Genomic DNA, 144179 nt, shown 5'->3' with positions numbered 1-144179 from the left:
TCTTCCGCTGCTATATTTTAAACATTGAACTTGAGTTATCAGTTGATTTTATGAATGAGGCACTCCATTTATTTTTAAAAGAAAATTTTTAATTTTTCCGCAAATTTTCAAGCAAGGAGTTTTCGGGCCTCGACAGGAACCGTACCTGGCATAAGCTCGATGGAAAACTCCACCTCTCTCTCGGGTGGCATACCAGAAACGTCCTCAGGAAAAACGTCTAAGAAGTCTCTAACAATCGGAACATCTGTGGCTGACTGACTGGGCGCCTCGGGGACAGATATAAAAGTTGCTAAAAACGCCCGACACCCTCTATACATGAGCTTCCTAGCCTTGACATAAGGAATAATGCACGGTAAGGGAAAGTACCTGTCCGGCTCGAATAAGAACTGCGTCATTCCAGTCGGTCAGACTAGAACAGATCTCCGCTCGAAGTCAATCGAAACTCTGTTCCGCAATAGCCAGTCCATCCCTAGGATGATGTCAAACTCTGGCATCGGCAACACGATCAGATCCGCATAAACGAGGTTGCCATGGAGCTCAAGATCTATGTCTCGGATCACATTGGTAGCTGCCATCAACTCACCAGAAGGCAATACTACTGAATAGGCTACATCTAGCCCAACGGTCTTGACCTTGAGGAAATTAGCAAAGACCTCCGAAATAAATGAGTGAGTGGCCCCTGAATCTATCAAGGCCTTCGTAGCGGAATTAGATATAAATATTCTCCCTGAAAGGTTGGAATACTAAGCTGAACCCAATAATCACAAGAACTAACTTATAGACATGCAAAGGTCAAAGTTCTTCTAACTTAAATTTCCAAAATAATACTGAGTAGAGCATGCAATCCTACTGCAATTCTATGTTCAAAAATCTTAACCCCAAAACATTAAATCCCAAATGTAAACTTAAAGCTTAAAGGTACCTGTCATAAGCATGGTCTCCAGGTTCGTCTTCGTGGCATGGAGAGCAAAAACTCTGCCTTGGGTAGGCAGATTCCTCTGAGGGCACTGCAGAAGTAAGTGGTCTGGACTACCACACTTATAACACTTCCCTGAACCAAACATGCATGCTCCAGGATGGCGGCGCGAGCACTTAGGGCAAACTGGGTGCTCAAAAGTCCTCGGGGCTGGGCGTCCCCGCTGCTGCTGCTGACCTCTGTTTCTAGGTGGCCCGTGAAAATGCCTCTTGTTCTGCTCCTAATGCTGCTGAAGAGGAGGGCGGTGTGGTACCTGGACTGGGCACTTGCCCTGGCGGTCTCTCTCGATATCACGCTGATCCTGCTCTGCGGCTAGAGCTTTGGAGACCGCGACCTCATAAGCAGTAGGGTCAGACACTCTAACATCACGGCGCAAGATTGGCCGTAGACCCACCAAGAAATGCATCAACTTGGCTTTAGCATCATTCGCGATCAGGGGCACAAAATGAAAACCCCTCTCAAACTTACGGATGAACTCCGTAACAGTTAGATCTCCCTGTCTCAGGCTCATGAATTCCGTGGTCAACTTGGTGCGCACTTCCTCAGTAAAATATTTGGAGTAGAATACCTCCGTGAAGCGCGCCCAACTCAGTGTAGCCAAGTTCAGGGCTACTGATGCTCCTTCCCACCATAAGCGGGCATCTCCTCCGAATAAATATGTGGCACATCGAACACTGTCTGCATATCCAAGCTCCATGAACTCGAAGATACCCTCGAGGGACTTGATCCAGCCCTCGGCAATCATGGGGTCCGTCATCCCTGAAAACTCCTTAGGACGCATCTTCATGAATCTTTCATAGACAGCCTCGGGCCCTGTCGGCCTGGTCGCCACAGCATGGTTCCCCGCAAACTGTGCGAAGAATTGAGTCATCCCAGCTAGCATCTGGGCATTCATGTCCGGTGAAGGTGGATGTGGTAAATCTCTCTCCTGCCTCTGCTCCTCCCTGTCCTCTTGGCGAGGCTTATCATTTCTAGTGCGCTCGAGAATGCGTCTAGGGGACATACTATTCCATACATAACCCATACGTAACCAACATGCATAATTCCATAATTTATTTAAATTTAAATACTGAACAATAAAAATTTGGACGTAAAATAATTCATGAAAACATGCTGTTAAATAATTCATGCTTTGAATAAAATGCGTAAATGTAAAACTTACAGACCGAAGACGTGACTTCATGAGCTTCTCGTGGTCAGTAGTAGTACAACCCTTTAAAGAACCATTGCTCTGATACCAGCTATAACGGCCCGAAAATTCGTGTTTGAAAATTTGAGTAAAAATTAAAAATTTTCTTTTTAAAATAATTAAAATGCCTCATTCACGAAATTAACTGATAAATCAAGTTTAATGTTCAAAATAGCAGCGGAAGAAATTATTGCTCACAAAATAACAAGTTAAAGTAATCCAACAACTGATAAAAATGTTTGAGCATAAAAATGGCAAATGCTGTAAATGAGGTCCTCGGGTTCCACTACTGCCGACCCAAGCTAGCTCATTGGTCCCCGCCCTCGGTCCCGACCTCATCAGTACCTACAACTGTCAAGTCTAGTGAGTCTAAAGACTCAGCATGCATATATCGTAAATAACGACTAAATAATATAATAAAGTTGCATGGGAGTAAAAATAACATGTCATGAGGCATAACGTAAAATATCGTGTCCTGATTAATTATAATACGTGCATAAATAAACTAAAATCATAGTGAAAATGTTTGCTCCATGGAGTCCTGTAATGAAATAGCATGTGATAATTTTCTGGTGAGATTATGGTCTATGCAAGTGGCCCCAGCAATGAACTGAACTGAACTGACCGGTAACTGGCGATCGGGTGAAGTAATGAACGTCTGATCAGACTAATGCCACAGTATACTGGGTGAAACTGAACTGAACTGACCAGTAACTGATGGACCGGATGATACAATGATCCCATGATAGTGAAATGGCCACAAGCAATATCGCATAAATCTCAAAAATGAATATTTTATATTTTATGCACGTAATATAATTAAATGGCGTAATTAAATATCCTGTATTATTTTACCACATGGGTTGGATCGTTCCCAGGCTCGCTGCGACCTAAAATATAACGTGAAAATATGCAAATGATTTAATTTGACCAAACTATGTAATTAAATCTCAAAAATGGCACCATTACGCCTAACGACTTCGTATTTAATCATGACTCCGTACCAACCCGAACCAACACCGAACCATCATATAGTCATGATTAAAATATGCCTAAAATGATGAAATAATGCTCCAAAAACGATGCAAGTCGAAATTTTGGTGAATGGAGGCCAAAACATGAAACGCTCTTTCGAGAGTCAATTTGGCACATCGCACCGTAATTTCTTGTACGACCTCTAAAATGATCCGAATCACGAACGGCCAAAAACATGACCTTCCTAACTTGATGAAGCACTGTCCAGTCCAAGGCCATAGGCTAAAAGCCAACCAAGAACTCGAAAGAGCCACTGAACTGAAGCAGCAAGTTGCTGTCCAGAAATTCCAGCAACCGCACTTGTGCTTACATTGCTTCATTTGCGAGACTATTGGCCATTTGGGCTTGAACCACCGACCAGAGCCTCTTCCCAACATCCTAAGGGGTGGCTTGAACCATGGCTAAGGGCCCTAGGCCAACCACAATCAAATCCAACACCTAGGACAACACCAAGCTTCAACCGAGAACACAAAAATCTGTACGGTGATGTTTCTGAAATTTTGTTTTGTTGCTGTCATGCATCATACCAGTGGCCATAACGTTGACCATGGCTTGATCTAGACATCATGGGGTATGGTGTGAACCAGGGCTAAGGGCCAGAGGCCAACCAAGGTCCACTCCAAACCACCAAAACCGAAAAGGCATGTGCAGAATTTTAAAGGGGTCGAAGGGGGCTGTTCTTGTTTTTATTTAAAAATCGATGCAACCATGGACCAAGACTTGAAAGGCCGACTTGGTCACGTCTTAGACATGCCAAGGAGGTGTCCCAACCATGGCTATAGCCCCTAGGGCAGCCAAGACCAGATACATCCTCCTTTGACAGCAAGAATTAAAAATCAAAACTCAAAGTGACACTAAGGATGAGTTGCTGTAAATTCTGAATTTCAGCATGCATAGGGCTTGAAACAATGGACCACCATGATCCTAGTACATCCTAGAATGTGTCTAGGGGCAGCCTTGAGAGCCTGGACACGAGCCAACACCTGAAACGATCAACACAAGCCAAACCGTGAGGAGCACAAGGAAAGGGGCCGAAAATCTGCATCTTTTATTTTGAAAAGTTCTTGATATATTTCGGTTTTGCTAATAAGATCATGGAAAAATATGGTTTAAAAACATTTATATGACTTGATTGAAGAGCAAGGAAAAATCTAAACATGCCTTGGTTTCGTTTTGAAAAGAAAACGAACGAAACGACGACGCGGCGCGGAGGAGGCGGAGTGATCTTCTTGATCTTCCTTCTACTCAATTATTTTCTCTTTACTCAAGCTATGAGGCTCACGAAAATGCTCTGAAATGCTCTCAAATTTTCGGTGCAAGGGGAGAGGAAATGATGGTTAGGAGAGTCAGGGGGAAGGGGTTGCAATATAAAAGGGATGGCAAGACCAAGTCTTGCTCTCTTTTCAAATTTGAAATGGTTTGATATCAAAATGGTTGTTGGAGGGTTAGATGGGGTGTGACCGATTCTTCATGTCCTCACAAGGCTAGGATAATGATCTAATATTAATTAATGGGGTTTAATAGATGAAAGGATTATCATGCCAAGAAATAATAAAGAAGGAGTCAAAGGTGGTGAGTTGTCAAAGAATTGTTGTCTCACTAAGGGGTGGCCGAAATTTGAAATAAAAATGAAGGGAAATATTGTTTAGTTAGTGTATTTTAAATCTTTAGAGCCTTACCTATCCTTTAAATAATTTAGTGAATTAACACCTTAATTATGGAACCTAAATGAACTTATTTCCTACTTACCTCAAGTTACTTAAATAATTCCTTAAACCTCATTTTAACTTAAATTAACTTATTAGCTAGCTAAAATAAATTCTGGGAATGATTTCTTAATCTTAAATTTTATCTCAAAACTCCAACTCCAGTCCGGCCTCACTGAACTGCATAAAGTAATTAAATTTAAAGAAAAGAATAAATACTCATGCAATAATAATAAAATCATTTTACTTTAAATGCTTGAATTATGCATGACTTATACGTAGTCTGGTTTACAGGTTCTACATGATATGATTAACAAACGAACTCAAACGAGCTTTTTACCGAACCGAGCTTCGAATAGCTCGCAAACGGTTTGGTTCATTTACATCCCTACCTGCTGCATCAGAACTGCGCCCAACCCAAGCTTAGATGCATCTGTATAAATCAAAAACTCTCCTTGCCCTGATGGCATAGCTAGTACTGGTGCAGTGTCAATGCTAGCTTCAGTCTGTCAAAGCTCTCATGATACTCAGGTACCCATATAAACTTGGCATTCTTCTTCGTCAAGGTGGTCATAGGCACCGCAATAGAAGAGAAGTCCTGGATGAACTTCCTATAATAGTCTGCCAATCCCAAGAAACTACGGATGTCTGTCACGCTCTTCGGAACTGGCCAATCTCTGACTGCCTCTACTTTTCTAGGGTCGACCTCTATGCCATCCCAAGATACAATGTGGCCCAAGAATGCCACATTTTCAAGCCAGAACTCACATTAGCTGCAGTCATCTGTCTTGTAGTGTCTGTAACATTGTCTCGGTTGCTGACTGTGCTCCTAACTGCTCTTCGAATAGATCAGGATATCATCAATGAAAACTATGACGAACTGATCCAAGTATGGTTGAAACACGCGATTCATAAGATCCATGAAGATCGCTGGCGCGTTCGTCAGGTTGAAGGGCATCACAAAAAACTCATAGTTAGCGTAACGCATCCGGAAAGATGTCTTATGCACATCAGCCTCCCTCACTTTCAGCTGGTGGTATCCGGATCGAAGATCTATCTTGGAGAACACTGATGCTCCCTGCAGCTGATCAGACAAATCCTCGATACTCGGTAACAGATACTTATTCTTAAATGTGACTCTGTTCAGCTCTCTGTAATTAATGCACAGTCGCATGCTGCCATCTTTCTTCTTGACAAAAAGAACTAGTGTGCCCTAAGGAGAAAAGCTAGGGCGAATGAAACCCTTATCTAGCAGACCCGAATCTGATCTTTGAGCTCCTTCATCTCTGTAGGTGCTAACTAGTAGGGTGCCTTGGATATCGGCACTATCCCTGGCATGAGCTCAATCGAAAATTCCACCTCTCTGTCTGGTGGGATGCCGGCAACATCGTCAGGGAAACACCGGAGAACTCTCTGACTACATCAACGTCCTCCAGCCTCTGACTGACTGGCTCTGTCACTGATACTATGCTGGCTAAGAACACCTGGCAGCCTCTCCTCTTAAGCTTCCTCGCACCCAAGCAGGAAATGACGCGCGACAGTTGCTGATGTCTAGTTGCCTCAAAAACAAAAGGTTTCCCACTGGGCGGTCTGACAGACACTGACCTTTGTCGGAAATCTATGACTGCTCCATGAGAAGATAGCCAGTCCATACCCAAGATAATGTCAAACTCTGGTAATGGCAGCACTATCATATCTGCGTGCACTGTAAACTTCTGTAATCGAAGCTCCAATCTCTTCATTATCTCGAAGTAAACATCTGATCCCCGGATGGGATCGATACTCTGAACCCTAAATCCATCGCTATTGGTATGATTCCTAGTTTCTTGATGAAGAATTTAGATATAAACGAATGCGTAGCCCCTGAATCTAACAATGCATGCGTGGCTACACCTGCAATATATATCCTCCATGTGACAAAATATACCATCAAATCTAATAGAGTCGAACTTAAGGAATTTCTTATAAAAAATTAACCCAAAATCCTCGAAAAATCAATGAATTAACCCAAACATCATTCCCCAAAAATTCAAAATTAATCCTCAGAAAATCAAAAATTGTAATTTAGCCCCTTATAGTTTTAAAAATTGCACTATGGGCCCTTCAAATTTTTTGAAAGTTACAACTTGACCCCATAAAATCATTGGTCGATAAATTTGTTTCTCAATCAAACAGTTACATTTTTAGTCTCAACTAGGTAGAGCATGCATCCTAAATCCTTCTAAGTTATCAATCCCAAAAATAAATCATCAAACAAGCATAAAATCCATGCAATTATGCGATAAAGTGAAATCTTAAACAAAAGGGTTACCAGTAATCAGCGTCGAGTCTGGCTCTACCTCAGCCTCCTCGGCATGTATCACATAAGCTCAGTCGGTAGTGGGGCCTTTGTTCCGAGGGCAATCCACTGCTTTATGGCCTTCCTGTCCGCACACAAAGCATTTGAAGGTTCCCTACATGCACACGCCGAAATGGAACCTGCTGAACTGGGGGCATGGCTGTTTGTTATCTGGCTTAGGCGCCCTTGGCGCCTGAGGAGGTCTCTGTTGCTGTGGCCTCCTAAACTGCCCTTGGGGCTTCTGTTGCCCCTGCTGCCTCGGCGGCCCAGTAAACTACTTTTTCTGCGGATGGGAACTGGACTGAGTCTGCTGCCGCTTCCTATGCATCTCGAAGTCTATGTCCCACAGTGCCTGCTCTGCCTGAAAAGCGCAGACAGTGGCCTCATCATAACCTGCAAGCCTCATCAGCATGACGTCCTGGCGAAGAGTGGGTCTCAGTCAATCTAGGAAATGCCTCACCTTCTGAGCGACATCTCCTGCTACCATGGGCACAAAATGGCAGCCCCTATCAAACTTGCGGATAAACTTCGCCACAGATAAGGCCCCATGCCGGAGGCTCATGAACTCCCTCGTTAGGTGGCCCCGGACGCTAATCATCTTCTTAATCATCTTTGGGATTTAATTATCAATTAATATAAGCAGGGTCTAAAAATTTTTCTTTCAAAATACAAGTGCGGAACGTAATGGAATGGAACTAATATATATCTCAGTATACAAGTACAATAATATACAATAATCATTCAAACTAGTCTAAGGTTCAACTACTAATTTCAAGTATTAACCAAGTCTACAATAAGTCCGGAATCTCCACTCTAAACTCGTCTTCTCTCATCATCTTCTTGACCTCGATCTTGTCCCACCTGTTGTCATGCACACATACAAACAAGACAACAGCCGGATAACTCCGGTGAGAATAAATCCCAGTATAAATAATGTATACATGCAGTTAACTGAATTAACATAAAAGCATGAATTATATCTTATCACATGTAGCATAATCGAACAACATGTATCAATACCAATCTGTAAATAACATCTGAATCGTAATTTACGAAACATAAATCAATACAAATCTGTAAATCAAGTTCTAGTCTCGATATCTAAGACTCGACTCATCTCTCATTCTAATCTAGGGATCCCGGTGAATAAGAACGTAACAAGTCTCCCACCTACTACTACCAGTCGCAGTGGCGGTATGTTCTTATTTCTGGACTTTGGTCTAGCTGTATCGAATAATCTACAATAAGAACAATGTCTGTATCTTAAGCATATCGATACACCAAACGTCCAGTGCCTTGGCGTATCTACCAAGACTAAGCCTAGTCTGACAATGTGCAATGGGTCAGTGACTATACTGTCAAAATCTAACCCCTCTGTCAGTGACTCTCACTCAGTAGCTCTCTACTTTCTACTTCTAATTCAATAGAATAAACATAATCATTAAGACACAAAGGTATAAAAACAATACCATACAAGTATGTGGTTTAGGGAAACTCGAGTTAACTCTAACTCAAGTCGATCTCCCAATTAACATCAATTTATACCTTTCTCTTCTCGGTCTGATGAAGACGAAGTCTCGTATTCAAATCTGTCCATACCCAGTCTAGCAATGACAATCGCATAAATACAATATCAGTATATAAATCAATTCAAGACTTGTTCTGATCAATACTCAAATTAATACATACTCTGATCCATATCTGAACAAGGCACAATCTAATTCATATCAACGATATCACGATGCAATCGAAATCATTACTGAATCTGACCAATCTAAATCAACGGATGTTTCGACAGCATAACGATACCGTCTCGATAACCCCGTCAATCTCAACATCACAGAGATACTACCAGAATTTATAATCAGTACCAATACAATTCTTAATCTCAATATCGGTACACTTAAGATCAGTAATAACTCAATTCTGATATCAAATCTCAATCAATTCAACTCTGAAAATCATAACAATTGTATAACCATTCTATTCTTTAATCTAACTTCAATTTTACAATGCCTACTGTAGCAGAAACATCATATCTGATTCATATTCAATTCTGACAATATCATAATTTCAAATCATGTCTAAACGTAACAAAACTTACGTCCAGTTGTAGCCTGCGTTGATAGGAACACAATACTGAAGTCGGATTGAAAATCAGACGGGCGGATCTTTCGCAAATCACAAATCTATAAGGTAAAGGCGTAAGGATTATTTCATAATCCTCCTCAACCCTTTTCTCAGAATCCTGAAGAGGAATGACATGCACTTCCTATATATATATCACTTTGCATGAAATTGAAACGTGGCTGATTTTCCACAAAACTTCAGCGGCGCTCGAGCGGTTAAAATGTACCGCTCGGGAGCGGAACACTCTGCCCGAATACTTAGCTATTGTCCATTGGCGCTCTGGCGCAACAGGTTCTGTCCAAACCCTATTCTTGTGTGACACTGGCGCTCGGGCGGTTATTTGCTACCGCTCGGGCGCCAGAGATTCTGTCCAAAATCTTGGCTCACAATGCAACGACGCCCGGCTTCTCCATTCAAGTTCGTATAACCTCAATCATGTCAATTAATCAACGTCTGATTACAGTAATTACATCTCAGGCCTTACATTTCTCCCCCTCTTTGATCTGAGTTCGTCCTCGAACTCACAAGTAGTCAATTCAGATATCAAAATGAAAAGTATAACAGAGGTAAATCAGAAACTCATCTCAATGAAACCATTTTGAAATCTTAATCTCATATCAGATTCTATCTTTCAAATAATCTCTTTGCTATTCTGAAAATCTTACTGTGTTTTCAATCAACAAAATAATCTTTGTTCTGAAATATTTTTCTTTTACGGATCTCCGATTCCAATCTGGAATAAGAATTCACAAGTATAATATCATAATACCCATCAAAATAGTTCTGACAAAATCAATCTCATAATATTGGCTATACAACATCAGTATATACCAATCAACAACTCATAACAAATCAACATCATCAAGTGTTATCAACTCTGTTTATCCTGGTCAAGGATATACTCAATCTTTAGCTTCAACTACTAATAGTCATCGTCCGACTCTGGCATATTCAGTTTGTTCATTCGAAGCTGGTTTTCATTCTTTTCTGACAGCTTCATTTTCTTTATCAACTTTCTGCTTTTATCAAATTCAATCTCAGATATCACCGTAATATCATTCCCATTCAAAGGAAATCCGCAGTACTCACTGTACAGTGTCTCATCCGTAGCTATCTTAATACTCATTTGATAGCTATCATTATACAATAATTCATATAGTGCCCATATGTCATGTCAACTAGTGCTAGCATCCAGCACTACCGCTCCATAATTATCTTCCAATATCTGGATAGTACACTCTGGCTATCCGTCAGTCGGTGAATAATATATGAAAGAGCTCATAGTATATTCTGCCATAAGTACAAATTCAATCAAAATTCACAATCTAATATAGTCTACTGCTACATTCTGGTCAATCTAACCATTTCTTTGACATCGATCTTTGTCCTCTGGTCATGTTTGTACGTTATCTGGTACAAACTAACATCTGTATATTGAATAATCTATCAATAACAATCATATCATATCAAAATCTTGAAAGAATGAAAATAATTTCATTACGAAATCCATAGAAATGTACTCCCATTTCTATTCAGACATAAACAATTATGTAATATATCTTCTGATTTCTATCTTTCTAGCTTCATCGGTTGATAATTCAGACATATCAGTACAATTCTGTTACAACTGATTTATTCTGTGTATATCAAAGCTGTCTGTCCGAATATTATGCATTCTCCGTCACCAAAATGAAAACTGAGTCCACTACAGTGTGTTTCTGACACTATCTGTCAATTTCAGATTCGAATTATTTGGTACAAACAAATCAGTTAATAATATAAATTAAAGAAAAATACCTACCTAGTATTCGGTTCTGACTATCGATATCATTTCTGTTGTACAATTCTGAAACATTAGACATCACCAGATAATGATTCTCATACAGTAAAACTCACATATCTGTCACTCTGATCACGTTCTGAACTACTGTAATTCTCGAATTCAGCTCTGATTCGGTTTGAACTGTATATAATCTCAACGGTTCATAATAATCTGCTCTTAATTCAATTCTGAAGTCTCTATTTCAATTCGAGGCAAATCCGGAATCTCATCTGGACAATCATCAGCCAACTCGTACATCATTGGCAAATCTGCCAATGTTAGGCTCGATTTCAGTACATCCACTAAATACATAAGGATACCATCTGCTCCTTTCTGTATCAATCGAGTCATAGACAATACAGATATCAAAGGAATTCTAAATCTAGAATCCTTACCGTGAAATCTTTACTCATCAGCCATATCTGGTCTGAATTTTATACTCTCCTGAAAGGAATCTATAATAGTTCTGTACTTGTTCAGCATATTAATATCAATAATGCGGTCAAATCAGAAAACACAAGTACATCATAATCTAACTCAATCTTATTCTCATCTTACTGTAGTATACGGTATTTCACAGAAATCTCCAATATCAATCTTTCTTTCCCAAAAATAAGGGAATCAATACTACAGTAAATACAGACCCAACAGGTACAACATATATCAATGCAACTCAGTCAAAGATAATCGTAGAAAATGCATTAGTATATATCAATACATAAGCCACATAATCGTAAAAGATCAGTACCTATTACTATATCATCAAGTGTGCCCTGGGTCTGTTCCTCGATCACCACACCTAGATGATCCAGCTCCCTGAAATCTGCGGGAAACTCTCTGTGGACAGACTCTTGCAAAATGTCCAGACCGTCGACAGATATGGCAACTACCAGTCACTCCCTGGCATTGCTCCATGGGATGTTTTCCTCCGCACATTCTGCAGTAAACTCCAGTATAACTTGAGCTCGAACAACTGGAACTAGAGGAACCACTCCCTAACTTCTTGAATGGCTTCTTTCGAGCTTTCAGCAAATCTTGCTTTCCACTCGTGCTGCCGCGATCAAATCGGAGAGGGGATTGCTGTATCTGGGGTTGCATCGCACACACCCTTTTTAGTTGTCTAATCAGACTCGCCTCCGCTCTCTTTGCTCTACTCAAGACATCAACAAAATGGTAAGGTCGCTGCATATTCATCAATGCAACTATCTCCGAGTTCAATCCTCTGATGAACTGATCCGCTACAGCTTCATCATTCCCAATTACATGAGGAGCAAAACGAATTAGAGTAGAGAATTTAGCAACATATTCTTCAATATTCAGTTGACCTTGTTTCAAATTCTCAAACTCTGCTTTCTTGTCCTCCCGGTACGAAACTGAGAAAAATCTTTGATAAAATTCAGTTCTGAATATTTCCCACAAAATAGTGTACCTCTCTGTTCTAGCATTCTTTTACTTGTAATCCACCAACTCCTGGGAGTCTCTCGTAACTGGTGGAATATCAGTTTAATTCTCTGCTCATCTGAATAATAAAGTAAATCAAACAGTATCTCTATGTCATCAAACCAGTTCTCATAATCTTCAAACGTCTCGATACCACTGAGAATCGGCGGCTGAAATAACTGAAACTCTTCCAACTGTATTTCCATCTGAGTTTCTGATACATCTATTTGTTCAGTCGAAGTACTACCCCCTTCTGGAATTCTCCGTGGAGGTGTACCTGCTTATCAAAACATTAGTACTCAAATACTACAAATCTGTTCCAATCTTTCTCTGATCATCTTACTGCTGATAAAGAATCAAATCTGATTCATACTCAATAATACATATTACCAATTCAAATCAGATAATTAGATAACATGTATTTTAAAGCAGTAAAGCATAATGTCATGCTAGCACACACAATGTAAGTCAACATTAAAATAAATCTCATGCTAGCAATCACATGCAAGGAAAGAAAACTCAATCTACCCCGCTCATTCTCTTCTATCTCAGTCTAAAGGATCTATCACTCTGATACCACCTGTTGTGGGGATCCGGACGCTAATCATCTTCTTAATCATCTTTGGGATTTAATTATCAATTAATATAAGCAGGGTCTAAAAATTTTTCTTTCAAAATACAAGTGCGGAACTTAATGGAATGGAACTAATATATATCTCAGTATACAAGTACAATAATATACAATAATCATTCAAACTAGTCTAAGGTTCAACTACTAATTTCAAGTATTAACCAAGTCTACAATAAGTCCGGAATCTCCACTCTAAACTCGTCTTCTCTCATCATCTTCTTGACCTCGATCTTGTCCCACCTGTTGTCATGCACACATACAAACAAGACAACAGCAGGATAACTCCGGTGAGAATAAATCCCAGTATAAATAATGTATACATGCAGTTAACTGAATTAACATAAAAGCATGAATTATATCTTATCACATGTAGCATAATCGAACAACATGTATCAATACCAATCTGTAAATAACATCTGAATCGTAATTTACGAAACATAAATCAATACAAATCTGTAAATCAAGTTCTAGTCTAGATATCTAAGACTCGACTCATCTCTCATTCTAATCTAGGGATCCCGGTGAATAAGAACGTAACAAGTCTCCCACCTACTACTACCAGTCGCAGTGGCGGTACGTTCTTATTTCTGGACTTTGGTCTAGCTGTATCAAATAATCTACAATAAGAACAATGTCTGTATCTTAAGCATATCGATACACCAAACGTCCAGTGCCTTGGCGTATCAACCAAGACTAAGCCTAGTCTGACAATGTGCAATGGGTCAGTGACTATACTGTCAAAATCTAATCCCTCTGTCAGTGACTCTCACTCAATAGCTCTCTGCTTTCTACTTTTAATTCAATAGAATAAACATAATCATTAAGACACAAAGGTATAAAAACAATACCATACAAGTATGTGGTTTAGGGAAACTCGAGTTAACTCTAACTCAAGTCGATCTCCCAATTAACATCAATTTATACCTTTCTCTTCTCGGTCTGATGAAGACGAAGTCTCGTATTTCAATCTGTCCATACCCAGTCTAGCAATGACAATCGCATAAATACAATATCAGTATATAAATCAATTCAAGACTTGTTCTGATCAATACTCAAATCAATACATACTCTGATCCATATCTGAACAAGGCACAATCTAATTCATATCAACGATATCACGATGCAATCGAAATCATTACTGAATCTGACCAATCTAAATCAACGGATGTTTCAACGGCATAACGATACCGTCTCGATAACCCCGTCAATCTCAACATCACAGAGATACTACCAGAATTCATAATCAGTACCAATACAATTCCTAATCTCAATATCGGTACACTTAAGATCAGTAATAACTCAATTCTGATATCAAATCTCAATCAATTCAACTTTGAAAATCATAACAATTGTATAACCAGTCTATTCTTTAATCTAACTTCAATTTTACAATGCCTACTGTAGCAGAAACATCATATCTGATTCATATTCAATTCTGACAATATCATAATTTCAAATCATGTCTAAACGTAACAAAACTTACGTCTAGTTGTAGCCTGCGTTGATAGGAACACAATACTGAAGTCGGATTGAAAATTAGACGGGCGGATCTTTCGCAAATCACAAATCTATAAGGTAAAGGCGTAAGGATTATTTCATAATCCTCCTCAACCCTTTTCTAAGAATCCTAAAGAGGAATGACGTGCACTTCCTATATATATATCACTTTGCATGAAATTGAAACGTGGCTGATTTTCCACAAAACTTCAGCGGCGCTCGAGCGGTTAAAATGTACCGCTCGGGCGCGGAACACTCTGCCCGAATACTTAGCTTTTGTCCATTGGCGCTCGGGCGGTAACTCTTTACCGCTCGGGCGCAACAGGTTCTGTCCAAACCCTACTCTTGTGTGACACTGGCGCTCGGGCGGTTATTTGCTACCGCTCGGGCGCCAGAGATTCTGTCCAAAATCTTGGCTGACAATGCAACGACGCCCGGCTTTTCCATTCAAGTTCGTATAACCTCAATCATGTCAATTAATCAACGTCTGATTACAGTAATTACATCTCGGGCCTTACACCATCCCTCATATGTAGAAACTCAAAATGTAACTCCAGATAACTAATCCATCCCTCTGCAACGAATGGATCGGTGGTACCTGTTGGGACCTGGACGCTAATTCATTCTTTTCAATCATCATTAGGAGTAAATGGATCAGGTAATTAAATTGGGTCATAAATTTTTTTTAAATGTTGAACACTATATACATAAGTGTATAATTTTCTATAACAAAATAGGTTCCATCTTATTCAAATCACAAGATCAAGTTAATATCTACAACATGATCCAAAAGTACAAGTCTTGTACCAAAGTAAATCAAAACAAACTACTGTTCATTCACTACATATCAAGTGATGAAAACAACTCTACTTTTGGGTCCTAATCTCCACTCTAAATTCAATCTCTCATCCTCTTCTCGACCCTGATCCTGTCCCACATGTTGTCATGTACACACACAAACACAACAACAGCCGGATAACTCCGGTGAGAAATATATTCCCAGTATAAATAATGTATACATGCAATCATATAAACAGATATAAAAGCATGGAACACTTATCAATAGCATGTATCATAATCTGAAAAACATGAATTGATATAAAACTGTAAATCAATCACTTTGACTCTTAATTTCAGACTCGAATCTTATCTAGGGATCCCGGTTCCCGGACTTTGGTACATCGTATCGAATCTCTACAATAGGAGTCGATCTACTCCTAAGCAACATCGATATCAACCAAATGTTCAATGACTTGGCACCTCTGCCAAAGACTAGGCACGTCTGCCCAAGACTCTTTCTCGATATCTATCTTCTATTCTCTGCTTTTCTATAAATCAATAGAGTAAACATAAAAATTCAAAGAATACAAAGGTATTAAAGCAATAACAAGTAAGTATGTGGTTTTGGGAAAACTCAAGTCGAATCTAACTCGAGTCGTATCTTTCCGGTTTAAACATTGATTTATACCTTTCTTTTGTCGATCTGACGAAGTCGAAGTCTTGAATTCGAAGCTGTCAACACTCAATCTGGCAATGACATTATTGAGGAGTACAATATCAATATACAACCCAACCAATACTGGATATAATCAGAACACAATCTAATTCTGTTTCGATGGCATAACCGCACAATCTCGATATACCCAGCAATACAATATCAACAGATACAAGTCACAACTCATAATCAATCGATAAACACAATTCCCTTACCAAATCTGTATATTCTCAATCAAATCAAATATGAAAAATGATAACAATTTCATACGGTATCCGTTCTTCAATCTGATTTTGATTATACAATTACAACAATCTCAGGAACAGATAATATCAGTCATATCATGATTCCTTCAATATCATATTTTCAAATCATAACGAAACATAAGAAAACTTACGTTCTTTATTAGCTCTTGTCAATAGAAACACAGTACTGAACTCGGATTGAAAATCAGACGGCCGGATCTTGCGCAATCAAATTCTAGACTATGAAAACTTGTAAGCTTTCCCTGAGGTTTCTCGGTTCTTCTTGTTGGAATCTGAATGAGAAATGAAGGATTTTTATATTTAATTTGCATGGCAAGGACAAATGGCTAATTCTATGTACTGCACGTCTCGCGCATATGCGCGACCATCATCGGCGCATATGCGCGAGACTCTTTGTCTCGGCATTTCACCTTCCACCAGCTCGCGCATATGCGCGCCCTGTCCTCGCGCATATGCGCGAGACCTACTGTCTCGACACTTGTCTTCTTCACATGCTCGCGCATATGCGCGTCCTCTTCTCGCGCATATGCGCGAGGTATTCTGCCTTGCTCGCGCATATGCGCGGCTCATGTCACGCATATGCGCGAGACCTTCTGTCATCGCACAATACAATATCACATGCTATAACAAATCTGGTCTCGGAGTGGTCCTTTTATAATCACATCAATCCATAATCAATAATCTCAGATTAACAGAATAAAATCTCAGGCATTACAATTCTCCCCCTCTAAGATCTGATTTCGTCCCCGAAATCACAGGCAATCAAATCACATACAAGAAGGAGATATAGAGAAGCTAAATAAGAAAACTCATATCGATGAAATAACTCTGGAAATTTCTGTCTCATGTCTGACTCAGTTTCCCAAGTAGCTTCTTCAATGCCATGACGACTCCACTGAACTTTCACAAGCGGAATAGTCTTCGTTCTGAGCTGCTTTTCTTTACGATCTAGAATCTAGATCGGTTTCTCAACATAACTCAGAGTTTCATCAAGTTCTGCCTCGTCTGGCTGAAAAACATGAGAAGCATCAGGAAGATACTTCCGCAACATAAGTACATGAAAGACATCATGTATACCAGATAAAGAAGGTGGCATAGCAAGTCGATAAGCACGAGTACCTATCTTCTCCAGAATCTCATACGGTCCAATATAGTGTGGAGATAATTTCTCTTTCTTGCCAAATCTGACAATGCCTCTGAAAGGAGAAATCTTCAAAAATACTCTGTCTCCTGCCTCAAACTCTAAAGGTCGACGTCTAATATCTGCATATTTTGCCTGTCTATCCTGAGCTGTCTTCATTCTCTTCTAAATCAGCTTCACTTTCTCAGTCATATCTCGAATCATATCAGGCCCAAGTTCAGGTATCACGGATATCTCATCCCAATAGAGAGGGGATCTGCACTTCTTGCCATACAACGCTTCAAACGGAGCCATCTCTATACTCGTCTGACAGTTGTTGTTGTACGAAAAACTCACAAAGTGGCAAAAAATCTTGCCAACTAGTGCCAAAATTTAGCACTACAGCTCTAAGCATATCCTCCAATGTCTGGATAGTCCTCTCTGACTGTCCATCGGTCTGAGGATGATATGCAGTACTCAAATGCAGTTTCGTACCTAGAGCTTGTTGCAAACAGTGCAAAGTAAATCGAGGATCACGATCTGATACAATAGACTTCGGCACACCATGCAATCTGACCACTTCTCTGACATAAATCTCTGCCATCTGGTCATGTCTGTACGTCATTCTGTATGAAATAAAACATGTTGATTTGGTTAATCTGTCAATAATGACCCAAATCGCATCGAAACATTGGGAGGATCGTGGTAGCTTCGTAACAAAATCCATGGAAATGTGATCCCATTTCCATTCAGGAATAGATAAGCTATGCAACAGACCTCCTGGTTTCTTTCTTTCTGCTTTTATCTGTTGACAATTCAAACATTTGGATACAAACTCTGCAATGTCTGTTTTCATTTGTTTCCACCAAAACTGTTTCTTTAGATCATTGTACATTTTTCTGCAACCAGGATGAATACTCAAACGACTACAGTGTGCCTCTACCAAAATCTGGTGTCTCAAACATCTGGCACAACAAGACGATTATTCACATACAGTACATCATTACGAACCTGATATTCTGATTGATGCCCTGATCTAACCATCAACATCGAGTTCTGAACATTCTGATCAACTTTCTGTGCTTCTTTGATTCGAACAATCAACTCTGGTTCAACTTGAATAGCATATAATCTCAGAGGTTGACAATCCGTCTCAAATACTAATCCAGAAAGACAACAATCTTCAATCAAATTCGAAACACCAATCGTCGATAAGGATAAAGAACATACCTTTTGACTCAGTGCATCAGCTGCTCCATTTGATTTTCCAGGATAATATTTGATTTCACAATCAAAATCTTTCAATAAATCAAGCCATCTACGTTGCCTCATTTTCAATTCTGACTGTGAAAATAGATATTTCAAACTCTTGTGATCAGAATAAATATCAAATTTCTCACCGTATAGGTAGTGTCGCCAGATCTTTAATGCAAATACAATGCCAGCCAATTCAAGATCATGAATCGGATAGTGAGTCTCATGTGGTTTCAATTGTCTCGAGGCATAGGCAATTACATGTCGTCGCTGCATCAAAACACAACCCAATCCTCTGTGAGAAGCATCACAATAAACAACAAAATCACCAGTACCTGACGGGATAGTCAACACCAGAGCACTAGTCAATCTCTTCTTCAATTCTAGGAAGCTAGATTCACACTCCTCTGACCAAACAAAAGGTACATTCTTCTGAGTCAATTGAGTAATCGGCTTCGCAATGCTGGAAAAATCTTTAATGAATCGACGATAGTATCCTGCTAAACCCATAAAATTGCGTATCTCTGGCACTGATGTCGGTCTAGGCCAACTGATCACAGCCTCAACTTTGCTAGGATCAACAGAAATACCATCTCCAGAATACAGTGTCCCAAAAATACAACTTGCTTCAGCCAAAACTCACATTTAGACAGCTTAGCATACAATTTCTCATTTCTAAAAATCTTCAATACAGTTCTCAAATGTTCAGCATGATCAATCATATTCTTGGAATAAATCAGAATATCGTCAATAAAGATAATCACAAAGTCATCAAGATATTTATGAAATATTCGGTTCATCAAACCCATAAATACAGCTGGAGTATTGGTTAAACCAAACGGCATGACTATAAAATCATAGTGGCCATACCTGGTTCTGAAGGCTGTTTTCGATATATCAGAATCTCTGACTCTCAGCTGATGATATCCGGATCTCAGATCGATCTTGGAATAAACAGAAGAACCCTGCAACTGATCAAATAAATCATCAATACGAGGCAAAGGATATTTATTCTTTATCGTAGCCTTGTTCGGTTGCCGATAGTCAATGCAGAGTCTCATTGAACCGTCTTTCTTTCTGACAAATAATACTGGAGCACCCCAAGGAGAAACACTCGGTCTGATGTAACCCTTGGCTAGTAAATCTTCTAACTGTTCTTTCAATTCAATCGGTGCCATTCTGTATGGAGTTTTAGAAATAGGAACTATTTCTGGTATCAATTCAATACTGAAGTCTATTTCTCGGATTGGAGGCAAACCCGGAATCTCATCTGGAAAGACATCAGCAAACTCACATACCACTGGCAGATCTGCCAATGACGGGCTCGATTTCAGTACATCTACTGAATACACAAGGAATCTCTCTGCTCCTTTCTGTAATAATCGAGTCATAGACAACACAGATATCAAAGGAATTCTAGCTCTAGAACCCTTACCGTAAAATTTCCATTCCTTAGCCATTTAAGGTCTGAATCTCACAATCTTCTGGAAACAATCTACGGTAGCTCTGTACTTGGTCAGCATATCAATACCGATAATGAAATCAAAATCAGATAAACCGAGTACAATACAATCTAACTCAATCTCATTCCCATCATACTGCAGTATACAACGTTTAACAGACTTCACTGATATAAGACTTCTCCCCAGAGGTGAAGAGACAGATACTACAGCAGATAATGACTCAACAGGCAAATCATGTATGAATGCAAATCGCTCAGATATAAAAGTATGGGATGCAATCGTATCAATCAATACATAAGCAGAGTAACCACAAAGAGAACAGTTACCTGCAACAAGATCATCAGGTCTCAATGTCATCTAGCCAACTCTCACAGTCAACAGAATTCTCTGTGCCTTTCAAAGTCGGTGGTTTGAACGACTGAAATCTCTTCAGCAATGTCTCCATAGGTGTAGCGGTAACATCCATCGGATTGTTTGAGGTACTACCCTGTTCTGGGATTCTTCGAGGAGGCATATCTGATTATCAAAAGGATTAGCAACCAAATATGACCAATTTGTTTCAGTCCCCCTCTGATCATCTTACTGCTGATCCAGAATCGGTTCTGATTCATTCTTTCAATAATATACATTTCCAATCAAATCAGATAATCATGTAAACATATATTTTCAAATCAGTAAAACATGCGAACATCACAAAAGAAAGGAAAGAAAACTCAATCTATCCCGCTCACTCTCTTCTATTCCAGTCTAAGGAACCTACTGCTCTGATACCACTTGTTGTGGGGACCCGGACGCTAATTCATTCTTTTCAATCATCATTAGGAGTAAATGGATTAATTAATTAAATTGGGTCATAAAATTTTTTTTTAAAAATGTTGAACACTATATAAATAAGTGTACAATTTTCTATAACAAAATAGGTCCCATCTTATTCAAATCACATGATCAAGTTAATATCTACAACATGATCCAAAAGTATAAGTCTTGTACCAAAGTAAATCAAAACAAACTATTGTTCATTCACTACATATCAAGTGATGAAAACAACTTTACTTCTAGGTCCGAATCTCCACTCTAAATTCAATCTCTCATCGTCTTCTCGATCCTGATCCTGTCTCACCTGTTGTCATGCACACATACAAACACAACAACAGCCGGATAACTCCGGTGAGAAATATATTCCCAGTATAAACAATGAATACATGCAATCATATAAACAGATATAAAAGCATGGAACACTTATCAATAGCATGTATCATAATCTGAAAAACATGAATTGATATAAAACTGTAAATCAATCTCTTTGACTCTTAATTTCAGACTCGACTCTTATTTAGGGATCCCGGTTCCTGGACTTTGGTAAATCGTATCGAATCTCTATAATAGGAGTCGATCTACTCCTAAGCAACATCGATATCAACCAAATGTCCAATGACTTGGCACCTCTGCCAAAGACTAGGCACATCTGCCCAAGACTCTTTCTCGATATCTATTTTCTATTCTCTGCTTTTCTATAAATAAATAGAATAAACATAAACATTCAAAGAATACAAAGGTATTAAAGCAATAACAAGTAAGTATGTGGTTTTGGGAAAACTCAAGTCGAATCTAACTCGAGTCGTATCTTTCCGGTTTAAACATTGATTTATACCTTTCTTTTTTCGATCTGACGAAGTCGAAGTCTTGAATTCGAAGCTGTCAACACTCAATCTGGCAATGACATTATTGAGGAGTACAATATCAATATACAACCCAACCAATACTGGATATAATCAGAACACAATCTAATTCTGTTTCGATGGCATAACCGCACAATCTCGATATACCCAGCAATACAATATCAACAGATACAAGTCACAACTCATAATCAATCGATAAACACAATTCCCTTACCAAATCTGTATATTCTCAATCAAATCAAATATGAAAAATGATAACAATTTCATACGGTATCCGTTCTTCAATCTGATTTTGATTATACAATTACAACAATCTCAGGAACAGATAATATCAGTCATATCATGATTCCTTCAATATCATATTTTCAAATCATAACGAAACATAAGAAAACTTACGTTCTTTATTAGCTCTTGTCAATAGAAACACAGTACTGAACTCGGATTGAAAATCAGACAGCCGGATCTTGCGCAATCAAATTCTAGACTATGAAAACTTGTAAGCTTTCCCTGAGGTTTCTCGGTTCTTCTTGTTGGAATCTGAATGAGAAATGAAGGATTTTTATATTTAATTTGCATGGCAAGGACAAATGGCTAATTCTATGTACTGCACGTCTCGCGCATATGCGCGACCATCTGCGCAACCATCATCGGCGCATATGCGCGAGACTCTCTGTCTCGGCATTTCACCTTCCATCAGCTCGCGCATATGCGCGCCCTATCCCTGCGCACATGCGCGAGACCTACTGTCTCGGCACTTGTCTTCTTCACAAGCTCGCGCATATGCGCGAGGTCTTTTGCCTTGCTCGAGCTTATGCGCGGATCGTGTCGCGCATATGCGCGAGACCTTCTGTCCTCGCACAATACAATATCACATGCTATACCTAATCTGGTCTCGGAGTGGTCCTTCTATAATCACATCAATCTATAATCAATAATCTCAGATTAACAGAATAAAATCTCGGGCATTACAGTACCCCGAACTCCTTCAGGTTGAGCCTACAGAAATGCTCAAAAACATCTGTCTGAGGCCTAGGAGCCTACTGTACCTGCTCCAGTAGCCTAGCCATATACTCCAGAACTCGGGTGGCTAGGTCTCCTGGCGGTGGTGGTGGTGGGCCTCTACAACCTCCTAGAATTTCATCCTGTCTGTCAACGTTGGGGTCGCATTTGGGAGGCATGAATCTGAATACAGTCCAATTTATAAGCGTAACCCATCATGCAATTAATCTAGTTTTTAAAATAATAAACTTTAAATCGTAAAAATAGTTAAACAAGTGCAGTAAATCATCGTAAAGCATAAATCATGTAAACATACAGGTGATAACAGTAAATCATTTAAAACATAAAAGCATACAGACTTGAGGCTTGAAGCTTGAGCGACAGAAACTAGCGGTAGCACAACTTTATACAGGAATATGGCTCTGATACCAACTCTAGCGTCTACTAATTTTGAAAATGCAGAATTTTTTTTAAAAGCTCACATTTTCGAACTAACATTTAATTGTTTCGCATGCATGTGCTCTAAAGAAAAATATAACATTTAAAAACGATCTTAAATATTTGACAGTAAAAACAATGCAGTTTAAATTAATCAAACTTATCCAAAAATCATACGTAAACATAAACGAGTAAAAAAATCGTAAATTCATCAACGTATGAAAATATTCATCTCCTCTCGAATCTCATAATAAAAATGCGGAAAACATGCGGTCCTCGGGTCGTGTCACCGCACCAGGTCTGCCTACTCAGAGTTCGGCACCTCCAGTCCCCTCATCCTCAGGTTTACCTGCATCACACACGCCTAGTGAGTCTAAAGACTCAACACACATATACCAGAAATAACAAGTACATATACATGGCACACAGGAGTGAAAAATACCATACTCAACATATCTTTCATGAACTTAAAAGCATAGCTTAAAGGTGTCGTGAAAAATCATATCATGTCAAATCATGTCATCTCATATCATCATATGCGTATACACTTTCTTTTTAATTGAATTCAGTTCATTAGTTGTGACTTTCGTATCAGCTCTATCGATGGATTCATCTACGTATAACCACGGTACCGGAAGGCGGGGACATCAACGACAGCATTATCCGTCCACTGAGCCTTGGCCTCAGCTCATCATATCTCATGTCATCGTATACATATACCAATTTTTCCTACTCCCACTCGTAATTCCCAAGTGTACCCTAGTCATGTTTTCTTTCCTACTCCAAAACCAAACGTACCAGCCCCGGTTCAGCCTATCCTAGACCACCCTAGGACCCCTATGGACTCAAAGAAAACATGACTCCAGCCCCATGAAGCCTACGCACTAAGCACTCACGCTAGGAGCCGAAGCACCTCAACCGCAACTCCCTTGCACTTGGTTCGTGCGTGCTACTCAAGGGTTCAAACCAGCAGTGTTAGGGCCCTTCCAGGTCATGGTTTGGACCAATTAAAAGCAGGTCCACAGCCTAGAATCACCCTGACACCAACATTTTACCCCTCTTAATGCTCGATCACCCAAAAACCGAGCCCCACCACGATACCCCCTCGATCTTCAACCTAGTACAGTCCTCCATCAGTTCCAGCTTAGTGACAATGTCACTCTCAGCCCTCACACCCTACAACAGCACCTCAGGACAGCCCTCTTGCAAACACATCAAGAAAACCGTGAACATCAATACAAAAAGAAAATAATAATTTCACACCCGTACTCTATACTTAACATGATTACTATAATCAAAATAGGATTTGAATGTTATATCTATATTATGAAACGATTCAAACAAGGGGCATCAATTTTACGGTTTATAAAAATTTTGGCATGATGTTCCTACATTTGTAAACACCAATAACTCAAGCAACAACAACAATACGTACATATAATCGTATTCTTATAAACAATTATACTCAGTATCATTATACACATAGACATAACATTGTAAAATTTGTTTCAAACCCTGACATTTCATTCACTATAATACATATGCGGAAGCTATACAATAAGACGTCCAGGTTCTTGTCAAGGTGAGGCACGTCACAAGCATCCATTGGCGAACCGGCATCCTATGTATCTTCATTACCTGATCCTGTAATACATGAGCTACGTGAGTTTATAAAACTCAATAAGTTGGCACTTATATGTATCAATATGCGTAGAAGGAACATACATATCAAGTCGTGAACAATAATGAATCTTTAAACCATGTCATATCATAGCATATATTCATGTTCATTTTTGTACTTGAGCCTCATTAGTTGACATGTACTACTGTGCTTGCTTTATTATATAGCTACTACTGTGTTGGACGTCAGGGAGCAACCTTTGGCAACCCCACGCCCCATGAACATATATTGGCCAGTAGGTTTGGTGGACCTAAAACCACCCATGATGTCAACAAGCTCTATATCATGTAAAAATCAATCCTTTTCTTTTCATGTTCATGTCATAGTACACATCTTCAATATTCATGAGTTTCTTTCATATTTAATACATAAAAATGGAATAAGGTGCTATGTTTTCATCAATTAACATACTAACAATGTACATATAACAATAATCAATGGGAAGCATTTGAAATTCATAATATTACTCATGTATTACTTCAAGAACGTGCCAACTTACAGTCCAAGCGTACAAATACTGGTTTGAGAAGATGTTCTCGCTTCTATACTGTCAAATATATCAATAGTTCAGTTACTATGTCTATACTAGGTGAAATTTACTCATCTACATGTATAACAACCAAAAGGGATGAAAACTTACGACTCTAGGATGCTCTTGTGATGGAGAACTAACTTATAACCTCAAAATGATGAAGAAGTAGAAGAAAAGAGCTTTAGGGAGGAAGGGTTCTTGATTTGGTTCGAGTTCTTGCTGCTAAAGGAGTTGAGTAACTGATAAAGATGGCTAGAAATTTGAAGTTTATCCTTTAATATACTCACCGGCGCTTGGGCGGTAATATATTACCGCTTGGGCGCTAAACATTCTGTCCATAAGATGAAATTTTCGTGCACCGGCGCTCGGGCGGTCATTTTCTATCGCTCGGGCGCCATATGTTCTGCCTCTGCGCACTGCTTCATCAAAGATCGCTCCAGAAACACCTCTTCCCTTCATAATTTGAAAAAGTGGTCAACATAAAAGTTGTAGTCCTATGTCTTGGCTTGAATCTCCAAATGGTTTCATGTCATTTGGAGGTCTGAGTAAAAAGTTATGCTTATTCACCTAACATGTGTAAATGAGGGAATGACGGTATACACGACACATTTCGGGGCACTTTTGGCTTGTCTTCCACAATGATTTGGACAAAACCCAAAACATGAAAGTTGTAGCATTATATCTTAGCTTCCTAATGGTTATGGCCTCACACAATTTGGATCAATATTCAAATGATTATGCTAAAACTCGTAAGAATTACCATATTTTCGTCTCATTTCCTACCAACTTCATTACACTACTTCTACCTACACATCTTACTATCACTATTTAAACACATCTTCATTCTCAATACACCATGGACAATCTAGAAGTCATATTCAATCTCAATATCAATACCTCAATCAACATGCAAAACATAATGAGCTAAATAACTACATATTAAATGACATAAACGCATTATTATCATTTGTACTAGTAACCGGGCATTACAAATAATCTCATGCAAACCGGAAATCATTCATGCTTGAGACTGGATCGAAAATTTTTCTTAATAATTAGCACACATCAGTATGTATATGGCGTGTAAGATCCAAAACAAAAGTACATGGCATGCCTGATGATTTTTGTGCACAAATGCTCGAAGGAATGCACACCCGAGATGTGGAGTAGAGCTTGAGTTTGAAGAAAAAGAAGAAAACCGAATGATGCAAACATGGTTGGTCAAGCACCAAAGAAGGCATGGGAGTCGTTGGAGTTGCCCGAAGGACTTATAACGAGGGGCCGTAGCAAGAAGTTTAAAGAAGCACTTCAAGGATTCATGGTGAACTACAAAGGAAGTTCAACAAATGGGGTGTCTAAATTAGAGGAGCTTGAGGAACATGGACACAATGATGGAAGTGTTTGGAATGTAATTCAAGTGCTAAAAGACCATGAGGGCAGCAGCACGCGCGCCCCCGCGCCAGAAGCGGCGCAACCGCGCGCGCGCATGCGCGCATGAACCGGCGCAGCCACGCGCCCCGCACGGGCCATCGCGCATGTTTCGGCGCTGCCGCGCGCACCGGGCTGGAAAAGTGCATAACATGGCGTGCCCCCGCGCGTAAACTTGCACCACCGCGCGCCCGAGGATGTCTAAGTGCAGAATCTTGCGCGCCACCGCGCGAGATCACGCGCTACCGCGCGCAGTTCCGTGTAAATTTTGGTTGCCAACTCTTTTGATGACTTTTTACACTACTTTTTCTTATTTTATTGAATATATATGCATTGTATCGACCTATGAACGAGACATTCAGACTTTTAAACACATTATTTTATATTTCTCTCAATATTCAAGGCTATTTTAGCTTTGTTCTTCACAAAATCAAACTTATCAAAGATTGCATCTTTGTGGCGTTTGTCGATTGTTTTCGCACGGATTGTCAAAACAAGTTCTTTGAAGGTTTGTATGAAATTCGATTGTTATTATCGTTGATATTTGTTGCTAAGTGTTAATCGCTTAGAGGTGAATATCACAAATCGTTTCTTGTTTCAAAAGATCGGGACAACTTAATCTATCCTTGTTCGTTATTAAATTGAGGGCACGATTCTAATTAATCGTGTTTGCTTCTCATTCGTACGAGGATTCGTATCACCGAATCTCCTTGCTGTTGCGCTCACGAGGAGGCTGATGAGTGGAGGGGGTGGGTGGCTGAGTGGAGAGTGAATTTGGTTTAGGTTAAATGAGTTTTAGGGTTAATTAGTATTATTTAAATAGTTAACAAATAAACTAATGGGCCATAAATTGCTAATTAAAAGTTTAAAAAGGATTTTAAACCCAACAAGCTTAAAATTAGGCCCATTAAGTCCAAACACAATCTCGAAAAATATTTCGTGTTGAAAATTTTTTGAAAATATTAGCCGAAACCTCAAGAAGTCTCCCGATTCGATAAAATTTGCGTACCCGATAAAAATAAAATCCAGCGGGTAAAAATACCCAATAAAGCCCATTTTTGAAAAATACGCTTAAAAACACCTTAAATTAATTACTAAAAATTAATTATGAATTAAAATAATTTTCCTGATAATTTTTCGGTCTCCGTTCCTCGTCCGGGCGCGAAATGTATCTAGAAACCTAATGCATGAACTTTTAAAATTTCACGGGATACATCCTATCATGGAATAATTATGCATAAAATGCATAAAATAATTAAACTCATAATCTAAAAAAAATCCTAGATTGCATGCATTCATGTTACGTGAATTAAATTCCTGGATCTTACAGTATTACACCATGAAAACAATCTACAGTGGCTCGATAACTGGACAGTGTGTCCATACCAATGATACAATCAAAATAATGCATCGATAATACAATCAAGTTTGTGATCATAATGCTATAATCGAAATGCAACACACAATCTAACACAATTTGCCCAGATAGAATAAATCGACCAGCTGGCATAGACACAGATACAGTTTCATGAAATGGTGTAGTCCAAAGTTCATATTCATCAACATAATCGGATGCAATGAATGAATGAGATGCTCCAGTATAAAATAAAACTCGTGCAATATGATCATAAATAAGGCAAGTACCTACGATCACCCCGCCTGGAGCCTCTCTAGCCCGATCCTCAATCAAAGCATACACTTGATCTTGTTGAGAAACCTGAAAAGACTGTGGCACATTACCCCTGACCTGTGGGTAACAAGACTACTGGTAGGACGGTGCAGGAGCAAATGGTTGCTGAGATGAGCCACCTGGAAAAATACCTCTGGCATATGGCAACTGCTGTGGCTGCATAAGTCCCTGTGCACGACTCGGACAAACTTTGGCATAGTGCCCTGGCTGCCCACAACTATGACATGACACCTGTACTCCGCTATACTGTGCAGTAGGGTGTCTGCCCCCACATCTATCAAAGAAAATCATGGGGTACTGTCCACCTGTCCCACTTTGTGAACTGCTCGAACTAGAGGAGCTGGACTGATATTTCTTTTTAAATTATTTTCCTTTTGGTTTGAAATGTCTCTGCTTTTGCTGTTGGAATGACTGCTGAGGTGGAATGGATGGTGTATTTGCTAAAAAATATGAACATCCACTAGGTATTGGTGGATCAAGTGGTTGTTTACCCCTTTTCAATCCAGCCTCAATTCTAATCTGTGAGGCCCGGGGCCGAAGAGGGCGGGGGGTGATCGCCGGTGCCATCAGTTGCACAGACAATGAGCGGCTCCTGGCAGGCTTCTAGGTGAAGGGAACATGAATGAACCGAACCCACACGGGAATGAGAGGGATTCCGAGACTGTTCAATGTAATGGACTGTACAGTTGAAGAGGGCTTAAAAGATTTGATTTGTACTACTCATATCACGAAGTTGCATCTTCTTTTCGGTAGCTCATCACATAAGAACTCCAAAGTTAAGCGTGCTTGACTTGGGGCAATTTTGGGATGGGTGACCTCCTGGGAAGTTTCCCAGGGTGCGTGTGAGTGAGGACATAAGCACGCTGGAAAGACTCGTCTTGATACAGTGAGGACAGTCGTCGAATCTGGGGCGTTACAAGTGGTATCAGAGCCAGGTTCTCTCTTAGTACGGTGTGGTTCGGGGACGAACCAAGCGGAAGCTGGTGGGCATGTGAGGCCCGGGGCCGAAGAGGGCGGGGGGTGATCGCCGGTGCCATCAGTTGCACGGACAATGAGCGGCTCCTGGCAGGCTTCTAGGTGAAGGGAACATGAATGAACCGAACCCACACGGGAATGAGAGGGATTCCGAGACTGTTCAATGTAATGGACTGTACAGTTGAAGAGGGCTTAAAAAATTTGATTTGTACTACTCATATCACGAAGGTGCATATTGTTTTCGGTAGCTCATCACATAAGAACTCCAAAGTTAAGCGTGCTTGACTTGGGGCAATTTTGGGATGGGTGACCTCCTGGGAAGTTTCCCAGGGTGCGTGTGAGTGAGGACATAAGCACGCTGGAAAGACTCGTCTTGATACAGTGAGGACAGTCGTCGAATCTGGGGCGTTACATAATCACCTTGTCCACAGCTTCGGCATAAGTTGAAGGCAACCCAGCCATAACCATAGCCTGTATTTTGTCGTCCAGCTCTTCCAAAAATTTTGAAATTTTTCTCTCTTGACTGACAGCCACGTGTGGTACATAAGTGAGAAGAACAGAAAGTTGTCGAGCATTTTCTTCGACAGACATATTGCCCTGAACTAGTCGATGAAATTCCGAGTCTCTGGCTGAATAGTAGTATGGTGGAGCATATTCTTGGAGAAATTTAGCCCGAAACACCTCCCAAGTGATCTGACTACCAGTTTGCTGCAATACATTTGTAGTAGCCTCCCACCAACGCTGTGCACGATCCCGTAGCTGGAGAACTGACATAGTTAACCTTCTATCAGAATCATAATGTACTGTGTTAAATAAGAATTCCATGTGTTTCAACCATCCTTCTGCTCGATCACTGCCTTCATTCCCAAAGAATTTCGCAGGATGCATGTTCTGAAATCGAGCTACAGCCAATTCCATTTCATCAACTTTTTGCACCAACTGTTCTACCTCTGCATCAGATTTAGCGGCTACCTCTGCAGCAGGACGCCCGCGCCTACCTCGAGGTACTCTGCCATTTCCTATGTTATTCTGTGCCCCGAACTCCTGAGCCACTTCTTTTCCTTTCCCTTTATTTCCTCTAGTTTCCATTCTACATAATTTAAGGTTAAATTCCCAAAACATTCAATAACCTCAATATAATCCAAAGCAATGAAATAAAACTCAAATGTATAATCTACATGTCAGATCTCTAAGATACTAACATGTAATTAATTCCAGGCAAGAGCAAATAGTTTCAAATAATCAAACACATGCGTACAAATCTCTTGTGCGAAGTTGTCATAGAAGTCCATTGTAGCTCATTTTAAATCTTTAATTTTTAAGATGTGAGACAAGACGTATCACAATCACCCCTCCTTCAGAATGTGACGTCCTCGTTGCGGCCTGACCAATCGATCCACCAGCACCGAGAATCTAGAGGTGGCTCACACATGTTCGAGAGGTGGCTCTCATCATGTAGCACTTTACCCCGCAGGTTCAAGAGGTGGCTCCCATGAACGTAGCACTTTGCCCCGTATAGCACTTATTTCTCGGTGTTTTATTCTGCCACCGGCTCTGATACCATTTTTCACGCTTCGAGCCCGGGCCCGCGACTGCGTGACTGTACAATGAGCCTCTATAGAAACTACTTCGTATTCGTCCCCGCTTTACGAAAATGATTAACCCAACTTCCCATAGAAGTCCGTTGTAGCTCATTATAAACTCATTTTAATATTTAATTTTTAAGATGTGGACAAGAGGTATCACACGTTGGTACACTTACGACTTGTTATCCACAAGGGCAAGGGCAACATGCTACTCAATATCAGCCGTAAAAATCTTTGTCATGCATGTCATTTCACTTTTTCTCGAAATGACAAAAAAAAATTCATCTTAAAATCTGCTGCCACATTACAGGGTTGGGGTGTTGCCGTACTTGTTGGGAGTTCCGAACAAGGACGATGCATTCAAAACTCATCCTCTCAATGTGTTGAATGAGAGGACTCTTAAAGGTACTTTTTTTTGGCAACTTTAAGCCTCGGAGCGACATCCCAGCCGTAGTTGAGAAGTACATGAATAAGGTTATTTTATCAACATAACAATCCACGTATTTACCATTTCATAAAATTATTTTGTTGATCCATGAATTTGTTTTGGTTTTCAGGAGCTCGAGCTGGACAAATTCATCACACACACAGTTCCTTTCTCAGATATCAACAAGGCATTTGACCTCATGGTCGGTGGTGAGGGCCTGCGTTGCATCATTGACATGGGGAAATAATATGTTGTAGTTGATAGTGTGTTGAATAAATAAGTTTTTGGACGGAGCTGTAGTAGGCGTCTATGAATTTTAAGATCAGATCGGTTGTCATAAAATCGATTGTCCGCGGTGAATGGAGAGTTCTCTTGGCTATTGTTGGATTGTTCTGTTTAGTTTTTGTAATTCGCTAAAATCAAGTTCATTAAAAAAAAGGGTGGACAACAGTTGTTGAAATATATCCTAGACTTGTGTTTTGCTCGACAGTCGAATCATACGTGACATACTAGTCTGCCTATTAAAGAAGAAAAGGTAATTAAAAAATAAATTATATTTCTTTCATTATTATTATTGAACTTGGTTATAGGGAATTACAGTTGTTAAATATATCCAATAATAACAGTCACCTTATCAAAATTTATTCATCGCGCAAAAAAAATAGAGTTTCTTGGGTTTCTTTCTCAAAATTTCTCACGCGAACAAAAATTATCTATAAAAAAATTCTTAGTTTCTTGGGCTTTTTTGATCGGTACATTTCCAGCAAATTGATTTTAATAGAAGACTTAGAATGGACAGCACATGCAGAAGGTACGTACGAGTTGTTGATATTAAATTGATGACTTTCTGAGAAATTTATTTATTATCTTGCGGAAGCACTGCACCACAATTGTATTTTGATTAGGAAGTTCGAAGCAATGAAATTTCTTTTTTTTCCGTCAAATATTGAACATGATGAGTTGATGGATCCATATGTACATGATGAGTTGATGGATCCATATGTATACAATTTAACAGCTGGGTCGATATCAAGAAAAAAAAGAAGCTAACTTGAGTTTTTGAAACTTATTTAGCATATTAAGGAAAACAACGTAAATTAGTTCACTTTCATATGTCAAGTTGTACCTCTTTTTACTGAGCTCGTTGTCAGTCAAATAACAATAACATTTGTTAGTCTTGATAGAGATTTATTAATGTGGTTATACAATGTGGTAGTGAATGAACAATTTGAAGTGTTATAGTTCAAATTCTTGAACACCTTTCTGTCCTCGGTGCGTGACCAAAGGTTACTCAATGCAAGCTTGCATATTTGCGCCACTGAGTCCATTGAAATTCTCTACCGAATACCAGGTATTCAAATCCAGGGTTTCACATCCACCACATACCATTTTGATGCGGTAGATCTTTTTAATAACTCTCATTTGGGATCCTCGAGCTTTGAGGAGGCCGTGAACTTAAGAGAAAAGTTACTTGGTGAAAATGGAACTCAGTTCCAAGTTGTCGAATCGTTTATCTTGCAATATGGATTGAGATCAATAGCTACGTGTGAAGATCTGAGACCCCGATCTCAATTGGTAAGATTTGATATGCGTAGGGATGGCAATGTGTAGGGTATGGGTCGGATTTCATACATCCATCCTCATATCCATTTATTAAATTCATCCATACCCATCCCTATATCCATCGGGTATTGAATTTCATCCTCATCCATATACCCATTGGATTATCGGATACACATACCCTTCCCAAATACCCTATTATCATATACAATTGAATTTTTTCAAATTTAAATTGTTTCAATGAAGTTATGAATATTTAAAAAATTATTTAAATGAACGATAAGAAAAATTATTAATGATAAAAATTTGAAAAATAAACTTCATAGAAAAAATAACAAAATAGTTTTATTAGTTGAACAAAAGTACGCAATTCAGCAAAAATATAGTAGAATTTACATTTTTATCCAAAAATTCATAATTCAATTGATTAATCATCTATGGGCTACCCCTAGTTTAATCATATGTAAACATTATCAACCCAAAATCAAACTTGATCGGTTTATCTCCGTACTAATCGTACATGTCTTCATCACTTGACATTGTAGTGTCCTGCAAAATGATGAAGAACAACATAAATAATTGACCCAACAGTTTATTTTCAATGTTAAATTTAACAAAATTAAATTGTATTAAAAACTTACAACATCAACATCAATAGTGTCCTCATCATATTCAACTGAAGAGTAATATACTTCCGTTTCTTGTGAACTTGTAGCTACAAAATTCAAAGAAAAAAAAAATCATTACTGTATATTGTAAATTAATAATATTTTTGTTCCAAAAAAATAAAAACTAAAAATTCAATTTATATTACCTTGTTTCTCACTCAATAACCAACTTTGAGTGCACATCAATGCTTCTATGGTTTTTGGATGAAGCCTGCTTATATGGGAACTCACCAATCTGCCACCAGTACTAAATGTTGATTCTGAAGCCACCGTTGATATTGGAATGACAAGCAGATCTCGTGCCATCCTCATCAAAGTGGGATATATGATTCCATTGGTCTTCCACCACTCCAATATGTCAAAATCAACATTTCTAGGCAACACTTTGTCTCCCAATTAATGATCTAGCTCAGTCTTCGTATCAGTGTAAACATCACACTTAAGTGCTACTTCTTTATCGAAACTATCCAAAAAATCATCAGTACTTGTATTCAATCTAGTCTCCATTGATCTTTGTTCAACACTGGCATAACCATTATTATTCGTATAATCGTCAAGCAAATCATAACACATCTTTTTAATCTTTCTAACAGGTTCTTTAAAACCAATCTCTCCTTGTTTCTTTTGAAACAATACTCAACCAACTTTGTCTTATATCTTGGATCTAAAATAGTAGCTATTCCCATAACTCCATGAATATCATACCAATACTTCTCAAATTTGGAAAGCATCCTTTCAGTCATGGAAGAAATTACCTTGTTAGGAGATGTGGTCCACTTGAGCAATGAAGCTTTAATTTCACAAACCTTGGGAAAAAAGATATTAGTTGTGGGATATTTTATTCCAGAAAATACTTCAGTCACAGAATAAAACACTCGCAACATTTTAGAAACCTCTTCTGCTAACAACCACTCATCATCTGTTGGGAAACATCTATATGATGGATCACAAAATCTTAGACGAGCAAATACATCTTTAAAAGATATAGCAGTCATGAGCATCACATATGTTGAGTTCTAACGGGTTTTACAATCCAACACCAATTTTTTAGCATTCATATTGCGTACTACAATCCGTGCCACATCATCAAACTTTTGCTCTCTTTTAGGAGATGCTCTCCAATATGTGACACTTTCACGAATTTTCTCAACACTAGGTGCAATGATATCCAAACCATCTTGGACAACTAAATTCAAAATATGAGCAGCACAACGCATACGAAGTAAAGACCCTTGCAGCATAAGTGTAGAATGATCAAGCTTATGCATCACATAGTTCATAAGAGAATCATTAGTGGAACAATTATCAACAGTAATGGTGGATATTTTCCTATCAATATTCCAATCCATCATAGACTTAACTATCACATTAGCAAGGACTTCTGAGGTATGTGGAGAACGAACATAAGCAAACCTACATAATTCAATTAAAATAATGTATATATGTAAGTATCTATTTAACTGAAATCATAAAAAGTGTGAAAAATATTACATATTTGAGTGACAAATAGAATATATACCTCAAAAATATGACCTTGTAAAGTCCAATTATCATCTATGAAATGGACAGTCAAAGCCAAAATCCTTTCCTCTGATTAGATGCATTCCACATGTCGGCGGTTAAAGCAATTCTGCCTTTATTAGATTCCAATAAACTCAACACTTTTGTATTTTCATAGTCATACATTTTCAGTATATCACTCTTGATTGTATTGAGACTTGGAACCTTGAACAAAGGCTGAAGACTTGCTAAAAGTTTATGAAATCCATGATGCTCCACTATTGCCAATGGATACTCATGTAAAATTATCATTTCAGCAAGAATTGACCTTGATGTTTCTTGATCAGATTGAAAGCCTTTAATAGAAAAATCCCCCTTGTTTTGCTCTTTAATTAGCAGTTTCTGCCTTATATCACTAACATTTCTTCTTGGACAAATTTTGAAATGTTCACGTAAATGTGTTGTCCCATGTTTGCTTTGACCAGAAAGATATTTTTTACAGTAGTTGCAAATTGCCTTATCCATTCCATTAATTTTCTTCCTTTCAAAATGATTCCACACATCAGAAGTTAACTTTCTCTTTCTTGTTTCACTAGGAGAGGCACAATCAACAGATGTTGTATTTTGTGGAACATGTGGAACCTCGTGATTTATTTCAGATAGTGGTACTTCATTTTCTGTTATATGATCTGTTGAGTCCATTTAATATACCTGAAAGTGGTGAAGTAATGTATGTTAAAAAAAGACAAAATAAAATAAAATAGAGAAAATAACAATGTCTTTTTAGTTCAAATTTAAGAGGAAAGAGAATAAATATTAGAAAAATCTTAGCCCTTTGTCATATTTGGACGCAAGTTTTTACTAAGATCAAGAAGTCAAAAGTAAACATCATAAAAAAATAAATAATGACAAATATCTTGAGGATACACTCTTCTGTCACTTGTTGAAAATTTAGATTCACCTTCTTTTCATCCAAACACAAGACAAGTAAATCAAAAGGACAAAAAAGAGACATAATAAAAATAGCTACAATAAATAATCCACCAAATGAATCTAGGCATGGAATGCATAAAAAATTTCATAGAAAAATACCAAATACGATTAAATTGATTACTGAAAGATCTCAACATAAATTATCCACAATTATGTTGCAGCAAGGATTAGTAAACCCCTCAATCAAAGCAAATTAGTCAATAAACTTGGTAAACATACAATTATTGAAATAATCAAAATCCAAAACCTAGAAAACTATAATTTTAAATTATAGTTATATCATAATATATTTTGCTATTATCATCTGTCGGCATTTGAATGACAAGTGGTTTCGCATTCTACTGTAACTTTTTATGGATTGTTGGATTTTCATCTCTCAATCATATCTAACCTTAACGAAGAAATCTTGAGAAAAATAGCCCAAGTTAAAAAAAAAAAAAACCAAAACCAAAACAAAAAAAAATACAAAGTCACATACATTCCAAACTCCCAAAATTAATTGGCTAAAAAATCCCTAAAATGAATTGGGAAATATGCAAACAAAAAGGAATACAATGAACTATAATCAAGAAATAAAGTATTTTTCAATTTTAAAAATCAAACATGGGATAAACTTACCAGTGGAGAAGATGAGAAAATGAATGAAAAATATAAGAGTGGTAAAACCTTGAAACGTAAAAATGAAAGTGAAAGGGAAGAGAAAAGAAAAAGTACCGATTTACTTGGATTTGAGAAGATGAATCTTTAAAATAAATAAATATAATTACTATATATATACATATATACATACATATATATATATTTATATATATTAATTTAAACGGGTATTCGGGTAGGGTGTGGGTCGGATTATATCAAACCCGCCTCCATACCCGAACCCAAAAATCCTCATACCCGATTACCCAATTATTTAATCGGGTCTAAAAATCCCTCTATACCCTCTTCTATTCGGGTCGAGTATCGGATCCTCCAACGGGTTCAGAGGAAATTGTCATCCCTATATGCAGAGTCTAGTGGCAGAATTTGATATGCAGGTAATTGTTGGTGCTATTCTTTAATGATAAGATAGATAAATAAATCATAATTAAATTATTTTTTTTTGTGTGCAGGAAATAAGATATGACATACAATCATTCAGAGAATTAAAGCTCAAGAAGTGTTATGATTTCTCAGTATCGGCCCATCATTGCTGGAGTAATACCTAACGAGAGTTTAAATTTTCTTGATAAGGTATGTTTGATGTTGGAAAAATTTAACAACAAAATATTATTTTTTGTTTTAAATTTTTTTTGGTGAATTTTGATGTACTTGAATTGTATGATGGCCCAACTCAAGAAGAAGTGCGGCTAAACATTCGATTACAGTTCACCATGCCGTGTTAATAGTCAGCTGTCTAAAGCTGAAAAGAGAAAAGAAAGAAGCCGATTGCATGATTATATAGAATATCTACGGCTTAGGCTTTGTATTGTTAGGTTTAGCTGGTGTCTCTTTCGATTGTAATAATTTGTTCACGAGTTTTTGGACACCCCTTGTGTCACGCCCCGAGCCCGGGCCCACGGTTGCGTGACTCCACAATGGATTCATATAGCAACTACTTCGTATTCATCATCGTTTTACGAAAATGGGTAACCCAAGTTGCCATAGAAGTACATTGTAGCTCATTATAAACTCATTTTAAATATTTAATTTTTAAGATGTGGGACAAAAGGTATCACAATCACTCATCCTTCAGAACAAGACGTCCTCGTCGCGGCCTGACCAATCGATCCACCGACGCCGAGAATCTAGAGGTGGCTCCTACAGGTTCAAGAGGCGGCTCCCATCATGTAGCAATTTGCCCCGCAGGTTCAAGAGGTAGCTCCCATGCACGTTGCACTTTGCCCCGCATAGCACTTATTTCCCGGTGTTTCATTCTGTCACCGGCTCTGATACCATTTTGTCACGCTTCGAGCCCGGGCCTGCGTGACTGCACAATGGGCCCCTAGAGCAACTACTTCGTATTCGTCCTCGCTTTACGACAATTATTAACGCAAGTTGTCATAGAAGTCCATTGTAGCTCATTATAAACTAATTTTAAACCTTTAATTTTTAAGATGTGGGACAAGAGGTATCACAATCACCCCTCCTTCATAACGCGACGTCCTCGTCCCGGCCTGACCAATCGATCCACCAGCACCGAGAATCTAGAGGTGGCTCATACAGGTTCAAGAGGCGGCTCCCATCATGTAGCACTTTGCCCCGCAGGTTCAAGAGGTGGCTCTCATGCACGTAGCACTTATTTCTCGGTGTTCCATTTTGGTCACCGGCTTCGATACAATTCTGTTACGCCCCGAGCTTGGGACCGGGCCCGCAGCTGCGTGACTGCACAATAGGCCTCTATAGCAACTATTTCGCATTCGTCCTCGCTTTACAAAAATGATTAACCTAAGTTGTTATAGAAGTCTATTGTAGCTCATTATAAACTCATTTTAAATCTTTAATTTTTAAGATGTGGGACAAGAGGTATCACAATCACCCCTCCTTCAGAACGCGACGTCGTCGTCGTGGCCTGACCAATCGATCCACCAGCACCGAGAATCTAGAGGTGGCTCTTACATGTTCAAGAGGTGGCTCCCATCATATAGCACTTTACCCCGCAGGTTCAAGAGGTAGCTCCCATGCACGTTGCACTTTGCCCCGCATAGCACTTATTTCCCGGTGTTTCATTCTGTCACCGGCTCTGATACCATTTTGTCACGCTTCGAGCCCGGGCCCGCGGCTGCGTGAATGCACAATGAGCCTCTATAGACTCTACTTCGTATTCGTACTCGCTTTACGAAAATGATTAACCTAAGTTGTCATAGAAGTCCATTGTAGCTCATTATAAACTCATTTTAAATCTTTAACTTTTAAGATGTGGACAAGAGGCATCACACGTTGGTCCACTTCCGACTTGTTATCCACAAGGTCAAAGACAACATGCTACTCAATATCAGCCGTAAAAATCTTTGTCATGCATGACATTTCACTTTTTCTCGAAATGACAAAAAAAAAATTCATCTTAAAATCTGCTGCCACATTACAGGGTTGGGGTGTTTCCGTACTTGTTGGGAGTTCCGAACAAGGACGATGCATTCAAAACTCATCCTCTCAATGTGTTGAATGAGAGGACTCTTAAAGGAACTTTTTTTTGGTAACTTTAAGCCCCAGAGCGACAGCCCAGCCGTAGTTGAGAAGTACATGAATAAGGTGATTTTATCAACATAACAATCCACGTATTTACCATTTCATAAAATTATTTTGTTGATCCATGAATTTGTTTTGGTTTTCAGGAGCTCGAGCTGGACAAATTCATCACACACATAGTTCGTTTCTCAGATATCAACAAGGCATTCGACCTCATGGTCGGTGGTGAGGGCTTGCGTTGCATCATCGACATGGGGAAATAATATGTTGTAGTTGATAGTGTGTTGAATAAATAAGTTTTTGGACGGAGCTGTAGTAGGCGTCTATGAATTTTAAGATCAGATCGATTGTCATAAAATCGATTGTCTGCGGTAAATGGAGAGTTCACTTGGCTATTGTTCTGTTTAGTTTTTGTAATTTGCTAAAATCAAGTTCAATAAAAAAAAAGAGTGGACAACAGTTGTTGAATTATATCCTAGACTTGTGTTTTGCTCGATAGTCGAATCATACGTGACATAATAGTCTGCCTATTAAAGTAGAAAAGGTAATTAAAAAATAAATTATATTTCTTTCATTATTATTATTGAACTTGGTTATAGGGAATTACAGTTGTTAAATATATCAAATAATAACGGTCACCTTATCAAAATTTATTCATCGCGCAAAAACAAAATAGAGTTTCTTAGGTTTTTTTATCAAAATTTCTCCCGCGAACAAAAATTCTCTATAAAAAATTCTTAGTTTCTTGGGCTTTTTTGATCGGTACATTTCGAGCAAATTGATTTTAATAGAGGACTTAGAATGAACAGCACATGCAGAAGATACGTACGAGTTCTTGATATTAAATTGATGACTTTCTGAGATATTTATTCTCTTGCGGAAGCACTGCACCACAATTGTATTTTGATTAGGAAGTTCGAAGCAATGAAATTTCTTTTTTTTTCTTGTCAAATGTTGAACTTGATGAGTTGATGGATCCATATGTATACAATTTAACAACTGGGTCGATATCAAGAAAAAAAAGAAGCTAACTTGAGTTATTGAAACTTATTTAGCATATTAAGGAAAACATCGTAAAATAGTTAACTTTCATATGTCAAGTTGTACCTCTTTTTACTGAGCTCGTTGTAAGTCAAATAACAATAACATTTGTTAGTCTTGATAGGGATTTATTCATGTAGTTATACAATGTGGTAGCGAATGAACAATTTGAAGTGTTATAATTCAAATTCTTGAACCGCTTTATGTCCTCGGTCCGTGACAAAGAGTTACTCCATGCATGCTTGCATATTTGTGCCACTGAGTCCATTGAAATGCTCTACCGAATACCAGGTATTCAAATCCAGGGTTTCACATCCACCACATTCCATTTTGATGTGGTAGATCTTTTTATTAACTCTCATTTGGGATCCTCGAGCTTCGAGGAGGCCATGAACTTAAGAGAAAAGTTACTTGGTGAAAATAGAACTCAGTTCCAAGTTTTCGAATCGTTTATCTTGCAATATGGATTGAGATCAATAGCTACGTGTGACGATCCGAGACCCCGATCTAAATTGGCAAGATTTGAAATGTAGAGTCTATTGGCAGAATTTGATATGCAGGTAATTGTTGGTGCTATTCTTTAATGATAAGTTAGATAAATAAATAATTATTAATTTAATAATTTTTTTTGTGAGCAGGAAATAAGATATGACATATAGTCATTCAGAGAATTAAAGCCCAAGAAGTGTTATGGTATTCTCAGTATCAGCCATCATTGCTGGAGTAATACCTAACGAGAGTTTAAATTTTCTTGATAAGGTATGTTTGATGTTGAAAAAAATTAACAAAATATTATTATTTTTTTAATTTTTTTTTTTGGTGAATTTTGATGTACATGGATTGTATGATGGCCCAACTCAAGAAGAAGTTTCAGCTAAACATTCTATTACAGTTCATCATGCCGTGTTGATAGTCAGCTGTCTAAAGCTGAAAAGAGAAAAGAAAGAAGCCGATTGCATGATTATACAGAATATCTACGGCTTAGGCTTTGGATTGTTAGGTTTCGCTGTTGTCCAGTTCGATTGTAATAATTTGTTCACGAGTTTCTGGACACCGGTTGTGTCACGCACCCGAGCCCGGCCCATGGCTACGTGACTACACAATGGGTCCCAATAGCAACTACTTCGTATTCGTCTTCGCTTTACGAAAATGATTAACCCAAGTTGCCATAGAAGTCCATTGTGGCTCATTATAAACTCATTTTAAATCTTTAATTTTTAAGATGTGGGATAAGAGATATCACAATCACCTATCCTTCAGAACGCGACGTCCTCGTCGCGGCTTTACCAATCGATCCACCGATGCCGAGAATCTAGAGGTGGCTCCTACAGGTTCAAGAGGCGGCTCCCATCATGTAGCACTTTGCCCCGCAGGTTAAAGAGGTGGCTCCCATGTACGTATCACTTTCCCCCGCATAGCACTTATTTCTCGGTGTTCCATTCCGATCACCGGCTCTGATACCATTCTGTCGCGCCCCGAGCTCGGGCCCCTATAGCAACTACTTCGTATTCGTCCTCGCTTTACGAAAATGATTAACCCAAGTTGCCATAGAATTCCATTGTAACTCATTATAAAGTTATTTTAAATATTTAATTTTTAAGATGTGGGACAAGAGGTATCATACGTTGGTCCACTTCCGACTTGTTATCCACAAGGGCAAGGGCAACATGCTACTCAATATCAGTCGTACAATCTTTGTCATGCATGTCATTTCACTTTTTCTCGAAATGACAAAAAAATTCATCTTAAAATATGCTGCCACATTGCAGGGTTGGGGTGTTGTCGTACTTGTTGGGAGTTCCGAGCAAGGACGATGCATTCAAAACTCATCCTCTCAATGTATTGAATGAGAGGACTCTTAAAGGAACTTTTTTGGTAACTTTAAGCCCTGGAGCGACATCTAAGACTTAGTTGAGAAGTACATGAATAAGGTGATTTTATCAACATAACAATCCACGTATTTACCATTTCATAAAATTATTTTGTTGATCCATGAATTTGTTTTTGTTTTCAGGAGCTCGAGCTGGACAAATTCATCACACACACAGTTCATTTCTTAGATATCAACAAGGAGTTCGACCTCATGGTCGGTGGTGAGGGCCTTCATTGCATCATCGACATGGGGAAATAATATGTTGTAGTTGACAGTGTGTTGAATAAATAAGTTTTTGGACGGAGCTGTAGTAGGAGTCTATGAATTTTAATATCAGATCGATTTTCATAAAATCGATTGTCCGCGGTGAATGGAGAGTTCACTTGGCTATTGTTGGATTGTTCTGTTTAGTTTTTGTAATTCGCTAAAATCAAGTTCAATAAAAAAAATGGTGGACAACAGTTGTTAAAAAATATCCTAGACTTGTGTTTTTGCTAGATAGTCGAATCATACGTGACATAATAGTCTGCCTATTAAAGAGGAAAATGTAATTAAAAAATAAATTATATTTCTTTCATTATTTTTATTGAACTTGATTATATGGATTTACAGTTGTTAAATATATCCAATACTAACGGTCATCTTATCAAAATTTATTCTTCGCGCATAAAAAATATGATCTATTGAACAGAGTGTCACGGCCAAGCCCACTAATGATATTGTCCGCTTTGGCCTGAGGCCTCATGGCTTTAAAACGCGTCACAACGTGCGACATCCACACACACTGGCTCTGATACCAAATGTCACGGTCCAACCTACTTGTGATATTTTCCGCTTTGACCCAAGACCTCATGGCTTTAAAATGCGTCGCAAGGGGTTGCTACATGCTCATTTAAATGCCCAGCATCTCTCCTGTGTTTTGGCGATGTGAGATTTCGCCTAAGGGCCTTCACCCCCATTTCGGGATTCAGCGTCCTCATTGAGGTTTGCCCCACCATCCCAAACCCACGCGGAGTCGCTCTGATACCAAATGTCACGGCCTAGCCCATTTGTGATATAGTCCGTTTTGGCCCGAGGGCTCATGCTTTAAAACGCGTCACAAGGGGTTTTTACACGCTCATTTAAATTTCGAGCGTGTAGCAAACCCTTGTGACATGTTTTAAATCCGTGAGGCCTCGGACCAAAGCGGACAATATCATAAGTGGGTTGAGCCGTGACATTTGGCATGAGAGCCATTGTGTGTGGATGCCGCACGTTGTGACGCGTTTTAGAGCCGTGAACCTCAGGCCAAATCGTACAATATCACAAGTTGGGTAGGCCATGACATTTGGTATCAGAGCGGCTCCGCGTGGGTTTGGGAGGTGAGGCAAACTTCAGTGAGAACGCTGAGTTCCGAAAGGGGGGTGAATGCCCTTAGGCGAAATCGCACATCGCCAAACCACAGGAGAGATGCTGGGCATTTAAATGAGCGTGTAGCAACCCCTTGTTACGCGTTTTAAATCCGTGAGGCTTCGGGCCAAAGCGGACTGTGAGAACCCAAATTTTTGGGCATGTAATTATTTAATTAAATATAGACATGTATAAGAATTTATTTTCGAGTTATAATAAATTCAAAAATATTAAATAATACATGGTATTGGAAATTCCAAGCCAATAAATACATGAAATTCAAAATTCAGTACAAATCATGTATTAATTTCAAAATAAGACTGGATATCAATCAAATTTGGAAGGAAATATTGCATACCCTCAGTTTTCTCAACAAGGAAACTAGCAAATTTTTCAGTACTATCCAGATAAATTATGAATCTGTACAAGAAAGTAGTCTACATTCAACCATCCAAGCCAATATCAAATTTCAGAATAGGGTAATGTAATATGTATGGAAGGAGCACCTCGATAATTATGGAATAATTATCTCGAAATTATGGAAGAAAAATCAAATCGGTTATGGTAGGATTTTTATCCGCACATCTATAAATAAGAGGGCCTATGCATTCAAAAGTTACACCATTCCAAACACTCCAAATTTTCGAAAATTGCTTTCCAAGTGCTGCTGAAATTTTGAAATTCTGCTCTCCAAAATCCTGCACGAGTCATCGAAATTTTTTCAAAGTTCAGAAAATTATTTCTCTCGCTAGGGTGCTGCGAATCCGAGCTCCACCGTTCAAAATATGCTTTCATATGTTTTGAACAACATATCCAAATTGCAGCAAAATCCAACGATTAGTGTTTGTTTATAGCCTTTGCAAGAAAACTGCTCAGATTATATGCAGGAACAGCATACCTACAGTTTTTTGTCCATAAGCAGGTCAAAAAGACTTTTAAACCCAATCTTCACCGTTCTTAATTTATTTTACGAACTTATGAACATATTGTAAAAGTTTGAGGCCGATCCAACGGTGCAATAAGGCGCAAGGAATTTTACAATGAGGCTGATTTTTCAGTTAGATGTACTGCTGCGTTTTCGAAGTGTCGGTCGCATGATTCTTCTATAGTTTCCAAATTCTTCACGTTTTCTTCTAGTCTAAGGTAATTGGGCTTGTTTTAAAGTTAAACTTTCGTTATGTATATTTATTTCGTTTTTTTAAATGCGATCGAGTACACGCTCTTCTACTCCTTCTTGAGTTTGTTGTCATATGATTTTTGGGCACTGTGAGGATTCAACTCGATGGAGGGAATCCAAACCATGATATGTCCCTTACGCGGTGGAGATGTAACCGCTATATGGCATCGTCCCCTTAGAGGAATAAAAATTAGGGACTGATATCAGTAAACCATTGAAAGTAGGGGACTCTCAGTGTCTAGTCAATATTATGCATGTGTTATGAATGATGTTATGCAAGTCATGTGATTTTTGAAATTATGCATTTTGTTATGTTCTGCTCGAACTGCCCCCACTTACTGAGTGACGATCATATCAATCACCCCTTACTCTACCCTCCTAGATAAATCAGAAGAAGAAATATAGAAAGAAGAATCATACACTATTTTTGGGGCTGATAGTGGACGCATGAAGAATTTTAATTAAGAATATGTTCTTGTGAGTTTTTAATTCAAGTTATAAAAACTTCCGCAGATTTTTATCGTTTTCAGAGTTACTATTGTAAAGACAATTATATGATTGATTATGAATAATAAACTGGTTTTTGGTTTATACTGTACTACAAGGCTTGTTGCTTTCAATTGTGTGGTTGTAAAACAACGCCGGTGTCGACTAACCCCGGCCTCGAGGCGTGACACAGACAATATCACAAGTGGACTGGGCCGTGACATTTGGTATGAGAGCCAGTGTGTGTGGATGCTGCATGTTGTGACGCGTTTTAAAGTCGTGAGACCTTGGGCCAAAGCGGACAATATCACAAACGGGTTAGGCCGTGACATTTGGTATGATAGCCAGTGTGTGTAGATGTTGCATGTTGTGACGCGTTTTAAAGCCGTGAGGCCTCGGGCCAAAGCGGACAATATCACAAGTGGGTTGGGCCATAACATAGAGTTTCTTGGGTTTCCTTCTCAAAATTTATCCCGCGAACAAATATTCTCTATAAAAAATTCTTAGTTTCTTGGGCTTTTTTGATCGTTACATTTCAAGCAAATTGATTTTAATAGAAGACTTAGAATGGACAGCCCACGCTGAAGGTACATAGGAGTTCTTGATATTAAATTGATGATTTTCTGAGATATTTATTCTCTTGCGAAAGCACTGCACCACAATTGTATTTTTATTAGGAAGTTCGAAGCAATGAAATTTCTTTTTCTTTTTGTCAAATATTGAACTTGATGAGTTGATGGATCCATATGTATACAATTTAAAATCTGGGTCGATATCAAGAAAAAAAGAAGCTAACTTGAGTTTTTGAAACTCATTTAGCATATTAAGGAAAAACAACGTAAACTAGTTCACTTTCATATGTGAAGTTGTACTCCTTTTTATTGAGCTCATTGTCAGTCAAATAACAATAAGATTTGTTGTCTTGATATGGATTTATTCATGCAGTTATACAATGTGGTAGCGAATGAACAATTTGAAGTGTTAGAGCTTAGATTTTTGAACCGCTTTATATCCTCGGTCCGTGACCAAGGGTTACTCCATGCATGCTTGCATATTTGCGCCACTGAGTCCATTGAAATGCTCTACCGAATATCAAGTATTCAAATCCAGGATTTCACATCCACCACATACCATTTTGATGTGGTAGATCTTTTTAATAACTCTCATTTGGGATACTCGAGCTTCGAGGAGGCCGTGAACTTAAGAGAAAAGTTACTTGGTGAAAGAGGAAATATGTCATGTGAACCAACAGATGAACATATCCAACGCCGATACACTATGGTATGACCACCTTTCATCCCATTTCTCTCCTACTAGTAATTAGACTTTAGGGCTTCGTAGCATATTCCCTCTTCCCACAAGATCGTCATTCCCACCCCGAAGATCGACCCTAGCTCCCAATGGTTTTTATAATTTTTTCCCACATCAGTTAGATGCAGGTCTCCGCATTCCTCTATCCGACTTCCTTTAGGAGTTGAGCAGTTATTATCAGATACACCTAGGTCAACTCACACTCAATGCCTTCCATTCGATATGCAGCTTCATCGTATTACTTCGGGCTCTAGACTTTCCTTTAGATTGCACCACTTTCCCCTAATTTTTGGTTTTGGCCAAATCGAAGGAAGGGTCCTTCTACGTAACATCTCGATCCATCCGTAAGCTTTTCGATGGGGCTCTTAATAACATGAAGGGGGCTGTGGCGAGGACAGATGGGTGAGTAGGCGAAGCTGCAGGCTGGAGTGCACAACGGTGGAGGGGAATGGTGATGGCTAGAGGAGGCTGTGGCTGAGGGGCGGAGAGAGGTGATGCGAGAGGAGGTTGTGGGCGAGGGAGAAGGGCGAGCTAGCAGAGGAATCGCGGGCGAGAGGCGAAACGCGAGGCATAAGGCGTGGACGTGGGCGCAGGCGTGGGAGAGCTAGTGAGTGGGAGAAACTCAAGTGTACTAACTCTAGTACGAGTGTATCTCAGTCTACGCTCTGATACCTAATGTGAGGGCCCGTTATCCTAATCACGATTTATTAAAATGAAATCTTGATTAATCAGTAAACAACGAAAAATTGAGTTAAAAATTTGCGTTTTGGCCTATAAAAATTTCGGCATGACCTTCCCATAAATAGGACATATCAGAAAATCAAATACTCAAAATAAAACAACATATGCCGTCAATAAACACAACAACATAAACATGTGTCAGCCAAACACGATCATGTCATATACAAACCAAAATATCATAGAGCCGACAAGGCTCGATAATACCACAACTCAATACTATAAATATATACATATAGTATCTGGGAGACAGCAACACCACGCAGTACCTAAATACAACTGAGCCTAATCTCAAGGAGCTCTGGTACTTCATGAGGCTTCCTCTCGAGCGCCTGAGGTCGAACCACTTGTACCACTTGTCATGTCCACACACAAAAGACACGACAGCCCCCTCTCGAGGGTCAGCAACCCCAGTATGAGACATTAAGAAACCACGATATATGACATAGAAATGCAATAATGTCATGCATGAATGCAATGCATGAATAGGTGCAAGATATCAGGATTCAAATGATCGACATCAACAATCATACATATATGCTCGAGCTGGTCCACGACTCAGCGAACCGTGCCTGGGATATGGCTCGGCCTCGAAGCCAGCAACTACCTAAGCCGGACCGAATCAAGGTAGCCAAACATCTCCAGGACACCATATCATACATATATAACGGATCTCAACCAAAATATAATTAGATCTCAATAACAGATAGGCTCAATATGATATGTTCAGTGGTATTGATGTGTCTAACTAAAATAAAATGTATGTGAACCAAATAAATATTTATTTTATTTTGCACACCATTTACCAACTGATAATATGCGAGTCAGCATATAATATCACATAAGTCAACAAATAGCAAATAAATCATACACAGGATCATCAGATGTCTCTGTCAGACATCGGGAAAATAACCGATCTCTACGTACCTCAGCTAATTTACCAGTAACTTAAATCCTCAAGAAAGTCATGGAAATGCCAACTCAGACAAATCATCTGAATATTAATTTAAATGATCTTATTATTATGTAAAAAAATCCACAACCATTTAAATTCAATTATTTAAGCAATTTAAATTCCTAAAATTCCAATATTCGACTAAATTGCCTAATATCAATCATTTCTATTTTACTTCGTCGCAAAATATTCTTTTTAGCTTTAAATAATGCTAAACTAATATTCAAGCGATTAACTTTCCTACTTTCCCAAACTTTTCATTTTATATCAAAGTTTTACATAATAATTTCCAACAATCATAATTAACAATTCTAAGGCATCAAACAAGCTAATACTCGATTTATACATCTCAATACTTCAAAATATCTAATTAAATATTCTGAAAATCGCTAAAAGATTTCTAAACTTTGATCGATACCTCGACTCAACTCAAATTTTGTACCAACATCAAAAAATATAACAATTATCAATATTGGTATCAAATTTAAATAAAAAATACTACAACCCTTGAACAATTTCTGGAGTCGATTTGTACCTCAATATATATGTCAAAATAAAGCTTATGATACAGAGAACTATAGCTCTTAGTCAATTTTTCTGAATTCCGGCGACGTACAACTGCGATTCAACGGCGATGGCGGGTTGGACAAAAAGTGTCGAGGAACACTTCAATATGGGTACCAAAACGTAGCTTTCGTCGAGGGCTTTCCAACCATATATTTACTTTAATTTGTCGTCAACCGGTGTTGGAGATACGAGCGGTCAAAGCTAACGAAAATTGTGAATGAATTAATAACATAAGCTACTGGAGAAATGTGCTGCTTACAATGAACATTTGAGGATGATTATATATATATATATATATATATATATATATATATATATATATATATATATATATTAGATTAATGTTAATATTATATATGTGTGTTTATCTTTTCTTCTTTTGGGTTCGAAACTTAACCCGGTCTATTTTATTTCAAATCTTGTGTGCTATAAAATTTAGATATGGATTTTAATATCGTCTATAAACCGACATTGTCTAATACATATTTTAAACACACTATTTAATTATTTGGCTTAATTATTTTAGATTCCTCAATTTAAAATAATTAATCTTAATTATCGCCAAATAACATATGATTAAATCGGGTCATTACATGAATTCAATGGCAGTTAATGGTGTTTGTGATCTTTTTCAGTTGTCTGATGGTGTAAAAGTCATTGGATGTAAATTAATCTTCAAAACAAAGAAATACTCATTAGACAACATTGAAAGGTATAAAACATGACTCGTTGTTAAAGGATTCACTCAGAAGGAAGGAATCGATTATAAGGAGACTTTTTCTCCTGTACCTAAAAAAGATTCTCTTCGTATCATTCTAGCATTGGTTGCACATTTTGACTTAGATTTGCAACAAATGGATGTGAAAACAACTTTTCTCAATGGAGAACTAGATGAAGAGGTTTATATGAAACAACCTGAATTATTCTTCTCTAATAATGGTGAGCAATTAGTTTGTAAGCTTAAGAAATCTATATATGGATTGAAACAAGCTTCCCGCCATTGGTATTTAAAATTTTATGATGTTATCTCTTAATTCGGATTCTTTTAGAACTCCATGTATCAATGTATATACCAGAAGGTCAGTGGGAGCAAGATTTGTTTCCTTATTCTATATGTAGATGATATATTACTTGCAACCAATGATAAGGGTCTGTTATATGAGGTGAAACAATTCCTCTCTAAACACTTTGATATGAAGGATATGAGCGATGCATCTTATGTCATTGGCATTAAGATACATAGAGACAGAATTCAAGTTATTATAGGTCTGTCTCAAGAAATCTATATCAACAAAGTTTTAAAGAGATATCAGATGAACAATTGTGCACCAAGTATACCTCCCGTTGTGAAAGGTGATAAATTCAATTTGAGCCAATGCCCAAAGAATGATCTAGAGCGGAAACAAATGAAAAATATTCCTTATGCTTCTGCTGTCGGAAGCTTAATGTATGCTCAGGTTTGCACTAGACCTGACATTGCATTTATTGTTGGGATGTTGGGAAGATATCAGAGTAATCCAGCTTTAGACCATTTAAAAGCTTTGATAGGATCGGTTAAGGGTGGAAGAGTGTTTAGAAGAGGGTTGAATAAACACTCTCAATTTTCACAACCTTTTCAACTGGTGAGTCAGTTTAGTGATAGACTGATACTCGAGAATCTTGTAAGTCAATATCAATCAGCTAACATTAAAAGTGCGGAAATAATTCGACTGATATATAGAATAAAAACTGAAACAAGAAGACACAAGTTTTTATGGATTTTCGGAGATTTCAAACACTCCTACGTCACCCCTTCTATTACAAGGATATGATATTCACTAAAAGACTTTGATCGATAGAAAACGTTGTACAGACCCACTTCAGTTAAGGACTTAACAATGCCAAACTAAAACTCTTAGTTACAAAACAATTTACAGTACTTAACTGGACTGAAATAACTTAGCACAACTGATCTATTCAAGATCAAGTATTATAACAGTAATGGTTTGTGCTTGTAAGTTCGAAGTATAGCCTTGAATACTATGAATGTATACAATAAGAGTGAGCAAAGATTTCAACAGAATAACGGTATATAAATTTGGTTGATTCAGATTCAGAGTTGAGATTCAGAGTGTTAGGTATTTCTCAACTGCTCTTCTCTGCTATTTATAGACTTTGCCTCTAACGGTAATATTAAATCCGATTTTAAACTTTCTATCCGTTGTTTGCCACGTCAACATTCTTCTGACAATCGTACAGTGCAACTTTCTGACAAGCGGCTATCCCACTACTTGTTGCAGTCATCTTTTGTGTAGTTGTTATTTGAACATCCTTTTCCTTAACTAATTACGTATATAGCTAAAGGATCAGCTGATAGAATACAGCTGATAAGCTTACAACTAATTGTAGTAACTGATCAGTTCTAACTGATCAATCAGTTGTCTGTGTATTTCAGTTTGCTAGTAGTAACTGATCAGTCAGTTGTCTTCAAGAAATTGCACACTAATCTTCAGTTATGAACAACCGATAGTTTGTATATTTTAGATCAGTTTCTTTCAATATTCTTGATCGGTTAGTTCAATTTATTAAACGCTCAGTTTGTCAAACTTCCGAAATTCAGTTTCCAACAATTTCCCCTTTTTTGGTGTTTGACAAAACTTAGAAAATAAGAACTGATCAACTGTACTCATTGTATATAAAATAATCTTTTATTGACAACTCTTTCAATGTACAGACTCTACAAAGAATGAAAGAATAAAATAATATTAAGAATATTCTAACTGACTAAAATAATCTTCAAAATCTACCAAATAATCTTATATTTTTTCTGGATCCACTTTGTAGATTGCTCAGGCTGATCATCTTTTCCTTCTTCTTCCCTCTTTTTGTCAAATCCATCTACCTTTTTGGATAACATACGGATTTCCGAGGAGAGGGTTGACACTGCATTCAACATGATATCTTGCAGTAAATCCATTCTTTTAGAAACATTGTTTTCCAAAAAATCAAGAGGTCTTATAACGAAGACTTGAGTTTGGAAGTGAACTTCAGCTGACGCTCTGTCTTTTCAAAGTTTTTCCATTTGGAAAAATAATGATGTTACATCCTTTTGGATTTATTGTAGTCTTCCCATGGTGTTCTCCTTTATAAAGTCGAACCTCATAGTCTGCAAAAATTGGGTTGACTTGATGTAAGAAATGGAAGTTATTACACGGACAAGGTTGGTCTGAATAGCCTGAATTTCTTCAAATAAAGATTCATTTTCTATTGATATACCAAGAGACATGGTCTCAGAAGCTTCGGGTTCCTGCTCCTGGTTCTCTTGATTGAAGATCACCATCACCCTGTCAGTTGTTCCAGTTTCAAGATTGACCATTTCTGAAGTATCCTCTGGTATAGCTTCCTGTTGAAGCTGCGAAGAAGAAGAGAGATTCGGAATAGCAGTGAAACTAGAAAGCTCTGAAGTTGGTTGATCAGCTGAAATGGTAGTTGGTTCTTCAGTTGGTTACTCAGCTGATTTAGCCATCTAATGGCCCAACAACTCAAGGCCCATGACACTTTGATATTCCAAAACACTTTTGGAAACCCTAGTAGTCATCGCCGTTGCCGGAGCTCCGTCGCCGGATTTCGACCAACAAATTTTTTTTATTTTAAAAGGGGGGTTCGGGTAGCCCTCGGGCTACCCTTGCTGCCCAAAATGGGCAGCCACTCGGGCAGCAACATGCTGCTTGAAAATGCCCCAAAAATTTGGCCTCGGTTTGTTGCAACAAATTATCTCATGCGGTTAGAAATTGACCTCAATATAATATCAAGTATTTGCTACACAAAATAGTAACCATAGCTCATGATACCACTTGAAAAGAGATCTGTTAAGGTGCCTGGATGCGCAATGGAAGTTTCAAAAATCAAATTTTACAAGCAAAAATCGAGCCCCTCACTATGATGTGTAGCAAATAACATAAAATACAAAATGTCATACATAGGGTGTTTAAAAATTTACCTATCAATCACAAAAGATTGATGATGGCTCCAACCAAGTTGTAAACAACTTTGGCTCTTGAAAGGTAGATAAATTTACAAGCCTCCTTTGAGCACTTTTTGCTCAAAAATTAAGCCCACCACCAACTAGGAAGATCTCCTCTAATTTTGCACTAGAAAAATTAGAGGATGTTCTTTGAGAATGATAAGCTTTCCTCAACAATTGAATAAGCAAAATGGGAGGGGAGAAAATTAGAAAAATTCCAGCCACCTTGAGTATGGAGAGAAGGGAATGCTTTTTCTTGGTTGAGTAAAAAGTTAAAGTGTAAAGTTGCATGAGAGTTCTACGTAGTTCACATCACCATGTCAATAGATGTCACAGCTTTCCGGTGTCCGGGGCTCCACCAATAATATGAGCCGAGCCCCGAGCCCCGAGCACTGGTAGCGTTCATCATGCACCATTGTCCATGGAAGACATGAAAGTTATAAACACCTTTATAATTCCCCTTTTCGGGCTTGATATTAATTTTGAATCTTATTCAAAATGAGGGTTTTAAATTTTGAAATGTCTCATCATTAATTTTTTTAAAAGCTCGCCATGTTTGATCGTATATTTTCCGGATTCATGCAACTTTGTTATTATAATAATAATAACGCACATACTCATTATTTATTATATATCATGCATATATTATAAACAGTAAACTAAACAAGGATGATCAATTGCCTAAAAAGTAATGGCCCGTGTGAGCTAAGCACGGGCCTAGGTCCAATCCTAGGGAAATGCATGGGATGCAAATGCAACTTTTACATAAGCCTCTAATATTTACATGTCTTTGATCTTCATAATCATCAAGGCCACCATCTTCCAATCTTGATCTTCCACTATGCTAATATTTACAAATAAATATACATGGCAAATAGGGATACATCTCATGGGATGAGAAAGAGCCATAAACCAAGCCCACTAATAAACTGATAATTATTACAATCATTCAACACAAAATATCCTAGCATACACCTAGCAAATTGGGCTTGGGTTTTTTATCATTCTTCATGCATAATATGACATATCATACACCATCAATTAATTATCACAATAATCAATTGATCTAATATTATATATCTTGATCCAATCACTAACCGCCACGATTATAAACTAAATCAACAAAGTAAACAAACTCTTTTGTCTATTTTCTAATTAATTTATTTATAACCGAGTTTCTTGTAAATCATCATTTACTATAAATAATTAAATTCAAACTTCAAATATTTATTTTATGAGAAAATATGTACAACTTTTGTAGATTTAAACTTAAGGGCCAAATAAGACATTTTTCACCAAAAATATTTTGGCTCATTTAAATTTCACAAATTATGTTAGCCATCTAATGGCCTAACAACTAAAGGCTCGTGACACTTTGATATTCCAAAACACTTTTGGAAACCCTAGTCGTCATCGTCGTGCTGGAGCTCCCTCGCCAGATTCCGACCAAATTTTTTTTATTTTAAAAGGGGGGTTCGGGCAGCCTGAGGGGCTGCCCTTTCTGCCCAAAATGGGCAGCCACTCGGGCAGCCCGAGCTGCCCGAAATGGGCAACAACATGCTGCCCAAAAATGCCCCAAAAATTTGACCTTGGTTTGTTGCAACAAATTATCTCATGCGGTTAGAAATTGACCTTAATATAATATCAAGTATTTTCTACAAAAAATAGTAGCCATAGCTCATGCTACCACTTGAAAGGGGATCGGTTAAGGTGCCTGGATGCGCAACGGAAGTTTCAAAAATCAAATTTTACAAGCAAAAATCGAACACATCAGTATGATGTGTAGCAAATAACATAAAACACAAAATTTCATACATAGGGTGTTTAAAAATTTACCTATCAATCAAAAAAAATTGATGATGGCTCCAACCAAGTTGTAAACAACTTTGGCTCTTGAAAGGTAGACAAATCTACAAGCCTCATTTGAGCACTCCTTGCTCAAAAATTAAGCCCCCCACCAACTAGGAAGATCCCCTCTAATTTTGCACTAGAAAAATTAGAGAATTTTCTTTGAGAAAGATAAGCTTTCCTCAACAATTGAAGAAGCAAAATGAGAGCGGAGAAAATTAGAAAAATTTCGGCCACCTTGAGTATGGAGAGAAGAGAAGGCTTTTTCTTGGTTGTGTAAAAGGTTAAAGTGTAAAGTTGCATGTGCATGACATGCCATTAACTCAAAAATTGCCTTCAACCTTTCACCTTCCAAGCATACAATTTGTTTGGGCTTGTAATAATTACAAGGACCATAGACTTTTATTTAAATATCTCAAACAAATTTGAGACTATTTAAACTTTACTTGATTTTACTCAAGCCCACTAGTTGAATAATTATTTCTAATTGTGCTCTACAAGGCCCAATGTTATTTAATTAATTCAACACATGAATTAATTTAATTATTTGGACTCTACTAGGTACACTAGTGTTTAATTAATTCAACACTTGAATTTAATTTAATTTAGTCCATAATAATGTTTATGAAAATCACAATTTTCAAATACATTATTTATTTGGCCAACTTTTAATTTAGGAACACTTCCACAAATTAAAAGTCACATTCCCCATTATCCTCTTATAGAAGTCATACTTCTATTTTTGTAAGCGCTTATAAACTTCTTTATAAGCTGTTCAACACATTGAACTATTTTTTCTTCTCAACGGGATCTAGAAAGCTAGTACTTGTGTGGCCCTCAATGATTCAATGATACAACTAGCCGTGGGTTCACATCTTTATGTGATTCGGGACTAAAAATGTCCTTATATGAGCATACCCCAAATGCTTCATTCTTATTTATCAACTCCTTGATAATAAGAACGTCAGAACTCAAGTCTGATAACACCCAACCAATCATGTTAAACGCCTAGCACCATCACTTACATGATTCCCTAGGTATCAAATGATAGTGCCTGCAAGAACCAATCTATTATGGTTAGCGTACAGTACGGCCCCTTCATCTCATATATCCCGATCGATTCGACAAATTTTGGTATATCGAGAACTGTCAATGAATCGATACTATGTGTCATGTCGTAGTTGAATCAATGGTGTAATCTATGAAACCCCTTTCATAATTACCACCAACACACTGATCAGAGATTTCAAACTACATACACATGAGATCACATAGGATATCCATACCCGAAGATAAGTGGTGAATCCCCAACTACAATGCATCGACTCCTATATGATTCGATAAAACACTCAACCTTGCCACCTGATGACCCCATGAGAGTCAGTAAATAAGCCAAAGTGCAATTCTAGCATATAGAGTCTCAATGTTGTCCCGGGTCATAAGGACTAATGGTGTATAATCATAAACTAGGACGTTTACACTCGATAAATGAGAACCACTTGGAAAATCCTTTATGGAGGGTTGTTCAGTGCACTCTACAATGAGCACCTATCTGCATGCTCGGATATCACAATGTCCCCTACCAATGAAACATGGTACTCACATCGCAGATACTAGTCTCAAACTCGAGCGGCCTATATCCTTCTTAGCGGCGGCTGAATCGACTAGGAACTGTTTAGAATATACAGTATACCAAATATGAGTTTCATGATACTCATCATATGAGCATCTCATATTCTTTCTACTATTTGTATATTCAAGGACTTTATCTATGCAACTAGCATGGGTATACAGATAAAGATGTGCCAAAAAAATAATTTCAAATATTATTAAAATAAAGATTGTTTATACATAGAGTTTCAACATGAACCATCGGCCAACACTTGGCTCCACTGGGCATTTACTCTAACATAAAGGCAGTTGGACTAGTAGGATCATAGTTTTAGCGTAGCTGAACAACCATTTGTCTTTTCTTTTCTCGTACTTGATCAAAGAAGTACTTCTTCCTCTGCAACGCTTGAACCACTGAAGCTGCTTTGACCATTTTTAGGACTATGGTTTCCAGAGCAATAAACTTCTTCAAAACTGATTTCCTTTTCAGTTGCCTGGCAAATACTTCAGTCCTAAACCTTACCCATTCATAATAAGATTAAGCTTAGTCTCAGAAAATTCATTGACCTCTTTCCAGATGAGGTCAATATGGGTTTGGATTGTGTTTGTGAGTCTGGGCTCTTCTGTCATCTTTTCCTTGCCCTTTGACTCAGTCAGGATATGAGGAATATTCAGTCCTGATATGGTTGCATCAATCATTTCTCTAATCACTATCCCTTTGGGTCTGGCAAATGGCAATGAAGTTGGGCCAGAGATAGTGATTAGTGGAGCTTTAGCTCCAGCAGGTTTCTTCTTATCACCAGATTCGGTGATAGTCTTCTAGAGAAGAGCAGCAGGTGGAGGTAACTGCTCTTCAATTAAAGTTTTAACTGATATTGTCAGCAACAGAGTAGCCTGGATCAGCTGTTCAGCTCCAGATAGTAACAGCCTCTCAGTTGGGATGGTGCCCACAATGATTACTGGTTTTGTCTTCAGAGTTCTAGGCTTCTTGGCGATCTTAGGAGAAGGAGTCTTTTCAGAGTCAGTTTTACAGACAATCAGTTTTCGTTTAATTGTCATCTTTTGATCTGTCTTCTTGGCTTTCTTCACTAGCTTGTGAGCCTCCTTCGTCCCAATCTCCTTTTTCACCTTAATAAATTTTTCAGGAGAAATGTCCAGCCTGAGCTTTGGCAGCTGACCACTCTTGTCATTGAATATCTTGAACTTGGATGACCTCTCAGATGAATCACCCACCAAGCCCTTGCTTTTCAGTAGATAGTTGAGCAGCACCGCAAAGCTTTTTGATTGTTTTGAAGACTGAAACATGTTTTTAAGAAGGGTGAAGATCATACATTTCCAATTCAGTATTTTTCCAGCCATGATAGCAGTCACGACTTGAAATTTCTCTAGAGTGAGAGCAGCAAAATATCCAACTTTGGCAACTAGCCCTTTGGCCACGATGTCAGCCAGCAACTGGATTTCTGGCTTGAGTACCTTTTTGGGGATCCGAAACTTTGATTTTCCGTCCATCAGCTAATAGGAGAGTCTGCATCTCCTCTACATAAGAAGTTTTCATATCAAAGATATTGGCCAGACCATCAGTTGGCAGTTGAAAGAAGTTGCTGAAGGAGTCTTCTTCTATTATCAGCAACTTGATTGTTGACGGTAGTAGAGATGTTGCCGTCAGCGGAAATGAATCCATTTGCATAGAGATCTTGAATTTGTTTTGGATAGATTTCTTGGGAAGAAAGTCCCAGAAATGTCTTGAATCCATCAGTCTCTAGTTTGAGAAACATTTTCTTGATGTCTTCGTCCTGGACAGTCATGACTGAATCAAAGTCGATTGACATTGCATTCAATATGTATGTCGGAACTTGATTTGCCATTGCTGAAGAATTGGTTATATGTGAGAGAGAAAGTTATGTGTATTTATTTGCTCTGTAAACTGAAGTGCGCGTAAAAGAAAAACTGAAGTGAGGCGGGGATAAGTACGTATGTATGTGACTGTTCAAATTTATGGACACGTGTCAGTCCAAAATAAATTGAATAAAATCGAGTGTACGTATGATGAAAACGTGTGTAGAATTTAAATGGACTACGTGGAGCCACGTTTTAAAATACTATTCATTGAAAGACATGCATTAAATGCGTAATTATCAGTCACATCACTTTTTACGGAATATTTATCGATTTATTTGTTAACTTATTGGAGAAGATCAGCTAGGACAGCAAATGAGTGATCAGTTGTAAGTTGAGTCATTTTAGTTGAAGACCAACTAACTATTGTCTTCTCAGTTAACCTTCTAGATTCAATATTCCCCCTCAATAGATACATATTAATAAAAGAAAGGATAAGAGAAGCTTAGTCTGGATCAATTAAGGCCTTTCTGTGAACTGGTGTCTCTTCGTCTTCTTCTTGTCTCTTTAAGAACTGTCTATAAATAAGACCACTGTCATTAGATGATAACAATGGCAATAAAACATAGATGGATAGAGAAAGCAGTTCCAACAACCCTCCTTCTCCAGCAACACTTTTCCGTTTGGAGAGACAGAAAGAATCAATGGAGAGGTATGTCCTTGAGAAGGTCATGTCCACTTGGACTAAATTCAAGACCTCCATGCTATTCAGCGAGATGGGTTGGTTCCTGATGATAAACAGAGGGAAACTGAGATAAATTATAAGAAACGTATCAATGGGATCTACACTGCAGATCTCGATACTGATGAAGGTCTGTTGAAGTTAATGCTGATGTAGGAGCAGAGATCACTGGAGAAGATTATCTTTTCGGAAGACTACCGAAGAATTTCCTGTAAAGCATTGTCTGATTGGATGTTCTCTTGGCAAGATTCCTTAGAAAGATAACTGAATCGTGTAATATGTGAAAGATTTTATCAATAAAATAGTTGTTTCCATTCATTGTTCTTTCCTTATCTGCATAGGAACTGATATTAGTTGACAAATAGTTAACTAACTGATAAAGACTAACTGAGCAGTTAATAACTGACATTTAACTAACTGAATAGTTAATAACTGATATTTGACTAATTGAATAAAAATTAGCAAAAACTAACATAACAATAATATCATTGATATAATTAAGACAAATCAATTAAACCAAGAATATTGCGAAAATGAGAAAACTTAGTCTCTGGTAGAGGTTTGGTGAAGATGTCAGCTGCTTGTTGTTCAGTTGATATGTATTCCAGTCTTATTGCTTTCTTCATAGCATGATCTCTGATGAGTGATGCCTGACATCCATATGCTTGGTCCTAGAATGAAGAATTGGATTGTAAGTAATTGCAATCGTGCTTGTATTATCACAAAATATTGGTGATTCTTTTGCAATGACTCAATAGTCTTTCAGTTGTCGCTGAATCCAGATCAGTTGTGCACAGCAGTTTCCAGCAGCAAGTATTCTGCTTCAGTCGTGGAAGTTGCTATGGATGTTTGCTTCTTGTTGAACCATGAAATCAGTATGTCTCCTAGAAACTGACATGATCCACTGGTGCTTTTACAATCTAGCTTACATCCTGCATAATCTGAATCTGAATATCCAACTAAATTAAAAGAAGAATCCTTAGCATACCATAAGCCCACATTTTGTGTGCCTTTAAGATATTTTAAAATGCGTTTTGCAGCTGAAAAATGCGATTGCTTAGAATCTGCCTGAAATCTAGCACACATACAAACAACAAATACAATATCAGGATGACTAGCAGTTAGGTACAATAATGAACCTATTAGACCTCTGTAACGTGTAGTCTCAACTGATATTCCTCCTTGATCATTGTCTAGTTTGATTTATGAACTCAAGGGAGTACTTGCAGCTGAACATGTTTCCATGCCAAATTTCGTAAGAAATTCCTTATTATATTTAGTCTGACTAATAAAAATACCAGTTTCCAGTTGCTTCACTTGCAGACCGAGGAAAAATGTCAGTTCACCCATCATACTCAACTCGAATTTTTCCTGCATTAACTTGGAAAATTTATCATATAATTTGGGGTTAGTTGACCCAAAAATAATATCATCAACATATATATGCACAATTAAAATGTGATCATTCTTTGAAAATTTGAACAGAGTCTTATCAACTGATCCAACAGTAAAATCATGATCAGTCAGGAATTTGGAAAGGGTTTCATACCAAGCTCTTGGAGCTTTTTTAAGACCATATAAGGCTTTGTTCAAATGATAAACATGATCAGAAAGAGAGTGATTAACAAAACCTGGTGGTTGTTCAACATATACTTATTCCTGCAACAGACCGTTCAGAAATGCGCTCTTCACGTACATTTGGTAGACTTTAAAATTCATGAATGAGGCATAAGCAAGGAACATTCTGATTATTTCAGTCTTGCAACTGGTGCATAAGTTTAATCATAATTTATTCATTCTTCTTGCCTATATCTTTGTGCTACAAGCCTCGCTTTGTTGCGCACAACTGAACCATCTTTGTTCAATTTGTTTCTATATACCCACTTTGTACCTATAATAGTTTTAGAATCTGGTCTTGGAACTAAGTTCCAGACATTGTTATGGGTAAACTGATTTAGTTCTTCTTGCATGGCATTTATCCAGTTAAGATCAGCAAGAGCTTCATCAGTTTTCTTAGGTTCCAGTTGGGACGAAAGCTGAATTAATAAATAAATTAAACATTTTATTCTGAGTTCTTACCGGATCAGATGGTTTACCTATCATCAATTCTGGTGGATGTGATTACTTCCATCTGTACTCAGCATTTGTTGCATCCATCTCAGCAACTGCTTCGGTTGGCAACTGAATATTTTCTTCACTTTCAGTTGATGTTGTATCAGTTGGTAACTGAGTATTATCATTTTGCTCCACCAACTGATTATCAATAACAGTTTCTTGTTCAACTGATTGATCCAGCACTTCTGGTTCTGGTGTTTGAAGGATATTTCGATTAAAGTGATTATCCTCTTCATTATCATCCTCCAAACTAATATCTGTAAAGCGATCAACTAGCTCAACTGGATCAGTTGGCATATTGGTTAGTACAGATTCATCAAATACAACATGAATAGACACTTCTACATTCAAAGTGCATTTGTTAAAAACTCTGTAAGCTTTACTAACTGATGGATGCCCAAGAAATATTACCTTTACAGATTTAGCATCAAAAGCTTTTAAATGATTTTTGTTATTATAAAGAATAAAACATCTGCAGCCGAATATTTTGAAATAAGAAACCACGCTTTTGCGTCCATGCCAGATCTCATACGGTGTTTTCAAATGATTCTTATTAATCATTGATCTGTTCTTAGTGTAACATGCAGTGTTTACTGATTCTGCCCAAAATCTCTGAGAAATACCAGAATCAGCAAGCATTGTTCTAGCAGCTTCTTTAAGGGTTCAGCTTCTTCTCTCAGCTACACTATTTTATTGAGGAGTTCTTGCTGCTAAGAGCTCATGCTTGATCCCAGTATTTTATAAAAATTGTGAAAGATTTTGATTGATGAATTCAGTCTCTCGATCATACCTTATTCGATCGATCCCAACTGATTTTTCATTTAATAATCTTTTGAAAAGCTTAATCAGTTGTGCAGCAGTTTGGTATTTGTATTTAAGAAAGATAACCCAAGTAAATCTTGAAAAATCATCGACAACTACTAAAGTGTATTTCATTTCCCCTAAGCTCATGACTGGTATAGGACCAAAAAGATCTATATGTAGCAGTTTTAAGCATCGGGAAGATGTTTTACAACTTTTGTTTTTAAATGAAGATCTTACTTGCTTACCAAACTGACATGCTGAACAAATTTTATCTTTTGAAAAATCTATTTTGGGCAAACCAGTTACAAGATCATGGTTACTCAGATAGGCAATAGATTTAAAGTTTAGGTGGTTTGACCTCGTATGCTACAACCAGTTTTTAGAAGATTTGGAGGCTATAAAACAAACTGGTGCATAAGGTTGATCAGTCCAACTGACTTGTAGGTATTCCCATAACGATTACCAAATAGGATGACCTCCTCAGTTGAGTCTCTAACTGAGCAAGTGTGTCTGTCGAACTGAACTGAGAATTTATTGTCGCATAACTGACTGATGCTAATCAAGTTATACTTCAAATTCTCAACTAGTAAAACATCATTGATAGTAAAATTTTCATGGATAAGCTTACCCTTACCCACGATTTTACCTTTGGATTTGTCTCCAAAACTGATGTTTGGACAAGTGTATTTGATCAGTTGGGGTAACAAACTTGCATCCCCTGTCATATGACGCGAGCAACCACTGTCCAGATACCAGATGGATTCTTTGTTTGTACATGTCACCTGCAATCACACAAAATATATGATCTTTGTACCCACATCTATTTGGGTCCTAAACTAATCAGTTCTTTAGGAACCCAGACTTGGACTAGTCTAACTGACTTTCCAGTTGATATGTTCCAGATAGTTTTTATCGGCTTGTGTGTGTTGATTGATGTGTAGTGTGCAGATAAAGCAATATGAGCTTTAGTCTTTTTCAACTGGTTGTTCAGCCGATATCTTTTCTGAACTGGCTTGCTGTTATAGTAATTGGAGTAGTTATTTGAATAGTTCAGGTATTTATTTCTGAACCTTTTTGGTGACTGACTTTGTGGGTCAGTTGAAATTTTTGGGCTATAATCAATACCATACCTTCTAGCCTTGTTCTTATTTTCAATAGGCTGTACAACTAGTTTACTTGGCTCTGGTAGTTCTTTTACCACAATTGATTTTATAAAGTGAATATATTTCCCTTTGTTCATGTTCAGTATTTGCTGAGTATCACTGGTGAAAGTTTCATCTTGGTTGCCAAACCCTAAACCAATTTTATCAGTAACTGATTTTTGCTTATCTTGTATTTCAGCTAGTGCAGCAGATGATTTATTTCATGCCTTAATAAGCTCAGTTTGCTTTGAATTCTCAAGCATTAACTGCTGAATCATAGATTGATTCTTGCTTCTTTCAGCATTCAACTCAGCAATCTCTCATTTAAGACTCAACAAATCAATTGATTCATCAGTTTCAGTTTTATCGTGGGATCAATTAGCTTTGTTCTGGATTCTTAAAATATAGGGCAAGCTTGTGATACTCATTGACCATGTCATGAAATGTAGAAATAAGTTCATATCGTGTGAAGTCAGTTAAACTAAAGTCAAATACCTGGTGACTGGTTGACTCTAGTTCTGTGTCATTAGCCATTAGACACTTGACCTCGTCATCATCATCACTGGAGCAGCTCAAGCTTTCAGATTCTGAATTATCACTGTCAGATTCTGCCCATTTGGACTTGCTTTCCTCTGCTTGAAACACTTCATGCTTCTTTCTGTATGATTTCTTGTCATCCTTAGTTCTTCTCTTGTGCTCATAAGATTTCTTTCCCTTTTCAGTTGAGCATCGACTGTCCTTCTTTGTCTTAGAACAGTCAGCAATAAAATGACCAGTTTTGCCACAGTTGTAGCAAGTATTAGGTTCTTCCTTGGAGTTATTTCTTTGATATTGTATTTGGAAGTTTCCTTGATTTCTTCTCATAAATCTTCCAAACCTTTTGACAAATAATGACATAGCATCATTACTTAACTAATCAGCAGATTTGTCAACTGAACCAGTTGGTTCCAATTTGACACCAGTCAGGGGCAGTTGTAGCAGCTGGTATAGAAGGTTCCCCTTCTCTGATTTACAACTCAAACTCGTAGGCTTTTAAATCAGCAAATAAATCATGAAGTTCTACCTTGTTCAGGTCCTTTGATTCTCGCATTGCCATAATCTTAACATCTCATTCCTGGTGAAGACATCTGACTACTTTCAGTGCTACCTCTTTATTTGAATACACATTTCCGAGTGCATTCAGTTTGTTTACTATGCTGCTGATCCTTTCATCATATTCATGCATGGACTCTCCGATCTTCATCTTGATATTGTCGAATTTTTGAACAGCAACAGATAGCTTATTCTCCTTGGTTTGTTCATTGCCTTTGCAGAGCTGAATCAGTTTCTCCCAAATTTTCTTAGCAGTTTTGCACATTTTATTTTGCTGAAGGTGACTTTATTCAGTGTCTTTTACAAAATATCTTTAGCCACGTTGTCCAAGTTGGCTTTTCTCTTGTCTTCAGCTGTCCATTCATCTCGGGGTTTTTCAATGCGGTGTGGTGCCCCATCAGTTATGGCAACATCAGTGTTTGCTTTCAATATTTTCATGGGTCCGTCTGTAATAACGTACCACATGTCATCGTCTTGTGCAGCTAGATGAGCCTGCATTGTGATTTTCCAATCATCGAAATCTTCTCTAGAGAATATTGAAATTTTGTTGACTGATGACGTGGTAATCAGTTTGTATATTGGAATATTCAGGAACAAGATTCAACTGCTATGATACCACTTGATAGGACCGGTTAAGGGTGGAAGAGTGTTTTGAAGGGAAGGGGTTGAATAAACACTCTCAATTTTCACAACTTTTTCGACTGGTGAGTCAGTTTAGTGATAAACTGATACTCGGGAATCTTGTAAGTCAATATCAATCAGTTAACAATAAAAGTGTGGAAATAAACTGACTGATAGATAGAATAAAAACTAAAATAAGAAGACGCAAGTTTTTATGGATGTTCAGAAATTTCAAACACTCCTACATCACCCCTTTTATCACAAGGATAGGATATTCACTAAAAGACTTTGATCGATACGAACAGTTGTACAGACCCACTTCAGTTATGGACTTAACAATGCAAACTGAAACTCTTAGTTACAAAACAATTTACAGTACTAACTAGACTGAAATAACTTAGCACAACTGATCTCTTCAAGATCAAGTATTATAACAGTAATGGTTTGTGCTTGTAAGCTCAAAGTATAGCCTTGAATGCTATGAATGTATACAATAAGAGTGAGCAAAGATTTCAGCAGAGTAACGGTATATCAATTTGGTTGATTCATATTCAGAGTTGAGATTCAAAGTGTTATGTATTTCTCAGCTGCTCTTCTCTGCTATTTATAGGCTTTGCCTCCAACGGTAATATTAAATCCGATTTGAAACTTTAGATCCGTTTTTTGCCACGTCAACATTCTTCTGACAATCGTACACTGCAACTTTTCTGACATGCGGCTATCCCACTACTTGTTGCAGTCAGCTTTTGTGTAGTTGTTAGTTGAACGTCCTTTTTCCTTAACTGATGACGTATATAGCTGAATGATCAGCTGATAGAATACAGCTGATAAGCTTACAACTGATTGTAGTAACTGATCAATCAGTTTTCTGCGTAATTCAGTTTGCTATTAGTAACTGATCAGTTCAAATTGATCAGTCGGTTGTCTTCGAGAAACTGCGCATTAATCTTCAGTTATGAACAACCGATAGTTTGCATATTTTAGATTAGTTTCTTTCAGTCTTCTTGATCAGTTAGTTCAATTTATTAAACGATCAGTTTGTCAATGTTCCAAAATTCAGTTTCCAACAAGCTGCAAAGAAAGTAATGATGTACCTTCAAGGGACCAAAGATTATATGCTTATGTTCAGACGAACTGAGAATTTGGAAGTAATTGGCTACTCTGATTCAGACTACGCTGCTGCATTGATTCACGAAAATCTACTTCAAAATATATTTTCATGCTAGCTGGTGGAGCTGTATCTTGGAGGAGTGTAAAGCAGACATTGACTGCTACTTCAACTATGGAAGATGAGTCTGTATCTTGTTTTGAGGCAACCTCTCATGGTGTATGGTTGAAGTGTTTCATTTCGAGGCTTAGAATCATGGATTCTATATCTAGACCATTAAGAATATATTGTGACAATTCAGCTGCTATTTTTACGGCTAAAAATAACAAAAGTGGTAGTCGAAGCAAGCACATCGACATTAAGTATTTAACCATACGAGAACGTGCTAAAGATAAGAAGTTACTTATCGAGCGCATTAGCACTGAATTAATGATTGCAGATCCTTTGACTAAAGACATGCCACCACTGAAATTTAAGGATCATACAGAAAGAATGAGACTTGGTTTATTTATGTAATTTTGTTGTAAGAACAAATTAATGAAACTATGATGTGATATTTCTCATATTTGTTGTGCACACATTCATTGATTTGAGAAATATCAATAAAGTTGGACCTCGAATAAACACAAGGTTTATTCATTAAGTTATACAGATTGAGATACATAATGCATTGTAATACATGAAAGATATTTTTTTAAGATGATTTATCGCCATGATTCATGTATTTTGTTTTCTCCTATGGTAAATGAGATATATGTGTCAAGTGGGAGAATGTAAGAAAAAATGACACATATCAAAGGAAGAAAAAAAACGTGTAGGAAATGACGACGACCATTGCCTACAACTTTTGACAAAATATGCGTACGCCGCATCAACTTTAGAAAAATTTAGGCACTCATGCGCTTCTTCTTTTGACTCTCGGGCTTCCGCAATAACTCATCGATGGTATGAGATGTCTATAAATAGCAGCAATTGAGGTTCCTAAGCACACACCTCATAAGAATAATATACACCATCTACAGGTGTGTTGAGTACTTAGAAGGCATCAATCGGAGAAAAGCAGAGAAATTAAAAATTTTCAATGGCCGGAGGTAATGCTTGATCTATTTCCGCATATTATTTATCATATTTATATATACGTAGAAACATGATTTTTTAGAAAAATTCTAACAGTGAACAATAAGTAACTTACAGGAAAACCTTGGATATACTGACACGTGTGCATATTATATCAATCATCTTTTGCAGGCACCAGTTATCTCTGAAATCATTTATGAACCTAGATCGACGAATAAAATAGCCCATAAAATTACAAATTTTGCTTCTTCTATCGTCTCCTTCATATTTTGTATGAATGAACAGTATATCATGATTGATTGAATTTGTAATGAAAAAATTTTGCTTAATAAATTCACTGGCTCTTTTTTTTTAAGATATAATTTCTTGTGATTACATAAATAAAATCAAGCTGTCTAAGTGAAATTTTTGGAATATCCAAAATTCACATCTTTCTTTTTTTAGCCTCTTATATTTTTGCATGAAAATTTAAACTTATGTAAAAAATTACAAATTTACAAACTCATTAAAAATTAGAAAATATGAATTTTATTTTAATTATTGAACTTTAATTTCAATTTTTTTTAACAAAAGCGATTATTGGAAAAAAAAAAAAAATAAATTGGGTTCCAAACTACGCGGACGATGATTTGTGCTCTCCAATAATAAAAATTCTGAATTTAATTTTATTGAAATAAATTATGAAAATTAAATGGTGATTTTTTTTTAATTATAATTTTCTCAGAAACAAAGAATTAGGCTAAGCTTCCACCGTTGACTGTCATCATCTCGCTCGACTTCCTCATCTTCCATTACTATCTTTATGGTGCACACATCAACTCAGGTAGCCGAAATCAAGCTTAACAGCTAATCGATAAATCTTATACATTTTCTTGAGATGTTTGAACCCATTGATCCTATCGCGATTTGAGAATTTATTATTATGTGTTTGTTTTTTATTATCTCGTGGACCCGATTAGTCTTTATTTTTAATTTGCGTTTTGATATGCTTAAAAAATGATTTTTGGGTATTAGTGTGCGCGTAAATTTCCAGTTCATTTGGTGAAATTACTTGGGAGTTGCTTAGAATTTGCGGAAATGTTTGGAAATCATATGTTCAAGTTGTCATATGTTCATTAATATTTTCGGCGCTTAGAGTGCACATATGTTTTCTTCTCTTGTAATTTAAGTTTTCTTTGTTTGTTATGTTCATTTGTTTTGTAAAATGGGTATTCAGTTGGTTCATCGGGGGATCAGAGGTTTTTATAATTGTTATTTTTGAGAAAATGATCGATTATAGGGGTGGTTGATGATGCCGCCATTGCTTTTGTGTTAATGCATTTGTTTAAATGTATTAGTGAAGCACGTTCAATGAAGTTTCCCAAGAATTGCTGTCGCATTACACTTTTTCATGTTCTTTCCATTATTTTATTGAGAAGATTCTTTTTGTCAATTCTTGATGAATTTTCTGAAAAATACTCAGTTGGCTCATCGATGGATCATAAATTTTTGCTCCGTTAATTTTAAGAAAATTATCGATCATAGGGGCGGATGATGGTGCTCGGTGGCTGCTCTGCCCCAGGTCCATTGCTTTTGTGTGGATGCAGTTGTCTAAATGTGTATGTGAAGCATCATTCTAAAAGGCGTTGCCTAGGTGCTACGCGATCGTCCACCGCCCCGATTTTTAGAAAGAAGGAGCGAGCCATTGGGCGCTGTTAAAAAAAGCGACCGCCTAGACTGTCTAGTCGCCGGCGCCTAATGTAATATATAGAATTTTTTTTGTTTCTTAATTTTATAAAAAAATTATTTGACATATTTTTCAATCAATTTGTATCGGATAAAGAGAAAAAATATATCATTGATTTTGAGTTTGATTCTAATATAGAGGAATTATTGGAGAAATATGGAGATGTAAGAGAATAATTAGATATTTAGGTAAAAAAAGAAAAACTGGTGGGAGACAGTCTGTTTACCACTTTTTAGAATATTGACGAGTGATGTGTAGCAAGTTCATTGAAGTTTCCCAATGATTACATCCACATTACACTTGTGCACCTTCTTTCCATCATTTTATTGAGAAAATTTCCTTGGAAATTCTTGATGAATTTTCTGAGAACAATTTGATGAGGGAGTTCATTATGTTATGGAAAGCATTATGACCGATCTGAATCTACGCTCCTTTTTTTTCTATAAAATGCTGTTTTGAAATTTTCAGGTTGTATGCTTTGCCTTTAATTTTTCCTATTTTCAGATTCGAAATCTTGGCTTTGTGTTTCACCAAGACAGCCTTGGCTACTTTAATGAAAGAGTTATGCCCATTGATGAATACAACATGTAACCTTTCAACAATAAATTTATGCTTATAAATTTTGGGTTTTGAGGAAGATTACTATTTCTTCATTTCATTTGTGCTGATGAGATTTGACGAGTTGTCCTAAGTTTGGCTACTTGACTATCATTAAAGGTTTTTGTGTAGATCTTCTTGAGATTGTTACAGGGCTGAGGATCTGTAACTGTAAGTAGCAATTGGAGGATTTCCTTTTGAACTAAAACACACGGAGCTTGAGGGACAAGGATTTAACGCTTGTATGTTTAAATAGGTGATTAAAAGTAGTTACATAAAATGAGTAATTCCATTTAATCTTCTTGTACTGCCATAGCATCTCAAAAATATCTAGCATAACACCAGCAACCATTTATTTTCTTTATCATTTTGAAATAACATAGCTTGGTGTAGAGGTTGATGGAATCAGTTAAAATTACGAAACATTTTATATGATAATAAGTTCCTGATTCCTTGATATGTTTCATGAGCAGAAACTAGTATGTGAGAAAGTATGTATTCCAATCTTTTTAAACTAATCTTGTTATCGCAGCTTTGTCATTTCTTTTTTGTTCAAATTGATGGAAGGCAATGAAATAAATAATATATTCAAATTGTAGAAATGTTCTGAGCTTGATACTCCATAAGCAATTGATGGACCCGATGTTTCCCTGCTTATGCAATTCTTATGCCTGAATCATTTTGATGCTGTATTATTAAATTTGCGTTGTGCCTCATAGTTTCTTTAATTTATTTCACTTTATCACTGCTTTGTTTCTCAACAAGATTCACACTTTTATGTACTCATGTTTGCCACATAAGATAGGCTTTTATACGCGTGTTACTTTTTCTTGTTTATTTTTTCATAATTTCTTATTGCACTATTTTGACAGGTTTCAGTATTTGAAATTCTTCCTGTGAAATATCTGAATTAATTTTGCAAGCAGCATTTGGTGCTTGATTACAAGCTTAGGTGAAAACTAATGGGAAGCATTGATGAAAGAAAGCTTAGATTTTGCATTGACAGAGGAGGCACGTTCACTGATGTCTATGCTGAAATTCCTGGTCTATCTGAGGGACGAGTCATGAAGCTGTTATCTGTGGATCCAGCTAACTATGATGATGCTCCGGTAGAAGGAATTAGGAGGATTCTTGAAGATTTTACTGGAGAAAAAATACCTCGAAGTGCTAAAGTCCCTACAGATAATATTGAATGGATAAGGATGGGAACCACTGTGGCAACAAATGCTTTATTAGAGAGGAAAGGGGAAAGAATAGCACTCTGTGTGACCCGGGGATTCAGGGATCTTCTGCAAATTGGCAACCAGGCCAGGCCAAGTATCTTTGATCTGACTGTATCAAAACCATCAAATCTATATGAAGAAGTTTTAGAAATTGATGAGAGAGTTGAGCTTGTTCTTGATGAGGAGAAAGTAAAATCGGATTCTTCTGGATCAATTGTTCAGGGTGTTTCTGGTGAGCTTGTCAGGGTTGTGAAGCCCCCTGATGAGGAAGTTGTCAAGCCTTTGCTTAAAGGTCTACTGGAAAGAGGTGTTAGCTGCTTAGCTGTAGTGTTGATGCATTCTTACACTTATCCACACCATGAAATATTGGTCGAAAAGTTGGCGATGAGTTTGGGGTTCAGGCATGTTTCACTGTCATCTGCTTTGAGTCCAATGGTTCGAGCTGTTCCTCGGGGTTTCACAGCATGCGTGGACTCATACCTGACTCCAGTTATTAAAGAATATTTGTCTGGGTTTATTTCAAAGTTTGATGAAGGTCGAGAAAAACTGAATGTCTTGTTCATGCAATCAGATGGTGGACTGGCCCCAGAAAGTAGATTTTCAGGTCACAAAGCCGTTTTATCTGGTCCTGCAGGTGGGGTTGTTGGATACTCACAAACCCTTTTCGGGATCGAAACAGATAAGCCCCTTATTGGTTTTGATATGGGTGGTACATCTACTGATGTGAGCCGGTATGCTGGAAGCTACGAACAAGTTATAGAAACCCAACTGGCAGGTGTAATAATTCAAGCACCTCAGCTAGAGATAAACACCGTTGCTGCTGGCGGTGGATCGAAGTTAAAATTCCAATTTGGAGCTTTCAGGGTGGGACCAGAATCAGTAGGTGCTCATCCAGGCCCAGTTTGCTATCGTAAGGGAGGGGAACTGGCGGTCACTGATGCAAATCTTGTCCTGGGATATGTAATTCCTGATTATTTCCCATCAATATTTGGCCCGAATGAGGATCAACCACTGGACCTCAATGCAACTATATGTGAATTTGAGAAACTTGCAAAGCAAATTAATGCCTACAGAAAGAGCCAAGATCCTGGAGCGACAGATATGACAGTAGAAGAAATCGCCCAGGGATGTATAAATGTTGCCAATGAGACCATGTGTCGTCCTATTCGACAATTGACTGAAATGAAGGGCCATGAGACAAGGAACCATGCGCTTGCGTGCTTTGGAGGTGCTGGCCCTCAGCATGCCTGTGCTATTGCTAGATCATTGGGCATGAAAGAGGTACTAATTCACAGATTTTGTGGGATTTTAAGTGCATATGGTATGGGAATGGCAGATGTTGTGGAAGAAGCACAGGAGCCATATTCTGCTGTTTATGGTCCCGAGTCGGTGTTAGTGGTGTCTGACAGAGAAGCAACTCTGTTGAAGCATGTAAAAGAGAATCTGAAATTGCAAGGGTTTAGAGAGGAAAATATCACTACCGAAACATATTTAAATCTAAGATATGAGGGAACAGACACTGCTATTATGGTGAAAAGCCTGTTAAAGGAAGATGGCTCTAGAGGAGATTATGCCGTTGAATTTGTGAAGTTATTTCAACAAGAATATGGATTTAAACTTGAAAACAGAAATATCCTGATATGTGATGTGAGAGTTCGTGGTATTGGAGTTACTAATATACTTAAACTCCAATCTCTAGAGCCTGCTTCTGGGGCCGCAAAAATAGAAAGTTACCACAAGGTTTACTTTGGTAAGGGTTGGCACAATACACCTCTATTCAGACTGGAAGACCTGGCATTTGGCCATGTTATTCCTGGTCCTGCGATAATCATGAACGGTAATAGCACTGTGATTGTTGAACCGGGTTGCAAAGCTGTTATCAGTGAATACGGTAACATCAAGATTCAAATTGAGTCGGTTTATAATGTTGTGGAAGTAGCGAAAGACGTAGCCGATGTTGTCCAACTCTCAATCTTCAATCATAGATTCATGGGAATAGCTGAACAAATGGGGCGCACCTTGCAGAGAACTTCGATATCAACTAATATTAAAGAAAGACTGGATTTTTCTTGTGCTCTATTTGGTCCTGATAGTGGACTAGTAGCAAATGCTCCTCATGTTCCTGTTCACTTAGGAGCTATGTCCAGCACAGTCAAGTGGCAGCTGAAGTACTGGGGCAACAATTTAAACGAAGGAGATGTTTTGGTTACCAATCACCCTTGTGCTGGTGGTAGCCATTTGCCAGATATAACGGTCGTTACACCTGTATTTGATAAGGGAAAGCTCGTATTTTTTGTTGCAAGTAGAGGGCACCATGCTGAAATTGGAGGGATTACACCAGGAAGCATGCCACCATTCTCGAAATCGATATGGGAAGAAGGAGCTGCAATAAAAGCATTCAAGCTTGTTGAAAAGGGACACTTTCAAGAAGAAGGGATCAGTAAACTTCTCCTATCTCCATCTTCTGGTGAATCGGCTCATAATATCCCAGGAACACGAAGGCTTCAAGATAATCTATCAGATCTCCATGCGCAAGTAGCTGCGAATCAAAGAGGGATTTCTCTTATTAAGGAGCTTATCCAGCAATATGGTTTGGAGACTGTCCAGTCTTACATGAACCACGTGCAGGTTAATGCAGAAGGAGCGGTCAGAGAAATGCTCAAGTCTGTCGCGGCTAGAGTTTCCTCCAACTCGGCCAAGGTTCAAGATGGTGATTCAGTGGTCATTGAAGAAGAGGATTTAATGGATGATGGATCTGTCATACATTTGAAACTCACGATTGACCCCAAGAAAGGAGAAGCAATTTTTGATTTCTCTGGGACGAGCCCAGAAGTTTATGGAAATTGGAATGCTCCAGAGGCAGTAACAGCTGCAGCTGTTATTTACTGTCTACGCAGTTTGGTGGATGTCGACATCCCTCTTAATCAAGGGTGCTTAGCTCCTGTAAAGATATACATTCCTCCTGGTTCTTTTCTATCGCCAAGTGACAAGGCAGCAGTTGTCGGAGGTAACGTATTAACTTCTCAGAGGATAACTGATGTGATTCTTACTGCCTTTCAAGCTTGTGCTTGCTCTCAGGGTTGCATGAATAACTTAACCTTTGGGGACAATACTTTTGGCTACTACGAGACAATCGGTGGTGGATGCGGGGCTGGTCCAACCTGGGACGGTACTAGTGGAGTCCAGTGCCACATGACCAACACTCGTATGACTGATCCCGAGATTTTCGAGCAAAGATATCCAGTTCTGCTTCATAGATTTGGATTGAGAGAGGGTAGTGGTGGTACAGGATTTCATCGAGGAGGCGATGGAATTGTTCGGGAGATAGAATTCCGACGCCCCGTTGTTGTTAGCATTCTTTCAGAAAGGCGTGTACATGCCCCGAGGGGACTAAAAGGAGGGAAAGATGGAGCTCGTGGGGCAAATTATCTTATCACGAAAGACAAGCGGAAGGTTTTTCTTGGAGGGAAAAACACAGTTGAGGTCCAAGCTGGGGAAATTCTCCAGATTTTAACTCCTGGTGGTGGTGGTTGGGGCTCATTCTGAAGCAGTTTCTTAATATCTTTTTGAAAGAAGTGGGAGGGGCTGGCAACCCTTTCCCCTGTCTGTTTCATGTAAGGATTGAACAATAAATTTTCTTCTCTTTCCAATATGTTGTTTTTTCCTGCAAATAATGGTGAGTTTAGCATAGAAATCTTATTACTGAAGACTAATGAGTTTCCTACACACAGAGAAATATATATTATTTGGATTTTTTCACCATTTTATGCACATTAGTAATCAACACCATTTTCCTCATCCATTTTCTTTCCTACCTGCATCATCAAGGAAAATTAGTTCTTTTCCTGTATCTTTTCTTTTCTGTCCATGGCTGTCATATAATAGATTTCGAAAAATGCAAAAAAGTAAAAAAATAAAATAAAAATTACAGGAAAACTTTTGTTTGAGCTTGCATGGAACATTGTTTTAGTATCATAATTAAAGTTCTTATTTAGATTAAATTATAATGAGTCACAACAAAATTATAACGAACTTTTAAAAATATCTACTTTAGTAAAATGTCATGGATAATAAATGCGTCTTTAAAATATAAAATGAATTAATAATTTAACGTTTTGACTAGGTGTGTTCAATTATGGTTTGATTCGATTTTAGATAAAATTTTGAACCAAACAATGTTTTTTTTTTTATTACTCAACCAAACAAAACCATGAATTTTTATTTAGTTTGGTCTGATTTGGATGACTAATTTTAATATTTAAGTTTTATAGTAAATTAATGAAGAAAGTATTGTAATTTGAGACATTTGATAGAAATTGAGTAAACATTTTATTTACTCATGGACTATAGTGATTATAAGTAATAACCATACATTAAATACTTATGGAGATTATATAATTTTGTAAAGTCAAAAACTTATGTGAGATGGTCTCGTCGGTCGTATTTTGTGAGACGGATCTCTTAATTGGGTCATCCATGAAAAAATATTATTTTTATGTTAAGAATATTACTTTTTATTGTGAATATCGACCTTTTTATTGTGAATATCGATAGGGTCGACCCATCTCATAGATAAATATTCGTGAGACCATCTCACAAGAGATCTACTCTTTCGTAAATTTATTAAAATAAATTTAAACTTTTAGGATTGTAATTATGTTTATTTAGGCTAAATTTGTAATAAATAAATTATCAATCTAATTACATTGTTACAAAGCTCACATAATGATAGAATACAAACTAAAAATCAAATAAAATATCCAAATGTCTAATAAAAATCAAACTAAACAAACAAAATTTATCGCGTAATCTATCTTATATATTAATTTTATCGATTTTGATCTGTTTGACTTGATTTTTTTTTTTTATTTTTATCTAAATCTCGAATCATACTAATTTTTACTGTTTGATTAATTTTAAATTCAAATTCAAACATTGAGAGTCTAAATTGATTCGGTTCCAAAGACCTAAAGTTGTGAATATTAAATTTATCTTAAAAATATAATTTTTTAAACTTGTTTTTAAAAAAATACAAGGGCCATCCAATTGTTAATGATCCACGTGCAACAGCCCGTTTCATTTCCGCCTAATTTTGTTATTTAACAATAATTAATTAAAAATCCTCTTACTATTCACATAAAAAATATTCTTATTGGTTAATTTTACGGAACAAATTTTTATTTGAGTTATCTTTAAAAAATAATTATTTTTATATCAAAAATATTATTTATTATCGTGAATATGAACATGATTAACTTATTTACGAATAAAAATATTTGAGACTGATAATAAATTTATTAATATATTTAATGAACATGTAAAGCCACATTTCACATTTTAGTGTCACGATGTCAAGTTTGAGATGGGAATTAAATTTTTTCATGTAAAAAAAATTATATTTTGTATTAAATCACAAAAACATCTTATTTCCAAAAAAGAAGAAAAAATGAAATCTATTTTATGCAGAACTAGGTCTCTTGTAATACGGTCTTTCGAATATTTAACGGTGAAATGAGTCAATTTTGCCGATATTTATAATAAAAATTAATATTTTTTAATCAAATAAGATATCTTTCTCACGAAATAATAATATACTCAGAACATTTCCCACAAATTTTAATATTCACGCAGAATACAAGCGCTCTCTGGTAGTCATCCCAGAGGAAACACCTAATCAGCCTAACTCGGGATTCCATCCGCCATGTGTCCCCACGCGTCAGTCTGCATGAATTTATCAATCTTCAAAAATCGTTTATAAATCTTAAAGTTCAAGAAAGTAAAAGAAAGCTCAAGAAATTTTACGGGAAAAAAAATAATCTTGAAATCGGTTCGCAGAATACAGTTGATTAAGCTACTGTAGCCATGGAAGGAGTGCACATTCCGACTCATCCCGAAGTCCCCGGCGAGCCAACGCAGACTTCAACCGCCCTTCTTGAGAAGGCCACCGCCGCCATTCAAGGCTTTGGCCCTGTCAACAAGATCCACCAGCACCTCTGCGCGTAACTCCCTTTTACTTAAATCCTTGTAGTTGATCTCTTCTAAATTGGGTGAATTTTACAGTAACATGTTCTTAAAAGAAATTAAACCGTTTATGATTATAGGTAAGATGAGAAGAAACTTGATTGTAAAATGAAATATGGATTAGTGGGATATTGGAATATGAAATCTTAGGCAGAATTTGTTCAATACGAGGCATTTTGATTAAACTTGTAACATTTTCAGTTTTTGGGATAATACTTGTATAGTTCTTGCATGGTTGAATTTCGTCCAAGACCACCTGAATTTGATTCAGTGCGTAACATTTTCTTGGACCCTTTTAGAAAAATATTCATAAAGTTTGATCCCCTCGAGGTAACATGAAAACAAATTGTACACTAAAGTATTCTATGTCAAGAATTTGATTGTGGCCATTTAACTCATAATCTTGAGTATTTAGATTTCATTTCTACGCGCACGACATGACTCGACAAGTGGAGGCGCACCATTTCTGTGGACACCAGAACGAGGAATTCAGGCAGTGTTTGATATACGACGGGGAAGGCGACAATGCCCGTCTGATCGGGCTCGAGTACGTCGTGTCGAAGGATCTGTTCTCGACTTTACCCGAGGAAGAGAAGAGGCTCTGGCACTCACACGAGTACGAGGTTAAGAGTGGCTTGCTTTTCTTGCCCACCGTCCCCGGGCCGGTACAGCGGCAGGATCTCGAAAACGTGTGCAAGACTTATGGGAAGGTGTTCCACTTTTGGCAGGTGGATAGAGGTGACGATTTACCTCTTGGGATCCCACAAATTATGATGGCTCTCACTAGAGATGGCCAGCTTAATGACAACCTTGCCCAAGGTATTATATTGTTTCGATTTAGTACCGTCTGCATTTCATTTATGTGTCCCATATTGAATGTGTGAAGGATATAGCCATGATATATCAGTTTAGAACAAGATTAGCTATCCGATTTCGATAGCAATTCGGTCAGTTCTTTCGTGGAATCTTTATTAAGATTCAGTTCAAAGTGATATTAAATAAATTTCTCCCCGTCAAATGAGAAGAATTGCGTTTTTTTCTGGTGCCATTAGGCCTTGGAAATAAGTTATTAGGATACAAATGGTGAGTTTCCTATTCGTATTGGAACAACATTCCTAGGTGGAGACTTACCCGATTGATGGTGTCTGAACTTAACTCTATACTAATTAGATGCACATTGTTTGTGTTGCAATTTGATTATTCTGAGAGGTTGATACACAGATGTCGAGAAGCGCTACAACGTTTCATTCGCAAAAGAGAGGGAGAATCGGGCGTACATGGAGGGCCCTGCTGGCGGGATAGATCCGATGGCGAATGGGGGTGGACAAGGGCTTCGGACGGTGCTCAAGGAGGTCGATTGTAATCCGGCGACTGGATCAACAGCTAGGGTCTTCGTCTGATTTTTCATAGCCGTGCTTGGTACTTCTGTGTCGAGTCCCTGTTGTTTTGTTCTTGGGCATGTATATAGGTTTGCTCGACAGGGCAATGGATGAAAATGAAAATCAGCATATGAAGAAGTACGACTTGTAATTAACGTACGAGTGTATATGTTTGCATATGAAAAGAAACAAACTTCTGTAAATGCACTACATTTCCAGAGTATATAATTCCAATACAAATAACGACAGAACTTTGCTAAACTCAATGGTTTCATAAACATTACACACGAAATAAACCTTGCTGAAAACATATTACGCTTGGCTCATATCATAAGATTCGGAATCAAGAACTGTGCCTTGAAAAATCTGTGAATTTACCGCCAAGTAAAATTATTGGTTATCCACGAGTTCAACTGAAAACTTGTACAAAACGCCACTTTTTCGCCTCGCCAGGACGCAGGGAATCAGACCAAAGCCTCTGCTGAAGACCCTTCCATTGATGTCCACAGTGGTAACGGAGGTGTCTCCGAATTCATCCAAGTTTGTGACATGAAGGCATGCCTGTCACCTTTAACGATATCAACGGTGGTGTAAGACTCGAGTTCGGCCTTGTCAGCCGATGTCAAGCTCACCATCAGTGCTCCAATATTCTGGTCGAAGTTGTCAATCTTGGTGGTGCCGGGTATGGGGCAAACATCCTCCCCTCGTTGGAGGACCCATGCTAGTGCTAGTTGAGCGGCGGTGCATCCTTTTCTGTCTGCCATTTCGCAAATGCGGTTGTATATATGCTTGTTTTGCTCAAGATTTTGCTTCTTGAATCTTGGAAATCTCTGAATATTGGAAAAATTTATCAGTACAAAGTGGAGAAATTGAAATACTATTCGCACTCTTTTTAATGTCGCACAAATTTCACTTTATGAATAAATTGTTTTTTTACGTAAAGTAAGTGAAATGAAGTGTAATAACATTGGGGTGTAATTTAGAAAAGTATTTTTAGAAACAGCTTAATCAAAGTGGATATAATTGGATTTGAAACAATATATATGTAGATTACTTTCTTAATACTGGGTCGATCTCATGAAATCTATGTCGATCGTCAGAATCAAATGAAGGTGTATATATAAGGCAAAAACTTGTGTGAGACGGTCTCACGAATCATATTTGTTTGACAGATCTCTTATTTGAGTCGTCCATGAAATACTCTTTTTATGCTAAGAGTATTACTTTTATTGTGAATATCGATAGGGTTGACATGTCTCATAGATAAAGATTCGTGAGACCATCTCACAAGATGATATATAATCGAAATCACCTTAATATATCATCTTTGCCAGCACTTGACAGTAAACAATTTGACAAACCTTGCGAAAATCACTCTCTGCCAAATCCTGAATGAAGCTAGGACCAGCCGCAAGAAAACCACGTCCAAGAGGACTGTAAGCCACAATCCCAATACCAAGCTCCCTAAAAACCAATTATCTAAAATATATTAATAAATCTAAATGTGAACCACTCCAAATATTATAAATTAAATCAACTTATAATATGTAAATACATGATACATTATTATTATATTGAAAACAATTTTTTTTAATAATGTTTTTCTCTCTGTAATTTTTGTTGTCAAAATTGTCTAACTCATCATGTACTAGTCAATTTTTTGACAAATTTGCTCATTTTTTTTTTGGGGCGCACGCTGATATAATACTGTACATGTGAGTCAACGTTTTGTCTTCGCCACATCAGTGCTACTTTGATAAAAATAACCAAAATTGCAAAAAAGAAAAATAACTTATTAGAATTGAAATTTGACAAAGTAAAACGATCAAAATTACAGGGATACAAATATGTTTTGTACCTGCAAGTGGGAACAATTTGTTCTTCTAAATCTCTAGACCACAAAGACCACTCTGTCTGAACAGCCGTCAGTGGATGGACAGAATGAGCCCTTCTGATGGTTGAAGCCGATGCCTCCGATAGCCCTATGTGTTTAATTTTCCCCTCTTCGACAAGTTTCTTGAGTTCCCACATCTTAGGAAAATCATGCACAAACTAAATTTAGTGATGAGTTTTTTTAAAAAAATAAAAATAAAAATAGTAGGGTATTATGTAGAGGTAGAAAAAAAAGTCGAGTCGAGTCGAGTCGACTTTACGATTGACGAACCGTGACTTCGATGGGCACTTGAATATCGATCCGATGAACATAATAGAGATCAATGCAATCGATATCAAGACGTTTCAAGCTCGCCTCACATGCTTCCCTGACATATCTGGGATGGCCTTGAATTTCCAATTTATCATCCTTCAAACGTACCCCAAATTTAGTAGCTACCTCTACTTTCTCTCTCTCTCCTTTAAAAGCCTAAATAATTAAATAAATTTTTAGAATAATGTATATTTAATTTCAATGGTCACAAAATAAGAAAATAAATATAATTATGTAAATATAATCCACACACATATACGTGTATAAATTACACATGCCTCGTTGAAAGTCCAATTAAATACACTAATACTCGAGTATGATATTGAGTATATTTGAAATCCATCATAGTTGGTACTAAATTAATAAAAATAAATAAGACAGACAAGTATTTATTTACATCAAAATCTGTCTGTGTTCAAAATTATGAATTTTTGATAATAATAAAAAAAAGATATATGAATTATTTTTCTTTTAGAAATATTAAAATTTTGAAAGTAAAGAAAAAATATATAAATAAAAACTACCAAATAATAGGGTCCTATCGGAACCCACCAAATTGTCAGCTTGGGCTCGGTTAGACGGTTACTGGCCATAAGGGCTTGATGGAGAATTCAATATCCGGTTCGAACAGAGGAAGTCATGGAAGAGAATTTTTACATGATTAAATAAACGAATAATCGGGCTGGAATAGAGGCGAGTCATACCGAATACTACTCATGTCCGACCCAAATATCCGATTATATATGATTTTTCGGTTACTGAAGTTATTTCCGATATGTTTTTGTTTGATCGGATGAAATGAAATAAAAATTATTAATATAGAGCTGATATTATTTTGGTGATAATTTGTTTATAATCTTATTATTTTTTTAATAAAAAATTCCTCGTTGTTCTCAAAAATTTAGTAAATATTTATATCTTACTCGAAATAATCCAAATTTGAGAAAATATAATTATAGATAGTAATATGATATTTAGGTAAATTATAGATATCTAATTTTTCAACGGATATAAGATGAATATGAGGATACATATGAATATAATAAAATAAATATGTTGATAGAGTATATGAAATCTCACTTAAACCCGACTCATTGTCATCGATATTCACCATAATATCAACACGTTTATTGAGGAATAATGATCTTTAAAAAATTATATTTACTCTAATACTATAATATGAGGGTGGTTTTTCCATACATAATTATTTAATTTCAAAAACTGTTTTTTTTTAACATGATTTTATCAAATGTATTTTACTTTTGCAAAATTAAAAGCAAATCTTTTCTAAAAAAATTAAAAAAATCTGAAATAACCAAAAAAAAAAAAAAAAAAAAAACAAACATATCTATTAAATACGTAAAATTCAATAATAGACAATGAAGCCTCAAAAAAACAAACCCTAGACAAAGAGGGGGCGGGCGGGCAGCTCACCTTGCCTAACAAAATCTCGTTGGTGCATGGCCCGTAGAAATCCGATGTGTCGAAAAAAGTGACACCGGAATCGATGGCGTGGTGGATTAGCTTGATCATTTCGGGCTCGGGTTTGGGTGGACCATATGTCGCAGACATGCCAACGCATCCCAACCCGATTTTCGACACCTCTAAGCCATTCGAGCCCAATTGGATCCTCGGCACGGCCATTGTCATGGTCATATGTAAAGCCATTTTCTTCTTCCGACCCTTTGTTTTGAAACTAAACTGGTCTCCCTTTTCTGAATATATATAATATCACCAAGATTTGCATTTTTTTGAAAAAAAAATATCTCCTTCAATAATTCAATTTTGAAGCAAATAGTATCTGGCGACAGTGTACATTGGATTACGAGCCACGTGTTTTATCGACTTAGCATGATGAGTATTGCATGTGTAAATTTTGTATAATTTTGGAAATAATATGATATTAGCTCGGGTAGATCAATTTAAGATATTAAAAGATTTTAAAGTTTAAAATTTTAGCCCGGACGGAGCCATATTTCTGGCTTGACCACTTGCTATATTTGCATGCATTATATTACACGTTTCTATTAGGGATGTAAATGAACCAAACCGTTTGCGAGCTATTCGAAGCTCGGTTCGATAAAAAGCTCGTTTGAGTTTGTTTGTTAATCATATCAAGCCAAGCTCAAGCTCGATTTTGAGCTCGAAAAATTAATCAAATCAAGCTCAAGCCTAAAGATATTCGGCTCGTGAGCTCACAAACATGTTTGATAATAGGCTCGCGAGCTCGAGCTCGAGCTCGGCTCGTTTAGGTGGCTCGTAAGCTTGAGTTTGACTCATTTATTGAGTTGACAAATAAAAATATTAGTACTAATATTAATGGAAGGAATTGAGCACAAGACAAATAAAAATATTAGTACTAATGTTATTATGAACTTTACAGGATACTTGACTAGTTGTTATTAGATATGATTTTGTAATTCCTGGTTTTAATGGATTCTTTGACGTCCTCCCTACTTTCTCATCAGAATTAGTTGAAGTATTAAAGTGGTGAAATTATTTCATTGTTATTTATATGGTGATATCAGTGTATGATGAATATTCTAGATGTATTATTTTGGAATGTTCAATAATATATTGATTTATGTTTTTTACTCTTATTTGTGTCGTTTTAGTTATTTATGAATGAATTTAAATTTTTATGTCTGATTTAAAATTAATTTATAGATATATTTAATTGTTAACAAGCTCGAATCAAGCTCAAACTCGAGCTCAATTTTATGTTTTACGGGCTCGAAAACGAGCCGAGCTCAAGCCAGGCTTGTTAAACATGCTAAACGAGCTATTAATGAATCAAGCTCGAGCCTTGCTTGATTAACATACTAAACGAGCTTTTAACGAGCCGAGCTTGATATTTTCCTGAGCTTGGTAATTTCAAGACAAACCAAGCTCGAGCCTGATAATAAAAGCTCGAATCGAGCTCGAGCTCGAATCGAGCTCGATCCTCGAACAATTTTAAACGAACCAAGCTCAAACCTGATAATGTTTGATTTGATTTGGATCGTTTACATCCTAGTTTCTATATTATGAATATGAAAGGTCATAATAAAATAATACGATGTGACAGAATCGAGCTCGAGCCTCAAACAATTTTAAACGAACCAAGCTCAAACCTGATAATGTTTGATTTAATTTGGATCGTTTACATCCTAGTTTCTATATTATGAATATGAAAGGTCATAATAAAATAATACGATGTGACATTATTGAGAAATGAATTATTCGAAATTAATTTTTTCAATTTTGTCTGCTAGTGGCTTGGATTGTGTCAAATCGATATTCAAGTCTAATAATAATAATAATAATTATTATTTGAGTTTTTCAAGTATAGCCAATTACAAATTTAGAAAATTGTTTAACTATATAAAATTAAAATACAAGAAAATAATATTATATTAAAATATTATTATATAATAATAAATATAACCCAATAACTATTTTGTTGATAAAATATACCAACTCTGAATTTTTTAAGGATTTAAAATGAAACATGTAAATGTACCTAGTTTAGTTTTCGGTTCTCTAATAAAAATTTGGAATTATTTCACTAAGTTTAAAAGTTTTGCACAATTACGTAATTTGACAAAAACTTGTGTGAGAGAGTCTCACGGGTCGTATTATGTGAGACAGATCTCTTATTTGGGTCATCCATGAAAAAATATTACTTTTTATGCTAATAGTATTACTTTTTATTGTGAATATCGGTAAGGTTGACCCGTCTCATAGATAAAGATTCGTGATACCGTCTCACAAAAAACTTACTCATATAAATTTCATTGAAATTTTAAACGTCTAATGAAAATTGTGTTGGGATGAATAGATAGTTTTAAAAAGTATTTTTCAGAATCGTCGATAGAGATATCCAAATTTAATATTCATCGTTCTGAATATATCTCAAGTTGTTCTTAATATGTGTCAAAATTTCAGCTGACGGTTAGATTTCAACTGTCTTCGTAACTAGATTGCGTTAAATCTATACAAGAAAACTATTACTTCTGTCCGACTTCCAAAATTGATCAATACAAACACAAAACCCAATCTCCGTCATCTAAATTGAGTTACTCTATTATGTACGTGTTGACCAAATCTCAGTTGGTTGTCGACGCCATGGTCCCGAATCAATTGGGACCCTTGAAGGCATAGCCGACCTTGGGATAATCCCTTATTAAATCTATAATTTGATCGGTCAAAGTTCATTGATCTATCTACTAGCTAGTCCCCACTCCCCTGTCTCCACTTATTTTCACGATTTTATGTTTAAGAATCTTAGACTTTTCTACATAATTCGTTATTTATTAGTCTATAATATTTGATCTATGTTTTTTCGTGCCCAAACGCAGCGGAAGTTTTAAAGTTTTATTTTATTTTGACAATCAAAATATTTGTTTGAGCACTCGTATGGTTTTAATAAATAAACATACATAGGATGTTTAAAACTTGTACTTTAGTGCATATTCAATTGGCTCCAACTACGTCGGTATAGGCGAACATAGCTCTTGTTGTAAGTCCCTATTCTTCGAATCTCTTTTCTTCAATCTTCGAATTAGGTCCACGACCGGATTACTTGTTTTTTTTCTAAATTGCACTAGAAATTTAGAAAAAAATTTCATTGAGATTAATTAAAAGAGAGGAGGCTCAAAACCCTTTGAATAACCAAAGGTGATGGCCGAAAATTTTGAAGAAAAAGGAGAGCAATTTTTCGAAATCCTTGGTGGAGGCTAGGGTTTCGACATTATAATTGTTAATTGTGTTGATCCTAAACCTAATACACACATATATATAAGTTTAGGGCTTATTAATTAAATTAAATATTTAATGAGATTAATCAATTAAGTATTCTAATCCAACTAGTTTAATTAATTAATTAATATTTTAAAGTCCAATTATGAACCTTCATAATATGTATGCTGGTTTTGTACTCTTACAAGCCTATTATACATAAACTCATTACATTTAATTTAAATCTTTTATAAATTCAACATTTGAATTTAATATTTAAATTATAAATTCAACTTCTTGAATTTATCACCTCTAAAATTTAATATTTAATAAACTCAACATTTGAGTTTAATAATTTAAATTCTCAATTTTATAAATTCAACTCCTTTTTGAATTTATTCTCTCCAAATTTTATAAATTCATAAATTCAACTTCTTGAATTTACTATCTCATTAATTCAACTCCTTGAATTTATTTTTTCAAAATTTAATTATCATAAATCCAACTCCTTGAATTTACTATATCATAGTTTTATGTAAATTCAACTACTTGAATTTATTCTCTCAACGTTTTATATAAATTCAAATCCTTGAGTTTATTATCTCAACGGGGACAAAATAACTCAGTACTTATGTGACCCTCAACGGTTCAGGGATACAGCTAGCCGTGGGTTCACAACTCTTTGTGATTCATGACATAATCCTTTATTCGGGCTTACCCTAATTTGGCTCATTTTATGTATTAACAATTGATCATGAGAATTTCAGAAATCATATTTCTGATTAAACCCATCGAATCATGGTAAGAGCGTTTAGTAGCATCGCCTCATGATTCCGTAGGTATCACTGAGCAAGAACCAGTCGATTATGATTAACGTACAGTACGGTCCTTTCATCTCATATATCCCGATCGAATCTGCAACCATTGGTTAATCGAGAGTTGCATATTAATTCGATAACTATGTGATACATATAAATAGTGGCATCGCATGTATTATTAGAGAACTCCTTCTCTAACGTACATCTTATACTCTGGCCAGAGATTCCACGCACTATTATTTCATCAGATTACATAGGATATCCACACCCGTAGGTGAACGGTGAATCCCCGACTACAATGCACTGGCTCCTACATGTGTCGTAACTGTACCCAATATCGCCACTTGATGACTCTCCTGGAATCAGTAAACGAGTCAAAGCACAGTCCTAGCATATAGAGCCTCAGTGTTGTCCCGGATCGTAAGGACTAGTGGTGCACAATCATAACTACGGACTTATCCTCTCGATGAATGGTGACCACTTGGAAAGTCCGAAGGAGGGTAGTTCGGTATAATCATCATATGACTACCCATCTGCATGTTTGGACATCTCTATGACCTTACCAAGAAACGCGGTACACAACATCACAGATGTCAGTCTCGAGCTCAAGCGACATTTATCCATGTTTTAGGCGGCTGAATCGACTAGGAACGAATTTAGATTTTACAGTGTTTACAAATGAGTTTCAACATCGAATTACGATTCATTTGTATTAAAGTATAATCAAGGTCTTTATCTATGTTTGATAACATAGATATACAGATAAAGAAATAACAAACCATGAAATAATGAATTATATTAAAATAAAGATTGTTTATTACAACTGAGTCAATAAAATCCCTAGCCAACAGTTGGCTTACAGGGCATCTACTCTAACAATCTCTCACTTGCCCTAGAGCCAAGTAGCCAACTACCCATGAACTTTAATCCCATTGCTTCGCGATGCTACTCAAACAATGGTCCTGGCAAAGGCTTTGTAAGTGGATCAGCAATATTATCTGCAGAGGGGACTCTTTCAACTGATATATCTCCTCTTCCCACAATCTCCCTGATGATGTGGAATTTCCTCAATATATGTTTGGATCGCTGATAAGACATTGATTCCTTTGCTTGCGCAACGGCACCAGTGTTGTCGCAGTACAACGGGACTGGATCAACTCCATTAGGAATAACGCCCAACTCTAGGACAAAATTTCTCATCCAAACTACCTCTATGACTGCAGCAAATGCAGCAATGTATTTAGCTTCAGTGGTGGAATCCGTAACAGCGTCTTGCTTGGAACTTTTCCAAGAGACAGCCACACCATTTAGCATAAATAAAAAACCAGAGGTTGATTTCGAATCATCTACGTCACATTGGAAGCTAGAATCAGTGTTGCCTTCCAATTTCAATTCTCCAACCCCACAGACCATGAACAAGTTCTTAGTCCTTCTTAAGTACTTAAGAATATCTTTCATGGCCTTCCAATGAATTGGACCAGGGTTCGCCTGATATCTGCTTGTAACACTCAGAGCGTAAGCAACATCAGGACGTATCTCTATCATACCATACATGATACTACCAATGGCTGACGCATATGGAATATTGTCATCATCTCTATCTATTCATCAGTTTTGGGACACAAAGCTTTAGATAGAGTAACACCATGACACATTGGTAAGTATTCTCTCTTGGACTCTTCCATAGAGAATTGCTTCAAAATGGTATCAATATAGGTGGCTTGGGTGAGCCCCAGCATCTTCTTTGATACATCTCTATAGATTTGTATTCCAAATACATATGATGATTCACCCATGTCTTTCATGGAGAATTTACTTGCTAACCATACTTTAATTGATTGCAGTAATCCTACATCATTCCCAATGAGCAGGATATCATCAACATAAAGTACTATGAATGTCACTGCACTCCCACTGACATTCTTGTATACGCATGGTTCCTCAAGATTTTTAGCAAAACCAAATTCCTTAATAGTGCTATCAAATCTGAGGTTCCAACTCCTTGACGCCTGCTTGAGACCGTATATTGATCTCTGAAATTTGCACACTTTATGCTCACTTCCTACTGATGTGTATCCCTCAGGTTGAGACATATTAATTTCTTCTTTGATGTCTCCATTGAAGAATGCAGACTTTACATCCATTTGTCATATCTCATAATCATATCATGCTGCTATGGCTAGTAGTATTCTAATGGACTTAAACATAGCAACTAGTGAAAAAGTTTCCTCATAGTCAATTCCTTGCCTTTGAGTATAACCTTTTGCAACCAGTCTTGCTTTGAAGGTCAATACCTTCTCATATGCCCCAAGCTTTCTTTTGTAGATCCATTTGCATCCTATGAGAACGATTCCCTCATGTGGATCAACCAATGTCCATACTTGGTTTGAATATATATAGTCCATTTCAGACTACATGGCTTCAAGCCATTTGGTTGAATCAGTATCAGATATTACTTCTTTGAAGTTCATTGGATCACATCCAACACAAGGCTCATCAGGACCTTGTTCATGAAGAAGTGTATATCTTGCAGGTGGTTTAATAACCCTATCAGACCTTTTAGGTGCTTGTACTTCAACTACTGGTTGTTGGGGATTAGTTCAACTTCTACAGTTGAGGGAGTATCTTGAATTTCATCAAGCTCTATCATCTTTCCTTTCTATCTAATAGAAATTCATTTTCCAACAAGGTGACATTTCTTGAAACAAACATTTTTGCTTCATTGGGATGATAAAAATAATATTCAACTGAATTCTTTGGATATTCTACAAAGTAGCACAAAGTGGATCTACTATCCAATTTGTCTCTTGCTGTCTAATTCACGTAAGCAGGACATCCCCATATTCTCATGTAAGAATATTTGGGAGTTTTTCCCATCTATATCTCATATGGTGTTTTATCCGCTGCTTTAGTATGGACATTATTCAACAATATTGCCGCTATTTCAAGCGCAAAGCCCCAAAACGATGTAGGCAATTCAGTGAATCCCATCATGGATCGAACCATGTCCATCAAGGTTCGATTACGACGTTCAGAAACACAATTCAATTGTGGTGTTGCTGGTGGAGTCCACTGTGAGAGAATCTCATTATCTTGTAGATAACCCAAAAATTCAGCACTCAAGTATTCTCCATCTCGATCAGATCGAAATGTCTTAATACTCTTTTCTGGCTGTTTTCCTACCTCAAATCTGAATTCTTTGAACCTTTCAAATGCTTCAGATTTGTGTTTCATAAACATACTCATATCTCAAATGGTCATCAGTAAAGGTAATGAAGTAGGATTGACCATATTTTGTGCTAACACTTAGCGGGCCAAATATGTCTGTGTGGATCAAATCCAATAGACCATGCACACGTTCCACGTTTCTATTGAATGGAGTCTTGGTTATTTTTCCTTTTAGACGTGACTCACAAGTAAGTAAATAATTTATGTCTGACAAGTCAAACATGTCTTTTCCCACTAGTTTGTGCATTCTTTTTTGAGAAATGTGACCTAGTCTAGCGTGCCATATTTGTGCGAGATTTGGATCATCTAATTTTATTTTGTTTGTTGTTGAAGTTCTATTTACTTGGACATTCACTTATCATTTCCAGAACATTTCTAGCGCATATAATTTCTTATGTCCGGATTTCTTGCAGTGAAATAAATATGTTCTGACTTATCGGGCTTTGTAGGCCATTTAAGTGTCCTTCAGAGTTTTCCTCTTATTGTGATTGTTTTTCTTGTGAGGGGCAGAACATTTCTTTCCCTTACCTTGTGGGCCATTTTTCGTCCTGACGAGAGGCTCATTAGAAAAACAACATTTTCATGTTTTATGGTAATCTCATAAGTCATAAGCGTTTGACTAGCTCTTCAAGGCTATCATCTATCTTATTCAAATTGAAGTTCATAATAACCCGTCAAATGAGAAAGAGAAAGACAACAAATTGATGTCATCAATTAACTCGTTAGGAATCACATATTCCAGGCCCACCACATTCTCAATAAGCCCAATCATATCTACACCACGCTCATGGGCCAGAGCCCTATCTTGCATGCATGTAGTCACGAGCTTTTAAAAATGGTGTGCATCATTGTACAAGTTTCATGTACCATGCAACTCTTTCAAGTGTATTCGAATGTCAGCAGCATTCAACATTTCCTCAAATTATCCCTACAGTTTATTTGACATAGAAGCGAGCATGTTACACTTTAGCTTGCATACTATGGTCCTACCATCTTGCATGCTTGTCAGTTCAGCAAGATTGACAATAGTGTGTATGTTATGTTTTTCGAATTCAGAACAATTTTCCCAACAAGTCTTGAAAATTAGATTCGATTAGCTTGTTAATATTAAAAATGGATTATGTGACGAAATCAAAAATATACTGATACGAAAACAGAATAATGGTTGATGATAATTTTAAAATAATTCTAAGATATAAAATATGGATTTTATTTTATAAATCTCCCTCCTACTATTTTGACACTTCCACCACCCTCTGATGAAAAAGGGAAATCGTATTTCCTTAGTGGGCACGTAAAGTCCAATTAGCAAATTATAATCCCGAATAATATCAGCCAATTATAATTTCTAAAAGGTAGAATCTGCATCCCTATGCAACCTCCGCGTGTTTCGCCTCACGTTTAATAAGAACACAATAATATGACGCCGTTTATTTTCACGTGTCAAACCGATCTATCAATATTGAATTGTAGTAGACGGTCGCCATGAGTTCCCCCAATAATATGAGCCGAATTCATGGGAGTTCCACTCAATTTACATCATATGTCCGATGGAAGTCGCAGCTGCCCGACGTCCAAGCCTCCCCAATAATATGAGCCAGACATTATTCGCAGGTAGTGATCAACATGCAACCACGGTTGATGGAAGGCAAGGAAAAATTAAACTCTTTTAATTTTTATTTTTTCGATTTGATATAAATTTTGAATTTTATTCAAAATGAGGGATTTTAATTTTAAAATTGTCTCATCATTTTAATTTAAAATAGCGTGCCATGTTTGTATTTTTTTCGGATTCATGCAACTATATTATTTAATAATATACATACATGCATACTACTATATATTACATATATATCATAATATGATATTAAACAATAAATAAGCACTACAAGAAAAATGATTTTCCGCAGCATGTCATCAACAGCGTGCATTAAAAGCACGCTGCGAATACTAATTTTAACGGCGTGCACCCATATGTGCGCTGTTAATATTGTTGCACTTGACAGAAATAACGGCGTGCATTAAAAGCACGCTGCGAATAGTAATATCCGCATCATGCATTTATGTGTGGTGTTAATAAATTATATAAACGACAGCGTGCAGTTATATGTGAGCTGTTAATAACTTATGCAATTTTCGCAGCGCACAATAAAGGCACGCCGTTAATAGTAATATTAACCGCGTGCATTTTTATGTGCGCTGTTAAAAGTGAATCATTTATTTTAAAAAAAATCGTGTTTAGACATTAACGGCGTACATTAATTGCACGCCGTCAATAGTATTATTCACAGCATGTATATTATTAGCATGCTGCGGAAAATGGGTGCGGATTTTTAAATTACCGAAATCGTCGCTAATTTAAAGGTTGCGACAGTTTAAACAATCGTCGCTATATTTTGCGACGGTTTAATAAAAATGTCGTAGCTTTTAGCGATGGTTGACAATAAACCGTCGCCGATTTAAAATCGACGACAGTTACCGTTGCTTTTAGCGACGGTTATTATAAAACCGTCGCTAATAGCAGACGGTTCTATTTATTAGCGACGGTTTAATGGAAAACCGTCGCTAATAGTTGAAAATTCCTATAAATATCTGATTTTCGTTCCATTTTCCTCCACACCACTTCACAACACTTAAAATTTTTCTCTTTCATACGATTTTAGTTTCGATTTAGATACGTTTTTTTGTTTAAACTTTTGGTTAATTTTTTATGTGTTAGTTAAGATCATGAGTATTGTTATCATAGTTGTATTGTAGTTTTTTTAAAAGTTTATTAAATTATAAAAGTAAATTTTTTTTATTTTTATGAAAAATTTAGCGACGGTTTTTAACCGTCGCGACATGTAGCGACGGGTTTATAATCGTCGTTAAATTTAAAGACCGTCGCTAAATTAGCGACGGCGTCTTCTTACAAACCGTCGTCGAGTAGCGACGGTTTGTCGAACACCGTCGCTAATATTGGATGTTCTATGAATTTCAACGGCATACATTGCACGCTGCAGATAGTTGTATTTACGGCGTGATTTTGCACGCCGTGGATAATAGTATTAACAGCGTGCACATGTACGTCGCGGATAATCTTGAACTTTTAACAGCTTGCAACTTTGCAGCGTACAATGTGCGCTGCGGAAAGAAAATTTGCGCGCTGCGAAAAGCCATTTTTGTTGTAGTGAAGGATGATCGATAGCCAACACTATTAGATCCATGTGAGCCAGACATGGATCCAGGCCCAAAACCTAGGTGAATACAGGGATGCAAATGCAACTATTACAAGTGCTTCCAATATTTTACATGTCTTCATCTTGTGCATCGGACGCACCATCTTCCAGTATTGATCTCCCACTATTTCTAACAATTATATTTAAATAACCATGACACATAAGGGATACATCTCATGGGGGGCCATAAATCAGGTCCATTTTAATAATATCAAATATTTAACAAAATGAATAAAACACAGTAAAATATCCTAACATACACCTAACACATTGGTCAAGGCTCTCGATCATCCTTCATACATTTAATATCAAATATTAACATCAATTTAATTAAATAAATTTAATTAATTGATAAATCATGTATCTAATAATTTTATTACTAACCATCATAAATATTAAAGAATTTAATAAATTAAATGAACAACTTTATTTAATTTTCAATTAATTCAATAATAATTGATTTCTTGTAAAAACTCATTTTTACCATAAATAATTAAAATCATATTCTAATTATTTATTTCACAAGAAAATTATTAGTTTTTCAAAAATTAATTTTTCAAAAGATAAATTGAACTAATTTTCATAAAATATCAATTTAATCCAAAGTTTGAAAAATCAGAAAATCGCACTCTAGACCCAAACAATTCAAGCACATTAATCAGCACAGTGCCTGAGACAGGGCCGTTGTCCGCCCGCCGCAAGCTGTGCGGACGCTCCGCACAGCGCGTGGTCTGTCCGGAACAGTTCCGGGCATATCCAAAATATATTTTTTTGTTTTAAAATCAAAATTTCATGGTGCAACAATTTTCTGAAAAAATTTTATTGTGTGGTTTTACAATAAATTATTCAATATAAAATAAAACCATACGATATAGAGAACCTGGCTCTGATACCACTGTTGAATCTCGGCTTTCTCGTACCCAAACGCAGCGGAAGTTTTAAAATTTTATTTTTATTTTGACAATCAAAATATTTGTTTGATGACTCGTATGGTTTTAATAAATAAACATACATAGGATGTTTAAAACTTTAACCTTAATGAATATTCATTTGGCTCCAACTACGCCGGTATAGGCGAACGTAGCTTTTGTTGTAAATCCCATGTAAGTTCTTCGAATCTCATTTCTTCAATCTTCGAATCAGGTTCACGACCGGATTACTTGTTCCTCTTCTAAATTGCACTAGAAATTTAGAAGGATTTTTCATTGAGATTAATTAAACGAGAGGAGTCTCAAAACCCTTTGAAAAACCAAAGGTGATGGCCGAAAATTTTGAAGAAAAAGGAGATCAATTTCTCGAAATCCTTGGTGGAGGCTAGGGTTTCGAAATTATAACTGTTAATTGTATTGACCCTAAACCTAATACACACATATATATAAGCTTAGGTCCCATTAATTAAATAAAATAATTAATGGGCTTAATCAATTAATTATTCTAGTCCAACTAGTTTAATTAATTAATTAATCTTTTAAAGTCCAGTTAAGAACTTTCATAATATGTATACTGGTCTTGTACTCTTACAAACCCATTATACATAAACTCATTACATTTAATTTAAATCTTTTATAAATTCAACATTTGAATTTAATATTTAAATTATAAATTCAACTCCTTGAATTTATCACCTCAAAAATTTAATATTTAATAAACTCAACATTTGAGTTCAATAATTTAAATTCCCAAATTTTATAAATTCAACTACTTGAATTTATTCTCTCCAAATTTTACAAATTCATAAATTCAACTTCTTGAATTTACTATCTCATTAATTCAACTTCTTGAATTTATTTTTTTCAAAATTTAATTATCATAAATCCAACTCCTTGAATTTACTATATCATAATTTTATATAAATTCAACTACTTGAATTTATTCTCTCAACGTTTTATATAAATTCAACTTCTTGAATTTATTATCTAGACGAGGACAAAATAATCCAATACTTGTGTGACTCTCAATGGTTCAGGGATACAGCTAGTTGTGGGTTCACAACTCTTTGTAGTTCATGACATAATCTTTTATTTGGGCTTACCCTAATTTGCTTCATTCTATATATCAATAATTGATCATGAGAATGTCAGAAATCATATTTCTGATTAAAACCATCGAATCATGGTAAGAGCGTCTAGTAGCATCGCCCCATGATTTCCCTAGGCATCACTGATAGTGTCTGCAAGAACCAGTCGATTATGATTAACGTACAATATGGTCCCTTCATCTCATATATCCCGATCGAATCTGCAACCATTTGTTCATCTACGGTTGCATATTAATTCGATAACTATGTGATACATATAAATAGTGGCATCACATGTATTATTAGAGAACTCCTTCTCTAACGTACATCTCATACTCTGGCCAGAGATTCCACGCACTATTATTTCATCAGATCACATAGGATATCCACACCCGTAGGTGAGCGGTAAATCCCCGACTACAATGCACTGACTCCTACATGTGTCGTAACTGTACCCAATCTCGCCACCTGATGACTCTCCTGGAATCGGTAAACGAGTCAAATCACATCCCTAGCATATAGAGCCTCAGTGTTGTCCCGGGTCGTAAGGACTAATGGTGTACAATTATAACTACATACTTATCTTCTCGATGAATGATAACCACTTGGAAAGTTCGAGGGAGGGTAGTTTGGTATAATCATCATATGACTACCCATATGCATGTTTGGACATCTCTATGCTTTACCAAGAAACGCGGTACACAACATCACAGATGCCAGTCTCGAGCTCAAGTGACTTTTATCCATGTTTTAGGCGGTTGAATCGACTATGAACGAATTTAGATCATACAATATTGACAAATGAGTTTTGTGAGACCCCGAAAATAAAATAGTTTTGATAGCATTTTTGCAAATAAGGTGAAAAATATTCAATTTATGTTGATGGCATTTTTGTAAATAAGTTGAAAAATAATGAATTAATTTTAAGGATAAAATGGTAATTAGTGACATATCTTGATCATATGAAGTCCAAATGATTTGAAATTTGGATGTAACGTAAAAACTCAAAGATATAGAATTTTCATGTTTTGAGTTTTGAAAAATTTGATCGTTTGACTGGTCCAAAGAGATATACCGATGTTAAATAGTATATATTATATTATTTTATTAATATAATATAATATAAAATAAAAAAAAGAGATAAAATTGAAGTCACGTGAAAAATTTATCATCTTCAACCATAAGAGCAGAGGGGGAGAGAAAAAAGAAAGAACAGAATAAGGTTTTGATTTTCTTTTCGATCGTGCGACTTATCCGTTTATCCAATCGACGAACCGACTTCAGTTTTGGGATCGTTACCACGAGGTCTCCGATTTGAGGTATAAATTTTATATTTTTGGTGATATTTGAAATTCGTAGGTTTTTGGAATAAATCCGATAAATTGTTAAATAATACATAAATTGAAGATTGTTGAATAGTGTATGATTTTAACGAATAAGAGATGATTATAATGATGTTATTTTGAATTATTTCCAATTTATTATAATTAAGAAATTTTAATCATTGGATTGAGATTGAAGAATTATTTTTCAGTTGTTATTAATTATGATTATATATGCAGTAGAATAACCGACAAAAAACTAAGTTTTGAAGTCGGAATTGAATTATGTTCTGATTTCGATTTGATATGAAATTTCAAAGTTTCAAAAAATATTTGAAACTTATATTGATGATTTTGAATGATGTTATTGATTGAAATGAATATGTTATTGATGTAGATAGATTATTATACTGATATCTTCAAGCTACATCGATTGGAACGAAGAATTGAGGTATGTTGCGATCAGGTAACATACGACAGGTATCTGTATTATATGATATATGTTTGATTGATTGGATTGAGGATACATGTCTATATGCCTTATTTGTTGAGTTGATGTGGCATACATGACATACATGTTGAGCTATGATCCTTGGATACCTATTATGATTGGATTTGATTCTGGGGTTTGTGAACACGATTCTATGTTTGGCATTATGTGACCCTTAAAGCATAATCATTAGTGGCCCCTGATGATTGATTGACATTTGGGATTTGATGGAGCTTTGTCGACGCTATCATACGAGTATCCCTGATTGAGGCCAGTGAGCCAGCTCGAGCATTGATTTGATAGCAATTCGATTGATTCTGATATATGCTCAGTGGATGAGCATTTGACCTGATACCTCCACGACATACATGCACTGCATATCATATATCATTGTTTAGATATATGTGGTATATATTGTGGTTATTTCAGACTTAGCTTTGCTCCCACAGAGGGGGCTCTTGTTGTCTTTGTATGTGGACAATGACAGTTACTACAGGATATCAGGAGACCGGAGAGGGTGCTTCTCGAGGGAGTCACAGTTTGAGTTGAGGTTTAGTGGTTGTTTCCCAGTATATATGTATAAGTATCTATATACCGGGGAATGTCCCGAGGATATGAGTTTGTTTGTATTCAGTTGGTTTTGATTACGTGTGGGCATGTTTTATGATGTGAGATGAAATACTATTTTTAGTATTCAAATAATATGTTTTGGGCTCATTGTAAAGAAAATTTTAACTCGTTTTCCGCTGTTATTATTTAACTCTAATCAAATTGTTTTGTAATCACGATTAGGAGTTAAGGGCCCCACACAAAGTGGTATCAGAGTATAGCTGGGAATGCTCGATTGAGTCTTGTGTACATGTAATAGGCACAAATTAATTGTGCGTTTGTGTTTGATTTATTTGTATTACTTGCTCCTACTTGATTTAGTTTGAGTAAGTTATTGATGAGACTGATGATATGAGATGATGATAATGTGAAATTGATATTGATTTGTGATATTCATCGTTTTGTTTGTAGATGGATCCCACAAATGAGACTGAGAGTAGTAGTATTGAGAGGATTGTTGGACAGTTCGAAAAGATGTTCATGGATTTAGTGGGCTCGATTCCAGGATTTGAAAACACCGAGGTTCTTTGGCACCGAGAGTGCAGAAAGAGCAGAGGCCTGGTTGAAGGATATCGAGCATTTGTTTAATATTGTTGAATATTCTAAGGCTCGGCGAATGAAACTTGCCATTTATCAATTGAAAGACCGAGCAAAATCTTGGTGGGAAGCAGCTGAGATTGGATTGAAAAAAGCCGGGATTGAAGTCACCTGGGATGTCTTCAAGGCTCAGTTTTTGGAGCAGTATTCCCTTCCTTCTTATTATACTGCCCAAGATAATGAATTCAATAGTCTGCAGCAGGGAACGATGACTGTTGCAGAGTATGCTTCGAAATTCTCTACGTTGTTGAAATATGCACCTCACATAGCTGCGAATGCAAAAGCAAAATATAACAGGTTTGTAAATGGTTTACATCCTGCTATTTATACTTTTGTCATTTCTGATTTACCTACGAGCTACGCGGAGGCAGTTGAACGAGCTAAGGCTGCCGAAGCTGGACTAAGACGAGGAGGTACAAAGTATACTCCTCCACCTCCAGTGTTAGCTCAGCAGCCTACCTTGCGCCCGAGAAGTACTAAGTTTAAGGAGACTGGTTCCACTGTTTCTTCATCTTCTTCGAGTTCCAGTGGATCCCAGAGAGGAAGTCACGTTATGGCTCCATATTGTAGCCATTGTGGAGGCAAACATACTATCGAGCAGTGTCGAGGTATGTTTGGCACTTGTTATCAGTGTGGACAGGAAGGTCATTTCTCTCGTGTATGTCCGAATAGGGGTACAACTTCTTCTCAACCCCAACCAGGATTTAAAGGTGGCCCCAGTATGATGAGACATGCTGTTCATGTTCCCTATTTCCAGCAGTCGAATATTCCATGATATCAAGGACCTGGTAGTGAGACTGCCCAGCCCTCCTCAAGTTAGAGTGTATGTCTTGACTGAGGATCGGGCAAAAGAAGCTCCTGGTTATGTGATTGCAGGTATTTGCATGCTTTGCGATTATCCTGCACGTGTTTTATTTGATACAGGAGCATCCCACTCATTCATATCTCATGCATTTGTTGCATCGCATGATATTATGTGTACTCCGTTGTATGATACTTTGTCGATAGCCACGCCAGTAGGAAAGATTATTTTGTGTGAGCAAGTTGTGCATAATTGTGTATTGATATATGAGGACAATGTAATATTTCTGAATTTGATTGTCCTTCCAATGTACGACTTTGATTGTATTTTTGGAATGGATATCTTGGCAAAAAATCGAGCTACTGTCGATTGTTTTCATGGAGTGGTTCGATTTCGACCTGTTGATGGACCAAAGTGGAATTTTTATAGCAAGGGTTCCCAAGCTAAAATTACATTGGTATCCTCTTTGGAAATGTCTCGACTTTTGTTTAGCGGGGATGAGGGTTATCTTATCTACGCTATTGATGTCTCGAAGGAGCCTTCTTTATCCGAGATTTCTGTTTCGAAAGAATTCCCGGATGTATTTCCCGATGAGATTCCTGATTTTCCTCCTCGTCGAGAAGTTGAATTTAGTATTGATCTTATGCCAAAGACTGCACCTATTTCTAAAGCTCCTTATCGCGTGGCACCTCTGGAATTGAAAGAACTGAAAGAACAATTACAGGATCTTCTCGATAAGGGATATATTCGACCGAGTGTATCACCTTGGGGAGCTCCGGTTTTATTTGTTCGAAAGAAAGATGGTACTATGCGAATGTGTATCGATTATAGGCAACTGAATCGGGCTAGTGTGAAAAACAAGTACCCACTTCCTCGTATTGATGATTTATTTGATCAGCTTCTGGGTACTTCTGTATACTCGAAGATTGATCTTCGTTCTGGTTATCATCAAGTACGAGTTCGAGAAGAAGATGTGCCTAAGACTGTTTTTGTACCAGGTATGACCACTATGAATTCTTGGTTATGCCTTTCGGTCTCATGAATGCTCATGCTGTCTTTATGGATCTAATGAATCGTATCTTTCGAGATTATCTTGACCGATTCATTATTGTATTTATTGATGATATTCTTATATATTTGAAATCGAAAAAGAAGCATGCTGAACATCTGAGACTGCTACTTCAAACTCTTCGTACTAGCCTTTTATATGCTAAATTGTCCAAATGTGAATTCTGAATAGACAAAGTGGTATTTTTGGACCATGTTATTTCAAAACATGGGATATCTGTTGATCCTACAAAGGTTGAAGCTGTATTGAATTGGCCGAGACCTACGAATGTTCCTGAGATCCGTAGCTTCATGGGTTTAGCTGGTTATTATCATCGTTTTATTGAAGGATTTTCGAAAATAGCTAAACTTATTACTCAACTGACACAGAAGAATCAGAGATTCATTTGGTCAGATGACTGTGAAGCTAGTTTTCTAGAATTGAAGACGAAATTGACCACAACACATGTGCTTACTATTCCCTCAGGTACCGGAGGATTTGTAGTGTGTACAGATGCGTCTGATAAAGGTTTGGGTTGTGTTCTGATGCAACATGGCAAAGTGGTTAATTATGCGTCTTGTCAATTAAAATCTCTTGAAACTCGTTATCTTGTTCATGATCTTGAATTGGCCGCCATTGTATTTGCTCTGAAGATTTGGCGCCATTATTTATAAGGAGAAAAGTTTGTTATCTATTCGGACAATAAGAGTCTGAAATATCTCTTTTCTCAATCTGATTTGAATATGAGGCAACGCAGGTGGATGGATCTCCTGAAAGATTTTGATTGCGAGATTCAGTATCACCCTGGATCGGTGAATGTTACTGCGGATTCCCTTAGTCGTAAGGTTCATGATTCTGTTTTAGCTTCTGTTTGTGTCGCCAAGGTAGACGAGAATATGTGTACTTCTGGTTGGACTTTTCACTCGAATTGGAATTCTGTCATTGTCTCAGCATTGCAAATTGAGCCAAACTTGATATCGAAAATACGAAAGGCCCAACGAAGCGATGCTCAGATCCAAAAGTCGAAAGAACTTGTATCTGCAGGACATCAATCTGATTTTTAGATTTCTTCTGATGGTTCTTTACGACTTAATGATCGGCTGGTAGTTCCTGATGATTCTGATTTGAAATCTGCCATTCTTCGAGAAGAACATTGTAGCAAAGACAGTATTCACAATGGAGGTCGAAAGATGTATTTTACATTGACACCTCAATTCTTGTGGAGACATATGAAGAAGGACATTGCTGAATTTATTTCGAAATGTCTTGTCTGCCAGCAAGTGAAAGCCGAGAGAATGAAACCTGGAGGATTACTCCATAGTCTTGAAATCCCGAAATGGAATTGGGAACATATTGCTATGGATTTTGTGACTCATTTACCTCGTTCGCCCAAGGGCTGTGATGCTATTTGGGTTATTATTGATCGGCTTTCGAAATCTGCACATTTCATTCCGTATGAGCGGACTTACCCAGATCAGAGAATGGTCCTTTTATACATTGAGAATATTGTAAGAGTGCACAGTGTGCCAGTCTCAATTGTATCAGATCGTGATCCCAGGTTTGCTTCTAAATTCTGGGGTAGTTTCCAAGAAGCGATGGGTACACGTTTGACTATGAGTGCTGCTTATCATCCTCAAACTGATGGCCAAACTGAGCGTACAATTCAAACATTAGAAGATATGTTACGTGCTATTGATGGATTTCGGAATGGGATGACAAGACGCCTTACCATTGGTAGAATTCTCTTATAATAATAGCTTCCAAACGAGCATTGGTATGATACCTTTTGAAGCCTTATATGGGAGACGATGTAGGTCATCGTTGTTCTGGGATGAAATTGGTGAAAGACAATTAACTGGACCTGAAATGATACAGGAAATGAATGATAATGTTCAGTTAATTCGACAGCGGATGAAAGCTGCTCAGGATCGTCAAACGAGTTATGCGAATAAACGAAGACGACCCTTAGAATTTCAGAAAGGTGATAAAGTGTTTTTGAAAATATCTCCCTTTAGAGGCACTGTTCGATTTGGCATGCGAGGGAAGTTATCACCTCGATATGTTGCTCCATACGAGATCCTTGATCGAGTTGGGGATCTTGCTTATCAGTTAGCATTGCCACCAGCTTTATCTGCCATTCATGATGTATTTAATGTTTCTATGTTGAGAAAATATGAACTAGATCCATCACATGTACTTGCACCTGATGAAGTTGAACTTGATCCTTCTCTTTCCTATGTTGAACAACCTATTTGCATTATGGATCGGAAGGAGAACGTATTGCGTAATAAATCGATTCTGCTAGTTCGAGTGCAATGGACACGACATGGTGTAGAGGAGTCAACGTGGGAATTGGAAAGCAAGATGCGAGAATCATATCCGCACTTGTTTGATTCTATTCCACCTGTTCCATTGTATTCAATGTATTATGATCCATTTACTGATTTTAGTTTTGATATGTACTATAACTGGTGACATATTATATGTTTGTCAATGTTATGTATATAGAGATGTTTGAGACTTCGAAGACGAAATCTTTTAAATAGCGGAGAAATGTGAGACCCCGAGAATAAAATAGTTTTGATGAAATTTTTATAAATAAGTTGAAAAATATTCAATTTATTTTGATGTCATTTTTGTAAATAAGTTGAAAAATAATGAATTAATTTTAAGGGTAAAATGATAATTAGTGGCATATCTTGGTCATATGAAGTCCAAATGATTTGAAATTTGGATATAACGTAGAAAACTCAAAGATATAGAAGTTTCATGTTGTGAGTTTTGGAAAATTTGATCGTTGGACTGGTCCAAAGAGATATACCGATGTTAAATAGTATATATTATATTATATCATATAATATAATATAAAATAAAAAAATTGATAAAATTGAACTTACGTGAAAAATTTGTCATCTTCAACCGTGAGAGCAGAGGGGGAGAGAAGAAAGAAAGAACACAATAGGGTTTTGATTTTCTTTTCGATCGTACGACTTATCGGTTTATCCAATCGACGAACCGACTTCAGTTTTGGGATCGTTGACACGAGGTCTCCGATTTGAGGTATAAATTTTATATTTTTGGTGATGTTTGAAATTCGTCGATTTTTGGAATAAATCCGATAAATTGTTAAATCATACAGAAATTGAAGATTATTGAATAGTGTATGATTTTAACGAAAAAGAGATGATTATAGTGATGTTATTTTGAATTATTCCCAATTTATTATAATTAAGAAATTTTAATCATTGGATTGAGATTAAATAATTATTTGTCAATTGTTATTAATTCTGATTATATATGCGGTACAATAACCGACAAGAAACTAAGTTTTGAAGTCGGAATTGAATTATGTTCTGATTTCGATTTGATATGAAATTTGAAAGTTTCAAAAGATATTTGAAACTTATATTGTTGATTATGAATGATGTTATTGATTGAAATGAATATGTTATTGATGTAGATAAATTATTATATTGATATCTTCAAGCTTCATCGAGTGAAACCAAGAATTGAGGTATGTTGCGACCGGGTAACATACGACAGGTATCTATATTATATAATATATGTTTGATTGATTGGATTGAGAATACATGTCTATATGCCTTATTTGTTGAGTTGATGTGGCATACATGACATATACGTTGAGCTATGATCTTTGAATACCTATTATGATTGGATTTGATTCTGGGGTTTGTGAACACGATGTTATGTTTGGCATTATGTGGCCCTTAAATCATAGTCATTAGTGGCCCCGATGATTGATTGATGTTTGGGATTTGATGACGGTTTGTCGACGCTATCATACGAGTATCCCTGATTTAGGCCGATGAGCCAGCTCGAGCATTGATTTGATAGCGATTCGATTGATTCTGATATATGCTCAGTGGATGGGCATTTGACCTGATACCTCCACGACATACATGCACTGCATATCATATATCATTGTTTAGATATATGTGGTATATATTGTGGTTATTTCAGACTGAGCTTTGCTCACCCAGAGGGGGGGCTGTTGTTGTCTTTGTATGTGGACAAGGACAGATACTCCAGGATATAAGGAGACCGGAGAGGGTACTTCTGGAGGGAGTCACAGTTTGAGTTGAGGTTTAGTGGTTGTTTCCCAGTATATATGTATATGTATCTATATATCGGGGCATGTCCCGATGATATGAGTTTGTTTGTATTCAGTTGATTTTGATTACGTGTGGACATGTTTTATGATATGAGAAGAAAACTATTTTTAGTATTCAAATAATATGTATTGGGCTCATTGTAAATAAAATTTTAACTCGTTTTCCACTATAATTATTTAACCCTAATCAAATTGTATTGTAATCACGATTAGGAGTTAAGGGTCACACAAGTTTCAATATCGAATTACGATTCATTTGTATTAAAGTATAATCAAGATCTTTATCTATGTTTCATAAATAGGTATACAGATAAAGAAATAACAAACCATGAAATAATGAATTATATTAAAATAAATATTGTTTATTACAATTGAGTCAATAAAATCTCTAGCCAACAGTTGGCTTACAGGGAATCTACTCTAACATATAATTGAATAATATCTTATTTGCGGAAATAAAAATAAATAATAAGCGAACACAAAACCAAAAACGAGGTGCTTAACATATATTTCTGTTGGGATGTAGAAATGTTAGCAATTTTGATTTAATTGATATCAAAATTTTTTATTACGTTTATAACATAATTACAAGATGTAGATTTGGAAAATTTAAGTAACCGGAACTCACATATGCAGATGAGCTCGATTAATTCGTATGTTATCTGGACAAACAAGTGGTCGCAACATCAAGTTGGTATTTCGAGCTTACGCCCACTAGATTTGAGCAGCTCTGCTGTTTTATTCATATCTCATAAACCAATTATATAAATGATTAACACACAAAACGGTTGAAAAAATAATTCAATTCTCTAGAATTATTTGCATGTATCTTTGGTGTCTTACATTGTAACAAAATTATATATATATATATAATGTCAAACACATAATAATAATAATAATAATAATGCAAAAATTTGTGTGAGACGATTTCACATGTTATATTTTGTGAGATATCTATTATTTGGGTAATCAACGTAAAAATATGAATTGTTATGTTAAAAATATTATTTTTTATTGTGAATATCGGATTGACCCGTCTCACAGATAAAAATTGTGAGACCATCTCTCAAGAGACTTAAGTTGATATTCTAAAATAATGTTATATTTGTGACACGTACAAGTGGTCATGGGGTTTTTTTAAAAATATTATAATTAATAAAATCATTATAAATATATTGCAAAGTTAAAATGTTTACAAAAATATTACAATCCGGGGTTCACTGCTCCGAATTCAAATTTTTTTTAAAAAAAATAAAAAAAAAAAGAATGAGGTCACGGATTAAAGCTGCCACGGATTAGGTCACAGATTCTTTAATCCGTGACCGAGCTCCCCCTCTATTTATTGCACCCTCTCCCCTTCTTGCCGATCATTCCTCCCTTCTCCTTTTTTCAATTTCATTTCAATTCGTTGGCTTCGATATTTTAATTGGTGTTTTGCAATTTCATTTCAATTCATTGACTTCGGTATTTTCATTGGTTGAGTAATCGGTGACATATTATTCCGTCTTCGGTATTTTTATTTGCGCAACATCAATATTTTCGATTGTTGGTAATAATTCTCTTCGGTTTGTTATGTTCTTATTTTTTTTGTTATCGAGAATTATCAAGTATTATTTTATTTTATTATTGTTGATTTAATATTGTTTTCTAATATTTTTTTTAAAAAATGTTTAACATTGACATGTGATTTTATTGTTCGTTGATTAATCATTTATTTCGTACGAGGAAATCTTAAGAGATATCGTTATTATTTTTGTTCATTATATTTATTAATGTTCGTATATTGACTGAACTAAATTTGATTGCCTGATTTTTATTATTGCAATAATTTATATTATTAAATTTAATTTAACGTAATAATAATTACAAAACTAAAATTATTTTATTAAATATTTATTATTAGTTAAATAATATTCTTTAATATTATTTTCCTGAAAGGAAATTCAATTAATTATATCGGAATAATTATAATAATAATTGTATAATTTGTATTATTGGAATAATTATAATAATAATAAAGTTTATATTCTAAAATAATGTTATATTTGTGATACGTACGAGTGGTCATGCGATAGGATCAGTCCACAGTCCAAAGTCTCTCCACGAACTTTAAGTTACATTGTCTGTGTCATGATACCCACGCATATGTATCCTTCCTCCACTTCGTCTTCCTCGCAAGGCTCAATGGGCCTCACCTCCTCCGGCAGCGGCAGCGGCGGCGGAGGAGGACTCATGCGCTACGGTTCTGCACCCAGCTCCCTCCTGGCTGCCTCCGTGGATTCAGCCGTCGCTGCCACAACAGAATTCTCCGGCCACTCTCACCTCTCCGCCGTCGGGAGAATCCAGACAGACAGTTTTAGAGAGGAGCCGCAGCCCAGTAAAGGCAACAGTACGATTGGGTTACAGCGGGCGTACGGGTTTGGTGTCGTCGGAGTTGGCAGCTCCGGCGGAGCTTCTCCTTCTCCTTCTCCTTCTCTTTCTCTGGTGCGGCATAGTAGCTCTCCGGCGGGGTTTCTCAACCAGATTGCGGCGGCGGTCGGGGATTCCGGTATGTTGACTTCTTTTGTTGAATTTTCATTGGTTGTTTCGTGGAAATTTTATAATGTCTGATTCTTTGGGCGGTCAACTTTATACATTGATACTTGAAATGACGGTTTTAGCCTTGTATATTATATAATTAATATTTGCTAAAAATAATTGGTTTTTAGAAGAATTGTTTTAACTTTTGATTGCAAGTAGTGTTTATTGTTTTATCTTTCCTTTAAAAAAAAAAAATTAGTATCGAATTCAACTTTAGTACAAGAACCATGCAATGAGATTGATTTTAAATTTTTATTAGAACAAATTAAATTCAAAATATTGTGAAAATATATCTAGTAGGTCTCTTTTGATGAGATGGTCTCACGAATCTTTATATATGAGACCATCTTTATATGTGAGACGGGTCAATTCTACCGATATTCACAATAAAAAATAATATTTTTTAATAGATTATTCAAATAAAAAATTTTTCTTTCAAAATACTAAGTATAATAATTTAATAAAGACTAAGTTCCATTTGATATAATATTAAATTACAAAAGTACCCTCACTCTAACCTTTTAAAGCTTCCTTGTATTTTTGCAGTGAATATATACAAGTCCCCACTAAGCAAGTTGATCGTTTAAATAATAAATAATGTGGGCCCATTAATTTTTTTTTTTATTTTTTTAAGTAAGATGCAATGAATATTTGTGCAGGTGCATGCAGTCCACTGCACCCACTCGAAATCCAAAATTTACTGCAAATTAAACAAGTGGGTGCGTGGGACGTGACTTGCATGTGGCGTAAAATTAATATTAATATTAAAAACAATATATAAATGTTATGGAAGATTGTAATTTAATTTTTATCGGATATATTTGTTTTTTTTTTAATTTTGATCGGATAATCTTTATTGGATAGGAATTGATAAAGCGATAACGAACATGTGAGTGATATATGTCGGAAAAAGAGAGTGATTTATGTCGAAAAAAGAGACTAAAACTGTATAAAAACAAATTTACTTAACCAAAATTGCAAATTTTCTTGAATTTTGTATATAACAGTTAACAAGACACAAATAAGAGATCTGTCTCACAAAATACAATCCATGAGATCTTTTCACATAAATTTTTGCCGTTAACATGACTTGGTATGATCACTAATATTGAATTATTTGCATGTTTTCTAACGCTGGTCCAGCTGATACGTTTCATTACATTCAATAGATGAGTGTCACTTCATCGATATTCACATAAGTGTGCACGATGAACGTTATATATATATATATATATGATCACTTTCAAGAAATCTCATTACTTATTTATTTTACATGGATAAATAATATAGGAGGATTCTCAGTTACAAGAGGGATGGGAAACTACAATAACTCTGACAATCTATCAAGGTTGAATTCTCAGCTCAGCTTCACCAGACAAGACAGCACTCTTTCTTATATCTCCGAAGAAAACGATAACACTGTTGGTGATGAAATGAGAACACTAAACGGGAAAAGAAATACCTCTCATTCGTATGGAAGTGTCGCCGGGTTTGGGATGGGGACGTCGACATGGGATGAAACGAACTCGGTCATGTTCTCCGTGGCACCGAACAAACGAAATAAGATCGTCGGCGGGGGTGACCTTCTCGGCGGGCTAGATAGCATGGAAAATCAGGTATATATAGTTATAATATACGATAGCTCGGTCGAGGGCGACCAGTTTTCCATGTGTAATATGTTGCATGTGAATTCAGTTTCAGTTTAGCATGGGACAAGGAGGAATGGAGATTACACAAGTCGAGAAGCTAATGCACAATATCCCACACGATTCGGTTCCGTGCAAGATCCGTGCGAAGCGCGGCTGCGCTACTCATCCTCGTAGCATTGCGGAGAGGGTATTGTTTTGTCCTTTCTATTTTCGACCTATTTGTTCATGCCAACGAGGAGTTAACTTGAGCTCCAGTTTCTTTTACCGCTCGAGTGGCTTAAGAACCCTCTCCAGTCGAGTTCGAGTTCAAGTTCGAGCAATCAGTTGTCTAAAACTTGAGTACCCGAGCTGAGGGTTTTCATCTTTTTTGCAATTTTGTTTTTAAAAATATTTATTAAATTTTCATTTCACTCTTAATTTTATTGTAAATTATACTTTTAGCCTTCAATCTATTGACACTAAGGACTTTTTGAAAAATATCTACTTGTCTCAATTCAAGCTCCACATGCCCTATTTGCTCTTGCTCGCGCTCGCGCTCGAGTACTATTTTTTGTCGAGTCAAGCTTGAGTATGTAGGAACTCAACTAGACTGATTGCACCCCTAGTCTCACGTTATATCACTCGTTGTGCATTATATATACTTTTCTTGCTGTGATTTTAATTAAATTCTCTTATATATATACATATATATATATAGGAGAGGAGGACGAAAATCAGTGGAAAGTTAAAAAAGTTACAAATTCTTGTTCCAAACATGGATAAGGTACTACATACGTTTATATATATTATGATTATGATATATGTGATTAACTAATTGCTTGTATGTACTTGCATTTTTGTTCCTATGTTGTGTTGGTCCAAAACCGTTTTGGTTTTATCGACTCGTAAATTTTGGATAACACGTTCACCCGAGGTTTACTCAGTACGTATCAAAAGTTAACAACTTCGAGTTGTCTCGCCTTTAAAAAAAAGTAATTTAGTTATCCTGACCAGGGATGTTCGCAACGAGCATTTTAACATGCCCCAGTAAGGAGAAAAATTGTAATTATCCCTTATTTTTCCCCGTTAATTTTATTTTCAAATATTTAGTACATTTACATAAATAAGTTTAATTTTATATACTAATCGTATCTTTTGCAAATGAAATATAATAATATAATTACAGTTTTATTTAATTAATTTGGATGTTCGAAAAATGTGAATATTGCAGCAAACCAGCTATGCTGACATGCTAGATTTGGCTGTGCAACATATAAAGAGCCTACAAAATCAAGTTCAGGTCAGTTTATATATTTTCCCATGTTTATTTTACTGTTATCACCGTTGTTAACATTAATAATCATAAGATTAAATTGTTGCCAATAAAAAATAGCTTACTTGAATGTTTAGTATGGGGTGCAATCGAGTCGAGTGGAGCTTGAATGCACTCTACTCCAGTTTTATTAAGATTGGAACATGGATCTAACTCAACCCCAAAAGCTAGTTCAAGGGGGAGGTTTGTCTAAGTATAGACATGCAACTCTCAGAGATTTCATCCAACCGATGTAGGACAATTAACACCCTTACTCACGCTCAGGAATGAATTTCTAGAGCGTGAAGTTTACAAATGATCCAACTATGGGCAGTCCAAAATATAACTATATATGGAACATGAGTTCTGATATCATGTTAAAATTGGGATTTGGACCTAACTCAACTTCAAAAGATAGCTCAAGGGAGAATGATTGTCCAAGTCCATATATACAACCCCCAGAGATTTTATCCAACCGACAGTGAGACAACTGATAAGTTCGAACAAACAAAGAAAAAGTGTTCGAGCTCTATCAACTAGGGCTTTCAAACTCTACTCGTTATAATTTTTGAGTTACCCTTGTGTTTTCTCATTATCATATATGTAAAAAAATAAATGTGATAATAACGACGACGTCACTAACGATAATAAAGACCGATATCATTGCGACAGCCTAAATATATGTTGATTTTTTTATTTTAAAAAATTCATACAAACTATATATGACTATAAAATGATCACTCAGTTACAAATTTGCATGAATGCATTTTAATTTATATTTTTTCACAAATTTTCTGTGATATTAGAATATTTATATTTTTTTTTTCAGAAGCTTCATCAAGAACTTGAGGATTGCAAATGTGGATGCAAGACTAAAGATTTATAGCAGGAAATTGGAAGTTCAAAGGTGTCAAAGTCCATTTGAACTTAGAAGTAGCACTCGACTAATTTGTAGACTTCAGCTTTGTATTATTTTTATATGTATAAAAAGTTGCAATTTTTTTAAAATATATGTCGATATTATTAATGTTTAATTCGGCGCTTCAATTGGGAAAAGGGTATACATCGTTCTATTCATATATTTCTTTCTATATTTTTAAATAAATAAACTAGATTTGGCAAAGTAATGCATGAAATGTCATCTTTTAACTGATTACACTGTTTTAGTGTAACTTTAAATTTAAAATTCTGTAATTTTGCAGGACATGAGAAAATCTTACGCTTAAATTATTATAAAATTCGCAATCGGCGCATCACACTAATACACGTACAAAAAAACTAATAAAAAGTCCAAACTATAGTCATTCATTTGGGTTGAACCGATTTGGGTTGGACCTCTTGGGTCGGCTCATCCCATCACGTAATTTAAGAGGGTTGGATTGAAATTTTTCAACTTATTTAAAAGCAGACTTAAATGAGCTAGATCACGCGAGTCACGGGTCTACACGGGCCAGCCTGATGCGGGCTTAGGTTGGCCAGCAGGTCTGGAAGAAAATAATGTTTTTTTACGTAATGAATATATGGTGTTATATGTATTTTTTTAATGAATGTTGTGAATTTTTTTATTAATTACTATGTATAAAATGTAGATATGTGAAATCAATAATTACAAAATTTATTGATTTTTTTTATAAATATTTATTTATGAAATGAAATTTTTAATTAATTATAATGATTTTTATTCGGTTTGGGTGGGGTGGGTTGGGTTGGAAATTTTCAGCCCACTCCGCCAAATTGTGGGTTTTTGGTGGGGCGGCTCGTCTTCCATGAACTGGCCGACAGGTAGTCTGATATAAACTACTTTATTGTATTTTAGTTTTATTTTATTTTTGAAGCGAATTTGACAAAGAGTACGATAGTTGATTTGAATCAACGTTTTTTAGGCTGTTGTTCTTTCGAGATTGTTCCCAAAAAGAAAAATAAAAAATAAATAGATATGAAAGATGTAATTGTAAAACAAGATCGAATCTATGGAAGCATTGGTTTATACATTTGTTTTAATCTTGACTCTAGAGATAATTTTGTTTGCTATCTTTGTTTGATAGTTGTAGAGAAAAAACACATAACAGTAATCAAAGTAAAATAATATGAAAATATAATTTTATTTATTTAATGGTTGGATGTTGAAAACTGCAAGACTAAAGATTTGTATCAGGAAACTAAAAAGTGCAAAAATGAGTCGACTTTTTTAGACTTCAGCTTTTTATTATTTTATTTTATGAATAAAAAGAGGAAGCATTTTTTTTTAAAAAAAAATTATGTGGACATTATTAATGTTTTTTTTTTTTTACTTTCAGAATTCGTAACCGCTATTTTTTTATATGTCCCGAGTAAACTCAAAAAACCAACACAGCAGGCAAACTACGGTGATTAGGTAAATCACACTGAACAAACCATGTGTGGTAGACTCAAACTAAAAAAATAGAAACATAAAAGAATTGAATATCTCATGTCTTGATAGATGTCCGCCATATCTTATCATTCTAAGTTCTAACTACCCATTCGGGGCGGACATTCTTAATTTTAAATCCGGTTTTGTTTCTATCAAGAAGAGTGTGCAACATTATATTCGTTATTTTCCTTTTTTCTATATTTCAAACAATAAATTCTACAATACAAAATGAATAGTTAGGATATGGTGTCTATTTTATATATATTAACGACGTTTTCATTTAGCTTTATCCACCAATAATGTGGTTGAAGAGGCTATTTTCGATACATAGTAACAGCTAACATCAATTTTATCATGTGTCGGTTCATGTCCACAAAAATGTAACTCTTGCACGTATAATTTAATGTGTTATAACTCGTATTTCTTTAATTTAGAGTTCATGTTTGAGATTAAGTAGAGACGTGGTTTATCGCAATGGATCGATCTAAAACTTGCCCGAATCCTGGTCCGATTTGATCTGGAACATAATCGAGATTGAATTGAATACATCGTTGATGTTAAGTCGGATTAAGTTATTCGAAATCTGATCATCATGAATGTGATTCAATAATATATCTATTTTTAATTTTATTCCGTAAATAACTTCTTTCTATACACTGTGGTTGGAATTTTTTTTAAAAAATATTTGACTGTCAAATCTATTACGGACTATTATTAAGAATCTTTCTAATAGAGACAAAAAATTAATCTGTTTTTTGTTTTCTCACTTTTGCCTTCATTTGATATCAAAATTACATTTTTTTATTTTTTTAATTTCAAAAAACATTTTTGTTTTTTTTTTTGTTTTTAATTACAACGATTCAAATTGCACTTTAGTCCCTCGATAATTTGTCAAATTTCACTTTAGTCTATAGATAATTATAAAAAAACTGTACACACGCACCGCGTGTGCAAAGTAGCTAGTTTATATTACGTCGATGTCAAGTCAAAAAATATTAATTTTTTTTATAAATAAAAAAATAAAAGTAAATTTAAATTTGATAAGTTGAATACTAAAATAGCTTGAATAAAAATGTGATTTATTTTGTTATATATTTTTATGACAAAAATTTGTGTGAGACGGTCTCGGGTCGTAGTTTGTGACACAAATATCTTATTTGAGTTATTTATGAAAAATATTACTTTTTATACTAAGAGTATATTTTTTATTGTGAATATCGGTAGAGTTGACCTATCTCCTGTATAAAAATTCGTGAGACCTTCACACAACAAATTTACTCTATTTTTATAATGGAAAATAAAAGATATGAGAGACCGTTATGAAGACAGCCATCAACCATAAGTGTCATTAAAACCCACTATCACGACTCACGATTTCCTGTCTCTCTGTCATCCCCTGCCAGCTCGATCTTCCATCTTTTCAATCCCCCCCAGTCTCAATTTTACAATCATAATTCCCAAAAATATCGAAGAATTGAAATGGGTTCTTCATCGGATGACGAGGGCGAGGAGTACTTGTTCAAGATCGTGATAATCGGGGACTCTGCCGTCGGGAAATCGAATTTGTTGTCGCGCTACGCGAGGAATGAGTTCAACATGCATTCGAAAGCTACGATCGGTGTTGAGTTTCAGACCCAGACGATTGAGATCGATGGAAAAGAAGTGAAGGCTCAGATTTGGGACACCGCCGGGCAGGAGAGGTTCCGGGCCGTCACTTCGGCGTACTATCGCGGCGCGTTTGGGGCGCTTGTGGTGTATGATATCAGCAGGAGGTCGACTTTTGATAGTATCACTAGGTGGCTGGATGAGCTCAAGAGTATGTTTTTCTAAGCTTGTTTTAATTGTTTTAGCTTATTTTGGATTATTCAGTTCGTGTTTGGCGTCCAAGGATTTGAATCGATTTCGCCGAAATTTTAGGTTTTGGACCTGTAGGAAATTTGAAATTGACCTGAAAGTTTTGGTTCCGACAAAATTCCATTAAAGTCGGTGAATTTAGAGCTAAATTCCTAACTATTGCCCAGGTTTTTTAAAAAAAGAACAACCTTTGCTCGTTGTCGATATACTAAATTGGTGGAATTTGGTTTCTAAATTAAGGTATCTTTTTACCGCATTTGATATTAAAATGAAATTTCACTTGATTATATGATTAGAGGATAATTGATGATGGGATCTGTTTGGAGTGAAAAGGTTTTCGTTTTATTGTAATCTCATAAATGTGGGATTTGAGTAAATTTACTGGAAATCTGAAATTGAATATCATTTCCCGTTCTCCCCGGGACCAAAATTCAATCACCCTTCAGATTGATTAAACATTGTTTAAGGATATGAAGTGCAGATGTTGTAGATTTTCTGTACCTCGTCACTTGTGATTTGCTAGTTTTTTCTTGATGGGTTTATATATTTGTTTATTTTGGAAGGGAACCAAGGTTAAAACGATCAAGATATAATTTTTATTGCTCGACCGTGTTGACTGTAAATCAAAAGATGTAACTTTTACTGAGCATGTCATTTCTATGTTGAGAAAAAAAATTTGTGTAATTATGTTTTGATCTGCATAATTCTGTTCAAAAATTGAATTGGTTTATTTTTAAGCACATTCTTGGCATACATTCTTTTGGTTTGCAAGCTGTTATACTGCATTTTACACATGTACAATGGTTGATGTGATATTTATGCAATCTTATGTATCTTGTTGATCTCGTACGTTGAATGGCATATGATAAACGTGTTAGATTGTAATTTTCTAATCAAAATTTCTAATGAGTATCTAGAACAGAAATGGCAGCTATATCTCATTTATTTATTTTGGTGGTTATTTCTGAATTCCGAATTTGTGGTGTGACTGAATTTTACTTGTATTTGACCTGAGTACGTTTTTGGTAAAATGTATTATTAATTAGATGTGGCTGCGTTACAATTTCTATTATTTGATACTTATATTATTTCCAATTTCTATTACAAGAGTAGAAGAATATGACATAACGGGGAAAGACATTTCAATTTTTGTTTTGTCATCAATCAGAAAGCTTTTTGTTCCCTGCTAAACAAATCACATGGTTGAATCATTCACCGTAAGCTAAATGTGCTGCACAATTCTGGCTGATAAGTTCTCCTACATCGTACATCCAATGAAGCTATTGTTGCGAAAGAGTGAGCTGCCTTGTTTTCATCTACAAGATCTTGCATGCAATCGTTTGATTTGAAAGTTTTAGCCAATTTCAATTACAAAATATTGTAGTAATAGAAGCGTTTGACCGAGGCAATACTTTCTTTGTCTCTACCATGTTATTAAGGAAGAGTTATGTGGAATAACTAGTTAGTCTCTTGGTTGGTTTGTCTGTTCCAATTCTCTAAAATACCTCTTTACCCTGATTAATAGTGGACCACGTGAATTTATAAAATTTAAGATTAATTGAGCATATTATTGTTTATAAATGTAATGTGTTACAGATCAGTTGCAACTTATCAGTTGTTGCATCACAGTTTTCCTAAACAAGTTGTTGCTTTTCTTTTGTTGCACAATTATATAAGACCTTTGCTGCAGTGTCTGCTAACTCTACATTTTATGGGACTTTAAGTAGAATATTTCCACCCAAAAGAGTGCCCCATGCGATCCCCGTTGATCACTGCCATTCAAATACCATACACACCAGCCCTTCAAAATTCTTAATCATGAGACAGGGAGAGATTATTTTTATTCAATGAAATTTCCTTCATTCACTATTTGCCTTTCCGCATGTTATCACACGGTGTTAAGGGGAATATTTTAAAATTTTTAATGCAAATGCAAAAAAAATTATATTCTTGGAATTAGAATTTGTGTCAATAGTTGAATAAATGGGAGAGCTTCCTAATTAATCTTATCCACAAATCCTAACATGTCTCTTGGAGCATTGTTTATATACCTAATGCTAGCCAACAGGTAGAATAGTCGAGACATGGATACTAAGTAGGTAAATTTTTATATTTGGTATGATCTAATCATCTTGTCTTCGTAATTATAAGTTAACATTGAGACTGGTTGCAATTTCTTTTTAGGCATTAAGCAACAAGTCTTGACTCTTGAGGTTTGGAGACTTGGTATAAAATGAATGTAAGAATCTGTGTCATCCCTTCTGTGAGAAGGGGAAGGTTATGGCTTATACTCCTCCATCCCCTTGTCTATATGCTATTTTGAGTTGGCATGTTTTTAGGTTAGAGTTGAAATTTCAGCATCTTCACATTTATGTCCTTAGAAGTGGTGGTTGTGGGTTAGTGGTATTATATTATTGCTTTTACATGATACCCTCAGCTGTGAAAGAGATTTGCCATTTGAAAACGTGACAGATTAGTGGGGACTTCCTCAATGGATAAATAGAACATACAAATTATGGAGGCGCCAGTGTTTGTCTGTTGAGTTATATCTTGATTTATTATCATATTTGGCTGTCAATATGCTGTAGCTTATCTCAAGTTTTCAATCGAGCTTACTTCTGGAAGTTTTATTCTATACTTCCTTTGTGAGAAGATTTTGCGATTGAGATTCAGTCCATAGCACATCTTTGTCAAATATGTTGATATAGGTTTGTAACTTTCCCAGTGATTAACATCAGTAATCTTGCAGCCAGTGTTTGATGCTAGCTTAGAAAAGTTTCTCAAGCTGTTTATTACCGGAGGTTTAATATATTATGTGGTAGCTTCATGATTAATCTATAAGCTAGAACCATCATGCGCATTTATGTAGCCATTCCTACAGGGTGACTCGTAGCCTAGATAAGTTAGATGAAGACTGTGTCTAGCTAATTCCCTTCAGTATTAGTGTTTTAAGTATAATAGTTAAATTTCAATAATCTTCTACTTGATGGAAAAAAGACAATTAGACAACTAGAAATAATATTTACACCCAAGAAAACCATCGGCACACTCTTTCATTGATGTTATTTATTCTGCTCTTAGTTTTCCTCGTTTCATATACTTCATTTACAACTTCATTTATATGTGCATGTCAAATTGCTACATTTTTTCATACCTCTCTGTAGCTAAATCTCAGTGATCCTCTTCATGCAGCTCATTCAGATACAACAGTCGCAAAGATGCTCGTGGGAAACAAGTGTGATTTGGAGAATATCAGAGACATCAGTGTGGAGGAAGGCAAAATTCTTGCAGAATCAGAAGGTTTGTTTTTCATGGAAACATCGGCACTGGACTCGACAAATGTTAACAAGGCTTTTGAGATTGTTATTCGGGAGATTTATAACAATGTCAGCAGGAAAGTCTTGAATTCCGACTCATACAAAGCAGAGTTATCGGTTAACAGGGTTTCCTTAGTCAGTGATGGCAATGATGGATCAAAGCAGACAGGAGGATCCTACTCTTGTTGTTCCCGGTGAACGAATCTGTTTAATTCTCAAATTTGTACAAACCGTTGGCATTCTTAAGGTTGGTTTCTTTATTTTATTCAGTTCATCAACTTCTTGTTTTATGTATTATTTATAGTGGGATTTTATAAAGATCAAATATATATCAATGGTCCAATACGGAGAGCAATTTGTTGGTTCAAATTATATTTTCATGTTCTGGAAATGTATATCACACAGGTTGACACTCTTTGTTTATTGAATTTTGGTCTGTTAAGTCGTTTATTTGATTTTTTTCCCCTCATTGGTTGTTATTTTAACAAGCATAGGTTTTCATCTTAGATGTTAGGTGTGAGCGTGGGTTCGGCCTTGAAACCGAAACCGAACCGAAAATTATGGTTGAAGCTACCCGAAATATATGCTCATGTATTGAAGAGATGAAACAGTGTTTTGTTTTCCTCTCATGCGCATATAAATATAAATTTTATTTTGCTTGGGGAAAAATATGAATTTTTTTAAAATATATGTACTATCAGATATAAATACAAATATAAAATTTATTTAGCTTGGAAAAAATTATGAATTTTATTTAAATATATGTACTATATTTGATTAGACCTTTCAAGAGCAAAAGATATATATTTTCGTTTTAAAAATATATTTTCAATGGCTTATGTTTTGGACACTATTTTAATATGGTCTAATCTCAACACGCCAAAAAGACCAACTGCACCGCATCACCGTGTCAGTTTTTGTTTCATGTGAATGAAAGACCACTAATTATCTCATCTGCACAATATAAGTTACTGGCTCACATAGCATCAATGCTGCAAACCACTGCTAATCTTTTTTCCTTCCAACAATAAAACACTAATTCATAATCCTCGATTTTGTTTCTACACTTATGTTCGTAAAATAAATAATTTTGTGGTTTTAATAGTTTTGAAATGAAGGATGAATGAGTAATTACATGAGGGGTTTAAGGAAGAAAAATAAATTATGCACGTAATCAATGTAAGATCCCAAAAATATCATAAATGAAACGTCTTAAAATACCTTGGCACAATTTTAGGGTTCTCTCCAAATACAAGCGCCGAAAAGAGTGCTAGTTAATTTCAAGCTCAATCGGGTAATTCATCAATAATGTATAATAGGAATGAGTAACATATTACATGTCATCGTATAGATTGACATATGTGATATTTATGTGTTTACGTGACGTATTATGACATTTAATAAAATTGATGTATGAAAAATAAAATATATTTTACTTACATTTTTTTGATATACGTTGCATCGATCCATGATATTGCATTTTATATTGAGTCTTGAATCCACTGATAACATTTTTATGTTGTCTATGGATTCGAGGTAGGATTTTGGGATAATACAGAACTGTTACCTTGTTCGAAAGATGATGTAGGCTGAGAAATATACCGTGTGTCCGACTACACCGACGTAGCTTGGTTGGCCTGATTTAGCTATAACATTTGATACAACTGATATCATTACCTTATTTCAATTATCCTTGCATGAGATTTTGAAATGAACATGCGTTAAATCCATATGTCATTTGTCATGATAAATATTTTTATTTCAGTAATGTCATTCTCGATTATTACTCACGACTGTTACTTGGGTCGAGAGACGAATCAAAATATGTAATCCATTGATGAAAAAGTATCAAGGATATGTCTTTGTCGTACATGTCTATTTTTCCCCGATAAAAAATTTATTGGTAGTTAAACTACTCGTTAAATAGTTTTTGATCTATAATCTTTTTTCTAATTTTTTAAATAAAATATATCATTAACAACAAACAAATAATTATATACATAGAACCAGCGTTTTCAAAATCGGACCAGACCGGTTGATTCGATCGAGAATCGGTCACGAGTCCAATCTGGAACAATCCTATAAACCGTTTTTACCGTCCAATCGCTCAAAGTCGGTTCAAAATATGTCCGACCGATTCACCTATTTTTTAATTAAAATTTTCTATTTTTTTATTTTTTTAAAATTTTTTATACTTAAAATTTAATTTTTTGAATATATATATAATTATTTGGATTTTAAAATTTATTAAAAATATTATTTTAGTAATACTCGACATTATATTGATTTATTTATTTTTTTAAAAAATATAGATATTGTAGGATCGAGCGCTTGTCGCTTTACCAAAAGCTATAACTAATGGTAATGTTGCAACTTAAATATGTTAAATCGCATAGCAGTCAAAGCGTCATAGTTCGATCGCTCTACCCAACACAAACAATTATTGTACCTGAATTATATTTGATTATATGTATGTTGTTTAGATTTGAAATTTAGATAATGTTTGTCACGAAAATTGCGGGGCGTGCCAGGCACGTTTTCATGTCAAATGTGAATGCTCTGACTTCTTTAACCAAACGTTGTAGGTCTCGATCCGGTCGTAAGTTCTAACTCCTTCGAAATGGCTCAAAAGCGCAAACACAAAATGAGGAATATGACAAAATTACACGAGGAATCCATTAACAACATCAAATATTATTATGTTGCTATGAACTTGACCAATATTTTTACAAAGAAGATTGATGAACATATGGAATATTTAGAATACTTTGCTACTGGAACTAGAAATTGACATAAACAGACATAAAATTGACAAGGAATTATGCAGAGCTTTGCTGTAGATTTGTTGGATGTGTTTGTTGTATTTCTTTCTGATTATTCCTTCTGCTTTTGTCACACTCCACGGGAGAGTTTCAACAACATTTCACGATTACTCACGTTGGGTCATGGCTCAACTCCTCGTATCATGCTTTTCTTGGACCAACTGCTCACAACTTTTGTGGGCTTGGCATCTGTTGGACTGTGGCTTGGAATTTCATGGGCTTTGGTAACTCTTGTGGACTTAGCTTATTTTAGGTATAACAGATAAATTTGTCTTTTATTATTTATAAGCACATTTAAGTTCTTTTTAATTTAAATTATATTATTTTATATAATATAATGATTTTTCAGTTCGATCGATTGAAACATTTTTATTTAAATCGATTTGATCATCAATCCAATTATGAAAAATATGGTACAAAACTGTCTCTAGAAACTGAATAGAGCATATAAATGCATAGTATTAAACACAACATAATATTTAAAAATTTAGATGATCATGCTATATCAAATCATCAATCAATATTCAACTCAATAATTATGGCTAATGGAAATATCGGAGAAAAAGAAAAAGAAAAAGAAAAAGAAAAAAGGAGTTGATTAGTGGAAGTGTGAGAGAAACATATTGCAGTGGTAAAGTGACTTTTAGGACAATAATTTTCTCTAATTCTAAAAAAAAATTTATCTTTTTATTATTTATACCCACATTTTAGTTCTTTATAATTTAAATTATATTATTTTACGTAACATAACGATTCTTCGGTTCGATCGATTGACACATTTTTAATGATTCAATTATAAAAATATTTTAAGTGATTAGAAACTGAATAGAGCATACAAATATATAGTATTAAATGTAACATAATATTTAAAAATTTAGATGATCATGCTACATCAAATCATCAATAAATAAAAGCACAGAGGACAAGATATCGTGAAAAAGATGAAATATCCTACTCAATTATTATGGCTAATGGAAATGTTGAAGAAAAAGAAAAAGGAGGTTGATTAGTGGAAGTGTGAGGGAAACACATCGCAGTGGTAAAGTGACTGTTAAGACAATAATTGACAATAATTTGCTCTAACTTTGCATTTTGGGTTTCCTGAGATGCTTGGCTAGTTTCAGTTTCTTTGTTGAAACAATGGCGTATGCTGCTCTTGTGTCACTTTTGCATGCCACAGACCAGTTTCTTGATTTGGATATCTGCTTCTTCCCTTTCACAAGGGAAAAAATCGAGTCTTTTCAACAAACAATTAATTCTTTAGTGGCATTTCTTGATAAGTGCCCACCTATTTGCAGCCAAGAAATCAATGATTTGATAAGGGAAATCAGAGATGTATCGTATGGAGCGGAGGATATCCTCGAGTCCCTAATAGCAACTCACTTTCTGCAAAAAGATGGAAGCGATGGTTATCAAAGATTGAAGAAATTTCGAGAGATTAGCTTCGAACAAATCGTGGAAAAACTTGAATCGATTAACACAGAGGTGAGCAATATTCAGCTAGATGGGAATGATGTTCATGACCGGAGAATTTCAGCTCTTGCTGGTTCCTCGAGGGAGGCTTTGAGGGGCAATAACTCTAGTTTGGAGGCACTGGACGATGATCTGAAGATGAAACTAATGGAACAACTTGTAGCAGGATGTTCCCAAATCGACGTCATTCCGATCGTTGGCATGGGAGGGATTGGTAAGACGACTCTTGCTAGAATCTTGTTTGATAGTCAGCTGATCAAGGAGTCTTTTGACATTCGTGGTTGGGTCACAGTATCTCAAACATATAGAGTCCAGGAAGTTGTTTTAGGCATTCTAAAAGACATCGGTGTACCTTTGGATAAAAAAAAGGATGTCGAACAACAACTATATCAAACTTTATATGGCAGAAAGTATTTAATTGTATTAGATGATGTTTGGGATATACAGGTCTGGGATGACTTAAAAAGACTATTTCTAGATAAGAAAAATGGTAGTCGAATCATACTGACTACTAGGCATTCGAAAGTGGCTGCACATGCCAACTCTTTTGGACGCTAATCATGAGATGCAGCTTCTAGATGAGGATTCGAGTTGGAGTCTCCTATGTCGAGAGATATTTCCCCAAAAAAATTGTCCATCTGAACTAGTTGAAATTGGAAAGGAGATTGCAAGACAATGCCACGGTCTTCCTCTAGCTATATCTGCCATTGGTGGGCATCTTAAAAAGGAGAAGCACACAGTAGAATGCTGGGAGTATGTTTCTGGAAATGTAAATATGGTCTTAAAGACAACTAATGACCCGACATTGGAGATATTGACTCTGAGTTATAACTACTTGCCCCATCATTTGAAAGCATGCTTCCTGTATTTTGGATTTTTTCAAGAAGATCGTCCCATAGAGGTATTCAGACTGGTGAATTTGTGGGTTGCTGAGGGATTTGTCAAGCCAAGTAGATGGAATAGCATAGAACAGGTTGCAGAAGAATATTTGAGAGATGTCATTGAGAGAAATCTTGTTTTCGTGCATAAATATGATTCGTTTGGGAAGCCGAAGAGATGTGGCATCCATGATCTATTTAGAGACATATGCATTAGGGAGGCTAAAAAAGAAAAGCTTTTTTATGTCTTGGATACAGATGCACCACCTGACGATCTTTTGGAGATAAATAACTTACGACGTTGTGTTCTAGACGGTTACGAATCTCCTTCACTGGAGAGTAACTTAACCCTTCACGATTATTATGAAGACTATCATGTTGTTTGGGATGACAGTAATTCTTCGTACAACGGGGACTCTGAAGATTCCTAACTATTCAGATACTAATATTGAGTATGATGGAAGTGATAATACTCCTGCAAATGAACATGAATATCGATTCAACATAAGGGATATTATGTTAACGACCCGTTCTTTAGTTTGTCATGGTATTGATATTTCACAACAAATTAAACTAGCTTAAGGATTGCTCAAGGTATTGAACATTAGCATGGGATCAACGAAGTTTCCAATGGGAATTTTAGAGTTCATCAACCTAAAGTACCTTCATCTTGGCAATGTTCGGGAAATCCCATCTTCAATATCTAGACTCAGGAACCTTCAAACACTTATTATTCGGGTTATGCAGATAAAGTCTATGCCATCTGAAATTTGGAAGATGAAACAACTAAGGCATCTTCTGATCAGTGGTTTTCATCTTCTTGATATTCCTGATGTTCAAGGCGAAGGGACGAATGCATACTTTCTCGAATATCTCCAGACACTTTCAGAGATAATCGATTTCACTTGTAAGCGAGAGGTCATCGCCAGGGTCCCAAATCTTAAAGAGCTAAAACTTTTGTACAGCAGGGATGCTGTTCGCTGGTCATTTGAATCTCTGAACAATCTTGTCTATTTGTGCGAAACTTGAATCATTACGCCTAGATTTTTGGCCAGGTGAGTATAACTTGCAGAACCTTGCCTTCCCTTTTTCGCTAAAAAAACTGGTGTTAGTAGGCTGTTTAATTCCTTGGGAGAAAATGACCATTATCGGTATCTTGCCCAATCTCAAGGTCCTCAAACTGAAGCTCAGAGCCACAAAAGGAAAATTCTGGGAGACGAATGATGGAGAATTCAAGCGATTGAAATTCCTCTCGATTCAGTTTTCAACTTTAGCAGACTGGAAAACTGAAAAGGACCATTTCCCAAGCCTTCGGCACCTTATCCTCCAGCGCTGTTTACTGAAGGCAATCCCATATGAAATCGGAGAAATTTCGACCCTTGAAATAATTGAACTAAAGGGATGCTCGCTTGCAGCAGAGTCTTCGGCAAAGGAAGTGCTCGGGGAAGATAGTGACATCAAGCTCATAATTTCCAATGATGAAAACTTATTGCATCCTGTTACTGATCGTTATGTCTTTGATTTTTTTGCTCAACATGTCTGTGAGTCAATCAAGGAATCATGCTGTATCATCCTTTGAAGTTCTTGTAATTTACTTTCAACATCTTATGATATGTTGATACTTTCTGAAACTTATGAGTACAAATTCCGGCCAAGATAGTAAGCTAGCATAGTTAAACAATTCCGGATCTTTGGGGGTTACATTTTCCGAGAAAGTAAACGTCTCTTTTTTTTTAGTTGTTGGTATTTTACCCTCTTTTTGTTCTGCTTCTGTTTTGCTGTTGTGGTTTGTGCAGTGATGGTGCTAAAATTTCTTAGCTTGCTCTTCAAATTTTTGTTGAAGAGAAATGTCTTGCAAAATGTTGTGATGTAAATCATACTTACATGTTGATGTACTTTACAAAATCAGAATGCCTTTATTGTTGAAAATCTGGGAAAATGAGAAAGGTATTGGTGAATATCTCATTTAATTCTCAAGCTAATTAGTTCAGTCTTTGCTTCGTCAGAAAAGATCGACTGATGCTAAAACAAAGGACCATAGAATTTGAAGTCAAGTTTAATATAGAAGTCTCGTCAATGAAAGGCATCATGTACACAAGCTGAGTCAATGAGCTTGTGTACATGATGCCTGGGATCAGTCGAGATGTTGGATAGCGTGGGAACCTCAGCTTAATCCACGGGTCCAGTGATACAGATGGGGGAGGTTATGTTGGAATTAGACGAGTGGATGTGCAAAGCTTAACTTGAATATCAAAATGACTCGAGTTTCGGAGAGGTGAAAACTTTCCACAAGGAACGAGCCACATGAAACTTAGCTAGGACCCCTAAACTTGCCCTCATTACCTACTGTTACAATCCACAAATTTGAATTTCCATTGAAATCCAAGGGTCATCAAATTCTTATTTTTTCCCAAAACGAACATACTAATTTTATATCATGTATTATCAAGAGTTGACTTTACATGATATATACAACATGAGAATTTTAATTAATTAATGAAAATAAGAATCCTAATGAGATTAAGATTATGAATGAATTTTAATATGACCTGGATTCTTGATATGATCAGTAATCAAAATTTATAAATATTTTATTGATGGTCATATGAAATAATACAAATTTTACACACATATTTTGGCAGACAATTTTGCTTCTTCTCCTCCCTCATAAAAATTTCGACCACCCTTATTTTCACAAGAAAATTTTCAACCACTTCCACAGCCACATCATCTCCGGTTTCTCAAATTCAGGCGATCCAATCTCAACACAAATTTCGTTTAGATCTCTCAATCTATACGAGGAATCCAGTTTCTGATCGTGAACCTTATTTGATGTCGAATAAGGAGAAAGAATTGTTCGTAAGGATTTATAAGTCAATTCGGCTAATTTCAGACTGGTTTGGTGTCCAACGTTAAATACGCAAAGGTAAACATATCAAAACACCCTATGAATATTTTAAATCATATGACGCCCAAAGAATGTTTACAACGTCAAAACTAAAAATTTATATTTCTACTGCGCCTTGAATGCGATAAAACGATACTCCGACAATTAAAAAAAACACTTTAAACAAAAAAGGTTACACAGTCCTTTAAATTTTATTTTTAATAAAAGGAACATCATCAATTAGACGAATACACTCATTGTTATGTTAGAAACCGTAACATATATCACTCATCCATTGTCGCCTAACACGAATTTCAAACATTAATTCAAACAAAATTCCATACCTTCATCGAAAAATGTAATATTTTTCATGACCTATTCTCAATTATATGAATTGTTATGAAATAATTAAATGATCACTGAGAAGGTAAACCTGATTTTCATTAAAATATTCTGAGGGTGGTCTTTCAATTTGTTCTTATATGATTTGAACTTCATGCACTTTTAATTTATTTTACATTTAATTTAAGTTGCTTAGGATAAGAATTATCACGGTTACATTATGTAGGACAGAGCGCTTGCCGCTTTATCAAAAGCTATAGCTAGTAGTAATGGTGCAACTCAAATCTTTTAAACAGCACAACAGCTCAAGCACCACTGGTTCGATTGCTCTACCTAGCAGAGACAATTATTGCACCCAACAAACTCCCTCCCAATAATTGAACTCCTTGCAATCAATGAGAATCGAAACCGTGACCTTGGCTTTGATACCAATTGTAGGACCGAGCGTTTGCCGCTTTACCAAAAGCTATAGCTGGTGGTAATGGTGCAACTCAAATCTTTTAAACCGCACAAGCAGCTCAAGCACCACGGTTCGATTGGTCTACCAAGCAGAGACAATTATTGCACCCGACAAGTGGTACCAGCAGACACGTTGTTTTATCGAAAAGACAAACATTCTATCTATTATTTTCAGTAACCAATTGGATAGCCCGCTCTTTTCAAAACTTTTTAAAATCATTAGTTTTACTGACACCCTCTGTTTAGCTTTTCAAATACTCAACCGTAAACATATTGACACGTGTCCTTATGTTTCACTGACGGCTATACATTTTTGAATTTTAACCGCCTCTCTCATCTCTTTTACGCTTCCAGTATTCTGATTATCAACTACTGCTTTCTCTTGCACTCATATTTTCTTCGAATCGTCTTTACTTACAGAAATTACCGGAGCTTACACCTTGAATGTTTACCAAGTTAACTTTGCATCTGTCCTCACTTTCAAGGATGAGAATCTTCTCAAAATGTTCCAAGCTATTGAGAAATCAGGACTCAGAAAATTCTTAGAAAGTACCTGCTGTGATATACAAATCTGCCCTTCTGGAATTTTATGCTAAGGCGACTGTGGAAGAAGGGAAAATAATGTATTCCCAGGGTGATGCATTGTTGCGACTTTGATTGTGGCACTCCCAAGAGCAGGTTGTCCACAAGTAGTATAATTCGGTGAGTCCGAATATCGAATCCACATGGAAGTTAAGGTAATTACAAGTCCACTACAATGTCTTTTATTTTATTTTATTTTTAGTTGTTTGAATCTTTAATTGGTAATTTTTAATTGTTCAAATTTTAATTAAGTAGTTGAGATTAAAGGATCCACTCTTGATATTTTAATAAAGTTAACATTAACGAACATTGTTGAAATCCACTTAATAAAATGGTTCCAATATATTAAATAATCATATTTATATTATGTTATATATTATTATTTTATAAGTATATAATATATACTAAAACTTATAAATATTTTCAAGTATTTATTATGCTATATATATATTTGTAAACACTAAATCAAGGTTCCCACTTTAAATGGTTGGTAAAACCAAACTAACATTTAAATGGTACCAAGAAATTATTATTATGATATATTTATATATAGTAAATCAAGGTTCCCACTTTAAATGGTTGGTAAAACCAAACAAACATTTAAATGGTTCCAAGAATTTAATATTATAATATATTCATATATAATAAATCAAGGCATCCACTTTAAATGGTTGGTAATACCAAACTAACATTTAAATGGTTCCAAGAATTTAGTGTAACATAAGGCAACAATAAATCAAAACTCCCACTTATAAGTAGGGTATAAAAATGCTTAAAGAAATAAATATAACATAAACAATAAATAATGATTAAATAATATAAAACATAGATTCTTACCTTTTAGTAACCTTATTATCATGCCAAGAGTTTCACCTTTTCATCTCAACTTTAGGCAAGTTAGCTATTCATTATTCAAAGTGTAAAACTTTGAATATGAAATTAACATGCTAATTATATTTAAATGAAGAAATAAAGGAAAAATATAGAGAGAAATATTATGAACTCAAAGGTTTGTTCATAGAATGAGAGATATCTCAATACATTACAATGCACTCCTATTTATAGCCAAATTTGGGGAGACAACCACAAATAAAATATTATTTTTTTACACATAAGTCTTCATTGGTGTTTCAAGATATTATATTATATTACACATCACTTTTGAAAATCTTCTTCTCCGAATTTGCTTCTTCACATAAAAAGAAACATGTGGATAATTGAGTTGTCTAGTTGTGGTATTTTTTTCAAACCATTTGACCAAGTAATTTGAGAGATATGGTCAAAATACTAGAGCATGGTAAAACTGACACTCCTTTGGTAACTTTATTTGTTGCTTAATTTGATCCCAATTGTGAGAGGATTTTTTATCTCATGCTTGCCACCAATATTGTAGATATTAACATCAACTTTCTACAGGTCCAAGAATCATCTTAATTCCATTTGCAACGCCAAGTTTATTCTTGTTTTATCGAACCTGTAAAAAATAGTAAAAACTTATAATTACACAACAACTTATATTTTATACAATTTATTATAAAACATATAATATTTAAACATTTAATAAAATAAAAACTATATATTTATATTATAAAACATTTAATTAATGTACAATTTTTATGTTTATCACACCTCCCAAACAGCTTATTGCTAGTCCCTAGCAATTTAAGTGTTAATAGCAATACAAAACATATTGATTAATTTAAATAGAAATGTAATCAAAACTATCTAAGTGTTTAAATTAAATTTGAAAACTGTCAAAGTTATATCAAGATCATCATAATTATAATTTATGAAATAATTTGAGATGATCACTTCAAAGCTTATTTCAGGTAGTTAAATGTACACGGCCTTCAGAAATTCCTAGTAAGAGTCTCAACTCCATATCCTCACAGGTTAATAAATGTTTCAATTTATGGCAACGATTTCTCTCATGGAGTTGGAATACAGATAAATGCTCAGAAAAATGGTTTACAGAATGCAGACAGACAAACGAGCCAAACTAATCAAAAGATAGAAAATCCATTGATTCAAAATCTAGTTGTTCTTATTATATATTTTTTCCTGATATATATATATATATATATTTTTATAACATCATGGAATCAGACTAAGTTTATGCTTCTTGACGACATATTTATTTAATTTGTACAATAAATTTCTCTCTTTCTTTTTTTTATGAGAGATATATGGGTCGTAGCATATAACTTAAAAATTACATAGATCTTCAATATCTTTTTTTTTGTATTTTTCTCCTTTTTTTTCCGGGAAATATCATTTTTTTTTCAAAATAAGAACTCAAGATCTAAACAATAGATAGTCTCTCTCATGATCAATAAAGGCTCGAAAGCTGTTTTCTCAGTCCTCTCCACTCACTCACAAAATATGTGTGAGTTTAAAATTTTAGGCACTCTTATAAGGTATATCTTGGGCCATATACTTTAATACTTGATTTTATCACAATGGTTAATCACTCAAAAAGATTTCATAAATCATATTTTTATATTGATCAGAATATTAAAATTGACCTTTTTTTATCAAATAAAAATTTAAACATTCTTAAATAGATTAATGCATGTTCTAATTTAAATCTTTCAAACATGTAATGTATGACATTTTTGCAAAAAATACTAAAATACAAACAATAAACATGATTTTATTTTAAAATAATATATATATTTTTATTTTATTTTTTTAAATTTTTTATTTTTTTTATAAGTTTGTTCTCCCCCCAGTCAGAATATGACATTGTCCCTAATGTCAAAATAACTACTAATAAAGAGTACATAATGAAAGAGATATCACCTGAAATTTTATTGAAGATAACAAACTGAAACAAACGCAAACCAATCCACGACTTTTGAATCAATGATCCAACTTCCTTTTCTTACTGCTTGATTGCGACCAATTGATCTTTGTTATCATCGGATCAGGCTTATGAACAAAAGCTTCCAAATCATCAATTAATTGGTCGACAATCGAAGCACAGATGAGCATCCGTCGTGAATTTTCTGAAATGAAATTCTGTTCCACAGCTTTATCAAGAAATGTCAACAAACTGTCATAATAATTATTGATATTCAACAAGCCCACAGGTTTATTATGGATATTAAGTTGTGCCCAAGAAACAGTGTGAAAAAATTCTTCTAATGTACCAAAACCACCTGGTAGTGCGATAAAAGCATCAGAATTTTCAATAATTTGAGTGATTCTTTCATACATAGAAAAAACTTTTAATTCCTCCCCAATCGTAACACCTGTAATATTTCCTTCAGCTAAAACTGTAGGAATAATACCCAAAACCTGACTACCTCCAAGATGAGCAGATGTTGAAACAGATCCCATTAACCCAATATTACCTCCCCCATATACCAAGTGAATTTTTCTCTCAGCCAATATCTTTCCAAGATTATTCGCTGCTTCTACAAATACTTCATTTTTTCCAGGACTCGACCCACAAAATACACAAATATTTTTCAATGTTTCTGCAGAGGATCCAGCCATGTTTTTACTTTCTTTTTTTTTCTGCGAAAATAGAGAGAAAGATGATATATTTTATAGGGGTAATATGTTATCATGACAAAACTATGGGTCAAAGCTATAAACAGAATAAATAGTAAAAACAATAATGACACACATGCATATAAACAGTAGTGTGATTGTGGCTCACAATTTTCCTCTGGTTTTACGTCCAGAAACGGCTTCAACGCCTTCTATGAGTCGAGGATATGCTTCCCATCCAATTTTCTTATAAATTGGCAAACATAGTCTTTTTTAGTCGGATTCCCAAGACTATGACGCTCATCTTGGAATTGTTTCCATAAACGGAGAAGTTCAATATGCACATGTCCATTAGGATGCGTCTCAAGAGTCAATAAGATGTTATCTAAAGACTCCTTACTCAGCCCATTCTTAATGAAACCAATTTTATCTTCTCTGTTATTGGAAACACATCCCAAAGATCTGCATCGTTTGTCACAAGTCCATCTTGCACACTTATGACAAACCCCTAAACTTTTGGCCCTTCGTTTTTCGCATAAGTGCTTTTTCCTAATCCAGGCAAATACCGAATGGACAATGATTGTGAAACTTCTCCTCCTAATCGGACCTTAGCTTCTATTATAAAACGAATATCTTCTGGAATTCCTTTTTGCATTAGCAATCTCAATCTTTCACACCTTCCTGCATAAATTTTTCTTAGAACATTTTCAGAAACAGAGTGAAAATATTTACAAATTTTTGAGAGAATTTCATCCATTTTGAAAAGAAAAGAAATGATTTTTTTTTATTTTTTTATTTTTGTATCAGCAATTGTGGGAAACTGATTTAACCGACTATGAGAGTCGCGGAGTACCGTTATCCGCCATTTAACCGGAAAAATAAAAAGATTAAGGAAACCTGAAATAAAAACAAACAAAATTAAATTCAACATAAAAATTTAAGGATCAGAAAGGGAAATACACTATTCTTGAAAGATTTCATTTTCTAAAAATGGTTTAAGCATTTGTCCATTTACTTTAAAAATATCACCATTTTTAGGATTTTCAATATCCACAGCTCCATAAGTATACACATGCTTTACAACATATGGGCCTGTCCATCTTGATCGTAATTTTCCTGGGAATATGTGAAGTCGAGAATTATAAAGCAAAACTTTTTTACCAATCTCAAAAGATTTTCTAAGAATTGTTTTATCATGAAATGATTTGATTTTTGCTTTATAAATCCTTGAATTCTCATACGCGTCATTTCTGAGTTCATCAAGTTCATTAAGTTGCAATTTACGCAATTTGTTGGCATCATCCATGCTTGAATTTAAAGTTTTGATCGCCCAATAAGCTTTATGTTCCAATTTCACAGGCAAATGACAATGTTTTCCATAAACCAACCTATAGGGAGACATATTCAATGATGTTTTAAAAGCTGTTCGATATGCCCAAAGTGCATCATTAAGTCGCAGAGACCAATATTTTCTATTTGAGTTAACAGTTTTTTCCAAAATTTGCTTTATCTCCCTATTAGCTAATTCAACTTGTCCATTTGTTTGAGGATGATAAGGAGTAGTTACTTTATGAGTAATACCATATTTTTTCATTAATGAAGCAAATGATTTATTAACAAAGTGAGTTCCCCCATCACTTATCATGGCTCGAGGAATTCCAAATCTACTAAAAATATTTTCTTTTAAAAATTGATGACGATTTTATGATCATTTGTTCGACATGGAATTGCCTCTATCCATTTGGAAACATAATCAACTGCAACTAAAATATACAAGTATCCAAACGACGGTGAAAAAGGTCCCATAAAATCAATTCCCCAACAGTCAAAGATTTCAATTTCAATAATAGGACTCAAAGGCATCATGTTTCTTTTTGAAATCGCACGCAATTTTTGACAATTTTCACAGATCTTGCAGATTTCGTGGATGTCTTTAAACAAAGTGGGCCAATAAAATCCACACTGCAAGATTTTTGCAGCCGTTTTCTTTGAAGAAAAATGTCCTCCGCATGCTTCTGAATGACAAAATTTAATGACACTACTTACCTCATTGTCGGGTATGCAACGTCGAAAAATTTGATCCGGACAATACTTGAACAGATACGGATCATCCCAATAAAAGTTTTTTACCTCATTCAAAAATTTTCTTTTATCTTGAGAACTCCATTGCGGTGGCATTTTTTCTGTCACAAGAAAATTACTATGTTAGCAAACCAAGGTGTAGTAGTAACTGAAAATAAATGTTCATCAGGAAAATTATCGTTAATTGGTGTCATTTCACAAGATGATCATGTTACTAGTCTCGATAAATGATCGGCTACGACATTCTCGGTTCCTTTTTTTTTATCTTTGATCACAATGTCAAATTCTTGGAGCAACAAAATCCATCGTATCAGTCGTGGCTTTGCATCCTGTTTGGTCAACAAATATCTAATAGCAGAATGATCAGTAAACACAATAGTCGTTGATCCAATCAAATAAGAACGAAATTTATCTAATGCAAATATTACAGCAAGTAGTTCTTTTTCAGTTGTGGAGTAACTCATTTGAGCATTGTTTAAAGTTCTACTTGCATAATATATCACATAAGGCTTACCATTTCTTCTTTGACCCAATACTGCACCGACTGCGTAATCACTCGCATCGCACATGATTTCAAATGGTAAAGACCTATCAGGAGGTTGCATGATATGAGCTGATGTTAAATGTCGAATGATTTTATCAAAAGCATTTTGACATTCTTGAGTCCACTCAAATGCAGTGTCTTTTGCTTAAGAGGTTACAAATGGGTTTAGAGATTAAACTAAAGTCCTTTATAAACCTCCTATAAAATCCAGCATGTCCCAAAAATGAGCGAATTTCTTTAATGATTTTTGGAGAGGGTAAATTGGCAATGACATCAACTTTTGCTTTATCAACTTCAATTCCATGAGATGACATGACATGTCCCAAAATAATTCCAGAAGTAATCATGTAATGACATTTTCCCAATTTAAAATAAGACCTTTTTCCTCGCATCTTTTTAAAACTTTTTCCAAATTTTCAAGAAAATTATCAAATGTATTCCCAAAGACAGTTAAATCGTCCATGAAAATTTCCAAACAATTTTCAACCATGTCGCAAAAAATGCTTAGCATACATCTTTGAAATGTTGCTGGGGCATTGCATAATCCAAATGGCATCCTTCTAAATGCAAATGTTCCAAAAGGACATGTGAATGTAGTTTTATCTTGATCTTCTAGTGCAATGGGAATTTGATAATAACCTGAATATCGATCAAGAAAATAGTAGTATGGATGACCTGCTACTCTTTCTAAAATTTGATCCAAAAATGGTAATGGAAAATGATCTTTTCTAGTGGCGTCATTTAATTTTCTATAATTAATACACATCCGCCAACTAGATGGGACTCGACTTGTTAACAATTCACCTTTTTCATTTTTTTTATCACTGTGATGCCAGATTTTTTTGGAACTACTTGTGTTAGGCTTACCCACTTACTATCAGAAATAGGGTAGATAATCCCAACATCAAGTAGTTTGAGAACTTCAGTTTTCACAACATCTTTCATGTGTGGATTTAATCTCCTTTGTGGTTGTTGAGATGTTTTAGCATTTTCTTTTAAATGAATTTTGTGTGTGCAAATTAGTGGATTAATGCCCTTGAGGTCTTTTAGTGTACAACCAATTGCATTTTTATGTCTTTTAAGCATATCAACTAATTTACCTTCTTGATCACTTTCTAGTTTGGAAGAAATTACCACCGGATATGTTTCATCTTCTCCAAGAAATGCATACTTCAATTCTTCTGGCAAGGATTTTAACTCCAATATGAGTGGTTCGTCTTTGTTCTCATATTTTGCATCAAATTCTTTCTCTGATCCTGGTAACAAGTGATACCTGATAAAATCATCAAGATCAATTTCAATATTTTCTTTAACACTTTCAATTGAACAAATATCTAATTGATCACGAGTACTCCCTTCTTGAATGTTTTCTTCCACAAGAGTTTCAATAAGATTTTCATCTTCACTTTCATCTCCTTTGTCATGTGGTTGCTTACAAAGATTAAAAACATTAAGCCCCAAGGTCATGTTACCAAATGACAACTTCATTATTCCATTCCTGCAATTTATAAGAGCATTAGAAGTTGCTAAAAATGGACGACCCAGAATTACAAGAATTGCATTACAAGCTTCGATAGATTGTGTATCTAAAACTATGAAATCGACAGGATATACAAATTATCAACTTGGACCAATACGTCTTCTACCATACCTCTTGGCACTTTAACAGATCTATCGGCAAGTAAAAGTGTTACCGAAGTAGATTTTAACTCGCCTAGATTGAGTTCTTGATAAACTGAATATGGAAGTAAATTCACACTAGCTCCAAGATCAAGTAAGGCTTTTTTAATCTTTCGTTCTCCAATAATACATGAAATAGTAGGACAACCAGGGTCTTTGTATTTCAAAGTATTATTATTTTGAATACTTGCACTTACTTGTTCGGCTAAAAATGCTTTCTTTTTCACATTCAATTTTCTTTTCACAGTGCACAAGTCTTTCAAAAATTTGGCATATGATGGTACCTGTTTTATTGCATCTAATAAAGGAATGTTAACTTTTACTTGTTTAAAAATATCATATATATCAGAATTCAAATTTGATTTTTTTGTATTTTTCAATGCATGAGGGAATGGTGGTGACACTGTCTGTTGAACCTCCTCTTCGCAAGTTATGGGTTCCACTTCCTTACCCTTTGGATTTGATTTATCATCATCTTCACAAGGTTCAAGAATGGATTTTTCCACAACCTTACCACTTCGAAGGGTAATAACAGATTTTACCTGATCCATCGGTTGAGTTCCAGAAGTTCCAGTTTGTGAATGATGATCCTTGGTATTAGGCAGAGGTTGTGAAGGAAATTTACCTTTTTCATGAACATTAAGTGCAGATGCAAATTTAGCAAGAGTATCTTTCAAATCTGTCATGGTTTGAGCAGTTTGAGTATTGATAGACTCTTGCTTTGCAATGAAAGAATTCAATGTATCTTCCAAATTTCTTTTAGGTGGAGGAACATAAGATGCATAATTTTGAAAATTTTGTTGATTTTGGAAATGTGGTTGTGAAAATTGTGCAGCATTATCATTCCTCCAACTAAAATTTGGATGATTTCGCCAACCTGGATTGTAATTTTGAGAAAATGGTTCAAATTTTGGCCTTTTGAAATTGTTCAAAACATTGGCTTGTTCATGGAGACATTCTTTAAAAGAGGGCAAAGTGGGACAATCTTTTGTAAAATGATCACTTGTATCACAGATGTGACACACAATTTCTTGAACATATTTTAATTGACCATTCCTTTTCAATTCAAGTGCCTCTACTTTTCTTGCCAAAGAGGTAAATCTAGCTTGAAGATCATGTTCATCTTTGAGAGTGTACATACCTCCACCAGATGTAGGAGATTGAATCTTGTTTGATGGTTCGATTGTACCTATAGTGTCCCAATTTTGAGCATTTTCAGCTAATGAATCGAGATACTCAATTGCCTCGTTTGGATCTTTATCTTCAAATGTTCCATTACACATAAATTCAACCATTTGCCTATCTTTAGGTGTTAAGCCTTCATAAAATTGAGAAACAACTCTCCAAATTTCAAAACCATGATGTGGACAAAGATTAAGCAATTCTTTGTATCTATCCCAACACTGATAAAAAGTTTCTCTTTGTTTTTGAGTGAAAGTGATGATTTGCCTTTTGAAAGAATTTGTTCTATGAAATGGAAAAAACTTTTTCAAAAATTGTTGTTGCAATTCATCCCAAGTTCGAATGGATCCCGATCTAAGATTTTGTAGCCAAGTTTTAGCTTTATCTTTTAAAGAAAAAGGAAAAAAGCTTAAGTCGAATGATGTTCATGCTACAATTTAGATCATTATATGTGTTACACACTTCTTCAAACTCTCGTAAATGCATGTATGGATTTTCAGAATCTAAGCCATGAAAATTGGGTAAAAGTTGGATAATACCAGGCTTAAAATTAAAATGAGATGCACCAGGGAGAAAAACTAGACATGAAGGTGCATTAGTACGTGTAGGATTCATGTGATCTCTAAGTGTTCTTCGTCTATCATGATCATGTTGAGATTGAATTTCATCTTCATTTTCTTGGAGGGGTTCTTCCGCCATGTTTTTGTAAAAATAAAGGGTTATTTCGAATGAGTCGACCACTAAGTGTACGTGACCAAATGCTCATGCAAATGCAAATGCAAAAGGATAAAAACACACAAAAGCAATAAAAATTCAAATAAAGAAAAATAAAATATAAAGAAAATTAAATAGACTTGAAATTAAATCATACTTCCCCGGCAACGGCGCCAAAAACTTGTTGCGACTTTGATTGTTGCACTCCCAAGAGCAGGTTGTCCACAAGTAGTATAATTCCGTGAGTCTGAATATCATATCCACAGGAAAGCTAAGTTAATTACAAGTCCACTATAATGTTTTTTTATTTTTATTTTTTTTTAGTTGTTTGAATATTTAATTGGTAATTTTTAATTGTTCAAATTTTAATTAAGTAGTTGAGATTAAAGGATCCACTCTTGATATTTTAATAAAGTTAACATTAACGAACATTATTGAAATCCACTTAATAAAATGGTTCCAATATATTAAATAATCATATTTATATTATGTTATATATTATTATTTTATAAGTATATAATATATACTAAAATTTATAAATATTGTCGAGTATTTATTGTGCTATATATATATTTGTAAACACTAAATCAAGGTTCCCACTTTAAATGGTTGGTAAAACCAAACTAACATTTAAATGGTACCAAGAAATTATTATTATGATATATTTATATATAGTAAATCAAGGTTCCCACTTTAAATGGTTGGTAAAACCAAACAAACATTTAAATAGGTTCCAAGAATTTAATATTATAATATATTCATATATAATAAATCAAGGCATCCACTTTAAATGGTTGGTAATACCAAACTAACATTTAAATGGTTCCAAGAATTTAGTGTAACATAAGGCAACAATAAATCAAAACTCCCACTTATAAGTAGGGTATAAAAATGCTTAAAGAAATAAATATAACATAAACAATAAATAATGATTAAATAATATAAAACATAGATTCTTAACTTTTAGTAACCTTATTATCATGCCAAGAGTTTCACCTTTTCATCTCAATTTTAGGAAGTTAGCTATTCATTATTCAAAGTGTAAAACTTTGAATATGAAATTAACATGCTAATTATATTTAAATGAAGAAATAAAGGAAAAATATAGAGAGAAATATTATGAACTCAAAGGTTTGTTCATAGAATGAGGGATATCTCAATACATTACAATGCACTCCTATTTATAGCCAAATTTGGGGAGACAACCACAAATAAAATATTATTTTTTTACACATAAGTCTTTATTGGTGTTCCAAGATATTATATTATATTACACATCACTTTTGAAAATCTTCTTCTCCGAATTTGCTTCTTCACATAAAAAGAAACATGTGGATAATTGAGTTGTCTAGTTGTGGTATTTTTTTCAAACCATTTGACCAAGTAATTTGAGAGATATGGTCAAAATACTAGAGCATGGTAAAACTGACACTCCTTTGGTAACTTTATTTGTTGCTTAATTTGATCCCAATTGTGAGAGGATTTTTTATCTCATGCTTTCCACCAATATTGTAGATATTAACATCAACTTTCTACAGGTCCAAGAATCATCTTAATTCCACTTGCAACGCCAAGTTTATTCTTGTTTTATCGAACCTGTAAAAAATAGTAAAAACTTATAATTACACAACTTATATTTTATACAATTTATTATAAAAAATATAATATTTAAACATTTAATAAAACAAAAACTATATATTTATATTATAAAACATTTAATTAATGTACAATTTTTATGTTTATCATGCATCTATTTCTATCGGTGCTGCTTTGCTTGGATCGACTTTCTTTCTCCCTTTTTCAGGGATAAATGAACTTTTGGAATTTCCAAGGAGGAAATGTCTACTGCTTTATTGAATTTCTCAGCTTCTGGAATAGAACTGTCTCCGTCCTGTTTCAAAAAGCTGTTGAAGATGGAATTTCAAGTACTTACTGATATTGTTGCCAAAGCGTTGTTAGTCAAAGCCGGAACATTCGATCGGCTAACGAAAGAAAAAGTTCAAGTGATGGCTGCCATCACTTCTGGATATAAGGTGGATTGGAGTCGTTTTCTGTTCAACATAATGAAGGAAATGGTGGTTAGGAGGAGTTCTGGTTTCGCTGTGCAGATATGCCAAATGCTTAAGAATGCTGGTTTTGCTCTTACTTCTGATTTGGACGCCTCGTATGTCACAATGGCAGATGCTGATAATGTGCTTGCGTTAAGACCAAAGCCAACCGTGGCTGAGTTTATTGCTTTGAAAAAGGAAGTCGGAGATGCTCAAGCTGAGGCTCTAGGACCTCAGAAGAAAATTAAAAGAAAACGAGTGGTTATCTCCACTGATTCTGATAAGACAGTTTCCGAGGAGTCTGCTGCTCTATTCAACCATCTCTGCCACTTACTCCCAGCAAGAAGAAAGCTCGCACTCTTCTTCGAACCAAGAAGACAGCAGCCATCTCTGAGTTGGACATTGTTCTGTTGAAACAAGTGTTTCCAGAAGCCGTTCCTATTGCACCACCAACCGCCTCGGTTTCAAAACCAATTGCTGTTACTGCTCCCACAACATCTAATTCTTCAACTTTCAGACCCGTGTCTGGGGTCGTTATTCGTGAATCAACTGCCAGGTCTTCTGCTTTTCGACCCATGATGACTGCCTCATCGACAGGAAAAGGCAAAGGAAAAATTTTGACGAACCACAATTTCTAGCTGCCAAATCGTCTGTCTCTACTGGCATTGCTCTTCATTTAGAAGAAATTGAAAATTCAGCTAATGAAGAAATGACCTTCTTTGATAATGGCACAAGGTTCGGGTCTTCCATCCCCTCTCGTTTTTCAAAACCAAAGGTGTCTTTGGAAGAATGGTGAAGTATGAGAAAAAGGTCTTTGAATTTGCAAAGACTGAAAATGTGATTGACACGATGAGACGCCGCAACTTCATTTTTGAGCAGCTTAAACGTCAGAAGCTGGAACCAGTATTAAAGACTCTTCAGTATAATTTTGATGCATTGATTCCCACTGCTGCTCAAGATCAAAATGTGATCCTTGTACTGACTGACCATTTGAAAATAATGGATGGGCAACTTCTTACTTAAGAACAGACTTTTCGAGATTCTGAACCATATTCAGTAGGCTTTATTCCAGATCTTGATCAAATTAAGCCAGTTGAAGAACGAACTATAGCTCCTACAGAAGCTAAGGTTTCTAGTACTCCTGCATCTTCCAAGTTGCCTACTCAGTCTTCTTTTCTCATATCTGTTCGAGAACTGGCTTCAGTAGATGAAGTCATTCAGTCTATCACTCGAAATGTTTTTGCGGCACCGGACACAATTCAAGCTGATGAATCAGTCCAACCAACAGTCCTTTCAGCAGATCAACCCCAGGAAGAATCGCATGCTGCCCAATCTCCCTCATTGCCAAACTTGGAGATCTTCTCCACTGAACATCAAGAGGATATGGTCGCGATCTTGAAAGATCCGATTCAACCCGCCTGAACAGTTGGAGGCCAACGAAGTCGTGCAAACAGAAGAAAGCGCACTTCCTGAACCTTCTGCTGTTATTGTAACAAGCTGCTGTTGAAACCGTTGCTGCTGAGCAATCTCCTGTTAATGAAGGATTTTCTACTGCACCATCTACTGCTATCGTTACTGCTCCTACTGCTCCTGTCTCTTCTACTGCATTATTTGTCATTCCTGTTGAATCACCCTCTCAAATTGCTCACATTGCACATATTGGTGAAATTAGAGAACGAATGCGTGAAAGAAGCCAATCCCCAGAGGAAGATCAATTCAATCTTGAATATGAGATTGATCATCTTAAATGGACTATTGACACCCTATCAGAGACTGTCAAGCGTTTATCTCATGCCCATGCTAGTGAGGTCTACGCCACCACCAGTTTAAGAGAACGAGTCATGAAGTATCTCAGCAATACCGCATAACCGTTGGCAAAAATTGAGGTTGACACTCAACTCTTCAGGAAGAATGTACTCAAAAGCCATGCTGACCTTGTACTTGGACAATCTGATGCTCGTCGTATCCTCTCTACTCATGATGTGGCTCTTCATTCTGTCTCTACCAAAGTTGACACTATGGACTCCAGACTCGAAACTATCAATGCACAGATTGCGTCCCAATCTCAATCTATTCAGGTTCTGTAATGATCAAGTTTCGAGTCACACACCAACTCTGGAGATTCTGCATAACGGCATTATTACACTTACTGGACGAGTTGATCTCTTACTTACTCGATTTCACGCCACTGATGCCAAAAAGGGGGAAACACAAGGCATGATGGAAGCACAAGGAAGAGGATCAGAAGAAGGAAGGATTGGAGAAAATCAAGCAGAACCATCCAATAGAATTCAAGATCCTCAGGATGAGGAAACTCTGTTCCGAGATATTGGAACAAATGACTAGGATTTATTGCTGTTTTACAAACTCTGTTCAAACTATTTATTATTTATTAATCAGCTGGTTTTAGTTACTACTTGCTTTACTATTCATTGTTACTAACTTCCAGGTTTTGGCATCACCGCAAAGGGGGAAATTGTTAGATCTATTTTATTGTGGTGATGATAATCAAAACCAGTAAGAATAACACCAACCAAAAGATAATGCAAAGCAGTAGCTTTTGACTTGCTTTACCAGAAGCAGTACTTTAGTCAGTACTCAATGGCTTAGTGTAACAGAAGCAGCACTGGATCAGTACTTAACAGCACTCCACTCGATTATTCAAGTCTTAAATGTTACCGTTACTTTACCTAGTACTAAGCATTAGTTGCACCATTAATGTTGTACGAAGTCATTTAATTCGCTTTACCAGTTTTGGTATAAAACAAGACTGACTATGTTGAAAGTTTTTTGCAGGATCCTCTTTAGGAAATAAAGCTGTTTCTATCAGAAATCAAAAGAGCCGTTTTTTATTATAGACGTTGGATTCGAGTTATCTATATATATGGATCAAAATCACTTAGAGAACAACGCTGATCATTTTATCTATCCAATGCTACATTGAGCAACCGCGAATCAATTCATCATCTTCTAAGCTCAAAATTGCAGAAAAGCAGTACACGCTTCATATTATATCTTATCTTTGGAGATCATTTTGTACTGCTATTTCTTCATCTCTTCAAGCAAAACACTTTACTATATTTCGAAGAAGAGTTTGTAAACTGGAAAAGAGTCTTTTCCAGAACCTTGTTGTATTTAACTTTTGTGTTGAGTTACTAAGAGTTTCAGTAGGCAAAAGATAAGCCCTGCTGAAGTGGATGTGTACAAGGGTGTGCTGTAAAATCCAAAGTCTTTAGTGATACGAAACAGAAGAAGGGGAGACGTAGAAGATTTTATTTTCGAACTTCCAGAAACAACTACTGTTTTATTGTCTACTGTTATTACCGTTTTCATCTTACTCCATCGGATCGTTTTCGCACACATTATTGTGATCTGTTGGACTTACACTAGAACAAGAACAGCTAGAATCTCTAACAGGATTCTAGCACCCTTTGCAAAAACTATCGTCAAAGGAATAGAGTTTATTCATCCCCCCTCTAAACTCCATATCGATCCCCAACACATTAATATTATGGATGAAATTGAACCAAATCAAGTCGAATAATAATAAAAATGTAAATCCAAGTGGTCCTACACTGACATAGCTATGGTTCGCTTGATTTATCTAAAACATTTGATATAGCTTATATGCTAACATCATTGCCTTTATTTCATTTATCATTTCATGAGATTTTGATATGAACATGCGTGAAATCCATATGTCATTCATTATTATAGATATTTTTATTTTGATCATATAGTACTGGGTTATTACTCACTACCGTAACTTAGGGTCGAGAGATGAATCAAAATATGCAATTCATTGATGAAAAAGTATCGATGATCTATCATTATCGTACATGTATATTTTTGTCCGTAAAAATTTATTGATAGTTAAATACTCGTCAAATAGCTTTTGATCTATAATCATTTATTTGGATTTAAAATATATTTAAAATATATTTTAGTAATAATAAACACTATATTGATTTAAATATTTTTTTAAGATATAAATATTGTCGGATCGAACTCTTGCCGCTTTACCAAAAGCTATAGCTAGTGGTAATGTTGCAACTCAAATCTTTTAAACTGCATAGAAGGTTGATACTCACGGGGAATTCAGGGTCCGATTCCAGAAAGTATTACTAGTCCAAACGCAGATTTCGAATTTTTCCTGAGCCTGAAATCACGAATAAGACCGTTAGAAGGGGGCCAGGAGGGTGTCCCGGCGTAGCCCCTCCGACGCTCAAGTCAGAGACGGAGGATATAGGTGGAGAGCAGGAAAATAAAATTTTTCTCCTTTACTCTACTCATCTACTAGACGATGCCATAGTAGGAAAATTTGATTTGTCTCATGTACTCTGCTCCTCTGCTAGGCGATGCATTAGCAGGAAAATAAAATTTTTCTCCTCCATTCAGCTCCTTACTAGGCGATGCCATAGTAGGAAAATTGGATTTGTCTCCTGCACTTTACTTCTCTGCTAGGCGATACCTTAGCAGGAAAATAAAATTTTTCTCCTTCACTCTGTTCCTCTACTAGGCGATGCCATAGTAGAAAATTTGATTTGTCTCCTGCACTCTGCTCCTCTGTCTAGGCGATGCCTTAGCAGGAAAATAAAAATTTTCTCCTTCACTCTGCTCTTCTACTAGGCGATGTCATAGTAGGAAAATTTGATTTTTATTCTGCACTCTGCTCATCTGCTAGGCGATGCCTTAGCAGGAAAATTTGATTATTCTCCTGCACTCTACTCCTCTGCTAGGCGATGCCTTGGCAGGACAATAAAATTTTTCTCCTTCACTCTGCTCTTCTACTAGGCGATGTCATAGTAGGAAAATTCGATTTTTCTCCTGCAATCTGCTCCTCTGCTAGGCGATGCCTTAGCATGAAAACAAAATTTTTCTCCTTCACTCTGCTCCTCTACTAAGCGATGCCATAGTAGGAAAATTTGATTTTTCTCCTGCACTCGGCTCCTCTGCTAGGCGATGCCTTAGTAGAAAAATTTGATTTTTCTCCTGCACTCTGTTCCTTTGCTAGGCGATGCCTTAGCAGGAAAATAAAATTTCTCTCCCTCACTCTGCTCCTCTCCTAAGCGATATCATACTAGGAAAATTTGATTTTTCTCCTGCAGTTTGCTCCTCTGCTAGGCGATGTCTTAATAGAAAAATTTAAATTTTTTCCTTCACTCTCATAATACAACATTCATGAATTGAAAAGAAGAACTGATTTTATTGAATTCCAACTGTTTACATGGTAAAATTCAAAAATGAAATACATCAACGATAAAATCCAGAATGATATTTCCTAAGGTGGTAAGCATTCCAGAGTCTTTTTAAAGTCTTGCCTTGAGCATTTTTTCCTTCACTCTCATAATGTCGCTCTCCTCTTAACTAGGATATGGATGAATGGAGAGGCACAAAGAATGGACAAGAACGAGCAATCAGGCCTGACATTATACAAGAAGCTATCGACAAAATACAACTTATCAGGAAACGAATACAAACAGATCAAAGTCGATAGAAGAGTTATGCAGATAAGAGGCGGAAAGATTTGAAATTTGAAGTCGAAGATTACGTATTACTAAAAGTATCACCAAGAAAAAGAATCAAGCGTACTGGAAAGAAGGGAAAGTTGCATCCTCGATTTTTGAGACCCTTTGAAGTGATAGAACGAATAGGCAGTGTGGCTTATCGTCTATCTCTACCCGAAAATATCTCTGGTATACATAACGTATTCCATGTATCACAATTAAGGAAATGCAAAGTAGACTCAGCCCAATTGATTGACCATCAACAGATAGATCTGGAAGAAAATCTAACATATGAAGAACAACCTATGAAAATTTTGGACCAAAGAATAAAGGAACTTCGAGGTCGACCAATTCGGTTGATAAAAGTCTTATGGAAAAACCACAATGTTGAAGAAGCAACGTGAGAAACAGAGAAAGATATGAGAAGTCAATATCTGCATTTATTCCAATAACTCTTAAATCTGGGGACCAGATTTTTAAAAGGAGGGGATATTGTGACACCCTAAACACAAAGGTGCATAAATGCATTTTAAAACTTATTAGTATAACTAAATTTTATTATTTTCATTTTAAAAATTTTATCACATTATTTGTCGGTACAAATTTTATTTGTCCAAAGTATCTAGAAATTCATTAAAATACATCACAATACCTTAAAAATTCATCAAGTACTATGAGGTTTCCATACCAAAATCAAATACCCAAAATATAATAAAATATTATAATTAAGCTTAACATATATGTTAAGTAATTAAGTACAATAATTATTAGGTTCAATGTAAGATAATTTATAATTAGGTTCAATACATAGGTTTAATGTAATATAATAATTAAGATTCAAAGTATACAATAATATTAAGTTTTGGATAAACATAATCTTTTTATTTAAAAAATAAATAAATAAAATAAAAATAAAAAAAATTAGAAAGGATAAATATGAATTCACGGCTATAAATATAGCTGAACCCTTTTCCTAAATTCACAAAACCAGCCGAGAGAGAGAAAGAAAGAAACGGTGGAGGAAAGA

At 35.9% G+C, this 144179-nt stretch overlaps 5 protein-coding genes, 4 long non-coding RNA genes and 1 pseudogene across 10 annotated transcripts; 7 read left to right on the top strand and 3 right to left on the bottom strand.

Annotated features, from left to right (window-relative positions):
* The first annotated feature begins 31686 nt into the window (after positions 1-31686).
* LOC142544990 (uncharacterized) lies at positions 31687-32259 on the top strand. The gene is made up of 2 exons (XR_012820183.1): positions 31687-31844; positions 31928-32259. It is a non-coding gene; the product is annotated as an uncharacterized LOC142544990 (long non-coding RNA).
* A 7343-nt stretch (positions 32260-39602) lies between these two features.
* On the top strand, positions 39603-40079 carry LOC142544989 (uncharacterized). The gene is made up of 2 exons (XR_012820182.1): positions 39603-39746; positions 39830-40079. It is a non-coding gene; the product is annotated as an uncharacterized LOC142544989 (long non-coding RNA).
* Positions 40080-47806: 7727 nt separating this feature from the next.
* LOC142544991 (uncharacterized) lies at positions 47807-140608 on the bottom strand. 2 transcript variants are annotated; one of them, XR_012820184.1, is made up of 2 exons: positions 140595-140608; positions 47807-48692 (listed from the first exon to the last, which is right to left on the bottom strand). It is a non-coding gene; the product is annotated as an uncharacterized LOC142544991 (long non-coding RNA). The 2 variants fall into 2 exon arrangements; XR_012820185.1 differs by lacking the exon at positions 140595-140608 and adding an exon at positions 49072-49403.
* On the top strand, positions 67925-74524 carry LOC142547583 (5-oxoprolinase 1). The gene is made up of 2 exons (XM_075655946.1): positions 67925-68042; positions 70415-74524. The coding sequence occupies exon 2, from the start codon at positions 70505-70507 to the stop codon at positions 74309-74311; it is 3807 nt and encodes a 1268-aa protein (XP_075512061.1). The 5' UTR covers positions 67925-68042; positions 70415-70504; the 3' UTR covers positions 74312-74524.
* Positions 68151-70542, bottom strand: LOC142547585 (uncharacterized). The gene is made up of 2 exons (XR_012820698.1): positions 70413-70542; positions 68151-68953 (listed from the first exon to the last, which is right to left on the bottom strand). It is a non-coding gene; the product is annotated as an uncharacterized LOC142547585 (long non-coding RNA).
* LOC142547582 (oil body-associated protein 1A-like) lies at positions 76449-78368 on the top strand. The gene is made up of 3 exons (XM_075655945.1): positions 76449-76764; positions 77202-77605; positions 78008-78368. The coding sequence occupies exons 1-3, from the start codon at positions 76628-76630 to the stop codon at positions 78184-78186; spliced, it is 720 nt and encodes a 239-aa protein (XP_075512060.1). The 5' UTR covers positions 76449-76627; the 3' UTR covers positions 78187-78368.
* Positions 78118-82084, bottom strand: LOC142547581 (auxin-induced protein PCNT115-like). The gene is made up of 5 exons (XM_075655944.1): positions 81806-82084; positions 80330-80527; positions 80024-80196; positions 79527-79629; positions 78118-78995 (listed from the first exon to the last, which is right to left on the bottom strand). The coding sequence occupies exons 1-5, from the start codon at positions 82037-82039 to the stop codon at positions 78630-78632; spliced, it is 1074 nt and encodes a 357-aa protein (XP_075512059.1). The 5' UTR covers positions 82040-82084; the 3' UTR covers positions 78118-78629.
* On the top strand, positions 105457-109970 carry LOC142547580 (transcription factor bHLH128-like). The gene is made up of 6 exons (XM_075655943.1): positions 105457-105919; positions 107242-107567; positions 107647-107787; positions 108298-108363; positions 108811-108879; positions 109721-109970. The coding sequence occupies exons 1-6, from the start codon at positions 105502-105504 to the stop codon at positions 109775-109777; spliced, it is 1077 nt and encodes a 358-aa protein (XP_075512058.1). The 5' UTR covers positions 105457-105501; the 3' UTR covers positions 109778-109970.
* LOC142547579 (ras-related protein RABA5c-like) lies at positions 112617-116909 on the top strand. Its single transcript, XM_075655942.1, has 2 exons — positions 112617-113099; positions 116330-116909. The coding sequence occupies exons 1-2, from the start codon at positions 112763-112765 to the stop codon at positions 116650-116652; spliced, it is 660 nt and encodes a 219-aa protein (XP_075512057.1). The 5' UTR covers positions 112617-112762; the 3' UTR covers positions 116653-116909.
* Positions 120253-123363, top strand: LOC142547578 (putative late blight resistance protein homolog R1B-8; annotated as a pseudogene).
* Positions 140609-144179: the final 3571 nt, after the last annotated feature.

Source organism: Primulina tabacum, chromosome 5 (assembly GCF_025594145.1).
Source record: "Primulina tabacum isolate GXHZ01 chromosome 5, ASM2559414v2, whole genome shotgun sequence".
NCBI classification, from domain to species: Eukaryota; Viridiplantae; Streptophyta; class Magnoliopsida; order Lamiales; family Gesneriaceae; genus Primulina; species Primulina tabacum.
This window is presented reverse-complemented; position numbering and strand designations above follow the sequence as displayed.

Excerpts from the sequence above, each read along its gene's own strand:
- LOC142547580 (XM_075655943.1), top strand. The coding sequence starts at position 105,502 with ATGATACCCACGCATATGTATCCTTCCTCCACTTCGTCTTCCTCGCAA. Across the intron at positions 107,568-107,646 it reads TAGATAGCATGGAAAATCAG|TTTCAGTTTAGCATGGGACA; the intron begins GTATATATAGTT and ends ATGTGAATTCAG. Across the intron at positions 108,880-109,720 it reads GCCTACAAAATCAAGTTCAG|AAGCTTCATCAAGAACTTGA; the intron begins GTCAGTTTATAT and ends TTTTTTTTTCAG.
- LOC142547583 (XM_075655946.1), top strand. The coding sequence starts at position 70,505 with ATGGGAAGCATTGATGAAAGAAAGCTTAGATTTTGCATTGACAGAGGA.
- LOC142547581 (XM_075655944.1), bottom strand. The coding sequence starts at position 82,039 with ATGGCTTTACATATGACCATGACAATGGCCGTGCCGAGGATCCAATTG. Across the intron at positions 79,630-80,023 it reads CAAATTGTTCCCACTTGCAG|GGAGCTTGGTATTGGGATTG; the intron begins GTACAAAACATA and ends ATTGGTTTTTAG. Across the intron at positions 78,996-79,526 it reads CAGAGAGTGATTTTCGCAAG|AGATTTCCAAGATTCAAGAA; the intron begins GTTTGTCAAATT and ends TCCAATATTCAG.
- LOC142547579 (XM_075655942.1), top strand. The coding sequence starts at position 112,763 with ATGGGTTCTTCATCGGATGACGAGGGCGAGGAGTACTTGTTCAAGATC. Across the intron at positions 113,100-116,329 it reads GTGGCTGGATGAGCTCAAGA|CTCATTCAGATACAACAGTC; the intron begins GTATGTTTTTCT and ends CTCTTCATGCAG.
- LOC142547582 (XM_075655945.1), top strand. The coding sequence starts at position 76,628 with ATGGAAGGAGTGCACATTCCGACTCATCCCGAAGTCCCCGGCGAGCCA. Across the intron at positions 76,765-77,201 it reads ATCCACCAGCACCTCTGCGC|ATTTCATTTCTACGCGCACG; the intron begins GTAACTCCCTTT and ends TTGAGTATTTAG. Across the intron at positions 77,606-78,007 it reads TAATGACAACCTTGCCCAAG|ATGTCGAGAAGCGCTACAAC; the intron begins GTATTATATTGT and ends GTTGATACACAG.